This window comes from Cyanistes caeruleus, chromosome 3, assembly GCF_971803275.1.
Source record: "Cyanistes caeruleus chromosome 3, bCyaCae1.hap1.1, whole genome shotgun sequence".
NCBI lineage: Eukaryota > Metazoa > Chordata > Aves > Passeriformes > Paridae > Cyanistes > Cyanistes caeruleus.
This window is the reverse complement of record NC_141703.1, coordinates 97,545,597-97,688,681: the sequence shown is the minus strand read 5'-3', so window position 1 is coordinate 97,688,681 and position 143,085 is coordinate 97,545,597. Positions and strand designations below refer to the sequence as shown.

General features: G+C 39.1%; 4 protein-coding genes and 4 long non-coding RNA genes across 12 annotated transcripts; 5 read left to right on the top strand and 3 right to left on the bottom strand.

Annotated features, from left to right (window-relative positions):
• The first annotated feature begins 2,317 nt into the window (after window positions 1-2,317).
• On the top strand, window positions 2,318-24,454 carry HJURP (Holliday junction recognition protein). Of its 2 annotated transcripts, XM_023943134.2 has the most exons (16): window positions 2,318-2,506; window positions 3,364-3,430; window positions 6,053-6,117; window positions 7,069-7,090; window positions 9,983-10,038; window positions 10,598-10,637; window positions 11,947-12,005; window positions 13,138-13,236; window positions 13,960-14,020; window positions 16,327-16,385; window positions 17,516-17,614; window positions 18,346-18,406; window positions 19,356-20,971; window positions 21,463-21,526; window positions 21,696-21,783; window positions 23,821-24,454. In XM_023943134.2, exons 1-16 carry the CDS (start codon window positions 2,423-2,425, stop codon window positions 23,879-23,881), a joined length of 2,601 nt encoding a protein of 866 aa, XP_023798902.2. In that variant the 5' UTR covers window positions 2,318-2,422; the 3' UTR covers window positions 23,882-24,454. The 2 variants fall into 2 exon arrangements, with proteins under 2 accessions (XP_023798902.2, XP_086739451.1); XM_086883325.1 differs by lacking the exons at window positions 11,947-12,005; window positions 13,138-13,236; window positions 13,960-14,020 and having other exon boundaries at window positions 2,353-2,506.
• Window positions 24,455-26,224: 1,770 nt separating this feature from the next.
• TRAT1 (T cell receptor associated transmembrane adaptor 1) lies at window positions 26,225-38,770 on the bottom strand. The gene is made up of 6 exons (XM_023943155.2): window positions 38,620-38,770; window positions 33,237-33,347; window positions 31,717-31,753; window positions 30,271-30,332; window positions 28,906-28,964; window positions 26,225-27,763 (listed from the first exon to the last, which is right to left on the bottom strand). The coding sequence occupies exons 2-6, from the start codon at window positions 33,337-33,339 to the stop codon at window positions 27,482-27,484; spliced, it is 543 nt and encodes a 180-aa protein (XP_023798923.1). The 5' UTR covers window positions 33,340-33,347; window positions 38,620-38,770; the 3' UTR covers window positions 26,225-27,481.
• Window positions 29,699-37,398, top strand: LOC147654382 (uncharacterized). Its single transcript, XR_015285120.1, has 4 exons — window positions 29,699-29,867; window positions 33,887-33,996; window positions 35,401-35,659; window positions 37,358-37,398. It is a non-coding gene; the product is annotated as an uncharacterized LOC147654382 (long non-coding RNA).
• Window positions 38,771-89,980: 51,210 nt separating the features above from the next.
• SH2D1B (SH2 domain containing 1B) lies at window positions 89,981-100,915 on the top strand. 2 transcript variants are annotated; one of them, XM_086883276.1, is made up of 4 exons: window positions 89,981-90,281; window positions 93,622-93,685; window positions 95,944-96,112; window positions 97,272-100,915. In XM_086883276.1, exons 1-4 carry the CDS (start codon window positions 90,148-90,150, stop codon window positions 97,313-97,315), a joined length of 411 nt encoding a protein of 136 aa, XP_086739402.1. In that variant the 5' UTR covers window positions 89,981-90,147; the 3' UTR covers window positions 97,316-100,915. The 2 variants fall into 2 exon arrangements, with proteins under 2 accessions (XP_086739402.1, XP_086739403.1); XM_086883277.1 differs by having other exon boundaries at window positions 90,022-90,281; window positions 97,275-97,408.
• On the bottom strand, window positions 98,945-101,574 carry LOC111940429 (uncharacterized). Its single transcript, XR_002869512.2, has 2 exons — window positions 100,008-101,574; window positions 98,945-99,920 (listed from the first exon to the last, which is right to left on the bottom strand). It is a non-coding gene; the product is annotated as an uncharacterized LOC111940429 (long non-coding RNA).
• CIP2A (cellular inhibitor of PP2A) lies at window positions 101,517-126,558 on the top strand. Its single transcript, XM_023943103.2, has 21 exons — window positions 101,517-101,842; window positions 102,893-103,040; window positions 104,301-104,413; window positions 105,947-106,041; window positions 106,670-106,766; window positions 107,706-107,828; window positions 107,980-108,122; window positions 108,872-108,947; window positions 110,008-110,235; window positions 110,772-110,931; window positions 111,764-111,905; window positions 112,633-112,732; window positions 113,593-113,711; window positions 116,209-116,401; window positions 118,571-118,645; window positions 118,729-118,839; window positions 119,584-119,780; window positions 121,730-121,834; window positions 123,653-123,735; window positions 124,234-124,373; window positions 125,432-126,558. Exons 1-21 carry the CDS (start codon window positions 101,741-101,743, stop codon window positions 125,600-125,602), a joined length of 2,721 nt encoding a protein of 906 aa, XP_023798871.2. The 5' UTR covers window positions 101,517-101,740; the 3' UTR covers window positions 125,603-126,558.
• A 7,138-nt stretch (window positions 126,559-133,696) lies between these two features.
• LOC111940406 (uncharacterized) lies at window positions 133,697-142,112 on the top strand. 3 transcript variants are annotated; one of them, XR_015285087.1, is made up of 5 exons: window positions 133,697-135,387; window positions 138,592-138,780; window positions 139,400-139,476; window positions 140,026-140,189; window positions 142,033-142,112. It is a non-coding gene; the product is annotated as an uncharacterized LOC111940406 (long non-coding RNA). The 3 variants fall into 3 exon arrangements; XR_002869504.2 differs by lacking the exon at window positions 142,033-142,112 and adding an exon at window positions 141,018-141,161 and having other exon boundaries at window positions 133,704-135,387; XR_002869506.2 differs by lacking the exons at window positions 133,697-135,387; window positions 142,033-142,112 and adding exons at window positions 137,127-137,471; window positions 141,018-141,161.
• LOC111940416 (uncharacterized) lies at window positions 135,395-142,101 on the bottom strand. The gene is made up of 3 exons (XR_002869511.2): window positions 142,022-142,101; window positions 138,958-139,133; window positions 135,395-136,508 (listed from the first exon to the last, which is right to left on the bottom strand). It is a non-coding gene; the product is annotated as an uncharacterized LOC111940416 (long non-coding RNA).
• Window positions 142,113-143,085: the final 973 nt, after the last annotated feature.

The following is a 143,085-nucleotide window of genomic DNA, read 5'->3' as shown; positions in this document are numbered from 1 at the left end:
TTCTTTAGCTTGTCAGCAGTTTGATCCACAATCTTGCTTTGCAGTCTACATAAGCTGACCCAAGTGTTAGCTAGTCTTTGTTGATTTTGTGGTTCTTAAGGCCATGCAGTTTAAAAATTTTTGGCTCCACCTTATCAAATATACCAGTTAATATCAAATAAACCAGTACTGCTGGTTTAGGATAGTTCTCATGCACAGCTGCTGAATGTCAATCTCATTTTCTCATACAGATGGTAGAAGAAATTTTTTGCACTTGAGTGCTCCTGTCACTCTGCTGAGGTGTACCATGAATTCAAAACAGACAAAAGTAACTTCTGTATGAAACTGAAATAGCTGGATCATAACCTTGTTTTCCTAGCTTGGTGATTACCTCAAATATAAAATAAGTCAGAGGATACTTCTATTATTTCTAGTATGAAATTACTCATTAAGGAATTAAAAGACATCAAGGCTGTAAAGTGAGTGAGTCCTAAACTAGGAAATGTCAGAGGAAAGTAATTAATCTCATCCTGTGTGTGCAATGTATTTCAACCATAAATTATCAAAGCACTTCAAGGGGACCACAGAATGCCACCATGAAGGCCATGATGACCCTAAACCTGCCAGTGAAAAACAGGAGATATTCTAATGCTTATTTTCCCCCCCCCCCACAAGCAATTTTAATGATGCATTTCTTCCCATATGATTACCACTTTGAAAGTTGGAAGTATTGAACAGTTAGTTATGTGTTATTTCCTTTTATCCTTCCCTAAATGTGTGGCTCCAGGTCTCATTCTCTGCACATCATATAAAGCTTGCCCTGAGTATGTATGGATTTACTTGTCTACTAATAAATCCCTACTACTATTCCAAACTATCCCAATATCTGGCCATGCTGAAAATATCACAAAAATTATATTCCATCTATTCAAGGAGCAAAATTAGTAGTATATTTTACTGATAGGAAAGGAAAGGTTATAGAGACTTGCTTCAAACTACTGAGTGCCCATCCATTTTGTCAATCTGTGATACAGAGATTCTAATTCATACTAGGGTAGTTACACTTTTTATCCCCTATTTTTAAATCTTAGGAAGTCTATATAAGCTTTATTATATTCAAAGCACAGCTTCCATCAAAGTGAATATAAAGAGAAAGCATTGAGAGCTTCTACAAATCTACTCCCAGGTGTGTATCAGGAAAATAACTCCTATAGAATTAGATGTTCCTCACTTATATTTTGGGGTTTTTAAGATTATTTGTCCTGCAGTCATCCTAGTGGAAATACAGTGACAAACCTAGGAGTGGGACCTGTTGTGTCACCTTGAAATTACCACACTCATCTTTTCTCTTCCTGCAAACCGACACTTCAGTACTCTCCTAGCAGGCTTGCTCAGCACACACATGATTTAACCACTAAGTACAGTATTTGATGCAGCGGTGGCAGAAAAATCATACCTTGAAAAATGGTAAGTCCTTAATGAAGAACCAGAAAAAGGGTAAGACCTGCCAGAAACAGGGTAAGGCCTTATTGCAGAACTTGTCAGCTGTGCAAATTTCACATTTGCATAGTAGTAAGAATGCTTAAATGTGGATGAAATGATGCATTTTTTCTTAAGTCCTATCATTAAAAATAAAAAAAAAAAACATTACTGAATAATAAGTAAAGTAAATACAGACCATCTTTAAACATTAAGGAATTATGAAAAATGCATGTCTTTACATTACCAAAATGGCAAATGGTTTTATAATGAGAGGTTCTAGGGAATTTCATGTACTGATGGTATTTTGCTTTTTAAAAAAATCTTTATTTCTATAAATAGAAGCCAATGGTTACTTGAAGAATATTGGGAAGGAATGGAATGGTATCCAAAATAGCCAGTGGGCAGGTAATGCCTTGGCTTTGCTAGTTCCACTCCTCCGCAGAGAACTCCAGCCTGCAGCCTTAGGGGACCAGCTGGAGAGGGACTGGGGAGGGCCTGGCTGCCGGCCACTGACCACCAGATTCCTCAGCCCCGACTCCTCTGGCCGCCTGTGGCGAATCCCACAGAGACACACCGCGCTGTAAATCTCTGCCAGGAGCTGCCTAGGCCGGAGAGAGCCCTGAGGCACCTCCATCCCCTGCGGAGGCATCCCGCCGGTGGGCCCGGGGCCTGGTGCGTGGGGCCTGGTGCCCGGGGGAACAGCGACCCCGCGCCGCGCCCTGCTGGGCGCACAGGGACAGGACTTGGAGGCGGGCTGATCGGGCACGCAGCAGCGCCACCAGCCAATCACAATGCAAAGCTCGCCCACCGCGCTCTTGGATTGGCTGCAGCGCCAGACCCGGTTTGAGCAGGAGCCAATAGGAGGCGGCGACGGGGAGGCGGCGCGCGGTTTGAATCGGGGCGCGAGCTGGCGGCCTCTGTGGCCGGCGCGGCGGTCCCGGCGGCGGCCGCGCCACGCACCATGGAGCGGAACACGGCGGTACGGGAGGGGCTGCGGCGCAGCAACGCCCGCTTCATGGCCTCCATGAACCGCATCCTGGAGCAGGTGAGCTACGGGGCCTGGGCAGCCGCGGGTTCCGGGAGCCGTCCCGCGGCGGGCGGGGAAGCGGGGACTGGGAGCGGCGGTGCCGTGTGTGCTGGGCCGCGCGCTCCGGTGCCGTGGCAGGAGCGGGAGCGGGCTGTCAGGGGCCAGCTCCGGGAATACTGCCGCACAGCAGCCACCTGGGACTGCCAGCGCTGGATACGCTGCTTAGTCACAAGTGCGAGCTGGCTTGACAGCGTCCTTAGCCCCGATTAGCTTGCGTTAGCCGGGGCTTTTCAATGAAACTACAGAAAGTGGGGGGCTCCCTCCCTGGATCCTCCCTGAGAAGCCATTGTGTGTTTAGAGTGTGGGAATGGTCCTTCTCCGTGCCCAGACTATCGCGTTTATCCCAGGGTGTGTGGGCTTTCCCGCTCGGGACATGCTTTGTGCTGACACCGGGCCAAATCTGGCTCCAGAAGCTTTTTCTCGGCTGGTGGCACATTGGATGTTTTTACATGTCATGAGCTGTTTGCCCTAGGTGGGGGCTGCTTTTCGCTTTTACAGTGGAAGTTTGGGTGAAACTGTAAGAGAGAGACTTAACTGCTTCCGGAAACTCTCTGGAACCCTGTTTTGACACTGGCTGGCTTACGCCTTGAGGCTAAATGGCTTATGCACATGCAAACATACCGGTTTCCTTTATTACTTCTGTTAACCGGAGTTAATAATATCTCCAGATTAATGACTTGTAGCTTTAGCCAATAAAACAACATACTTCATGCTTAGGATAAAACATAAAACCATCCTAAAAAAATATGTAAAACAGACGTTAAAGATATTGCTTTGATCGTTTGTTCTAATATTTAATACTTCTTTTTATTTAGTATAATCATCCTTTTGTAGATGACTTACTTGTTTCCATGGATACTCTCACTTATGATACACCTGACGGTAAGAACTCCTTAAAGCTACAACATTTATATACTGTATGTTTAGACTTAGTAAAGCATGCAAGTGTTAGCAGCTATAGAATATTTAAGTGCAACAGCTACTGAATTCCATTCACTTAGGTATGATATCTCATATGTAGACTTTGGTATAACACCAAGAGTTTATTTATATGTACACTTTTCATCTATTGCATCCTCCATTTTAGACAAGACAACGGTTATTAGCAAAGTTCAGGATAAAAACGGGTAATGTTTGGATGACTTGTAAGAAGAAGAATCAAAATGGAGAAGACTGAGAGGAAGCGAAGAAATGGAGACATTAGCAAGAGTTGATACACATAAATGGATTGTGTGTTTTCATCTCCACTTAGTATTCTGAACACTGCTCTGCCAAACGTCAGGGTGGAGTAGGTTGACAGTCTCTTTAACTTTTTATTGAGTTCTCCCATGTCTTTAACATAAATCTAAACCATGTCAGCCCATGACAATGTTTATCCAGTTGTTCATTGTAATGGTTGATCCATTGTAGAGCAATAATGATTGATTCCATAAGGTTATTGAGGAAAAAAAAAAGCTATTGTTTTAAAATATATTGCTCAAGGTTTTACTGGGACCTGTGACTTAGTATCTGGATGGCTTTTCTGGGAAATTAAATGTTTTTGGCAGGTTTTATTATCACTGAAGTGAGGATTATGATACCTTGTTGTGGGTTCACAATGGCTAAATGCTAGTGCATCTACAAAAAAAATCATTCATTCTCCTCTGTTATAGTTAAGCAGAAGAGGGGGAAAGAACAATTAAAAAGCTTGTGTAATAAGGATTAGGAGAAAAACACAGTTATCGATGATACAACACTTTAAAAGGTATGAAGGAAAATTTATTAACAGAATCAAAAAGGTGATAAAGAGAACTAAAACCTTTAGAATAATTTTCCTCCCCCCAGCCTTTTTTTATTTCTCACCGACAATGTAGGAAGACAAAGACATGGGGTTTTTGGTCAGTGTGTCACTTTTAATTTTTTTTATTTTCAGTTCACTTAGGAAAGGAGTCTATTTTGCTATGCCATGGGGTCGTTTCTATGGGAGAGAGTTTTCTGTGAACTCTTTTAATATGGTTTTAATTTTTATGAGTTGTGTTCTCACCAGAAACCTGCTTCTACGTGGGTCAGTGGACAGAGCAGTCTTGTTATAACTGCTTTTTTTCCCCTGGGCCATTAGTTCATGAGGTGCAATTTTTAAGGATGAGCTGTTCTAGTATAAAGGCAGGGATCTTCTTCCTCTGCCTCTGGAAGCAAGGGTTCTTTCTATCTCTCTCTCTGTGTTCAAGCCTCTCACCAGATCACAGCTTTCAACATTCACATGTTCTAGAGTGAGCATTTTTTTTTCCACGGGCTGAAGGAGAATTCTGAAAGCTGAATTCTTCTGTGAAAAACAACGTTCACTTTCTTAGTAAATTTTAGAAGGTGTAATTAAAAAAAAAAAGACAATAGGAGACAATAAAGCAAAGGGTTAAAATGGCCAGGTGTTTGGCACTCTGCTAAGAGCACACACCTGGTGTCTTGGAAACACCCTTTATATACCATTTCTAATTGCATTGCTTGATGCATAGTCATAGACCTTTATGCATATTCAAGATTTTCTATTAACTAGTTTACAATTTCCAGGAACTGTTTAGCATGGTCACTTCTTGGGTCCACCTTTTTAGAGCATGTGTGTTTCTTGGCTTGTGGTTTTAATCCTCTTCTTACCCCCTTTTAATTTGGGCCTTGGCTCCTTTCCACAGACGGTGAGTGTTGATAAGCAGCAGGGTCCCCATCATCTGTTCACTGGGGGTTATCCTAACCACAGGCAGTTCAAACATACTATATCAACTATTACCACTTATGCCTAAATTTTTGCTAATAGCAGGAGAGAAAAAAAACTGCATTCACATAGCAAAGCCATTCTAACATTTTACATACAACATTCATCTTACTACTTGCAAAAAGCCAATATTATAACCTGTATTTATAACATATCTTACTGGACAGACCCAGCAGAAGTCACCAGCTGTGCACCAAAGGTTTTTACAAACTGGCAGGCTTACGTTTTGTGTGCATTATCCCTTGGAAGAGGGAGAAAACATTCATAGAGTACTGTAATAGACAGCTTTGCGTTTGTAAAGGTTTGGTTATGCTTTTGGGTTAGTGACCTCTGTTCAATACGAAATGAATATGGATCTCAGTCCTGTAGAGCCCTAATTATGCCTTTAACTAACCTCAGATACTACGTATACTGCATTCATCAGCTAAAATCTAAAAACCAAAAGCATTTGCCCATTTTTCCCCCCCTCTTGGTAGTATATGGGGCTGTAGTGCTCTTTGGATTTTAGCTTAGTCTTGTTAGACTCAGCATTTTTTCTTGCCTTGCCTGACTTCTCAATTAACTTGAATTACAATATTCTCCTGGTTTGTTTTCATCTAAATTTTTATTTCAGCAAATAAGGTGGAGATTGTTCACATTTTATAATGCTTTGTTTTTCTGTAATATGTTCTTCCTAAGTATTTGTTTGTTAGAGTGATAGTCAGTATAGATGGTGTTATAAGAAAAGATGTGTTAATATTGTTACTCTTTGTTTTTTCTAGGACCAAAACAATGGGGGCAAGTGTCAAGGAATGATGTTAAAAAATGGAAGGAGAAACTATTTAAGGTATTTAATAATACAGTCCTAACATGGAACCATAGCGCAGCAATATTTCTTCATGTATGGATAGATAGATAGGATTATATTCTAATCTTGCTGTGCCATATATTTTCAGAGGTATTAATGAGGAAAATACCTGCTTTAAAATAGGATTTTAGCATAGTTTAAGATTTTTCAGATGCATTAGACTACAGTAGATAACCATTTATCAGTGGTTAGCACCACTTGTAAACTTAGAGAATTTTTTTAAGTTGCTGTCTGTTGGGTATGTGTATATTTAGAATTCATCAGAATATTTTAATTGAAGTTAATGCATTGGATCAATTTATCTTGGTTCACATAATCAGCTCTCCAGTTCCACAGGGCTTCTTGGTTTCATCTTTAGGTTTTTATTTTCCCTGTGAAATAATGCCACAGTAATGAAAGAATCTTTACAGTCTTACCAGTCATCTGTGTCAGGTAAACCCATGGCCTGTATGGTGTGCTTTGGTAGTTAACACAGAAGCTGTTCTGAACCCCACAGAGGGCATAAGGATTGAAATTCAGTCTGAGGGAACAAGAGTGGATTGAATGGAGACCAAAAATACGCTGTATTTATGGTTCCCTTTCTACTCCTGCTAATACCTCATGCACAGTCTACTAAGCATTGCTGCACAAGTTTCCCGACTAAATCCATTAAAGACTGTAAGGAAATTGTCTGTCAGAATCTTATGTGGACCAAGGTATGCTTTTGCAGTGATTTTAGCAACAACAATAAGGGCAAAAGTGAATGATAGGTAAGTTTTATTAGATACTTTTGGCTTTTCTGGTCAGACCATGGGAAACTTGAGGAAATCGAACAGTTATGTAGTTGTGGGATATACCAAAGTAAATAAAGGCAGTGGTTAATGTTATTTTGCTATTCCTAGATTATTCTGACTTTTGTTTTTGTTTTTTGTTTTTTTTTTTTAATTGCAGAAGGATAGACGAAGGAATAGAGGTAAAGTGTTTAAAAAAACCCCTGCTATTATATATATATATAAATTAAATATATATAAATATATTATATATAAATATAAATAGGTATAAAATCTTTTCCAAAGAGTCTTTTAAAGGAAGATGTTCAGGTTCATGCTAAACCCTTTAGGATGCTCATTGGCTTTTGTGTGAGAAACCATCTAATAAATCAGCAGTACTTATGTTCATAAGGATTCAGAAATGTAATTTAAAATATTTAAGATGAATAAATACATTATAATTCATGGTGCTATCATAACAAGTTGATACCTTATCAAGTAATCAAAGATTTTATTTGTTGTATTTGTCCATTTTGTCAGATATTCATCAAATCTTAAAAATTCCAACCCTAACTTATGTGCATGTAGTGGAGAAATGAATGTTGTTTGCTTTTTAAAAATTTCCAGATAAGTGGGCATATTAAAAAATATGTTCTAAAAAAAAAAACAAACTCATGAAGTTGCTTATGGACTATCAAAGATTTAGCAAATTATTCCGTATACTCAATGAATCAGGATGCCTCCAGTTACTTCACTGGAAATCAAGCTCCAGGATAGAAATGAAAACAAGTCTGTGCACCAAAGTCTAAAATCATACACCTTAGGAGGGAGGTGTAATTTCTGAACGTTTTTCTGAAAAGGAGCTATACGTTCCACTAAAATATATATATTTCTACTAGGATAAATGATGGGGAAATTTTCCAGTGTAGTACTGTGAAGGCATGTTGGACTCCAGTCTCTCAAGGTTTTGAAGTGCGGGTTTTACGGTGTCTTTTTATGACATTCATCTAAGAAACTTTTATTTGGAACACCAGAGGACAAAGCACTGCCTAGCACCTCTCTTCCTGCACAACACTATTAAAAAATTTGTCCACAAAGTGGTCAGATACAGGATTTGAATCAGCCTAAGAAATTTAAATGTAGAGCTGGGGAATGAGGGTCTGGTACAAAATGTTTCAGATGGTCTAGACCTTTACCTTTTACTCCATTTAGCTGATGGGGCTAAATTTTTTTTGAAGTAGCACAAAAATTTGGCTACAGTAAGACTTGGAAAGAAAGTTTTTTTTCAAATATATGGTATTTAAAGTCTTTTAGAAGAAATATTTTGCTAATCTAATTCAGGGTCTGAATGTCTTACAAGCTCTCAGTTTATTTGGAGTTCTTTAATGCTACAAGTTCTTGATCTTATTAATTTTAAATTTAGTGTGCTGCATTACAGATGACATACAAGCAGAAAAATGGTAATATGTATTTTTGCCACTTCTAATGTAACTTGAGGAAAGTATTATTTAATTTTATTTTAAGTTGTCCTAGGGAAGAAATATCTAACTAAATATGAAAGTTGGGTGAACAGCTTTCCTTATAAGAAAACAAGCCTGCATAGATTTGTATTTATACATGTATACTTACATACACCATAAAAAATTGAATCTTATCAAATTTATCCAGCTTAAGAAAACCATATCTTGCTCTGAAGTTTTTCATTTGAAACACAAAGATACATGAGTAAACATTGGAACTGTCTGGTTGTGGCTGCTCTTAGCCTTAAAAAAAAAACAAAAACAAACCTACACGCCCAAAATGCTCAACCCAAAAAAGATATTTCTGACTGAATTATTAAAACTAATGTACAAATTTTACTTACTCATTTACTCTTAATTAGACCTAAGAGTTTTCAAATAAGATACATAAAGTTGTGTGCCATTACGTGTAAACATTAAACCAAATACCTATCAATGAACCCCTCCCCTTGGAATATAACTAGTGTTGGTTTTTCCAGCTCACAGTTCTGAATCTTGCTGGATTCAAGTTTTAGTATTTGTATAGAATGTCGAGCACTCCTATCAAGTTTTACTGATTAAAATGACAGTCTTTTGAGTGGTGAGCTTTTTATGTTTAATAAATGGCATCTCTCAATAAGAGAGGACCAGGTATGTTAAATTTCAGCCTCCAAGAGAAGTGATACTTCTGTCATATATTAGCTGCTTAAAATGGTTTCTTTACTTGAGAATTTTTTTGAAACGAAACATCCTCTGTGGTGTTTCATAGACCTTGCTCAGGAAGGGGTTTCAACTGTACACTACTGTGTTCTTCTGATTTCCTGTGTTTTCAATCCAGATATGTTTGGAAAATGCATTATTCAGCTTCTAAAAAAATATATTTTAAAGGAAGTATTACAGTAGTGTCTTGCAAAATAACGAAGATTTAATTTCTAGAGACGGTTACAACCGTAAGCCAGAGCCTGTTAGTTATATGCTTGACAAATTTTATGAGAGTGTGGTTTTATAGCCACTGGTTGGAAAACTCTGCTTAGAATAATTATCAGTGGTCTGTGTCCAAACTTGAGGGAAACATGGGGCTTTTTTTTACAGGATTTGTCCTGTGCAAATTATTGGTTTATACTTTATTTCAGTAAATAGCAGAAGAGGGGATACCCTTAATTAACTCTCAGATGATAAAGTAAAATTTGTTCAATTTCATGTAAAGAAGTTCAAAGTATAATAAACTTATTTTGGAATAATCAAATGATGAAGAGCCAACTTTGAAAGCTGCTTGAGCCAACAAGGATATCACACTCTGCTGTAAAAATAGTACACACCGTGCTAGAAGATATGCACAGGTGCCTTGAACATAAAGCACACAAAAGAGGTTTTCTGCACTATTCAACTGTGATAAGAAGTGTGCTGGAGTACTTTGGTTAGTGTTTCACAGTAGTGTGATTGACCAGAGTGAGTCAGAAAAGAAACCAAACTAGAGCCACAGGTGATAGGATAGAAATAGAGGGAAAATAAAAGAAACTTACAACAAAAATGACAAGAGAGGATAAATATTATATAAGTAATAGAACTTTTTTTTTTCCTCCCGTTCGTGCTAAGAAACATCAAAGCAACAGAGCAGTGATTTTGAAGATGAACACTCAACAGTAGATCAGGTATGGCACCACAATTGCATATACACACCACGTTGTTTTTATGGAGTGTTCCAGGCCAGGCTGGATGAGGCTTTGAGCAATCTGGCCATCACAGAGGGGTTGGTACTAGATGATCTTCAGGGTCCATTCAAACCCCAACCATCCTATGACAGCCTTTATGGGAAAATGTAGTTATGTAGTCAAAAGCTAAGAAATTATTGAGAAGCAGGTGGTCCTGTACCACAATATCAGTCATGGATTTCAGATGAGTTATTAGATTTATTTGAAGAGGGAAAGAGCAGCTGGATAAAGGCTTCAAGTGCCTTTTTCATTAGACAATATGTGGGTTTAACTTTTTTAATTGTAAAATCTGTGTAGTCTAGAATAGCTTCTTTTGACTCAAAGCAAGTTTGTGTATAGATTTGATGGTGTGATTTGGACAGAATTTGTAGAATGTGACTGTGTTTTGCTACCACCAGCCCAAAAATAATTGAGCAACTAGTAAAAGAAGAAAATTCTACTTGCTAATTAATATAGCTTAAGCTACAAGGTATTAAAATTCCTTTAATGTGCTTTTAAGGAATCTTCTGAGAACTCTGGTGTGGATACATCTGATATAGGTGGGTTTTTAATTTACTACTTATCTATTCTTTTTTTCACTCTTTGAGAAAATTGCAAATAAGTTTTTCATCTCTTTCTAATATAGTAAAATTAGTTTTTATACATGTTCTGTACCCTTTCAGAAGGCAGAGAATAGGAATAGCAAGAGTCTAAGGTACAGGTAGTTCTGTGAAATCAGTATTCATATTCCTCTTTGAAATTTCAGTCCTGACTTCCTGATACATTAGAAAGTCAATGTGAAATATGTTCAACTGTCCTTTTTTAATAAAGAAAGGAACAGTGAAATAAAAACCTTGGCCTAGGTGTCAGTAGAAGTTTTATTAATAGTTGAAATAGATACATTAAATATTAGGGGAGTGGTAAGCAGAGGTTTGCAGTCAGTTGCAACAATTCTTCAGTAATGTTTGTAAATGTTTTGGCATCAGTCTTGTGAAGTTTTCTGGGGAAGTTTTGACCTTATATTCCCAAGTAATTATTTGATTGCATTAATCAGTGGCAACTGTCTTTGACTGGGATTGGTTTTTTTTTCAAATATTTAAAACTGGTATTACTCAACATTTTTGATTCTTGAGCAAATAAAAACTTCTACTACTTTTCAAAAATTACACTATGCAGTAGCTAGGCAGTAGCTAGCAATTAATAGCTGAAATTACTCTGGTAATAAATAAGCTTACCCATCTACATAGCTGCCTCGAAATCTGACAATTACTTTGATGTTGAGGGAAATGTTTCCCACTATTGTTTGAGAGGATAATTTCAAATAAGTATTTGAATGATAAAATAGTTTCTGCCAATTAAGAAAGCAGGACTTTTTTTTCTACCTGCTCAATGAAACATAGGAAAAATATTTCAGTGGCATCTATAGCTTAGCTTCTGTGTCATTTGTCTTTTGCACTTGTGGGATAAATTAGTGAAGTTCTTCGTACCCTGGTGTTTTCATTACAGCATACAATAAAATGATGATACACTTCTCTTCTGAATGGTCCACAAAGAGACGGGAGAGGATTTGTAGAAACCTTCATGAGTTCCAGCTACCTCTAAGTGCTGCAAGATCTAGAAATTAGATTCATAGGGATAGGGCATTGATATCCTCACATTCCTCCACTCCAGTAATTTATGAACACACAAACAATGCTTTTCAATTGGAATTGAAATGGAAATGTAATATGGTTAGAATTTGTACAGTAGAAGAATATTTTCCAGAATGAAAACAGTTTAGACAATAACTTACACAGCTCTTTGAACACTTAAAGCATTTCTGTTTGGGATTCAACTATGTTATATTTAATATTTGCCTTCAAATTGCAGGTGAAGAAAAAGGTGATACAGGCTCAGTAAGAAGAAAATTTGAAGAAATTGACCTCCAGGTAAAACTTTTGGGTGTCTAACTAAACGTAATGATGTTGTGTTCAATAGAACCTATTAACTATTGGAGTAGTTATACACATGCCTGATGATTATTATACACAGAAGATTTGATCCAGTCTGCATCTTAATGCATGTTTTTAGCAAGTGAAGGATTCAGTAACACAGTGTCACAAAGACCAAGCATGAGTGATGTTATTGTCTTGGGCATACCAGTAGGCCAGAGAAAGCTGTACAACGTACTGCATCAACAGGCAACTCTGAGAAAGGTTTTTATAGGTAAGGAAAAAGAGTAACCAGGTGGATCATGAGGTGGTAAAAGCACTTCTAAAAAGGTATGGGTCATTCACCTGGGATTCAAGCAGAAAGAGGTAACATGATTTAAAGGAAATGGGAAATGTGAAATAATGGCTGCTGTAACGAAAGCAGACTGGGATCTTCTGCTGTTGCTTCTCAAATACTAGACAATGGTCAGGATACCCCCAGAGTATTTCCCTTGTTGAAGAAAAATGACACACACATTTTTGTGTGTGCAGCCATTTAAATTCTGGGTTCTGCTTGCTCAAACACCATTACCAAAAAGGGGATTTACTTTCCTTACCTGTTTAGCACAGTGCTAGCGTCCTCTCTCTGACAACAGCTACTATAATCTGCTGAAGGAAGTGGCAGTTTAACTCATGAATTGCCTTTTCTTACAAAACTCCCTTTGATTTTATGTAGAGGGTCTTTGCAGAGGAGACCTTAACTTGTATATGAGTTCCCGTGAGATGTTAAGAATTCATGAAAGATTTACTCCTGCAATTGTCAGAGCTTTGCAACCATTTTCCTTTTCTCTCTCTTCTTTATTTTGGTGGTTTATTGGTTTATTTTTATCACTGGACCTTTAAGGTGTTGTGTGCTCTTCCCTGAATAAACTAGTTAACTATTCCTTCACATGTAGCTCCTTTGTGGGGATTTGTGGGGTTTTTTGGGGAGGCATGAGTTTTGTGTAAAACGTATACATTAAAAAGAAGCTGATGCTGGTTGCATATCCTCATCTGAAGAATATTAGTTTGCAGTAAGTCTGAATAATCTGTTTGGAGTTGTCTGTGCCAATAATTTCTATCTGTTGAAATAATTTTCTTTTCCTCCAAGAATCTGAATGTAGGTGATGGACAAATACAAAAGCCAGAAAGAGTTCAAGTGGATTTGATAGTACGGGGTGATGAGAGAAATATTCCCAAATGGATAACGGTAACATCTTTCCCCTACCCAAAGTTATTTGCTAGTTAGAATAAAACAAGAGCTCTTTAACTGGGTAGCACAATGAATTCTAACACAACTTCTCTGTGGTTCTCCCACTGTTCTTCTTCTGGATGTCTGCATAAATGATCTTGGGGTTTTGACAGCTAGGATATGTAAGAAACAGAGGAAATGATTTACAGATTTATTTTATTTTTTTTTTACTCTTATGCTTTGTTCTTTGAACTTTGATGTACTTTGGTTGGTCTTTGAGCTGTAAGTTTTCCAAGGATTCTAAATTTGAGTTTTGTTGGGAAAAAAAACAAGAATTAACTTTGTTTTCATTGTGTGGGGAGAGGAGGATCAGAGGTGAAGTGTTACGATACAGAGTTCAGCTTCTGTTTTCTGCTGAGGCTGCCAGAGATGTCTAGATTATTCTGGTGTGTGTGTGTATATCCATGGAGAATTTCTTATATTTGAAGTTCAAAAATTGCAGTTGAAAAAAATGATGACTAGCTTTCCAAGCTTAAACTAGTAACTCCTCTAACTTCTTACTGAGGTCTTAGACTGGATGGTTTCCACTTTGTCTTAACTTGGCTGAGCCCCTAAATACCATAAGTGGACATGACCCAGAGTAGCACGAGGAGAGGGAGTCACAAGTATGGTTTTGATGTAATCTTTAATGTGGAAAACCCTCAGAACCTTAGATTGTTTTTTTCTCTATTTGTTTTTCAGATAACACCTCCACGTCTGTCGAAAGGTCATCGTTTAACTTCGCCACTGCAAGAACTGCTCGGTATGGTTAAGCCTTTTGTTTGTTGGTCTCATATATTAGTTACTAAATGTGATTTTATTAAAATCCTTTAGAGAAAATTAGTTGAACTAGAAAAAAGTTAGACTTGGTTTTGCTTATGGCAAAATATATTTGAAAAACAGGAAATAAATAACATGCGTACATAAATCCAGCTTTTCTTACATAGCCTCAGCAACAAAAACTCATAGTTACAAAATTCAGGAGCATTTATCTCACTGAAAGCGATAATTCTTAGTTCTGCTTGTAAGTGTCCTTTGACTTCTGCTCTTGTGAGAAAAATGAGTGAAGTGCTTCAGACCATGGTGTTTTCATAGCAGCATACAATAAATGATGATCCACTTACCTTTGTCTTCTGAATGGTCTATGAAGAGACTGGAGAGGATGTATAGAAACCTTCATGAGTTCCAGCTATCTCTAAATACTGTAAGATGTAGAAATTACATTCATAGGGATGGTGGATGGGATTCCTCACACAAAAAATTGAGGTCACCACGGTGTTTGGGATGTGTGGATTTTTGGGTTTTGGTTGTTTTGGTGAGTTTTTTCAGGCTTTTTTTCTTGGTTCTGTTTTGGTGGGTTTTTAATATATAAAGGATTATCAGTAGGGCATAATAACTTAACAAAAAAATCTGTCTTTAGCTGTTTTAGCTAAAATTTTAGTTTAGGCAGATCTTTTCCATTTTTAGTATTCACACAGAATACTTCTCACTTCTCAGTGAATGCAGAGTTTCTTCCAGGTAATACACACTATTTTTTGTTGAAAGTATGCAAAACTGGTAAAGGTCAAGTGGAACAGCTCTCACCTGGACCTGCAAATATTAGTCTGCTCTACATAGGGAAAGTTATTAGGATTGCCCTCTTTTCTTTAGGAGGAGGTAGCATGGCAGAGTATATCTGAACAATTACATGTATCTAGCAGCGTACTATCAAAGAAAAATGAATTTATTTGGAGAAAGGGATAAATAAGCCATGACTTAGGTAATATTGGTGTTTGGATGCATCTCCTGTGAAACAGCTTTCTTTAGGTCATCTTTTTGAGAAAGAAAGGTGGAAGTTCTCCTTTTTTCCTCTCTGTTCTGCCTTTCAGGTGCAAAGGTGTTACTGATTTTCCCTTTTAGCCTTTAAAAATGCTTTCAGATTCCCTGGAGAAAATACTTTTATTTTTGCAATTTGTGCCATGGCCCTCTGCTAATAACTGAAGTTCCAGTGATTTGAAAGTATATTTGCCAGTACATTGAAGAGATACTAAAATTAGCTTTTTGAGGATTCACTCTTAGAAGGATATTCCACTTGTATACAAATCAGCTCATTCTTTGAAACAAGTGGTTTTCTAATAGTTTGTAATTGGCATGATGGAGTCAACCCTTCCTGGAGACAGGAGTTGTTCCCTTTATCTCAAGAACTGCCCATTTTTGTGGCAGTCAAGTCCATTCATCTTGCTGAACGTTTAGGAAGCAATCTGACAGCTTTGTGCCCAGTGTTACTGGAGGAAGAAGCTTGTATGGCAGAAAGAGTAATAGAATTTCAGAGTAGTATGACAAGGCCGTGATATGGTGGGTATCATAAAGCAAGATTTTTTTCGCTCACAGTTTCCACGGTTATTCTCTCCTTTTTCTTTCCCTCTGGTGAGTCCAGGGCAATTCAGAAATCAGGGCTTAAAGTACAGTCACATATTTTATTCTCATGGAGGGCTGATTTTAGCTAATGATGTATTGGAAGGTCTACCTACATCTAGGAAAGAAATGTTTTGTTGCATGTCATTCACAAAAATAACCATCAAATACCTAAAGACTGAGTTAAAAGATTCGGGCTTGCTTTTCTATATTCTCAAGTGTGCCTTCTTTCTCACTTGGTGATTTGTAAGCAGGTCTTGACAACAGGAAGCTTCTAAGAGAAACTGTTAGAAAGTCCTTGCTGTCTTTGTTGGGATATGTAGGAGCATAGCAGGAATTATGCATTAATGAATAATGAATCTTACAGAGCAAGAAAAAAAAGAGCTTTAAAAATATTTTACTCTCTGAATGTTTACTAGAAATCATAAAGAATGGACTGCAAACAAGATTTCTTTCCACTTCATTGCTCCACTCCAGTCATTTAGGAACCTGCAAACCATGCTTTTCAATTGGAAATGAAATGGAAATGTAATACAGCTAAAATTTGTAGTGTAGAAAAATATTTTCCAGAATGAAAATAGTCTAGCCAATAACATGCACAGTTCTTTGCAAATTTAAGACATTTCTGTTTGGGATTCAACTATATTATATTTAATATTTACCTTCAAATTGCAGGTGAAGAAAAAGGTGATATAGGCTCAGTAAGAAGAAAATTTGAAGAAATTGACCTCCAGGTAAAACTTTTGGGTGTCTAATTAAACGTAATGATGTTGTGTTCAATAGAACCTATTAACTATTGGAGTAGTTATACACATGCCTGATGAGTTGGTATAGAAGGCTTGATACAGTTGATCCAGTCTGCATCTTAATGCATGTTTTTAGCAAGTGAAGGGTTCAGTAACACAGTGTCACAAAGACCAAGCATGAGTGATGTTATTGTCTTGGGCATACCAGTAGGCCAGAGAAAGCTGTACAACGTACTGCATCAACAGGCAACTCTGAGAAAGGTTTTTATAGGTAAGGAAAAAGAGTAACCAGGTGGATCATGAGGAGAAAGCACTTCTAAAAAGGTATGGTCATTCACCTGGGATTCAAGCAGAAAGAGGTAACATGATTTAAAGGAAATGGGAAATGTGAAATAATGGCTGCTGTAACAAAAGCAGACTGGGATCTTCTGCTGTTGCTTCTCAAACTAGACAATGGTCAGGATACCCCCAGAGTATTTCCCTTGTTGAAGAAAAATATGACACACATTTTTGTGTGTGCAGCCATTTAAATTCTGGGTTCTGCTTGCTCAAACACCATTACCAAAAAGGGGATTTACTTTCCTTACCTGTTTAGCACAGTGCTAGTGTCCTCTCTGACAACAGCTACTATAATCTGCTGAAGGAAGTGGCAGTTTAACTCATGAATTGCCTTTTCTTACAAAACTCCCTTTGATTTTATGTAGAGGGTCTTTGCAGAGGAGACCTTAACTTGTATATGAGTTCCCATGAGATGTTAAGAATTCATGAAAGATTTACTCCTGCAATTGTCAGAGCTTTGCAACCATTTTCCTTTTCTCTCTCTTCTTTATTTTGGTGGTTTATTGGTTTATTTTTATCACTGGACCTTTAAGGTGTTGTGTGCTCTTCCCTGAATAAACTAGTTAACTATTCCTTCACATGTAGTTCCTTTGTGGGGATTTGTGGGGTTTTTTGGGGAGGCATGAGTTTTGTGTAAAATGTATACATTAAAAAGAAGCTGATGCTGGTTGCATATCCTCATCTGAAGAATATTAGTTTGCAGTAAGTCTGAATAATCTGTTTGGAGTTGTCTGTGCCAATAATTTCTATCTGTTTTAATGATTTTCTTTTCCTCCAAGAATCTGAATGTAGGTGATGGACAAATACAAAAGCCAGAAAGAGTTCAAGTGGATTTGATAGTACGGGGTGATGAGAGAAATATTCCCAAATGGATAACGGTAACATCTTTCCCCTACCCAAAGTTATTTGCTAGTTAGAATAAAACAAGAGCTCTTTAACTGGGTAGCACAATGAATTCTAACACAACTTCTCTGTGGTTCTCCCATTGTTCTTCTTCTTCTTGTCTGCATAAATGATCTTGGGGTTTTGACAGCTAGGATATGTAAGAAACAGAAAATTATTTACAGATTTATTTTATTTTTTTTTACTCTTATGCTTTGTTCTTTGAACTTTGATGTACTTTGGTTGGTCTTTGAGCTGTAAGTTTTCCAAGGATTCTAAATTTGAGTTTTGTTGGGAAAAAAAAATTAACTTTGTTTTTGTTGTGGGGGGAGAGGAGGATCAGAGGTGAAGTGTTACGATACAGAGTTCAGCTTCTGTTTTCTGCTGAGGCTGCCAGAGATGTCTAGATTATTCTGGTGTGTGTGTGTATATCCATGGAGAATTTCTTATATTTGGGAAGGGGATTAATACTGATACATAATGTAGCAGTTGAAAAAATGATGACTAGCTTTCCAAGCTTAAACTAGTAACTTCTCTAACTTCTTACTGAGGTCTTAGACTGGATGGTTTCCACTTTGTCTTAACTTAGCTGAGCCCCTAAATACCATAAGTGGACATGACCCAGAGTAGCATGAGGAGAGGGAGTCACAAGTATGGTTTTGATGTAATCTTTAATGTGGAAAACCCTCAGAACCTTAGATTGTTTTTTTCTCTATTTGTTTTTCAGATAACACCTCCACGTCTGTCGAAAGGTCATCGTTTAACTTCGCCACTGCAAGAACTGCTCGGTATGGTTAAGCCTTTTGTTTGTTGGTCTCATATTTTAGTTGCTAAATGTGGCTTTGTTAAAATCCATCAGTAAAAAATATTTCCTTTCTTGTAATCTCCAAGGTATTATTTTTCGAACTGTACAGTTTGAGAGGCTGGATTTCAAAGGAAAGTGAGACATTATTTTTCTGATGGCAAAATGGATTTGAAAAACAGGAAATAACATGCGTACATAAATCCAGCTCTTCTTACATAGCCTCAGTCACAAGTATGCGTAGTTACAAAATTCAGCAGCTTTTAGCTCATTGAGAGCAATAATTTTAGTGCTGCTTCTTTTAAACTCAAGGGTTGTTATTCAGTGGCATTGGGTATGCTGGTAACTGGTAGTCTAAGTGGTATTTGCTGGTAAACTTTCTTCATAAGCTTTCCAGACTTGGGGAAAGCCTAAGATTTCTTGTGTAAACATTTTAAGCTTAGCAATTACAAAAAGCATTATTTTCATCATGGTTTATGGAAGCAAAAGGTGCATTTAGACTAGTCAAGTACAAAGCTTTCAAGGAACATGATAAAAAAAAAAACAACCTTTTGGATCAGGCTATTACTTCTGATCAGGAGTCACATAGGGCAAAGAAGTCTTCCTCTGCAATGAGTATCTCTATATTATGCTACTTTGAATAGTGGTTTGTTTTTTTCCAATACATTCAATTTCTTTCCTCTATAATATGTGAATTCCATATGGTTAGAAAGTGTTTTTATTTTTTCCCTAGTTGATGGCATATTAATCATCCATTTAGCTTGGCACTAACACTTAATGAGATATGCTATTGCTGTAAGGCTATCTGGATCATATGCAGTTGTTTTTAAGTCATACAATATATTACTGGAAGTGCCTTAATAGGTTTGGATTTTTTTCTGACTTCTGTTTTTGTTTCTTGACTTGTGGGTTTTTGTTTGTGTTTTTTTGAATAGGCAATCAAGCTGCTGTTTGCAGAAAGGAGCTAGAGTTGTCAAATGAAAGTTCTTCATCCAAATATCTACAGTTGCAGCATTCTCATGTTCCCATTTCATCAAATACAATAACATCCCCTAGACATCAACCTTTTCCAGAACTGAGCACGACTTTGTGTGATAGCATCCATGAAGAATACCTGCCTGCAGATGAGGGATGCTCCTGGAGCAATACAACTCTCGCAGACTTGTATCCCGCAATGGTGGAGATACTTACAAAGCTCATGGCAAAGCAGTCTCATAGAAGAGTGTTAAAGCACATTTTTGGACACTTAAGGTCCAAGAGATGGCATTTTAGAAGACCAAAACTCAATATCACTGTAGACAAAATGGCAAGGTCCAGACCCTGTAAATTAAAGAGAGTATTTCGCAGCCCATATAGCTGTAGAAGTGAAGACAATCAAGCACATCTAGCTGTAGAAGTGAAGACAACCAAGAATCCAGCTTTTGGAAATGAGACCAGAGAATTCTGTTTTGACAGTTACCTCATTAGTAATTCTTCTGGTGTGGTGCCTTATACTGATACAAATGAAATCAAAATGGACTACTCTGACTCAAACTCAGAGCAGCATTTGACATCTAGAAAGGGCCAAGTAGTCTGCAAACACACTGCTTTTCCTGATGTTATGGGTAGAATGGAAGAGACATTTATAGTTGAAGATGAATTACAGCCTACTGCCTCACCAAAAAATTCAGAATACACAGGAAGTGAAAAATTTGCTTACAAAAGTTTCTCAGAACCCAGTTTTATAACATCCACTGTCAGTTCAGATTCAAGAGTGCCTCATCTTGTAAAAGAGAGTAAGACTCAGAAATCCGACTTTGGTGTCTGTACCTCAGAATTGTGTTCATGTTCTTGTAGTTCCCATGGCAATAGTAACAATTCTATACCTATTACAAATTGTTCTCCTGCAAGATCATCAAATACTGTGTTCAAATATCCTGAAAAAATAATTTCTGAAAGGCAAACTTCTTTCCAGCACAAAGACTGGTTTTCCTCCTGTTCTATGAAGCAGAGTCCTTCAAAGATGCCCAATAAATACAAAGATGCATTTGAGGAATTCTACTACAAAGTGTGTTCTGAAGAATTCCAAAAGCCTTTGACATTGACAAGACCTCTTTTAAGCTCTCAGAACCTTGAAGAGAAAGGAAGTTTAGTGAAACGTAGTTTAAGTGATATTGGGAGGTCTACTAAACAGTGTGATAAAGAATTTGACAGGCTTTATGAAAAACTGTCTAGGGAGTCTTTTCCAAAATTTCCTGGGATTCAGAGAGCTTCAAATTTGAGAAAATATGAAGAAATACAGATGCCTGAAACTGTAAATGCTCTTGTTAATTCTCCTGTCCGAACTTACTCTGCAATTTCCAGAGTTAAAAGAGCAGGAAGTTCTCAAAACTATCTTCCTTGTTCACCATTAAAGCGACTGAAACTTACACCAGAACATTGTTTTTCTTCAAGAAAATATCAGGAGATTTTCCACAGTAAAACAGGTCCTCAAACAGCTGGCATGGATTTTCTGGGCACATACAACTGTAACAACTCCAGCTTTTTTAAAGATCACAGCTATCATTATCAGGTATTTAAGAACATTGGGTTAAAAAAAAAAAAATGCACCTTTGGATATTTGGAGAAGGGCTTAAGAATGGATTAGAGCTGCAAGCTGTTGGAATTAGTGATAGCATACTTCCAGTGCTTTTTGGTCACTAGGGAGGTTTTACAGCTCTGGGGGCTTGGGTATCCTGGATCATGTGAGGAAGCTCTCTGTACTTAATGAATTTGAAATGGTTCTAAATGAAGGATTTGATTTTATTTTAATAGACAATGTCACTGGTTAAAATGGTCTCAAATAGTGACTCAGTTATGGTGTTGTCCTTCTGAAACTGTATTAATTTTATAGATGGACAAGGTGAAGCAAGCAAATTAATCTTTATAGGGTTTCACAGGAATCATTAGACTTGTTGATTTAAATCAGACACTTATTTCCAAGTTGACAGACATTTCTTCTGTGGCAAGCTGTGAAACAGTATATTTTTTCATGAATGTTGTATGTTGCTGCTTGATTTTCAGGGCTCTGGATCTCAAGATTCTTCAGATAAAACTTTTCTTTGTATTCCTGGCACTTCCCTGCAAGGTTAGTTTCAGACACTTTATCAATTTGCACAGGAGTATTTTCTTAAAGGAAATTTGCCCATTGAAGTATTTCCAATGTTAAAATAGGCTAATACTTAAACAACAGATTGTAATGTTCATGCTACTCAACATTGTTCTTGCCCTTTTCATCCACTGCTTTTCATCACCAGAATCTAGGACTGCAAGTGAGCACTATGGGTGGCCTGGGGCAATGGAGAATTGCAGCTCTCCCAGAAACGTGAGGAAGCATCACTCAAGGTAATAATAATAATAATAATAGCCTTTTTAAAAAAGAGATTTCAAAATGAATTCTTACTTCTCTATGTCTGTATTAAAGACATGAAAGTGACATGCATACCTCCATAATGAAAATGAGTGTGGGAGAGCCCAAGCTAATCACACCTGCAGATTTGAACACTGAGAGGGAAGTGTCTGTGGTCAAAACTAGCCAGACTACAGCAAGAGAGCTGCTGAACATAAGATAGTAAGATGACCTAACTGAATACCTACTGTAGTCCTTATGTGGTGTTCATTATAGAGGCATTTATTATTTTAGATCTGCTATGGAATTGTTTTGATTGTGGTTGTGTGTTTAAGCTTACAAGTTCTCTCAGAGAGTGCAGCATATTGTCATTTAAAAGGACTTGCAAAAGTTGGCCTCTGAAGTTGGGAATTTTGGCTCTGTGTAAACAAGCAGTGGCTCTGCTTGGAACATACAGACTTCTTCTCCTCCTGCTATTATCACTACTGGCAGTGTATTTAGATCTCTGGAAGCAGGACACTCTTTCCAGTTTCCTGAATACTGGCCTAATATGTCTGTTTTTCATAGAAAATATGTAACTTTCAAAGGATTATCAAGCTTCAGATATCTTGGGTTTTTAATTACAAGCATTTAATATTCTAAGGATTTAAAAATCATTAAAAGCTCTCTAAAAAAAATCCTAATTTTATTTACCAAAACATTTGACATGCTTTTTTGCCAGAAGTGTAATTTGTCATATAAGGTTATGCTGGCTTCCCAAAATAAGTCAGGAAAATTTTTCACTAAACTTGAGATGATCATAGGAGGTGATATGAACTTTTTCTGACAATGTTTGAATTAGAAATTCAAAGGAAGGCTGAAAGTATTTTTAAACTACTTGTATGGAGGATTTAACAAGAAGAGCTTAATGATGTGAAGAAAAAAGTTTCAGTTTAAGCAAAGATGGAATTGAAATTTAGAGGCTTGTATTACAAATGCATACAGTATTGATAAAGATTATATTTGGATTATTTTTTATATAATGGAAGATTGGAGACAAGCTGATGAGTGTGCAAGGACATTTCTGTGATGTTGAGCATACCCGCTTAGCTGAGCAAAGTTCTGCTCAGTTCTTGGATTTCCTTTTGGTTTTTGTCACTATGTTATCCTGTCTCCCCATATAAAATAACCTTTCCTGTAAGATTAGTTATTGTTCTAAAGGAAAAGGTTTTTCTTTCTTTAATGCACATAAGTAGAGAAATCAAGATTTCAGAGTTTTCTTCTAAGTCATCTGGAATAAAATATATTTCTTTGTTCTTTAATTACACAAAGACATGTTTGCTGATTTGTAGCCAAAATGGACTGTCAGCTGGAAAGCTTCCTGAGGCCCTGTGGTGTGATATTTTTAGCTTTCTATGGTTCCCAGCAGTGAACTTTTTTAATGGCTTCAGATCCCTCAGAAATTTAATGCCTAAGCCATGTGGCAAAATGCTGTATGTTGTAATGAGCCATTGTGAAAAGAAAAGGAATATTGTCTTTCTATCTGGAACCAGATTGCCTTTATCTAGAAGATGATTATGAAAGAGATTTCTGAAAAGGAAATGTTCATATCTAATGAACTTCAGCTCTGTGTGAATGCTGTCCTACAGCTTTACTGCTATACTTGTCAGATGTAAACCAAATTAGTTCAAAATATGACAGAAAATTTATGCAATTTCTTAAGTAATATGCAAGGTGTTCTCACTTGTGTCTTTAACTTTAAACTAGTTGTGAATGCATTCCAAGATTACATCTCAAAGTTTGATAGATATACATAACTTAGATTGATTATAGTAGCACTAGTGAGGCATTGAAATGACATAGCATGAAAAGCTTCCTCTCCATCTGAAAGCACATAGGAAAACAGACAAGGAGCCTTGCTGCTATTCAGTCAAGATGTTCAGATACCTTGCTTTTTCAATTTCATTCTGTTCATTGGAGTTTCAGGAAATACAGTATTTTTGTGTAATTTACTTCCTCATCTTAAACAGAAGTTTTGGGGTTTTTTTCTTCAGGGTATACAGAAAACTAAGCTACACTGATGAGAAAGACCAATTGTATGAATCCCTTCGATGACTGGTTAAAGCTCACCAAGAGGCATTCATGGACAGCTACAGATAAAACAATTTTATATAGGTTGGGTTTTATTCAGTATTGTTTCTTCTAAGAATCAAGGATTTATAATTATATGTAAGCAATACACAACTCGTTCTGATTTATACTTTGCTGTAAGATAAGTCTTTGGGAAACGGTTTGTCCCTTTTGACTGGGCACTTCTTAGTGCCACTTAATTTGTGACTAAGTTGGAATTTTATATTTGATTTTATTTGTAATAACAGAATGTTCTTTTTACTTGCTAATAAGCTTTAATTCTTACTGTATTAATAATAAGGAACAAGTTCATTTCCCTAAATTGCTGTCTTTTCATGCTTTTTTGGATGTATCAGTACAGACCCCAAATCACTGCTATATGTTATAACCTGAGTCTCTATGCAATGTTAATATTAAAATTTTCTAAGTAGATCACCAAAGTTGATCGTTCAATAAAATCTTATACTTTTTAGTAGAGCTGGTAATTCTGTTCTGTATTTTGACAGAATTCTACCTGACACAATGTATTTTCTAAATAAAAAAATTGTTCTGAACAAATATCTGCCTTCAACATTTTTATTTCACCTATGTGAATTCTCAGGAGGACTTTGTATACCTGCATGAGCAAATCCATGAGAATGAGGTATGAGGGTCCCACAGGTTTTCACCACTGTGGCCTTTCTTGGCAAGGGGATTGTGTTAGTGGTGTGTGTCAGATCAGACACTTGATATTTTATCAGCACTGCCCCTTGTTAAGTTTCTGAACTTCAGAAAAGGAAGGGATTGGTTTTCCTTGGCTTTACTTTATTTACAGACACACAGGAGAATTTTATTTTGGCTCGTAAAGCCAAAATCCTATCAGAAGTATTGTTCTTGAATAGGACAAGAAACCAGCTCTAGTGATGTTTTCTCTGCAATAAGAACTTCTGCACACACATTCCATCCTTTATAATTTGGATATTACATTTCTTTCCATGACAACAATAAAATATTGTCTTTTAGAAATGCACTTGGGTCTCTTTTTTTCTTCGTTTTCCAGACATGGATGCACTGTAGGGAATATGTTTTATGAACTGTCTTCCTCTTAGATTTTTTTGAGGTAATTATTTCCCAGTATTTCTTGATATACCAGTACTGAGAGACTGCATAATTCATTGTTTTCTGTTCTAAAGTAACTTAGAAGTCAACTGGAATTGGGGTTTGGACCTGTTCTGAATCTAGATATGACTTCTACACAGCAGCTTTAATGCAGCTCACACAGGTAAGGAAGGTAAGTTTGTTTACTCAACATGGCAAAATTGTCTTCATGAAGATTACTTTGAAATAATTTAAAGATGTCATTCTTGGAAAATCTTTGCCATGTTTTGGGTGCTAGCAGTAGCAAAAAAGGGAGAAAGTTTCTATTTTTAGAGTTGATCTTCCTACACCCATGTGAATGAGCAGACTCTTAAATTATGATATAAGCAGAAGTCTTGTTTTTCCTAATGATACTGTTTAGCCAGGTACACCTGCAGTGATTATCAAATGCTATAATTACTGCTGGAATACATCTTTCTGAACTTACAAAGATGTTAATGGTGCTACCTGATCTCTTGTGTTTTGAGTTCCATTCTTCTACCCTTCCAAATAGTTTTGCTTTTTCCACCAATTTCCTCTTGTTTACTCATTCTTTGCTTTTCCATTGAACTGGTACTTGAATGCTAAGCTTGCTGTTAATAAAAAACACTTTACACTGCTTCTCTTTCCTGTGAAAATTTTTTTAAAGAACAGTGGTAAACAGATGAGGATACTGAGACAGTGTAAACCTAGAACCCTTCCTCTTATATTGTAATTAGTTAAAACTTGCTTTATATATAAAGAATTTAATTAGAATATGATTGTTCCATCTTCAAAGCATTAGAGAAAGACCTACATAAACTGTGTTGAACATGTTTTTTCATGTAAGGATTCAGCTACCCCAAAAAACTACTCCAAAAAAACCTCATGATAAAAAACCTAGGTCGCTCAATTGCTTATTTAAGCAGATACAGGTTAAAGAGCCAAAAGAATAAAGCTAAATTTAAATGTGGCAGTATTAGAAATGCCTTGGAAATAATTGATAAGGTTATTAAAGATCATCCTGTCTGAGAGCCACAATCAATAATTCTATTGGAGATAGTTATTAAATGTGGAAAGGAAGTGTGTGCACATATATATGTATATGGAGAATGTTTACAAAAATGCCCTGCTCTTTGAACAAACTACATAGCTGGACTAAACATTGAAGACTTAGAATAGAAAGGTAACTAAATAGACTTAAATCCCATGAAGTGAATTTACTGTTACATGTACAGTCAGTGATAGAAGTGGGTACTTTATTTCTATTAAATTAGTTATCAGATTGAAATGACAGGTTGAATTTAACCACTGATTTTTTTTGATTTTTTTTCTCTCCATAAATTGTCTCATCCTTTGATGTCTTCATCCACTTCTGCTGTTAGGTATTGGCCCTCTGTACTGTGGATCTTTTCCAGGTCTATCTCTTTCAGGACCTGACACAGCTTTGGGGCTCTGTGTGCTTCAGAGTTCCAAGCTCCTTGGCACTGCTCTGTGTGGATTTTAAAGGCTCTTCTAGCCTGTGTTCTTGAGAAGTCAGAAGTGTCTGACACCTAGAGGCAGACACATCAACTTGCTTTATTGTTTCCTGCAGCAACTACTTAATGATTCCCAGAATATAAAAATAGATACCCACTCTATAAAACTTACCATTTAAAGAGTTTAGTCTTCAAATGAATGTGCACAGTGTAAGTGAAGGGTTTGGGGAAATAAAAAGCTTTTTGTGTTTGTAAAACAGTTTGTAAGGATGGCAGTGGAAAACACAATAGGAATGTAAACATAACAGAGAGTATTAGAAGGAAGAAATCCTCCCTAGATTTATTGTTAGAGATGGTTTTATAATATCTTTGTGGACCCTTGAATACAGCTGTGTACAGTGTTACACTAATAAGGAATTGAGATATGAGACGTATTCCAATATTGTTAGAGGAAACTTAAGGCTATATGAAGATACTGCTAAGTCTTGTGATATGTACAATTACTACTTTAAATCAGCTGTTCAATTATTCTCCAGTCATTGCCATAGACCAGTCACAGAAAGTTCACAGTGTGGAACAACAGATCTGTTCTTAATGGGTAAAAACAACTAATCACCAAGTGTGCAAGTACCAAACACAATCTCATTTCAAAAGTATTGAAGTCAATATGGAATAAGCTGTACTCTGCTAGAGCTCTATAGACAGTGAGGAGGTCTTTTAGGACTGCTTGAAAGCTGATGCTTGTTTAGAACAGGATCAATTTTTACTGGAATCACTTCCATGTGAATGCTGAGTACCAACTTCTGCAACTTTTACATTGTCTTCAGAAGAGCAGATCCATGAGTGGCAGCCTGGACCTATGTCTTGCTTGGTCTATAAACATGCTTGGCAGACAGTTTGGAACACTTAACTTACCCATTTCATACCACTGATTAATATGTCAGCTTTCCAGAATATTATCTCTAATCATTCCTTGTTCCCCCAGAATGAGAAAGCAAATCTCACTTTATGGTTACATATTTGGTTCATTACCTATTCGGTTCTCCCCTTTTTTACTATGAATCAAGCCCATTAATCTGATGGGGTCATCATGAATGGCTTCTACTTTTGCCGTGTTTTCGGCCGCCAGCTGCTCACTATTGAGGTAAATAATTTTGGAAGCTGCCATGGGATTAGATGATCTTTCTTCCTCATTTTCTTCCAATGAAGGATCTTTCTTTCTCCTTGGTTTTCTGCGTTTTCCCTTGACACTGTGATCAAGTGAGGCATAACACATCTGATTGGCAGACTGCACCTGGCAGAAAATTCACGTTAATGCTCAGTAGTTATCCTTGCTTTAAATTTATATCTAAGGCTTCAAGTATGTCTACACTAATCATAATTCTTCCTGAAATTTGCTTAAACTACCTGTAAAACAGTTTGTTAAAAGTACAAATGATTAAACTGTGGGAGAATGAAAAACAGATCAATATAAGCTAGTGGTAAATGGCTCAGTGGCAATGTGGAAAAATTTATCAAGGTATCATTGGAAAAATTCTCTGTGGGAAGGAGGGAAGCTGATATAATAAATAAATCCAGGTTCTTTGGGATGCAAAACATTATTTGATCTGGTTTTCTTCTCACTTATTTTTTAGTTAGAATGTGGTTATTAACAACATTATTAACAGGCTTTATCTGTGCAGAAAACCAAAGATGGATGATTCTTGTCTGTAGATACGATCTCATTTCCAGTGCAAAATGTATGCTTTTTGTGTCTTTCTCTTGGCTTTTTGTGCTTTGCAAGCCAGACCATCAATGATTACTGACATTAGAATGTCTAGATTAAAAGGTTGTTCTTTTCCTGCTGGAAATTCCCTGTTGTGAAAGTCTGAAAATCAGTCCTTATGAAATATGTGGCAATCGACTCAGGAAATTGATGCTAGGAATGGTTCAATGTCAGGCAAGTTTCATTTGAAGCTTGCATGCTTTTAGGCATACAGGTATCTCAACAAAGTACAAATCAATAGGTAACAATCTTTGCCTGGTTAAGGCATATAGATTTTGCACTGGACAGAAGAGAGCCTCATGAGCATCAAGTGATGCAGCTTGTGTTTTCACTTGTTTGATAACTAAACCAAATAAAATTAATTCTTTACATAAGCCATGGCCATGGATGCAAATTTAATTCCAAGTGATCTGCATATCTGTGACTGAGCTTTATTATGCTGTATAGTGTGTAACTGAACTGTCTATAATTATGCTTCCTTATTAATGACTCAAATTGAATGGGGCATCAAATTTGTACTGAAATGCCTTGATGAACTGAGATATTAATGCATGGTAATTTTTGTGACAGTGTGAAGATTTTTGTTATATATTGTTATAGGATAAATAAAGGAGCTCTGAGACAGACCATGTTACCCTAACTCAGAAATCTATAACTAAAATTAAAGATACCTGTAGCTGGTTAACTGGTCTTTGAGGCTGGGACTTCATCTGCTCGTAACAACATTCTTCTGTAATTTATCAAAGTAGAAAAATCTTTTTATTAAGCCACACTACTGAGTCTTAAAAGATCAGACCAACAGAGTCTTTCTGTTAGAGAATGCACTCCCCCCAGTTTGCTTTGGTAGGATGTTTGTGCTTGTTTTGAAATCACACACAGATCTCTCTCCCTCTAATTATAGAGAGGTAAATAGCTAAAGAACTCAGACACATACTGTGAAAATGAAAATCATTTTGTGTTCATACGAAGGAGAGGTTTCTCATAATTCAGTACATGGGCATCATTTTAGAGTGATGGAAGGACTTCTCGCAATTTAGAGGTAGCCACATACTGATGTATTTTTCAGCACAGGCAGCCTTTTCCTTGGCTGAGAAAGAGGTTGTGAGTTGCAGCAGCTGGTAATTAAATTCTATTCCTGAGTCTACTTCAGTTTTCTGTAAATTTGGTTCTAGTGATTTTCTCATATCTCATTCTAGCCACCAGTAAAACAGATTACTTCCTTACAGTTTTCAGACTTTTACAATGTCACTGCATTTGAGTATTGACTGATTAAATTTATGCAAACTGTGCATGAAAAAGTTTGGGCTTTTTTTTTTTTTTTTCCCCCTGCAGTTCAAGTGCTTTAGTTTTGCTTAGCCCCAATTATGGTTTGCAGAAAATGTTGTGTTCTTGTTACTTAAATAATACTGCCTTAACTCTATAAGGGCTTCAAGAGAGAAACCCTCGGCACATCTAGCTCTCGCTGCAGTCCTGTGATGTTACAGCCTTTAATGTGGTGTCTCTCTGCCAAGGATTGTTAACTTGAGCACAGCAAAGCAAAGCCAAGCTGTCTGCCCACCATTCAGCTGCTGGGCTTCAGCACATTTGTCAGTGTTGCTGGTGATGATATGTGGATAGCAACAGCAGAGAACTGGTATGTGTTTGTTTCTGCCTGCTTTGTGGGAGCACTGACCTTGGACCGTGAGTAATTTGTGTTTTAGATTGCTTTAATAGGCATGGATCAAGCTGTTGTTTCAGTTAGTGCAGCTTTACATTTAGACAAGCTCTTTGTTTTGAGATACTTGGCTGAGCAGGACCATATGGACTGTAAAAAATCAAACTCTGTATGATATCTGTTCTTACAAACAGTAGTGCAGTATGAAGGTTTGCATTTCTCTCCCAAGTACATTTTAATGATTTCAATTATATCAATAGTTGAAAAGATGTAGATTCTCAAGTTTGCCATTTGAGAAATGCAAAATATGTCAGTCAGTCATTTTTTAATCATACATTTTTATAGCCACTGTATAGACACATGTTCCTAAAATGAAGCTTACCTAAAATATCTTGATTGAGATTGCCATAAACTGGATAATCTTCTGTGTGATAGCCATCATAGCTACAAGGGGAATGAAAAAATACTTCAATTCACAGAATATGCTTTATTTAGCAACCCAATATAATAAGTCTATTTTAACCCCAAGATAACTCTATTTTAGCACATGTTTTATGCACATATGCAGACTGTGCATGTATATTTATATATAGCAGATTGTATGTGATCTTACAAACAAGATCCAAGATATCAGCAGGGGCAGAATTGGCAGTATGGGTACTCTCAGGAGAGATTTATTACCTAGCCCAGAACTGAACTCTTCTTTCCTGTCACTTCATTAAGCACAAAGCTAGTCTCAAGACTACTGCATGATTAAGCTACAGTTTGAGGTAGGGTAAGAAATGTTAGTGATCACTGGAAGGAACCCAGTTCACATCCTCTGAGACCACATTGCAATACAAACAGGAGCACCATATGTGTCTTTTGGGGTGATGTTCTTAAAAGGGCCCCTCTTGGTTCAGCTAAAATTCTTCTGTCAACACAGAGAAGTCCAAAGCAGAGTTCAGCTTCGCATTTTTAATTGTATGTTGTGTTTTTGTGTTGTGTTACTTGAAAATGTTTCTAAGTGGGTTTGTGAAATGGGAATTGTTAGTGGGAAAGCGCTGTGTAACCTTCCTACTGTACTGTAAGATATTACATCTTGTCAAGGGTGTGAAGTCATGCTCTAACACCACATTCAGTATTTTTCATCTGAACAGGCAGTAATGGACAAATAGAGACTTCCCAGTTTCAAGAAAATTTGTAATTGAGAATTGGTGTGTGTAACAGGAGCAGGATTTTATATTTCTGTTTCAAGGGCCTTTTATATTTGGGTTGAGATGAGACTATCCATTTCTGTTTCCTAAAATTTGGGCTTTGCTTGGGGTTTTTTTTCCTGTATGGCATAAGAGCAAGAGAGACTTGAAACAGATTTGTGTAACAGATCATGAGGTAACCTGCAGCTGTAAACAGACTGTTTTATGGCTTTTGGATGCCATGTGTAAGAGGTGGTTATGAAATGTAAATACATGTAAATTATTGCTTCACAAGTATTAACTATCAGACTATAATTGTCACTGTTTTGTGAAAGTTGAGAGTTCTTTTAAATTATTATAGCATTATTGACTTTAAGTGATAGGTAATGGTGGTTTAGCTCAGTATCTTGTACTTTCAGAGAAAATTATAGTATTAGCATGTAATTATTTCATTGTTGATAAAATGACTGGAGGATGTATTTCACGTGAAATTTTTTCCCTGGGTTTTTTTGAAAACTTTTTTCTACAGCCAACATTTCCAAGTACACTGCATGAAATACTGAATTTTCCTCTATGCCATCCCTCCAAAGCCGTCTGTCATTATTTATTATATATTTTACCCTAGCCAGAAAGAAACTTTTTATTCAACTTACCTTGGATTGTTCTCTTCGTAGTCTTTATCCATTTTAGCTGGAAAATTTATTTAAAAGAAAAAGTTAAGAGAAAATGAAACGTTACTTTAGGACACTTCAGATAATTGTCTCAACAGGCAAGCTTTTGATCTTGTTTTAGAGAACACAGTTAAAAGCTCTGGCTCTCAGGATCTTCAGTTGTCCCTCTACATTTCTCAAATACTTTTGTCAAATACAAGAAATGTTTGTGTTGTGGCCCTGTGCTGTGGCTGCAAAGTCTACATGAGTTTACAGTACCAAAAACTGTATTGTAACTCATGTGATTCGTTTTTTTATTTCCTCCACTTTCTGCTTCTTGCTCATCTTTTTCTCTCGGATTTTCTCTGTCTGGGGAGGTAAATCATGTTAATATTACAAAGTGATGGTTTTATTTATTTTACTAGTTCTTCTGGCATGTCTGAAAAAGAGATCTTGTGATCCACACAGATGAAGAAACTGAAGCAGAGATGCAATGGCTACAAAGAGATTTCATGCTAGAGCTTGATTAATAATTTAGGAATGCCTGACTTTAAGCTCTGCTCCAGGACTCCAGAGTTTACCACAGTAAGCTCCAATTTGATGAGTAATGCAGCATCAGCCACTCTGACCTAAACCTTGGTCAGGTTAGTTTTGTAAATGACTGTGATTCTTCCTCATTGTAGCATCTGCCTAATAATCCTAAAAACACAAAATAAACCAAAAAAGTCAACCCACACCCATCCCAAAACACTCCAGTAACTCTCTTAATATCCTCTGACTATCTGATTCTCTAATACAGATGCAGTTTTCCCTGTGTAAAGGGAATGGTGAGGATTGTACAACTTCCCAACCACAGAATTGCATGCATAAGACCAGTTGCACTGACACAATCTGTCAAAAAGTAAAAGATAATTTCAAACAAAACCAGAGTTTGATTGTAGTCATATGAGAGACACATTGGTTTAAGAAATAGAGTAGAATCCCATTATGAAAAGCAATTAGAAGGTTTTTCCAAAGTCCACTGCTAAGACATAAAGTCTCTATGAAATCTGAAATTCAAACAAGCATTCAGGAATTTGGGGAGAACAAAATTTCCTCAAATGTATTTTGTATCAATGTGTCTACTTAAAATAATTTTTAAATGGAAGTATAAATAAATAAGCAGGGATAGGAAACATATAGTTCCTAGGAAAGGAAATTGCAGGCATAAAATAAATTAAAGTATAATAAATATACATAAATTTAAAGTGTATTTAAAATATACTTTAAAAATTTAGTCAGAACTAAATTCCTCTTGTTCTGCTGTTTTGTCTTCAGAGAATGGATTTGGGTAGCTGATTTTAGCAGTGGATTGGTCAGTTAGCAATCATTCTGTAATCATACCTGACTCTTCTAAAAATTTTTTAAAGCTATATCCTCTCTAGTAAAACCATTCTTGCCAAAATAAAAGTCAACTCAATATCTCTGAGTAAGGATGGCTTTAAACACTGAAACTCAATTTCTTTCAAAGAGACATTACTTACCTTGCTTCTTTTTTATACAGTGTGAAATATTCAATGTCAATGAAACAAGCAGAGCCAAACTAAGGAAGGCCAGAACTCCCCAGACAGAAAAATGGCAATCCATTCCTGTAACTGCAAGAAAATTTACTGTTTGTGTTGTCTAACAATATTCTTTGTGCTTGGCTGAATTTTGCTTTCTGTAATTGAAGCTGCTATTTTGTTGTTTTCTCTTTGACAGCTACTGCCATACAAGCTAAATAATTAATATCAAAACCAGATGCTAAATAATAAGAAAGCAACTTTAATAAACTGTTAGCAGAAATACTGTTTCATAGGAATTCAGCCAAAGATTAAGCTATTGGTTTGCCTGTAAGTTGAAGTAAAAATCAGAAATTAATAAAAAAGTAATTTTACTGAATAACTTTGAAATTATTTTTGCAGTTGTCTTTAAGTTAGTATTTGTGGTAAATCAAGTAAATTCTTAGCTAAATTCTAGAGTTCATGAAAGTAGTTCTGAATTTAGTCAAAACAAATTTGCTGGATGTGTCTCTGAATAGTAGCTAAGACTGTAACGTTTTAACAATCCCTGCAAAAGAAGTCAAAATTTGTTTGTGTTTTCTAACATTGTTTTCCATCTATTAAAACCACTTGTACTTATTTTCTTGCCTGAGAAACCAGAGGAAGTCAGGGTAAAGGATAAGCATCAGCGGGAACCAGTGGAGCCCCAAGTATTGCTGCAAGGAAAAGTTGGAACAGCTCCTGGAAGATCACTTGGTAAAAGGTAGGTGTACTTATTTCAACCAAGTCTTTTGCTTTGAACTTGCCTCTCCTTGCAATAACAAAGACAGGAAAGAGCTCACCTGCACAAAATCTATTTTTTTCATTTAGTTAATTCTTTGATTAACCTAGATCATACAAATTTTCCACCACAAACCAAACCATGCTGAAGAAAAGAGCCTGTTTGTGGCTGTCTAGCGGCCAGGGTGATCAGCGCTGCTGCGAATGGCCTTCCTTGACAGAGGAAGCACCGACACAAATAAATGAGTGCAAGGAGCTTGCAGCTTGTTTCTTGACTTTCCCCAGAGGTATGTTTCATGTTCTCTGAGATTAGGAGTGTTTGAAATAAAGCCTGGTGCCCAAAACTAATGAGCTCCTCTAATAGTGCATAAAAAGAGATGTGTAGCTGGAGCAGAGCAGTCAAGGGGCTGGATTGGACAATACTGATCCTTAATGCATTTTTTTGCTTTTTGACATATCTGGAGTCCCTCAGGAAGCTGACATTTTGGTTTTTTCTAAAGTAAAGCTGAGTTAGAGGAGTAGAGGAATGCACTTTTCCATGCTGCTGGCCAGGAAGGGTGGCAATGCATTTGCTCCTGCTGAGAAGGCAGAGCTTTGTTCCTTGACTGACCAGCTCCAGCTCAAAACCTTCTTACAGGTTTTGACCCCTCGTTGTGTTGGTGTTGCCAAAGCTCTTTTTGTTTTGTTATTCCAACCCCCAGATGTTTTTATAATGACAAAACAAGATAAGATAAGCCCTGGTAGTAAAAAATCACAAATCACCTGGGCTTCTGAGATGCAGGTTTCTTTCCTGATCAGAACTCTCTTTTAAAAGGAACAAAGCAAAGCAAATAAGTTGTCATTTTCTGTCAGACTTTTAACTTTTTTTGCACATGGTACTTTCAGAGACCATTTATTCTTTTTTTTAAATTAAACATCCTGTTTCCCTTCCTTTCTACCACTTGAGATCTCCCAAAGGTATTTGGGAGTTCTTTCTCACTGCAATGCTACTTTTCATGTTGTAAGGCACTTTTCTGCAATGAGATACAGAGATTCATGAGGAGAGACAACATCTCCATGGAGCAGCTATACATCATTCCAAATTTTCAGGGAAGGAATTAAAAGAATGGGTGATCCTTTGCTGAGAAGATGTTGTCAGGACGCATCAAGAATCACCAGTCTTTGGAACCTGGTTACTGTGCAATTAGTCACTTGATATTGCATCCCATGAAACCTGTCCAAAACTACAAGTCTGTCCAGGACAACAAATTTCAAGTTTCACTGTTGTGCCAAAATAATCAGAATTATCTCTCATTCTTCTCCTGGTTTTTTATATTTTCTGATGTGATCGGCTTCCATTCTTCTCATGTTCATTTCATTTTTCCTTTCCTACAAACCCTTTTTCCAGGGAGCAAAAGCGGTATTGTGGCCTAAGAGAAGGGAAGTAGCTGTGATAGAATCACAGAATCAGCTGTGTTGGAGAAGTCCTGTGAGATCTTTGAGTCCAGCCTGTCACTGAACAACACCTTGCTGCCTGCACCGTGGCACTCAGTGCCACGTCCAGTCTTCCCTGAAACACCCCAGGAACAGGGACTCCACCAGCTCCCTGGACAGCCCATGCCACAAACCACAACACTGCAGTTCATTGGAATAAAAAGAGTCTGCAGGTACCTAAAATACAGTTATGATCTAATGTTGTTCTTTTTTCTTCATATAGAATGTTGTTATTTATCTCTCTGATTCAGTTATCCAATTTTTCCCTGGTGTTTCCAGAGTAGAAGGAAAACTCTTAGTTTCAATTTGACTATTTTCAGTCCTTGACTGGCCCACTTTTTGTTGACAAGTATTGTTTTCCTGATTCAGCTTTTGACTTAAATTGAAATTATTATCTGGAAAACAGTAAAGGTTGGACAAAATTTTTTTCTTCTAGTTTTCAAGTTCAAATTCTATAGTATTTTAGCAATCCTACTTCTCAAGAACTTTAAAAACATTATAGGAAAAAAAAGATATTCAACTTGGATTCCTCATAAAACATGCCAGTGTTTTTACATCTCACACTCTATAGTTCTTTCTTAAGCATGATTTAGGAAATTTCATGGGTGTGGGTAGATTAAGAAAAGAACATTTAAATTTCTTCCTGGATGAAAACTACTTGGTTTATTTTTAAATTTATTTTCCACAACACTGACTTAAACATCTGCTTGTGTTTCAGTAGAATGTATACAAACATATGTGTGACTTCAGTATATTTTTGTTTGTTTGTTTTTGTAATACTAGCTGTTTGTTTGTCAGACAACACTACTTATATGGGCAAAGCCACAGCAGTTTATACTTAGCCCATAAAACCATAGTAAAGGCCTCGATTGGAGATGTGCTGTTCTGAGAGCTCTATGCCATTCTGACATTAGTCTCAATCTAATCATATTACCCAGATAGAAAATATGAGAAATTCCAATTTTATAGCCTAGCTTTACAGATACCAAACTCCCAGATCTTTCCCATGTCATCTTGTTCTTATAGGTGTTTCTGAAGTGCTGCTTACATTTATAACTGCATTATTTTGATACTAACTACTTTGACAACAGCAGCATTAGAAGGAAAGATGACTAACTGTATGAAGAACAATTTGTCCCCAGAGATAACTGTATTGCTCTCCCTAAATGTACAACAGCAGATGCAACATCTCATGGTTTAACAGGTTGTACTAAAGACAAAAATAAGATAAGGAGACTGTAGATGGTGAGTGAGAAATAAACAGCAAGTCTATTAGACTAATTATATTCCATTTTGAAACGGTGTCTTTTAGTCTAATCTCTAATTTTAATTCTCATTCAAGCCATCTATCTTCAAATGGAGCAAAACTATATTAATCTTTTTTTATGTAACATGTAGTTAGTCCAGAGAACCCATGACACTGTATTCAGGGGCGTTCTCATTCAAGCCATCAAACTGGCTATTTTAAAAAAAGTTTGTTGTATCTTTTGAAAAAAATCATATGGAATAATTAGTCTGCTTGGGAATAGGGCACTATGATTCTAAAACAATGAGCTCAAATTCCATTAGGATTTTCTGTGATAGGAAAACTTAAGGATGGTAGTAGTTTGTTACAAGAAATAATACTGAAGTTGTTCTTAAAGTAATGTGCTCCTCTGTAAAAGGAAAAAGTTCATTATATACCCAAAGGTTTCATGAGAGGGACAGCAATTCTTGTTATAGTACTAGAAGACTTTGGGATGTGTGGGTGGAGAATAGTATATTTAATAATTATAAAGATAACAGTATTTTGATCAACTAATATCAGACTCTCTCTAGTATTAATGGTATGTTCTTATGCTGCTGTTCTTCCATTTCTCTGTGAAAACTAGGTTAAACTTGGGGTAGCCTCCAAGTAGAACATCTGTCATAGGTAAGTTACTGCATTTGGATAATGTTTTTACTTTTCTGACTTTAGGGATGGGGTAACTCAACAACTCCTAGTGTATTTTACAGTGTTATAAAGTGAAGATACCGTATTCACACCGCAAAATACAAACAGAAGACCTTCTAAATACGTAGTTAATTGTGCTTTTTCTCTTTAAAATTCTATTGACAATTTTCTCCACCAACAGAGACAAGACGTGGGAATAAAAAGTTTGGGTGTTTTGTTCTTAAGTTTTCTCTTTTCAGGGTTCATTGCACTGTCACTGGAGGGCTGTGAGAGAAAAGAAGCGAAAAAACCAACCAAACAAACAAAGAAAAAAAACCCAACCAAAAAAACAAAAGCCTCCAAAGCATTCTAACCTTTCCTGGATGAATTTCTGCTATATATTTTATTGCAGCTCAAAGGAGTGGACATAATCCCGTACTTACCTGCAGGAAGCGGAGCCAGATTTAACAATTCCTGTTGGATATTTGTCCTCTTAACAACATAAGACTAGGTAGCAGAAGTGCTACATTTTGTTCCTCCTTGCTGTAATGAATTTTGTTTGGACAATCCATCACAAAGGGTAACAGGGAAATAGCACACTTGTACCAGGGTTTTGAACTGAAAAGGAGAGTGAGGAACACAGACACCATCTTAGCTGGACATGCCATCTGTGGTAACACGTTATCCACAGAGGCAGATTAATTGCTACCAGATTTATGGTGACTATCTGGAGCACAAAATAGTTTCTTTCCTCTTGTTTTTGTCCACAAATTTCTTAGAGATTAGATAAATCTGTCTTTCCTCCCCCCTTCCATTTAAATGTTGTTATAAATAATATTTTGTACTAATGGTCCTCAGAAAAAGAAATCCATTAAGAGACTGATGAAAGTTAAATTAGCATTAAAAATGCTTCCACCTGTGTGAGCTTTTAATAAAGGATTAATTATCTGAAAAAGATTCCTTAAACTGCAATTAATTAGTGCACAACTAATTGCTTTGTAAGATATCAACGTCATACTTCAGAAAGGAAACAGCACACCGTAAAATAAGGTGCACAGCACAGTATTTTCAGCATAAAACTAATGCTAATGCTTAATCTTCGTTACCAAACCTTAATTAATGAAGGCTTAGCACCCTGAGCCACCTTCTTGGAAGACTGCTAATCTACCATAGTGTGGTTCTACTAGCCCTATGCTGACAGGTTTACAAAATAAGTCTTACCTGGTTTTGTTGTTTCTAGGAATGTTCCCCTTTATTTCCCCTTTATCCAACAGGAAATCAAGTTATGTTGGCAGATGTTGGGTACTCTTTTTGTTTGGAACCTGGCAGCATGAACCTGTCTTTAGAGTTGCCGTCAACCTCAAATCTCTCCAGTCTTTTATTTTCACCTCCTTTCTTATAAACAGGAAATGTGGTTCAGCTTTTACAAGTTAACGTACATTCTCCTTCAGTGTTTGTCTCCAAGAGAGAATTAAAGTATTTGTGTACCTTTGCATTTATTGTCTACCTGTCTTGCCTCAGAGGAACATGCACAGGACTATTAGTTTTGTTTGTGATACAAACTTGCTTTTGGAATATTCATACCCACACTCTAAGTTTTCTTGGGTTTAATGTTATGCTGAATTCAACAAAAGTATTTAGATACTTCTTAAACTAAGTTACAGAACTATTTTGCCTAGGAGTGCTATGTGACTCTTCCTCTCTTAGGCATTCTAAGCCAAGTCTGAAAAACATTGTTGAGAGTTTAGCAACAACAGGATTCAGAGGCATGATGAGGGAATAATAACACTGCCAGCTCTTGAAATTCAGGTTAGAATAACATAATGTCATTCCTCCATTCTTTAGAGTTTATGAATCTGGGGCCACAGTCCAGGACAGCTGTGGAAAAAAGGATAAATCAGCGTGTGGCTTGTGTATTTGTCTTTAGAATTTAATGAAACAAGTCTGTATTTAGGTAGAAAAGCCTTTTTATTCTCAGAATCGGAGGAGCTTCTTCAAGAGGAAGCTTGCACTGTCAAAGAAACTTTCTGTTAACTTCTGATGTTTTAGGTATAGTTTGGATTTTGGGGTTTTTTCTTCAGAAACAGTTTTATTTCCTACGATGTATAACGTAGAAGTAGGAGGGGTTTCTTAGGAAAAAAATGTGAGTCACATGACCATGTTTGTCTTTTTGGAATACATAAACTGAAATAGCCCAAAATGTAGTCTAAGGAACAAGGTAAAGCTCTGCTCTTCAAGAAAGACTCCAATGTGAGAAAATGTCCTCTGCAATCTGGGTTTACTTGGGATGCTATTACTTTGGATTATTATTTTTGTATTAACTGCCTTGGATCAATGCTTAAGAAATAATTTACTGGATTGACATTTTATTTGAACATGAAAGAACAGATTAGTCTTGATTAATATAATATATCCCATTCAAATCTAAGGGTGATCTACACTTTTAACTACTCAGAACTTTATCATAATGAAGTGAATAGAGCAGGAGGAATTAATCTGAAAATACTAAAATGGTGGGAATTCTTATAGAAGGATACTGAACCGAGAGAGAAACTGGAAAGGGTGGAAGATGTGCACTGTGAAAAGGAAGACAGTTGCTTAGTTTCTCAGCTAAGAGCACGAGGAGTAAATCTGAGATCTGCAGGGGATTCAGAATAAAATGCTTATCAGCCTGAACAAGAAGCTTACAAGAAATAAACTCCTTTGGAGGTAATTAGGAGCATAATGGAAAGGTGAATACTGTGAATGTAGCGGGGGATTTCTGGGTTTGTAGTCCTCCCAGTGTGTTAATAATTCTGCTCTCCAAGAGCAAATCATTGCTGTACTGTAGCAGCTTCGAATGTCTGCAAAAGCAAAGTCTTTTGGAATAAATGCAAACTTGGGATGCTATTTTGGGCAACCTGCAAGAGACAGAAGGCTCTGTTAGATAGCAAGAAAATATTCACTTCAGGCAGTAAAATCCATTGTGAATATGAGGCTTCTTTTTTCTTCCTTTCCTTTGTATCAGTGCTACATTAAAAGACTTAGGGAGCAAGTAGACAGCTTAAAGTGCTGTTATTCAGGATAACAGAGACAAGGACAAATCATGACTATATTTGGAAAGACAGGACATAAGGTAATGCTACTTCATCCCCCACTATTGCATACAAAGGCATTTCTTCCTTTTCTTTTTTTTAGTCCCCAAGCTATAAATTCCTGGGTGCAAATTCTGGTGAAGTGTCTCTGCCTGCTTAACTACTTATGTGATCTTTGGTAAACAAATGATGCTGGTATCTCGAGACAAGAGTCTCTCTCAAGTGGACATCTGCCTTGGCTGGGAATAGCTCGTGCTACTCAAGTTCTTGGAGAAGGTGAATGGAGCACGATTAACTACTGATGTGCACAGATGTATATGAAGGAGTGAGTCTGTGCTGAAATGGAGTCAAGCAAACAGTGTATAAGTACATTTTGCAATGCATGCAAGCTGCCAGCAAGTTTTGCTTTTCTGAGACTGCAGAATGCATGTTTATTCTGGCTTCCTGAAGGTGAAATAAGTTGCACCCCTGATAACACCATCAGGCCTCAAATGCCTACTTTCTCTATTACTATTCAAATTGCAATCTTTCTTTGAAAAATCATATCAGTTTCTGTGCTAAGTGTTGTAGTGGAAATCCCCTTGCAAAGAATGTAAGAGACACTGTTTGTAGTAGGAGTCTTGAAAAGAATAGGTATTGCTGCAAGATGTAAATTGTATTTCTGTTTGAAATGGAAATCTACTTTTAATAATGAAATTTCAGAATTCTCTGGGCAAAGTAACTACAGAAGAAATGTTTTTCTTTGGGTTTATGCTGAAGTGGAGTCTGCTCTCACAGTTCTAGTCTCACAAGCATATTGGAGAAGTAGAACTGCTCTTTTAAGCTGAGTATGTGACTCTTTGCTTCCATGTCAGGTGCAGTCTCCTTGTGCAGTGAACACAAACGAGGAACAGTGCTACAGGAGAGAGGTTGGTTTAAAATAGCTGCCAGAAAGAGAGAGACCTTTCAAGTGAGCTTCAAATGCTGCAGAGAGCTCTTCTCTCTCTCACAGTGAATTTTGTAATTAATGATAAAAAACTAATCAGGGTCCTTTTTGCATTGTAGACAAGCCTGCCTTTAATCACAATTTTACGTAAAACTTTTTTAACACTTAAAAAAAAAAATGTTAAGCAGAATGCTGTCTCATTAACTACCCCTAAAATTGTGGCTCCTATTAAAAGCAGTTATGGGTTTCCTGTGGGGAAACCACTGGGTAGGTTTCTTTTTCTGAATGCTACAAAACCTTATTATCAAGGACTATAAAGAGAAAATTTCTTATCTTGATAATTCTGCACTGAAAAATTTCCATTGAAATCTAACACTGCATACTTGTGCAGTTTTGGGTGGAGTTTTCTGTGCTGCACACTTTGAGATAGAGCAGTCCCTGTGTACTTAGCAGAGAGAAAACAAAACAGATGCCACTTCATTCAAAACCAGAATGCAGAAATAAAATGTGGCTTTTCCATTGACTTCACTAGATTTTGTTCTCTGTTCAGATAGACATTGTATCCTGAGAGTGAGGTAGTCTCTAGTGACTTTTCTTTCAATAGCTACAATAAGAATGAATTTCCTATTAAAGTGCTATAATCCATTTACCCAGTTTTAGGATTTTTTTAGCTCCCTCTTGACACACTTACACAAGGGTGTGGGAAAATTCTTTCCCCTGGGCAGCCAAAGGCCTGGCCCTGCAACTACTCCTCTTGTGAGACATCCTAGTGAAGCCAGCAGGCTCCACTCTGTGCTTGATAGCAAGCTTACAACTCTATCAACCCTGACCAAAGTGCAAGAGGAATTTGTGAGCAAAATAGCAACCTTAAAACTGAGCTTGTTCTTTTAAAAGTTTCTTGGGACAGTTTCTTGGGACTACCACAAGCATGTCCATGTGGCTCTGTTGGAGCTAGTGTAAAAAACCCAGACTCGTGTACACGTGGCCTGAAGCCTTGTGGAGAATCACCCTGAACAATCTAAGTCCCTTGCTATGGCCTGAGCTGATAAACTGGCTGCTCCCTTGTCCTCACTGCTGAAGTGATGAAGCTGACTCCTGCTCTTGTGTCCTCAGCCACAAGGACACTCCTGACCTTGACTCCTGCAGTGTGTCCTTAGCCAGCTTAGCCTGCATGTGGACTTCCTCACCATGACTAAGAGAATGTCAGAAGCTTGTCCTCTGTGTTCCAATGAGTTAAACTGTTCTGCCTTGAGTGTTCCCAGCCACAAATCTGAATGAAAATAGCCCTTACTTTGGGAAAAACAACTCCTGCCCTCTATTGAGTGACTGGCGTTGCAGGTAATGAATTGTAACTCGGGGGGCTGTCTCTGCATTTGAACACTGTCTCTTCCACCACTTTTTGAAGCTTGTGTTATCACAGAATGGTTCACGTTGGCCTGTCCTTCTGGGCACAAGAAAAGTTCTGAGCTCTTTAAAATGTGATGGAGACATAGTCTAGGCTGTCTTGTGGAGAGTTCTTGTTACAAGTCAGACTCTGGTGTATACATGAATGCTCCCACCTCACTTTGCCATGACATTGCAAGTGAAAGCACTTGAGCTACACGGTTTTCTCCTCTGAAATCCTTCCTGAATTTTATCTAGAAGGACACTATTTCCCTCACACGATGCAGTTGCCAGGGGGCAGTAGGAGAACCACCGAAATGGAAGTAAAGTGCACATGTCTGACAAGTCAGAAACAATGACAAGGAAATTAAAAAAAATTATGAGCCTGCCTCAACTTATTCTGTGATTTCAAATATCTGCCAGTAAGGTATCTCTGTAGTGCATCTTAATGACTGCTTAGATCTAATTAGAGTGTGTATAAGTTAAGAAAAAGATTTCAAATAATAACTGTGAAGCTAAGCTAAGCCTTGAAAAGTGGCCACTGATGCATTGGAGTAATGAATTTGAACTGAATCATTTAACTACTGAACCTTTCAACTTAACAGTGTTGAGGTTACATCTCTATTCTATTTAAAGAACTTTCTGGTAAGCAGACAAAAGTGCACATCTTGCCACATTCACGGCTGTTAAAACATTGTTTTCTTACTACTTCCTGTTGAGCAGCACATTTGGGCACAACAAAGGGTACGCTGCTTCTCTTGTAGTTTAAACTGTCAGACTTGTTAGCTTTTACAGAAAATTAGAACACAGGTGCATGGAAAATGACTGTCTTGTCCCACAAAATGTTGAAAGCCTATGAAGTGACTGTCCTACATTGGCATGTAACATTTTGGTGTTTCTCAGAGGCCAAAGCAGGTAGTGTTCCAGGACTTTTCTTTGAGCACAGGAGAGTCTTTGATTAACGTGTCTGTGTGAAGCAGGCAGGGCATAGGCAGAACTTCTGTGTGAGAGATGAAAAATGCAGTCATGGACCCCTTTAGGTATTGTGGGTGGCCTTATTCTGTCATGCACAAATGCTGCAGCTGCTAAGGGAGGACTATGATTTGGAACTAGATGATCTTTAATGTTCCATCCAAACCAAACCATTCTGTGATTCTATGACAAATTTTTCCAAGAGAATTTTCCCAAGAGAAATTTCACAGCACATTTCACAAAGCTTTGTGGTTAACAGGACCGTATTCTTTCAAAAGTCTGGCATTGCCAAAACACTGATAGGCTCTAAAAAAGTTCTGTTGTGGCTACCTTGACCTAGCAAAATAATCTCATTACTTTGATTTTTGTTTTGTTTATAATCTAGGCTACTAAAGTTCTTTTTATTCATGTTCTGTCCTTAATAACTCTTATTTTGAGTTTGGCTAAGAAAGGTGTTTTTCTCTTTTATGAAACGTGTTCCTTAGGAGTATTTTCTGTCTTCTTTATTGTCTGTGTGCAGCTCCCACTTCCATAGCTAATGACTAGGAAAGAGTTGCTCTGTGTGCTATTATTGGTGCCAACAAATTCTTGCTGGGTTGCTTAGTCAGTGCTTTATTTGTAGCACTATCCAGGGATGAAGAAATTGCCTGAGTGCATTTTCTCTTTTTATAACCTAAAGAACAAAATTACTTAATATTTAAAGGTGATGGCAAATTGTATGATTTGTTTGCTATTTAGAGATTTCTGTTCAGATACTGAGGTAACTGATGTGTAAAATAAGATGCACATCCTTCCACATCACCACTGATGTTCATGTGCACGTAGGTTCAGTTTTCCATGTCAGATATGGCCAGGGGGAGCAAAGACCTTGTGGCTAAGATGGGAGTTGAATGACTTCAAAGCAGCCAGCAGTGCTATCCCTCTATGTGAGCACTGCAGAAATAGATGGCATTTCCATCTTGAAAACTGGCTGTCATTTTAGCAGAATGTGTGCCATAGCTATGTAGTTCATAGAACACTCCTTAGGTTCTGCTGCTGAAAAGAAAGATTCTTCTCAGTTGAGCTCAGGAACTTGATGGCAATCCCTTCAAGCGGAGGAGGCAGGTAGATCAAGCCATTTCCCAACCTTTCCTGCACCTCCCTAATAAAGAGGCAGCATGGTTTTAAGTAATTATGGGGGTTAGAGAGGAAAAGGGAGGTGGATTAAATGCTGTACCCACACCTCAGTGAGGGAACAAAAAAAGTACCAGTGTGCCTGAAGCTTGAAAGCAAAGTGAGACGAGCAACAGATTAGTGTTAGAGTATTTGATCTTTGTGCACTGAGCTTTAGTTTCTTCTCAGTACATAAATAAATGCATGCTTTAAACTATTCATCTTTTCTGTGACTCAAGTATCCCAGATAAAGCATTGGTTTCAAACATTGCTCTACCTTTTACTTGAAGTGAAACATTTTTTAGGAGTTAGAGCACCATTGAGAGTGTAAATTATTTTCTGTCACTTTTGAAAACAATTATCCATTTTAGCTGAACAGTCACAGGCTGGGTTTTTTCAGTTACTTGGGGAGAAAAAAATGTGGCAAAGGCTGACTCTTCTGGTTTGTGGCTTTCTCCTACTGAATGTTTTTATTCTGTGTTTCAGACCATGTACATCATGACTTTACACAATCACTTTGGATGGACGGTTCACAGAGGGTCACCGGATCACGCAGAGATGACAGGTTCTGATGTGCTTTGCACTAGTTTCCTGGAGTCATGCTCAGCTCAGTACCAATAGCAAAACTGTGGTGTGCAAAGAAAAGCTGGAATCTTGTCCATATGTACATGACTGGTTTTCTTTTAACCATTGTTAACTTCCAGTGTACATCAAAAGTTTTCAGTGATAACACTGTTGAACAAACATGCAATTTTGATATCAAAACCCAGAGTTTCTTTCTCCATAACTGGAGGCTAAGGAGGTTCTTTTAAAGAGACTGTTGATAGCTTCTTTTTTTTTTTCAATTGGGAGGAAAAAGCTCTGAGGCCACACTAAGTTTTCGATGTCACTGGTTAAATGTATAATTGGGTGCACGATTCATACCTTAATGCAGCCACTTGAAGCTAATCTTTTTCACTGCTATCATATAATGGAGTTCTGTATTTTAATGTGCCTGCTTATTTTAGGCAATGAAATCCAGAGACAAGCCATACAAAAAAGAATCTACTGAAGTGCTTTTTAAAGCCTGGTATTATTACAGGACTGTCTGTCTTTGAAACATACAAAACTCATCATAAAGTGAAACCAATAAACACCATGCACCATACAGAGCATGATCATACACCCAGCCTTGAATTAGAATGCACTGCTTACCCAGCAGCAGCTCTGTGAGGTTGTTTAAAGCCATGATGGAAGGGTGATACCCAGTGAGGAATGCAGGTTGGCTTCTGCTGAGTCCAGGTAATTACACACAGTTTCTCTCACACACTTACTGGAGTAACTTTTTTCTCTTTGTGCAAACAGATTTGTGGTGTATATACACAGAGTCTTGGCTCTGCATTTCCTTTATTTGCATTACTGTATTTGCAAGTTCAGGTCTCCAGTGGCTTGCTGAGAGCGTTAATTCACGTCTGATTTAGCACTAGAGAAATCTGAAGATTTAATGCACTTATATATAAACATGTGCAGGTTTTCAGCAAGGGCACTGTACTAGTACTTCTACAATTCCTGGGGTGAGGCAGTTCCTACCCTACCTAACAAGTTTGTGGTTTATAGCATGACTTATTGTATCAACTCAGTAATATTTCCCTGTGGCTGTAGAGAGCCTGACAAAGTAAATATGAAATACTACCTGTACTTCTCACTTTGACACCAGTGCTTTTAAAGATGTCATATGGATGATTTAATGGTTAGTTTTCAGGTTTAGAGAGGCAAAGGAGGGAGCAGAGCATTGTTATCAGGCATCTTGCTAATGTCTGGCTAGTAGTACAATTACCATCCTTTTACATCTCTGCTTTTCTGGTGTTTTGATGTTTCTGGTGTGACACCTGCTGCTTTGAGCATCCTGGTGCTGTGGTGGGTGAGGGACTCCCTCTGGGCTGAACAGCTGGCACTTTGCTATGGGCAGGCTGCATTCTGAGCACTGTCTTTCCTGACATGGCTTCCTTCCCAGCAGAGCAGAGCTGGAGTGTCTCCCCTGCATTGATTCACAAAGGAAAGCTCTGATGACAGTGAAGCATTTGATGGGAGATAGTTGGGAAAGGTTGTCTTAGCTCAGATGAGAGACCTGACAGCCCTAATAGGAAAAAGAACAGAGCCTTGGCTGCATGCATGAGCCTTTAGCAACGCATCACTGACATCTCCTAACAGGAGGTGGAGGGGAGCACGAGCAAATCTTTTAAACCTAGAGAATGCTAACCAAGTAGTGAGGTGTCACCTATGAAACTAGCATTTCTTAGAGGCAGCTAGTTTCTTCAGAGGTCAAAGAGCTCCTATCTCACTTCAGCGTTATTTTGTACAGATCAGCCATATCCTTCCCTGCCCTCACCAGCACACTGAGGCTGCCCATTAATTGGCAGCTGCCTTGCTGTAGCTCAGAGAAGAGGATGTTTGTTATCCTGGAGTGGAATCAATACCTGTGTTGCTTTATATTCAATGCCTGTGATTTTTGGCAAGCATAATGACTTTTCTACTAGCTTAACCCTAACTAAGATTTAATTAGAGGATTTTAAAATGGTAAATACATCCATCTGTCCTGTGCAAAAGCTTTCTTATGATGATAAGCTGAGCAGCCAGAGCATCAGATCCTTCCAGCAGACATCTGTGTTAATTTGGAGAGCTTTTCAAGCTCATTTCTTTCTGGTCAGTTCTGTTCTGTATTATCTTTCTACCTTTAAGAATAGAACATGTCCCATGCCCTCGGCAGGAGCTAGAATCTTCCCAGTGCTAGTAAATTCTAATACACTTTTGTTACCATTTCCTCTTCCCTTCTCTGTTCAAAGAATGTTTTATCTAAAAAGAGCAGAGCATAGACTGTAAACAAACCAATTTATATGTTCAGTAAACATCAGGTCAAGATACATAATTCGGTTTACCACAGCAGGGTGGCATTTCTGAGAGAGGTGTTTAAGGTACAGAAAGGGATTTTCTGGGCTATCAGATACATGGCTTCTGTCAGGAGAAAAATGTTTGTGTTGCTTCATTAGAATAACAAATGAAAAAGCAGAGTGCACCGAGTGCCAAAGCTGTATTTATCTTCATGCCATATTCAGCGCTTTCTCAAGGCAAATGTTCTAGCTCAGAAAGAAATTGTGAAAATGCAGACTGAGACAGCAAGTTACAAAGTCTCTGTGCATGCTTTTCAGCAGCACATTTTGAAATTTCCTTTGCTCTCAGGAAACTCCTTGGGTTATGGATACTTGAATTTAACAATGATTCTGTTACATCAAAGGTTGAATGGGATCCTGAGTCTTGCTGGAAAGGACAACTGGCCAATACTGCAGGGAAAGGAAGGCAAGATTCAAGATGAGAAAGAGGTAAAAAATAAAGATATGTGAGTGAAAAACACAGAGCAGGACTCTAATCATTTCAATAAAGGATAGATAACAAAGGCCCCCTGATATGAGCCATATTTCATTAAAGTAGCCAGAAGCATTGAGTCTCAGATGATGGTACTAAGCTCTGTGGTGGAGCTCTTGGACAGCATCCTTCCTGAAATCTTTGGGAACCCTGCTGCAAGACCAAAAGTGAGCCCTTACAATAAGGACTGTGCCAGGTCAGGGGCAATAGGTAATGGAGATATAAACCTTATCCATTTATGTGAAAATGTGGAAGTGTTGAATCTTGCCACTACATCCTTCTTCCCCTCACCTACTCTAAGGAAATACTGTGCCTCCTGCCAAGGAAACAGAGCAGGCCCTACACAAAGGCAAAAAGAGTAACAACAAACAAACAAACAAAAAAAGAGGGGTTTCTCTGGGTTTAAAAAGGGAACAACTGTGGAGGAGTTAATTCTTCAGGAAGTCTTAATTCTCTCTGTGTGGTTTGCTGTGGGTTGGTTACCTTTCGTGCCAGAGATTTAAAGACTCAATCTCAGGACTCTGAAGAATAATACCTCCTGACCAGGTGTATTATGAAATTAAGGCAGCAGTACAGGTGACAGGTACCTCCCTGAGATTTTGGGATTTTTTGGGGGTGGGGGTGAAATATTTGGCTCATTTTGTTGATTAGTTTGTTTCCCCTCTGGTAGGGAAACTGATGGACAGCTCAAAGACATAGCAGTGTATTGATACCTCAGTGGTGTCAGTGCCACTTTTTGTGGTTTGTGGTCTTACCACTGTTGTTCTGGACTGGCTGCATTGTGCAGTATTCTTAATAAATTTACATAATTTCGTACAACACATTGTCTTTACAGCAACGTCTAGAGCCAGACTTAAGAGCCTTGAAGAAAAATAATGCTGTTTTTAGAAGTCTAGAGACTTAAAAGGCAACTCAGAAAAGACAGAGTTCTGCTCGGTACTGCATCATTTATAGCACTTTCATGTAAATGTGCCAGCGTCCTTGATTTATGTGTATGTATATTTGGGGTTATTTTCTTCCTGTTATCCCAGAAATTGATTCTCTTTCGTCATGGCCCTGAGTCTATTTACAGACCGCGTGATATTCCATCACCAGCCTGAGTTACAGTGAATACAGTGGAACAAATGCCCAGATGCTCCATTTCCAGAGTAAGGAAAGGGCATTTGTGCCTGCCTTTGGAGATGAGGACAGCTGGTTTTGCTGCTGGATAGATCATGCATGTCTCTGTTTTGGATATCAGAAAATGGGATGGTATTTGTGCTGCTTTCCTAGGATGTGTCCTCCCTCATTCTGCACTTGGAAATTTTATCTGAATGTGACTGTTTGCAGTGCTTTGGATTCTGAGAAGCCTAATAGGAGTAAGTGGTGTTACAGAGGTGGCAGAGTGGTTTCCATGCGCCTCCAATGCGCAAAATTTGTATGCTGGCTGTAAACACTGTGCACCCACAAGCACTTGTGAGAGAGAGGTGGTGTCCCTCTGCTGCTCAGGACAGCCATGGACAGAAGCCTGGTGAGACTCCATCAGAAGCACTTACAAAAGAAGGATCACATTAGTATTTACCAAGTGGTAGCCTTCCAGAAAGGCACAAAAATCCTATATGTTCTCTGCTTCCTTTGGTTATTTACCGTGACAGGTAATTCTAAAGTTCCTGACTGAACCCATTGAGCACTAATATGATTATTGTCCAGCCACTTTAGAGGGAAGAAGGTCTGGCAATTTAAGCAGATGAAGAAGGGTGTGTGGAAAAAGCACTTAGAGATTTCAGCCCGGGCCATAAAAGCACTGTGCTTGAAGTGACCTCTGAGAGAATATGAAGAGCACCATCTACTGATGCAGAAGAAAATGAACCATTTGTATACAAAGCCTTTTTTTTTCTTTTCCTTCTCCTTAGACAAGTGGTTGGTGGCTTTCTGAATGCAGACTTTAATCTGGATTTGGATTGTCTTTAGCAAGATATTATAACTTTTGACTCCCTTTGCTAGTGGTGCTGATAGAGGGTGTGTTTGTACATGGTCTGCTCTGACCCTCAGCAATCCTCAGAGAAGGGGCCTCATTAGCACCCTTGATGTGCATAGATTTGAATGCCAAATATATCAGCTGCCTGTCTAATCCTTATTGTCATGGCAGTTGCTTTCAGTATCAGCTTAGAAAAGCATGTTGAGCTGCCACAGACCATCATGGTCTCTTTCCAGTGCCAACTCCCCTCAGATGAGAGCTGAATGATTTGTGACAGCTTTATGTGCACCACGCTTGGAACATTGCACCTTCAGGCATTTGACACTGTCATGGTTTGCTGTGCATGGGAGTGGATCATGAAGGTCCTGTTGCTGTCAGCTCTTAGGCAGACCATGCTGTGTTTACCTGAGAAATTTGGAATAATTTTTAAATGAAAATGCACTTTTTGTTCCTCTGGATCTCAGTCGGCCCAATCTGCCCCGTCTTCTAAGGAGGACTAACTCTATAATCAGTCTTGTTTCCTCATCACTGACTAGTGCTTCATCATCAGGTCCTCTTTTTCAGAGTTAGATTGGGCATGAAGTTGCATCATTCAGAATCTCAAGTTAGTTCATTTAAGTTACCCTCTGACAGGAATGACTGGACCTGCACAGATATCCGTGTCTCAGATGTTGCAATCTTTCTATCCTGTTACTGCCTGATGATGCATGAGGAGGGAGCACAGTCTTGCTTCCTATTTTACAGAAGCACAAGGCTCCCTCTTTTGTTGTACACCAGCACCACTTAGTGCTGAGATGTTCCAGAGGTCACTAATAGAAAAATATGATATATATGATCATACTCAATTTCTAAGTGAAGCCCTCATTTCTGAGGCTTTGTATTAGCACCTAACTATTTTTTGCTGTCTTTGCTTTTTCTTCTCTGCCTACCTCCATTTCATAGAAATTATAGCATCTTTTCCTACTGGAGCAATATATTTGCAAGTACACAGCTTATTCACTTGAGTCTGGGGTACAACTCATGTCTTGGGCCACCCTTCCCAGCCATCAGCCAGTCAGCTCTAAAATTACACATCCAGACACCGCTGCAGTTACAAATTTAAAGGTTCTGGGTGTAAAGTTTTGTAAAATCTAGTGGATATTAACAGATTGAATAAAGTCAGAATATTAACAAGGGAGAGAGAATCTTAGACCTGATTATTCTGTTTGGTGAAAAAACCACAAAAGTGATCTTCAGGATAGTCAAGTGCTATCAGCTTGGAGTTGGTTGTAGTTTGTTGGGTTTTTTTTTCCATCCATTAATCAGCTGATTTAGTAGAGGGATTTTCTTCTTTCCTTGTTTTGCAGAAACTGAACAATCTGCCAAGTTTAATTTAGTGCAGATGATTACAGAGAGGAGCAAGGATCTTTTTACCTGCTTGTGTCCATTATCTCTGAACTGAATAAAAAAATATCTGTAACAATAGTATCATCTTGTTTCCTAGGAGGGAAAGGGACAAGTAAAACACTGAACTCTTCTGAACATGCTCTTCCTAATGTCAGAGGGATCTGACGGAACTAGGATTAGGGCCTAAATACCTTCATCTAGCATGGAAATTCATCAAGCTGAGGAAAGCACTGGCTCTTTTTATTTCACTGTGAAGGGAAATATGTTCAAGAATACTGAATAATTTATTATGGAACAGCCCTTATGCTTATATAATTATTTATTTACACCCGGCTTTGACTATCGTCATACTCTGTTTTTCATACAAGAGTGGAGATACAACAGTGTAAAGTTTCTAAGTTTGTCACAGTTATCTGGCAAAACCTGCCAGACAAAAGCACCATTTGCATGCTCTATGATTATTTAGGCCATTTTCTTATTTTATTTTAAGATTTTATTGCAAATTCCTGTTCACTCAGCAAGAGAAATGAAAGAACACTTTGTTGCTTCTTTTTTCTGTACTAAATATTTTGGTGGTAGTAACTGATTTGTCTTGTAAAGAAAATGAAATGGACAATTGGTGAGAATTTCCACAGGTAGAAGAATTTAATGTTTCACAACAAAAAGATTTAGGACCAGAAACTGATCTTCAGATTGTATATAAGATTTTGTGATCTATAATTTTTTTACAATGAGTAGTGCAGCTATTGGTATCTTTGCATATTAACTAGGAAAAACTAACTATATAGTTCAATTTTTAGAACTGTTTCATTATCCTAAAAAATGTGTGTAGGTAAAAAAAACAACAAAACTAACCACATTTGGGGGGGTGCTCTTTTGCTTTGTGTCTCTTTTTTTCAGGTTTGAAGCCCAGGCAGATATTGCAGCAAAGGTGATGTTTCAGGCACAGCAGTGTGAAATAATCTACTTCTTGACAGTTCTCTTCTGTAAAACTGAAGGATTTGGTCTTAAACTGCAAGGAAAGCTTTTACCTGTAAGATTTAACACTCCAACAAAGTAAGGCTGAACAGAAATACAAGTGTTCTAGCTGTGTATTTGTCATTTGTTCCCTGCCAATGGCTTGCAAAACTTAAAATTTTGTCTTGAAACTTGAATTTTCTTTAAGAATTACTTTTCTTTTATTATAATCTACTCCTGGGAAGTTTAGGGAACAAGTAGGATAGTGGGACCTTATGTGTCATCTTGGAAAACCAAGATATTGCTTGTTTGTTTAGTAGTAATTCCAACACTGCTATGGATATTTGCCTTTGTATCTAGGGCCAAAAATGTCTGGATAAAAAGAGCCCTATCTCAAGGAATTCCCAGCTGCTGCCACACATGAAGTTTGTGGAAGACTCACTGCACTGCCTGTGCAGGCACGAAGGCAGGAGGAGGAACAGTGGGTGCCCCATGAGGCGAAGCAGAGATGAAATCCCGCGTCTGGAGTTAAAAACTGACCTAAGAGCTGATCACCAGCAGCACGGGGGGCAGGTCCCCAGTGCCTGCCCATGCTTTGGATCACTAGCAGCACGGGGGGCAGGTCCCCAATGCCTGCCCATGCTTTGGATCACCAGCAGCACGGGGGGCAGGTCCCCAGTGCCTGCCCATGCTTTGGATCACCAGCAGCACGGGGGGCAGGTCCCCAGTGCCTGCCCAGGTTTTGCTTACCTAAATAAGATACCTCACTTAGCCTGTATCATCCACTGAGCATTCAACACTGCCGCCTCTTCCTGAGCCCCTGTGGGGACACAGCCCTGACCTCTGCCTTGTGTGAGCCCTGTGGGGTCAGTTTGAGCTTCCCATGGGGGCCTGGGCTGGCACAGCCCCGTCAGAGCCCACCCAGGCAGGCTGGAGGCAGGGGTGCTGCAGGGGACACAGCAGGGCTCTGCCATGGGTGAGTCCCTGGTGCCATTTGCATTTCATGGCTTGCGCTAATGACCTTTACAGATGTGTGTACCCAAGATAAAGCCACTCTCTTGTGGGTCAAACTCAACATTAGCCAATTTTATATTTATCCAATGACTATGAATGGCAATATGCACCTTTATCTGTTTGAGTAGCTCATCTAGAAAGCACACAGTTGGAGGTGGCAACATTCACTGCATGAGTTTTCCTCCTAAATGTCACTTTAAATGAGATCTAAAATTTTCATTAAAATTGTTTTGATGTTTCATTTTGGAATTCAAGTATTCAAGTATTTCTTAGATAAGTTCTTGAATCTCCTGTTTCAGATCCATGTCACCGTGTATTTCTTCCCCTAAAAATTGTGGATATGTAGTACATAGTTTTCAGAAACTCATTTTAAATGGTTGAGTTTTTGTCCCCTTTGGGGTCAAAACTTTTCAAAACCTAGGACTCATTCAAAGGACAAAGTTGTATTGTAGCTATGACTAGTCAGACTAATGTTGTCACCAGAGTGTAACACCACATGTTCTTCTGAGTTTATTACCAAAACAACTTTTATTTCTTTGGGTCTACAAAGGAAAATGAGAACACTAAATGGAGCAAAGACTGAAGAGACAGGAAGCTATGAAACAAAAATATACATATATGTAAGGGAATTGGGAAAATACGTGGCAAGGAGCAGTAATTAGGGCAACAAGACATATTGCCAGACAAATAATAGAACTGAAAACACCTAAATAAAAGGGGACACTTTTATAACAGAAGAAGACCTTAAAGCCAAAGGCATGAAGGGTTTCTTATCACTGTTGAAATGAGACATGAAAAGATGTAGGGAGAGAGAACTGTGGTGAATTCATAAAGGAGGATGGTGAGTGGAAGAAGAAAGGGAAATTTTCCTGTTGATGCTTTAAGCAGGTTCAAACCAGATCTTCAGGGGCTGGAAAGTTTCCATCCCTTAATGCAGCAAGCACGTAGGGTAGCTGGTGTGACATGAAGTGACTTGCTGAGGACTTCAACCAACTGGTGTCTGCTGCCTCTCCACAGTTCCAGATCTGCCCACCTCTGCATGCTAATAAATCCCAACAAGCCTGAGGTTCCCCTAATGGAAGAAGCTTTTATTTTTTTTATTAAATAATGTGCATAGCAGTCAGTGCCCTGAGAAAAGCTCTGGGACTCTCCATGGGCATGAACAGTGTCTCAGAAAGCACAGAGGGATTACTGAACACAACTAGGCAAATTAAAGGAATTAGACAGTGTTTTAGAAGATGAATGCCAAAGGTATGACAAAAGGTCATTGACCTTTCATGATATGCAGCCCTTGTCAGCAGCACTGCTGAACGGTGAATTATCCTTTCTTCATGTCTCTTGCCTGACTGGCTGATAAACCCATTTGAACCCTTGTAATCCAATCCAATCCAATCCACTATACCCTCTTCAAATCTTAATTCTGTCCCCTACTCCTACCCCCTATTTCAGCTGCATAAGAAATAAGTGAGGCTAAAGCCTACATTTAATTTTCATGCACAAATTAAAGGTAAGATGGCTATACTGTGCAGACTCCTTGTATTAGTAGGTGAGCTGTCCTTTTGATAGTGAAAGCAGTGTGTGGCTGAAGATGTGGTGTCCTGGAAAATTAATTTCCACAGGAGGGTCTTGGCAGTAGGGTTCAAGGCTCCATATTAATACCTCTCAGCCAGTGTCCTGGACCTTAGTCTTTCACCTTTTAATTCCTGTGTAATTTAGGTCAAGGAAGACAGTGAGAAATCAGCTCCCTTCTTAAGGTCAGGAAGAAAACAATTGCAAGAGCTCCAAGTAAATCCAGATCAAACTCATTTAGCAGCAGCTACACAAAAAGTGTAAAGAGCTGTTTGGTGGGTTAGTAAAATAACTGCTGGAGCAAATACCAGCAACAACTATATACAGAAGGGTTATAATGGCAATTCTAGGCTAAAAAAGGGATTTAATTCACAAGTCCTTCACTGCTGGGATTCTGATGATATGTGAATCCCGCTTCCTCCTTCACCCACAATTTTGAATGACAGTTTGTAATGAAGAAGTAAACTGGCTTATGGTAAAGAGAGCTGGCTCCAGGAGGTCTGGTGACAGGAGACCCCAAATGGCTAGAGCAGGGTAGAGTAGAGCAAACAATTCCTCCCTCCAGTGAGCTATTTTGAATTCAGGAAAGGGGGGATGTGATCCCCTGAAATACTAAATATTGAATTCGGGCCAGGTGGTATAATCTAAGATGAACTCAGCCATGATGATATCTCATCATTTTGTCACTTCCCATAACCCAGGACTTAAATATGGCTTAAATATTCTTAAAATAGTTCTGTATGTTCTTTGCAGATACATTCCAGCTCTGCTCTTCTTAGCTCTAGCACTTGCCTCATTACTGTGCTGCTGTAAGAGGGAAACACGAAGAGCAAACTTGCTTTTATTGTTAAGTGAACCTGAAACGCTGCTGCAGCTGGAGAACCCTTGGGTTTGCTGCTAGAGTTTGTCTGAAGCTTATGGATATGTGCAAAAGGGATGGCATCCAAATGCCATGAATAGTACAAACCCAGGTAAATCCCAGGGTTTGCACAGATCCATTACCCAAACAGTGACAAAGTTTGGAAGTTCTTTGACTGAAGGAAATGGCTGGTTTATCTACTCTGCTCCCTTTTTGCTTTGCAAGAAATAGCTGTCTTGTAACTGGGAATATAAGTAGGTAACACAACCAATTTCCTCCTGTGTCTTCTTCTATTCCTCTTCATGCAAGGTTGTCCAAAGAAGAATTGAAAACCTGGATCACTACTCAGTATGCACATATCCAAGCATTTTTGAACATCCAGTTTTTGGAAGCTAATTCAACACACAAATAGCTTAAAAATCTACCTTAAAACAGAAATTAGCTTACAAGCCAGACAGGTATGTCTATGGTTTTGGGGTTTCTTTTTTCTCATTTCTGGCAAAACTACTGCAAATTGGAGAATGCCACTGTATTGAAAAGGACTGTGAAAAATACTTGGTTTTGATGATCATCTGTCTCCAAAATGAAAAAGTCCCAGTTCAATATTTTTGCCTACATTTTAAACTTTGGTGCAAAATAACTTTATTTCAAAGTTTTTGTGTGCTATGGACTAAAAGTTATTAATGTTTTGGGGAAGCTTCCTTGGACCGAAAAGCAACATGAATATTTTCTTCATATTTACTTACATTTTTATGGCACCTGAGTTTTTTAAAAGTCTTCCTGTCCTAAATTGTAGAATTATAGAGTCATTTGGGTTGGAAGAAATTTGGTTTAAAGGTCACTCAATCCAGCACCCCCTGCAGTAATCAGGGATATCTTCAACTAGATCAGATTGCTCAGACCCTTGTCCCACCTGAGTGTGGACACTTACAGGGATGGGGAATCTACCACTTCTCTGGGCAACCTGCTCCAGTGTTTCACACACACAAAACAGTGCTGTGAAATGCAGTTCCACGTAGATCTCTCTTCTCAGCAGTTTGTTCATGCCAGCAACACACGGTTGTTTTACCTGTTAACTTCAAATCTTCACACCTGAGGGAATCGTAACTCCTGGTACTTTGTATGGACAGAAATTAAAGGGATCCATAGGAGCTGCTTGTCTCTTGGTCTATTATCTGCTTTCCTGCTAGATGCTGTGCAGTGTGTCGAGGCTGTCATGACTCCTGGTCAAGTGGCTGAGGACATCCAAGAGCTAACCTGCTTGGAAAACAGTAGTGTGGAGTACAGCCTGTGGTGTGGACTCTGCAGGGTGCCTCCACCAAGGTCAGGTAAGTATGAAAATTCTTGACTGCTTTTACAAATGCTGGCTGATAAAAAACTAACAGGAATTACAGGACCTGCTAGCCATTTTTGGTGCTAGTGAACACCAAAACATTACTTTAGCAGAAGGGGGAATAAAAAGTGGTGATTTGTGGTGTTCAGTAATTCCTGCATACTAATGGTGTTATGGTTTAACCCAGCTGGTAACTAGTACCACACAGACAGTAAGTATGAGGTTGGTCCATGGGCACTGAGTATTTCTCTGGGGTTTATAGCTGTTTCTAAGAGCACTGATATTTTCATAGAGCTAAGTAAATATTGTTTGAAGTCCAGTGAAAAAACCTGGCATCTAATCAACAGTGTTAATGAATGAAGGCATACTGAAAGCCAGCATCCAGATAAGTACCTGACATGAGTGGTAAGTCTAAAAAATATACTGCTGTTAAAACCACTGGATCAGCTGAGTGGTCAGTACAACATGCAAATAATATTTGCTTGAGGTGCTCATCTTAGGATTTCATTATTTTGATTAAAAAGAAAAATTATTGGTGGCTTGCTAAGATAATTTTTATTAAAGAACTTAATGCTTATTAAAGCATTTAAAAGGGAAAGACAATTTATTTTTTCTTCAGGCCAAAGAATAAAACCCATGAAATATACAAAAAACTTCTAAGGATCAACGTTTGGAATAAAGTTAGTCCCTTTGCATTCATAGGACTTGGGGATTGCCTTTATTCCAGGTAACTGAAATCCTCTGTTGGCTCTGAGACTGGCTTGCAAGTTGCTACACGAAATTAAATTTTAAAGCTCTCAAGAAAAAAAACCAAGCAAGGCTTATGCTACTTGCATTTAAGTAAATAACCAGTAGGTTTTTCAAAGTAAAATGCACTGTGTCTTTAAGTTTCCTGGCAAGGTACAGGAAGAATAGAACGAGATCATAATAAAATAATTATTTTTTTTAGTTCAGGGCCATTCATCTTTCACTCTTGGTACTCAGTCTTCTAATATTCATATAGTCTTCTAATATTGATATCCATATATAATAAGGAATCTCTTGGTGGCTGTAAATATGATCTGGCAGATGATTTTCTTTGAAGCTGGAAAGAACATGAAGGAAACCTGCAGGTATTTCATGCATTATTTTAGAGTAGCATTGGTAAATGTACATATTAAAAGACTGGAGTTAGATTTCCTTGTAATTATGTTTATATTTTAGGCAAGGGTGTTAAAATTACTGAGATGCCAGAAAGACTAAAGCTGTCTCAAAAACTAGTTGTATACATAAGTAACTATCAGTATTACATTGCTTGCCAAACATTACTACAAAAATATGAAAATAGGAATAAAGGACAAATCTTTTATATATTCAAAATATTACACAAACTACCCATGTAACTACTTTGTACTTAGTGTTCTGGACTAATATTCCTTTGCATATAAGCTTATGTGTTTATGTGTGTGTTGCTTCATGTGTATATTGCTTCATGTCCCAGTTCTCACTGTCAGGCCCCCAGAACAATTCAGCAGTTTACAGGCATAATTACTGTAATATTTATGTAAGTTCTTGCCATTTTACAGTTTATTGTTTTTTCTGCCCATTAGGCTCCTTTCTTTGAGGGCAGAAAGGATCCTGAAGGAGGGATTATTTTTATCTGTGGTTGGAAAGTGTCAGACACATAGTGGGTAGAACAAAAAATGAACTGTTAACAGGTAAGTCCTTTGTCTTCTGGCCTTATACTAAATAAAGGTTTGAGCCTCATGCAGTTCATAGGAAATATCTATTAATCCATTTTAAAGCAATCTTCTTTCAGGAAAGCACGAAGCTGAAGTACCTTACCTTTGTCTTCTTCAGCAGCATAGCTACCTAGCCTATAAATGGTACCTCTTATTCCCCTCATGTTTAAACATTTCCTAAAGTTTCAATATACTAATTTCCAAACCCGTTCATCTGAGTCGTTGCTCCCTCTCCAGCACTTAGAATGCAAATGCTGTGAAATAGTGTTGCATTAGAAAGTGCTAATTAGCTCAACATGAAACATGAAAATGAAAAGAGTGTAGGTAGGTTATCTCCATCAACCTAGTAAATTTTTTCCTAATAACTTTCTCATTAATTTAGAAATACATTTTCTAGTCTCTCATGGCTGTTGAATGAGTCCTACAATAGTTAAATAATATGAAAAGACTGAATGCTTTGCAGCTCTCTAAATGGCCACTTGAAGTTATTTAAATCTTACAGCTGCTTTTCTTAGATAATATCTTCTGATAATTAAACTATGCCTTTTGAAAGTTCATCTTTCTTCCTTTTGAATATAAAAGGAGATCAAAACAGAGTATTTCATGGGAACACAGTAAAGTCTTAAATTATGGAAAGTTCCTGCCTCCCATGAATAAACCAGAGATTGCAACAGGCTCAGAGGAAAGTGAGTTGGGTTTTGTAGTTTCTAGTAAGACCCTTGCTTCTTCAGTGGCAGGAAGGAAAGGGAAAGGGTGACTCAGAACCATTCTGCTTAGCCTCACACCAAAAGGGAATTTGTTCCCTTATTTCCAGCATCAGCAGTCAATAGAAAACATTCCCACTTGGATATTTTAGGATCTGAGATGGACTTAGAACTTTATAACCATTTTCCTAAGGCTGTCTTGAAATACTGTTTCACATCTTAGCAGAACATTAGAATAACAGGATTAACAGAAGAACCTTGAGTCACAGAGAAACTTGAGGCAATGTACTGTTACCAGCTGAGAGTTGTGTGGTTTATAATGATAAACTGACAGGACTTTCTTCCAGTTTCCCTGTTTCCAGGAAACACTGAAGAGCAGCTTTGTCACACTGAAGTTTCAAGACCAAGCTTTAATTATATAGCATACTTGCTTTGCATTTGGGTAATGAGGACAGCAAGTGAGAACACAGCATGATGTCCTGCAGTAGCATTGCTGGGGTGTCTCTTTGTTCAGATTGTCAGGATTTTGGAAAAGCAACAGGACAGGAAATGTGACAAATTCAGAAAAAAAGAAGGAACCTATAGGAAGAATTGGAGCAATGAAGAGTTTGAGCTAATTAATTAAATCTGGCATTGCTGGCAACTGGTCACCTCTGTGCATTAAAACAACTTTTCCTTAATTTACACCTGGGAGACACATTTAAGAGGTATTTAAAACCATATTTTAGAGGGAAGAAATAATTAAAAAAAAATCAGTAGCTACTTAGTTATATTTGACTTGTTTTCCTCATTTTAACAAAGGGTCTACCAGCTCAACTCAGGTTTCCCAAGTGGGTTCAGAAATACTTTGTTGAAGACTCTTTGCTTTATCTCAACCTTTATTTTACAAACTGTGTTGGGTCAAAGTAAGAAACATGCATTTTGCCATGACTTGGAGCAGCTGTTGCAGGGATTGTGCCTTGGAGTTTGTGGGATCTTACACTGATTATGGCATGAGAAAAGAATTGCTCAGGAAGTCAAGTTACATATGGCCATATGCAAAAAGCCATTGCTCAATTTTAATTGGGTAGGATTACAAGTGAAAAATGGCCTTCATTAGCATAATGTTATTTTCAGGATACTGGTAGGGATTAGGAGTTTCTCCAGAGAACATGCAGACCACATTGTTCAACAGAAAGCAACAGCAACTCTCACGACAAGAAAATCTTCTAATTTACATAACTAGCCTTGAGTCACGATGCAGGTTTTATAAATTACTTTGTCAGTCTAAAAGGTGCTTGCTATTCAAATTATGAAGCCCCTGTGAGTACAGGCCCATTTCTCTGAATAGAGAGACCATGAAAACATCAGTAACTCTGGCATAAAACTGATGCATTGCATAATAATGTTTCACGTAGAACCTGGTGCTTCATTTATCATCAATGTCTGCGGCGAGGTTTGTTACAAGTTAAAAATGAAATCCTGAATGCTTCAGTCACATCATAGATGTTAATAAAAGGGCATAATGAAGAGGTTGAGCGAGATGAATTTGAGATATAATGAGTCCTTCAAGCCAAATGCTCATGAAGATTAGTGGAGGAGGATGGATGGGAATCTGTGCTTTAGAATTATGCTGGGCATCTTCCTGCTAACAGCAAATTGATCAATCTGCTGCTGAAGAAGTAAATAGATACAAGGCAGGTTTCTTACCTGACTGTCTACTTGCATAATTCAGCTCATTTTTGCAGCTTTGACATATCAGTAGTTGATGGTTTTAAACATTAACTTTCCCCAAGTGCAAATCAAAATCACAGGGAAAAGTAGAAGTTAAAATCCAGCAGAATGCAGATTTGGTAGGAAATGGGATAGAGAACAAGGTAGGAAAGAAAGGGTGAAAGAGACAGGAATCAGGAAAGTCTAAGGATAAACTTAAAGCTTAAATGCAAAGCAACCCATATAACTGAAAGCTGGGGTGCTTTTTATTCTCTTACAGTAATCCATGTAATCATGGGTCAATCACTCACTCATTAACAATCACTCACTCATTAATGAGTGAGTAATCAATCACTCATTAACAGTGAGCAACTTAGAGAGTTAAGAGTTAAGCCTTCTTGACCACAACCTGGATCTGGAACTCCTCTGACCAAACCCTAGAGATCCAGTTTTATTTCCTTATTCCTTTTTATTTCCTTGAGAGCTCTTGTTTGCAGCATGGGAATAAGGCTGCTTCCTGACAGCACTGACTTGTGTCATATGTGAGCAGTCAGATGTGGTAAGAGAGGTCCCAATGCAAGGGAGGTCAAGGCTGTTTGAGCTGCTAGTCAGGGTGAAAGCCAACTGCAGCCTGCCCACTTTCCTCAGCTAATGTGCTCTGTACCTGAAAGCAAGTGAGACAAAATTAAAGTAAGCAATGCCTCCTGTGAACCATAACTGCTCTTGCCTTTATGTGTCTTTAAATATTCCATTCCCTGATCCTTCCTCCTTGCCAAATGCTCCACTTGTGGAAGGGACAAAGGCTTTCAGAGGTGTGCATTACAGCATTATGTCCTTACCTAGAACAATATCTCATCTGTCATTGTTCATGTTGCATTCAGACACAGGAACATCAGCAAGGCTCTAACGGGATTTTTAGGTAATGTATCTTAATTGAGGTTGTGTGGATGCATCTGTGGGCTCCTGTGCTGTATACTTCTAAGTAGCTACTGGGCAGTGGGGTTTCTTAATATCTCACCATCCCACTTGTTAGAAAATATTTATTTATAGGAATAAAGGTAAGTATCTATATAAACTGCAGAATTCTAGCAAATGTATCAGGTTCCTTTTGAATTGCTTCAAACATGCAATGATAAATCTTACCTGATGTTTTATGCCACTCTCTTTCTAAGGAGAAAACTAGTTTTAACAAGACTGTAGAAGAGCATGCAGTTTCATTACTTCTTTCCTGAAATCTCAGATTATAGTTAATCCTGTGCTTTTCAGATTTACAGTTTTGATTCCCACAGGACTGCAGATCTGCTTCTGAAAGCTTTCCTCTCCCACCTCTCTCATCTTGATCCCACATGCTGCTTTTCAAGGTGACACACCACTCTTCAAACATAGGAGGAGGTGGGGAAGGAGGGGAGGGGGAAAAATCATTCAGTTTTAAATTGATGCAAAAAGAAGTAAGACTTTAAAATGCTACAAAGAAAACATTTAATCTCCCAAAGTATTACAGGGCCAGCACATCCCCACTTTCTGCATCCCCGTAATCCTATTAGGTAACACCAGGAATAAGCAGCTGGCACAATAAAAAATGCCAAAAAAATTATTTTGAACTGCTTGAAAGTATTAGAAAAAAAAAATTAAGATGGATAAAAAGCACTGGCAACGTGACAAGAATATAAGAGTATTCAGTCCCTAGTCTTGTGCATAATGGCTGTCACTCAAGTGTGTCTAGTTCAGACTTGGGAAGGTATTCATTCCACTGGAGACTTTATGATCTGGGTATCATCTTGCATGAAAGTTTTCATGAACTGTTCCTTTCAGTGGTTTGATGATGTTTCTTTCTTGGCTTAATGAAGAGATGTATTTATGAGAGCTCTGCAATTTGAAAATGTTTTCAAGGAATATGATCATCTGAGTGCCTATCTCTGCTTTTCAGTCAGAGTGTCCTGTAATTCACTAGCCAGGAATGAGGAGGTGGTGAAGTGCTGCTGATACCTCCTGCCCCTGTTCCTTCAGATACTCCTTGCAGAAGAATGCTCAGGTGAATGTCCTGGTAATTGTCGGGGGTTTGTTGTTTGGTTTTTTTAATCTGATGCCTCTCCATTGTTGGGTTTAAAGCAAGACAAGCACCCTGACCCGCTCCAGCACGGGCGGCTATCCCAGCCGCGCAGTCCATATTCCACAGCATCAAGGTGATGGATGGCAAATATGGTGATTTATTGCAGGGAAACTTAGCATTTTATAGCCTGGGGTCACTGTGTTACTCCCACCTGCTTACATCACACCTAGGTGCTATTGGCTAATTGCAAGAGAACTTACTATCTTAGCAGAGAGGGGGTCTGCTAACTTTCCATTACATCCCGAAATCTTCCGCAGCGCCAGGCCCTAACTACAACACTCCATTCATGAAGTGCAAAGTATTTACATAGCTGTTCCTTCTGCTTCTCATTCCACAGAGGAAACTAAGGCAGAGAAGAGAGGAATGACTTTCACTCAAGGAGACAATGTTAATGCAGAAATAAAGTTTAGGTTTTAGTCCCTATGTTTTCTTTGGTGATGTGTTCCTGTCTCCAGTTCTCCAGCAGAGTAGGGTTACCCACTCTTTAACAGAAGAAAGTGTTGAGCCCATACAATGTTCCTTTCAGATGCAAACTGTAAAAAGCTTCCCAGGTATCTAACCCCAAGCCAGTCAACTTGTAAATCACATCTGTACCAACACAGACTTTCCAAAATTTAGTTAATTTGTGAAGTTTGACTTTTGAAAAGTCAGATGTAACTGTAGACCTCCTACATCCTTATTCCACTATGGCAAAAATTTCTTGATAGGGTCCCTTTTTAAGGTGAATTAAGGCCTTGGATGAGGTGGTTGGGTTTTTTCCACCCCACTTAGGACATACATGTCTTTAAAGTAAAACAATTACCCCTGACCACCCATGGCTGTGACTATGCCAGGTGTACAAGTTGCCACAATTGTAGAGCAGACAAGAAACTTTGCATCTGATGTCCCAGAAGAGACTTGTGATGTCTTTTACTCCTAAACAGAAAGTAGCACAGCTTTAAGATTGAGATACAGTTCTGGTAACTTTTTGCCCACTTTCTTAAAATTGAGTCAAAGTATTAGTCACAGCTACAAGCAGAGCCCAAATTAATGAAACAGGGAGGAAAGGGAAGAAGGGGTGAAAAGATTTCATTGTTATAAACCAGATCCACGGATTAGAAAGGAGGAATGTTTTGGTGACCTGTGACAGGAATGTTTTTAAAAAATAAATGAGTCTAAATAGCAAATGTACACACCTTTTCTTTAGAAATCCTTTTTGTTTCAGATCACTTTGTTAAGGTTGAATGTTAGTAAACTGGGAAGCCATTGGTGGAGACTGACACCTCAGCAAGCTCTAAACCAAAATCCATACATATGCCATCTCTGTTTGCTGATTGCATGGCATACATGCACCAACAAATACAGGATTTCATTTCCAAGATATAAACTTTTTGAAACTTCAATAAACAAGAAGTCACTTTGAGTGAACTGAGATGTGAAACAGATGATTTGGCCACCACCTTGCTACTACCAGGATTTCTAGCAGCCACAGGTCTCTTATTTGCTCCAAGCCCATGACTAGGGCATGCCTTCATGCCAAAACAGGAGTGATGTATAGGACTGTAAGGAAACTTGGGAATTATTTGTGGTCATAGTGGGTCTCAGCCTGTGGATAAGCACAGACTTTCAGTGTCCATGACTGCTGTTGTAGATTTGAGGCTTTAAGGTAATTTGTGAATTTAACATTCTTTCATTGCATGCCAGAGAGTTGTGGGTTTTTTTCTCTTTTCTTTGCTGGAGAATCTTCACTTACCAAGGTTTCCACTCAGAAGATTGCCTTCAAACTTGTTTCCCCCATCATGTTCAGAGATGATGTCTTTAGCTTCAGCCTGTGCATGCTCAGAATGCAGGGTTAGTTTCTTCTGGGTGTTGTTTAGGAGCTGCCTGCTCCAGTACACTTCAAACACAGCATCAGACAGAGACTTGAATATAAAAGCAAGTAGTGCTGATGTGCCATATTTAACACAGGCTGTGCAGGGAAATCAACCTTAAAAGATTCATGTGTGCTGCTCTTCTCCTTCTCTAGTTTTTCAGTTACTGTTTCAAAATTATTCCTAGGTCTTCGTGGTAGCTTAAAGAATCATTTATATCCTGGTGTAATTGCTGGTTAACATTACTGTACTTAAAAACAGCCTCTATTCTAAGCCTAAAACCCCTGTTAAGATTGTGGAAGCAGGACTGTTAATATTGTACATCAGTTGTCAACTACACAGCCTTGGAGTGGGGAGATACTGCTGTCCTACAACAACCAGTTTAACATCCCTGGTTTGTGTGCAGGTCAGTGGGACAATCCTGTTCATTTTGTAATTCATGTGATTTATTCTGTAAAAAGAGTTTTTTTAGGGGAACCTATACAAACTAAACCTCTCGCATCCAAAAATGGTCTGTCTCTGATCAGGCACCAGAGCTGGATATCCAAAGTCCTGTTTCATCCATCACCCACTGAAGAAGGTTTGTGTGATTTCCACAGAGCCAGGTGCCCTAGGACTCTGACGTTTGGAGCACTTCCACTGGCGCTGCCCACTGGGGGCACAGCAGCAGGTTCCTGCTTTGTGCTCTCACCTGAGGGGGATTTGTGCACCTTACACTGAGATAATGAAACTATAAAACCCTGCTCAAATTTTAATAAGTGTCAAAGCACTGGAGAAACCTAACTCCAAGCCAGAGCATCTTTGTGGGAAGGTCCTTTGACTGGTTCTTTGTTTCTTCAGAGGGTGAGAGAGCTATTGTATTTTTCCAAGCTATTCGAGGGCTTAGAGATTTCAAAGTGAAATTTTTCAAAGTTAACGCTGTGCTTAGTTTAATGTGGAGCTGCAAAGGATACTTCTAAGTAGCAGGCAGTGCTTGTGCTACATGAACTGTGAAATACTTTACAGCAGCAAAATACTCACAGCAGTCAGCACACCTTTGTGCTCCTAAAGCTCTGGAGCATTTCTGAAAATGTTAAATTCTGATTCACTTCTTCAAATGTTATAGCCAGAAATAGCCCTACCCACATTAGTTTCTTGATTCAGGAAAACTGTACCTTTTCCTTCAAGTATTTTAGCAAAAAATAAAAAGCTAGAGATTTCTTCACCAAAAGCTGAGAGCCTACAGAACTGTCTGGGAGGGGACACAACTAATAAAAGTGATGCAAATAATTGTTTTTTCAAATTTATGTGTAACAATTACTGGAATGAGTGAAAAGTGATTTTTAGGTTAGGACAATGGGAAGAAGCTAGCTGCATGTAGAACAGACCAAAGAACATATTAACACTTCTGCAGAACAAATAAAATTCAATTTAACCTTTTAATGCTCACAGCCAGAACAATCACCACATTCTTGTGCAAGAGGCATGGAAAAAGAAGCAGATGGACAAAAGATGTAGCATTTCAGCCAGCTCATGAGAACTAAGGTTTTAGAGTAAATTCTTGCTTTATATACATATTTATATATACAAACATATGTATATTTACATAAGTATATTTATGTGCATATATTTATGTAAATATATGTATATTTTATATACAGGTATATTTTCTATGGGGAAAACATTATTTATTTATTTTTCCCTTTTTAATCAGTACAATTCTCCCAAATTTGGCATAGTAATTAATCTGAAAGCTTCGTTGAGTAACAAACATAAATTTTTATCATATTATATTTAATTACATATGTCATACTTCCATTTTATAATTACCTTTCATTTATAAGGTTGTGAAGATCACTTTAATGACTTTTCAATTATTTTGAAATAAATAGGTTTTAATTTCAATGCTCCTTTATTAGGGATGTCTGCAATTTAATTTGTGGATGAATGAGGAGTGCTGCAGAAGGTTCTGCTTCTGTTTCTTTTTCTGAAAAACAAGCTGGTGAAATAGAGTCAACCATTCAGCATAAATTAAAAGCTCACACACATGACATTTGGAAAACATTTTGTAACTATAATTTTAGATGTGATGATAGAACTGAATTGATGGCCTAGAAACAATACCCTTGGTGAGTACTTGAAGATTATAGAAATTGCCTTGCTGAATGGCTTGAAGTTTAGGAGCTCCAGACCTAGACCAAGAATCCCACCCAGCTCCTGAACTCTCATGATTAAATCAGGATGTGTTTTATTCTTGGTGTTAGGGAAAAAAAACACAACCACCAACAAAAAAAATCCCACAGTGTAAATGCAATTTTTAACATATTTGAGACAAAGATTTCAGATAGAGGTAAACTACTTTTATTTGCTTCAGCTCTAAAATGTCTTCCCAGATAAAGCATGGCCTGTCCTAGCAGCAGGGGTACAGCATGCAGTTATACTGCAGAAGTTGCTTGTGATGCTACTTTGCCTTTTGAACTGATAAACTAAGTTTTAATTACTGAAGTGCTGTGTCTGAAGGCAGCCAATATTTGACGTTTCAAGGGCTGATTAGCATTTCCTGTGACCCATAAAACTGTGCATTTTCTCTTACGTTGCAATCATCCTGGAAAAAGAAAACAAAAAAAAGCCACTATTTATTTTCCCAGATGGTGAGAAGGAATCTGCATCCCACTGGTAATCAGTAAACCATTTCCTTTGATTATTTCTGGTGTTTGATTCCTCCATTGTACTGCATTAGTCCTACATGGAATAACAATGCTCACCTGAACTAGATGAAAGTAAATAGCAGATGGGAAGGGGTAGCAGTTCAACAGTCTATAAAATATGTATGAAAATGATCAAAATTATCAACAATTATTAAAGCTTTTTGAAATGGCTGCAAGTTCACTAAGCAGAACCACAAGCTGTGACCTGAAAAAGCCACTCTTACACTCAGTTTCAGAGGTAGACAGACCAAAAGCCAAGCTGATGAAGCGGACTCCAAAGACAGCAAGAAGTCTTGTTTTGGCATGTTAAACTATGGAAGTGTTCCAAACTAAAGATTTCTATCACAAAACTGAATTTCTGGTTAAGAATGTGAGGTTTTGCATAACTGGGACAAATACAGGTGCACAGGAATTCTGGAAGTTTAAATGTGCCTCATCCTCAGAATATAAATGTACCATTATTGCAGCTGTTTTTACAAAGAAATACCAGTCTTTCCTATTAAAAAGGAAAAAAAAGCCCAGTCTCAGATTCAGATTTGGGTCATAAAAGGTGTAGTTGAAAATGAAGGGTTTTAAGAAAGCCAAGCTAATGCAGAGGTTATTTCAAATTCAAGTGAAATCAATTCAGTGTAATTTTGTATGCATATTAAAGTAGAAAGACAATTTTGGGGGGGTGGAGGAGGTAGGAGGAAGTGAGGCATAGTCAGTTGAAGACTAATACATCTCACATCTCACTTCAGATGGAGGAGCAGTCTGGTATGGACTTAGAGCACTGCCTGCCTACAGCAGACAGCTGAGCTCTCAGGAGAAGCCTCGGTGTTCCACACTGATGAAGATGGATCGGGGATGTGCCAGCGGCTGCTATGCAAATTGAGTATAAAGGAGAGCCTGCAGTCCATGAAAGGAGCAGGTTACCCCCAAAGTACTGCATTTCACACATAACAAGGTCTATCTTTGGTCTGTTTTCACTGCAGTATCCAGGTGTAAAAGAGCATATATAGGCATGATGTTCTTAGGATACAGAGAAGAGCCAGCACCGCTGCTTTAGAGATAGAAACTGAAATGCAGAATAGTTCTCTGCTCACTCCAGTGCTAACAAACACCAAGGTTCCACCCTGCTGTACCTCATACAGCACAATCTGAGTATGTGAGAAAATGGGGGAGGATTTTAGATTTTTAGTTATGCTACCTGTGACTGGAAGTTCTCAAATATAGGTAGACTGGGCTGTTTGAGGGGTTTGGAGTTGTGAAAGCTGCAGGGAAGAAGAGTCTGATTTATCCCTCTTCTAATTTCACTTCTACTCTTTCCTGCCTAAACCTTGCTCAGCCTCTTCTCACCTGCCCCATCAGATAAATTTCTCTACTGCACTCCTGCAAAAACCTAGAAGAGAAAAGAAAAGGTAATGTGTAAGCAGTAGAGGCCCTCAGTGCAGGTAAGGGATGAAAAGGGTATTGAAAAGTGAGGGATAACCTGAACCAAACAAATCTCTCCTTTAATTTTGCAGAATTTCTGAAGGCTGTTTTTATCCTGCAATTGAATACAAAAGTATGTCCTGGCTCCCACTTGTACCAATAGAAATGGCTCTGCAAATAGTTGCACACATGAAAACATTTGACAACAGTGAGGTAGTTGTAATTATGTTTTTGTCTTCCAAGTAGAACCATAAAAAGTACTTCAGATCAAGGCTCATCCTAGATTGTAGCCATGGCGATTGACTTGCTATTTATTGAATCTCTTGGATCCAGAGATAGGCTGTTTGTGGGGAATGTGCTTGTTCCAGCTATGAAAAGGGGGATGTATGATCCATGTCAAGGTCTTGCTTTTAGCCCTATGTGTTTTTCATGTCACAAAAGCCTAAAATCCTTTTCAGTTTGAGTCACTGGCTATTTTTGTCACCACTTTAGCAGGCTCCTATCCATTATGGTATTCTTCATTGGTTTAAAGTTGTGAGTACCAGCAGAAGTAAGAGTCTATATTTTTGACTCAATAGCAAAATTAATTCCATCCAAGTTCTATAACCATGTAGGATCTGTAATAGATGTTCTTATCAAACAAATGGTTTGGGTTTTTTTTTTTTTTATCCAGTAAAAGAAGTTCTCTAACTCTGCTAGTTCTATAAAGATCACCAAAAGAAAAAAAAACCCAACAGGTTCCTATTGGAAAAAAGAGTATCTTCTGCATTTAAAAGTAAGTTTCTGGCTGGGATTCTTGTTCTAAACTGTAAAATCTCACTTTTTCTAGGTATGATTCCTAGTGTCAAACATGCAGTATACATTCTGAGATTTTTAAATTGCTTACTTTCACAGACCAAGCTGTTATGCTTTGCAGCCTGTATTGGTCTTAAAAGTGACATTCCCATAAATACCAGTGTGAGTATCAAAGGCAATGAAAACAAGCCCTGTGAGATGCAATCCTGCAGGTTTTGTGCGTTCTGGTCACGATTCACCGAAGCACTGAGTAGCATATATTTTGTCTTATATGCACCTATCAACTCAGCAAGGATATTTGCATAGTTAAAGGTAAGGATGCATTTGAGCACTCAGCTGGATTACACTTAGAGCAATTCTCAGCTGTCAAGAACCTGTTTACTGCAAATAAAGCAGCAGAACTTGCCACAGAGAAATGCTGATGTGTCACTATCAAGCACCGCTTTACTCTTCAGAAACCACCAAAGTAACTGATTACAAACACAGCTAGTTATGAGCCTTCCTCCCAGGCTATAAATGTTTATTTAACAGGCTGGGGAGTGTCATGGTACAGAACAGTGCAATGAAACTAAGTAGTTAAATTCTCTGTCTTGAATGCTGATACGATCAATTTCAAAGGAAAGACTTCAACACACAGACAATCATTCTAAATAAATTTGTATGTATGATCATATTTGGAGCAGTTTCTTGAGAGCTGGATCACTGTTACCCCAATGAAGATGTCCCTACCACCACCTGACCCCACCTACATCTTGCTGGATTTTTTCTGTTAGTATGTCACTACTAATCAGTGGTTAAAGAACTCATCTTGTCCTTTGTTTTTGGATTCAGAAATGTTTACTTCTATTACATCTATCTATAGGTCTTTCATTCTTGATTTGCATGAAGTTCACAACAAAACTTTTCCTTCATTCTAAAATCATTCTCTTCCTTAAAAAAGTGGAAGGTGAAAGAGTTTTCAGACAAAACATTAAGCAAATCTTTTTAATCAACTACTGTATCAGGTTTTGGGTTTGGCTTTCTGGATTGGTTTTGGTTTTTAAAATGTTGTTCAGTACTAATATTATTTTTATATGATAGATCTCATGGAAAAATCAAATACTTTCAGTCAGTCTGTTGTTCTCAAAGTTTAAATATACCACATTGAATAGGAACATTCAACAAGTCTAATGACTGCTACTAATAAATAAACAAATTTGTGGTAAAAGAATCCTGAAAATCAGCCCTTTCACTGAAGAAAGTACCCAAATATGCTCAAGAAGAAAAGAATGCAAGTCAAGTTTGCCCCTGTCCATTAGTAATATATAAAAATCACTAATTATACTAATTTCTTTATTAATATGCAATGTAATAATGATCAAATAAAAGTTCATACAGTGCCAGCAGGGAAAAAATACATATATTTATAACAAGTATATGAGTTCCATACCTTCACACTGGACATGTAAGTCATTCAAATGAGTTTTATTTACAAAAAGTACAATTCAAAAACAGATTATGAATATATTGTTTAATGTGGCTGCCAAATTAGAAAAGTGGAACCTCCCATATAAACTCAAAGTGTATCTTAGATTTTTTTTCTACTCATCTGTTGGTTATGCAGAAAGTATGCAATTTTTTCAGCTGCTTATGCAGGTATTCTCAGTGGAAAACTAATGTGCTAACCACAGAGGCAACATAAAGCTAAACCATTCTTAGAGAGGCTGGTAAGAGATGGCAGAGATGGGAAAACTTAACAAAGTAAGTAATGAGGTAATGAAATAAGTCCATGGATACCATCAATCTTTAGGTAAATAATTCTAAAACAACTTTTAGCCTTAGGGAGATCACGTTTCATTTAGACATAGAATGAGCCAGCTGCATCAGCAAAACCGTATCTCAAGGGTTACCATTTATTCTGATGTTGAATGTTAGAGCTGCAGGCAATGAAAATTACTGATCAAAATCTGTGTTTTTAAAATGTAGACACTGGGGTGATAAACTTCAATGGGCTCTAGTTGATGTTTCCTGAGGTAAGGAAACATGGGAGTATTATAATGATCACGGTTTTAGCTGCTAGTGAACCTCTCTGACTTGGTCACAACTCACCTAGTAGATCTCTCTTTCACGTTGAAATAATATTTCATGGTCCAACATGTAACCAGAGGCCTTGCTCTGATTCTTTGTTTGTGTTTTTTCAATTCAAGGGCTCAGCCATCAGAGCTTCCCCCATTTGCTTCCAGGTTTTAGGAATCCACAAGGTCTGTCTGTAAGCAAGCCCCTTGCAATGGGAGCCTCAGCATGGCTGCAGTAATACTGCATAGTCCAAAGGGGCATGCTGGGGGAGTGCTGGTGTGTTAAACAGACAGAAAACTCCCCAACCTTTTGCAACAACAACCTTTTGCAACCAATACAAGTTAAGAAGGCAAAATCTCGCAATTGCAAATCATCTAATCCTCACTCATCCCTGCCACTGCTTACTCATTGGAAGCAGGTCCTTCTGAGAGTTGAAATGCTTGAATTTACAGGGGATTGGTAACAAAAAATTACTTGCTCATCAAAGGTAAGAGACATAATCTCCAATTTCATTAATGCTGTGTGTTATCTCTTTTGGACCTCTTGTTCCTCCTTGGAGAAGGAGTTTTTCAAGTCTGAGTTGTAAAAAGTTTTCATTCTAAGTGTTGAGGAATGTTTTAGTTCTGTAGCCCAACTCTCAGCTGATTTAGCATTTATGACTTACTCTTTGAAGGCTTAATCCTCCGAGTTTTGGCAATGATTGTAAAGGTTGTCCCATTACAGTGAGTCCCAAAACAGGAAATAAAGTGTCCAAATGGTCCTGCTTTACTGAGGACATTTTACTATTGGGCTTGCCTATGCCAAATCTGTGCCAAATCTATGCTTGAGCCTAAGCTCAAGCTATTAGTCTGATGGATAAACTCCTTGAGCAGGATCTGTGTGCTTAAGGACAATGACAGTGCAGTGCAGAGTTAAACTCTGGGAACTCTTTCTGGTGCAAAGGGCTGCCCACTATCTTTGTCACCAAGCTCTTCCTTCAACCAATACACAGATATGAAGCATAAGCAAAACTTAGATCTGATCCTGAATGGTGCCAGAAAGATGATGGTTTGGCACTTCCATTCCAAAAGCAAAAAGAGGGGACAATTCCAAGCCATGCCTGGACATGTCTTAGCACATTCTCCAACATCAATCTGCATTATTTATTTTTTTTTTTTGTACTATAATTTAACATGTTTTATTTAAAAGCAAGGGTAAGTTGTGTAAAGGTCTTGAAAACTCTTAACTATTGTGTGATTGTAGAAATGGTTTTCTGCCATATTTCTCTGTTTTGCTCTATCTGAACAAGAATATATTTCTTGAGTCATGTTTGTCTGCAGTGGGCAGCCTGATGGGCCACGTGAAGAACAAATGCTTCATATTGGATCAGAAAGCCCCATTTCTTCCTTAATGATCTAGAGCACATCATCATGGTCAGCCTATGAAGTCATTCTGGGCTACTGGGGAAAGGTTAGGACACCAACAGGAAATACATTTTTGAAGTTGGCAGAACAGGACTGTTAGGAAAGTGTCATACTAAAACACTGACATGAAGAGGAAATCTTTTGAAAAGCACTGGCTTTGTGCCCCAAGCTTGTCAGAGAAATTTCCAAGAAGAAGCTGTGCCTGTTCTTCCCATCACTGTTTTGTGTATGGCAAGATGACCCTTGTGTAACACACGTAAGGGCTGAATTCATTAACCAGCAACACTGCCTGAAAGCTTATTCTTCGCTTCAGAGCACAAGGGTGGTATAATTTATGGAATTCAAGACTGACAGATGGAATTATTTTGGCCTTGGTTACACAAGCAAGGTTATGTGTGGTAGTCTGACTCTAAGTACAAAGAACATATCTGAGATGCTGGGTAGGGGTACAGAGGTCAAAGGCATTATGAGCCATATAAAGATGTTGCTTTAAAATGGGTTATAGTGATCAGCTTGAGAAAGCAGAAAGATTCCTAATTTCAGCTCCTTAATTTCAGTCATGTGCTGTTGAATCCTGTGCCTACAGAGCAAAATAAGCACTAAATAATTTGCTCAAAATGGTTTAAGAATAGCATTTTAGCTTTTCTAGCCAGCATCTTCAGTTTGATGCATAATTTTTCACTTCTCTAAGGAAATACTGTGATTGCTCAAAAGAGGTTCTTCATAGAAAACAGAGCTTGATTTGAAACCTGAGACAGAAGCTGTCTCTGCACAAAAATGATTGTGTTTTTCCCCTGGAACAGCCTGTATAACACAGCCAGAATATGCTGCAATCTGAACAGTCCATTTAAACAAAGCTTTTGGTTTCCATCTTCACTGCAATTGGAAACAATACTATTCTAGTTTCTCTACTTTTACTCCACAATAAATATAATTCAGAAATAAAGATTTATAATTAAGTAATAGAAAATGTATCTGATTGACTTGCATATAGGTGGCACTCAATTGCAGCTGTCTACAATAGGCTTAAAATTATGAAAGTTGTTAAATGTAAAATAATAATTACCTTGTAACAGCAGAAAATTACTGAGAACAAATGTTTTAGGGCTTGAGTCCTATAATTTATGCAAGTTTGCACCATCATTTTAATACCACAGATCACCTCCTTACTTGCAGTGGAATAAAAGGAAAATTTAATTTCCCTCTCCATTTAGCAGTGACTAACATTATGACAGGATGTCTGTATTGGTAGAGATTTTATGCCTAAATTACAGATTGCCAAATCTGGAAATCACAAGACCTTTCCTCTATTTATTGATACAACCAAAGCTGATATTTTCTCTAAGTGATTTAAAGTAACAGCCCAAAAAGCAAAGCAGTATCTGGCTGCTACTTCAGCAGTATTCCACACAACAGTACAGAATCAGAAAAGAATGGTTTTGACTGTTCCCTCTTTAAGAGCAGGATCTAATATTTGATCAAACAGGATTCCCTCGTGTCTCTGCAAATCTCTGAAGTCTTGAAGTAAAGTTCAGGAACTGATAAACATCCTTTATACATATTTATGACTTTACACTTCTATATCAGAGTGTAAAATTGTCATATCCTACCTGGGAGCTACGCCTGGGATGCGATTACTGCTTCTGCTAGTGTTGGCCTCCACCAGAAAGCAGGCAGGACTCTCGTGGTCAGCCTCCTGGCATGCATATTCAGTGCAGGCAGCAAGAGCCACACCGAGGTGTGGGTCAGCCCGTGTAACCTGGATGTGGCCTGCAGCAGACTGAGGTTCGCGTTTGAAACACCAAAGCACAAAGGAGCTGACACCAAATGCAACCTCACCTGCTCTACAGCAACACTAAAAAGTACATCTGAGGAACAAAATTACAGACAGTGCTAAGACAGCTACTGGCCACCAGCTAATAAAAGATGTTACCACAACAATTTCAGGTGATACTGGAGAGCAGAGCTCCAGTTTCAAAAAGCTGGACTTGCACCAGCACATTTCAATCCCCTTTAATTCCATCATGTGGGAAACATCACTACGCTAATGGCTTGGGTGTTTTCTTCTGTTTACTTTCAAATGCATAAATGTAAAACCTATATTAAGAAAGTAAACAAGCAAAGGTGAGCTTTGTTTTTTCTGTGAGCACTTACAATAGAGATTTAAAAAGATTTATGTAAAGCAAAGCACGAGCCACAAAATATGTCAGAAGCATTTGAATAACAAGGAAACTGAAGGAGGTGCAGCAAAAGGCATTAGTGATTCAGTAACATTCATCAAGATTTGTTCTTGTACAGGACCTCTTACAGATAAACAAAGAGACACTTGGACAGAGAAAGAACCAAGAATAATTGCTGAGACTCAGGGCACAGCAAATAGGATGGAACTACAAGAGAAACTGTTGACTGGCAGTAATTACTTGCACACAACTAATCCCTTCATATCATAAGCAAAGAAAGGAAAAAATGAGATTCAAGTAAAAGCCAAGGGGAGCCCCAGGGAAATTCCAAGTTAAAATGCTGAAAGTTTGTACTAAGTGCCTTGATTTTAGAAGTTTTTACACAGCCTGGGCCTATGAAGAGTGTCCAGATAAAACAGAATACAATGCATATATTTCCCTTAGGGAAATAAATTAATAGTTGAATTAGTAACAAATTGTAAGAAATCTAAATTACTTGGAACTGAACAATCAGAAAAAGGAGGAAAATATTCAGGCCCCATGTTCAGAAGCACAGCAGTGCTTAATCAGATGGCTAGGGCAAACATTGCCAATGCTCTGCTGTCATCTAGAAGGGATTACTGTACCCCTATCTGAATTATCCCAACTGGCACACAAAGGTTGCTCTCTGTATAAACTCCCAGTCTCATTTTGCATGAAGAAAGTCTACATAACTTTTCCAGGACAGTCAAAGTGCAGGTAGTGACTTATAACATCGAGCAGATATCAGAGAAGCTTCTCAAAGTAGGTATTTAACTGTTTCCTTGTCTCTGTGCTTGGGGTGTGTGATGAGGCAGATGCAAAGAAAAAGAAGAAAATTACAGTGCAAATCAGATTTAAAAATTTGATGTTCCAGTAGGAAAATTGGCTAAAAGTTAATGTATTTTACTGTGAAGCAGGGCAATGGTTAAATCATTATTGCCTCTCAGAGCAAAGTTCTGAAATACTCAAATCCCAAACCTTGAAAAAAATAATATTTTCAAATCCTTGGGTTGAAACAAAAGAGTTTATGTCGGGGGGGATTTCAGTCAAAATCATGAAAGAATCATAAATCTGAACCCTTTAAATAAGAAATTTTGAATAAAAATCTGTACCCCCTTAAACAGGCGGATTGCAATCGAAAGTGGAACTTCATGGCACAAATACATAAGAAATAAGGCTTCCCTCCCTTCAAATCTTCCTCAAAACAACTTTTATCTTTCATAATGACCTTTTATGTTTTCCACTGATTTGGAAACCAGATTTGTGAATTGTCTTTGGATGTTACTCCTATTCCCTAGATAAAATATACTTCTCATCTTGGCATAGAACAAGCTTGGGTTTTGTTTTCTGTAATGTAGCAAGAAGACAGACGTGATTTGGTGTTTTGGAATCAGGAGTGTTAAAATGGCATTAAATCTGTAAGTAAATGGCATTTGAGAACCAGAAGCAAGTAGACCTTACTGGCAAGTCATCTGCTGTAGCTTTCTGGTATGAATAAAACCAATAGATCTTCAGATTTCCAAAGGAGCCTAGTATAAATTGGCAAATGAAGTGCAGAATTATTGAAGTGCCATATTTACAGTAATGTGTACCATCAGTTGCTTTATTCTTGTGTTTGAAGGAAGATGTGAGGAATGGGAGATAGGACCAAAAAAAATGCTGTTCCATTAACAAAACTGCTTTCACTTTGGTTCTTCTCTGGATGTGGACAGTAAAACCACGGTATTCGTTTTGCAAAACAGCAACTAGATTACTTCAGATTAACTTCTCATTTAGTTCCAATTTCTAGCTAAATGTAGGTCAGAACACAGTCTCATTGACACTGAGGCAAGAAGCAGGTATAAACTGACTTACTGCTGTAATTCTAGGCCTGCCTTGGTCCATCCATTTCCATAAGCCCTATGACAGCTGAAGTGCACATGATGCCTAGCTGTTGGAGAGGATTTTCAGAATTCAATCAGTTGTAACTGCTATTTCCACCATGCTGCTGCTTGTATAGCAGCATATTTATGCAGCAACAACAAAAAATACACTTCTTGATGTAAAACATTCCTCTCTGGGCTGTTCAGGGGCCACAGTCCAAGCCCACCAGATGTACACGCTGCACCAGCAGCAACTGGAGCTTGATCATTTTCATCCTGCAGCAGAGGACCTCAAATGGCCATCACTCCTCTCCCACCTTGCACTGGCACCAGGTAACGTGAGTTTGCTTCAGGGAACGTTCAAGTCCACTTCTGAGGGCTTAGGTGTTCTGGTAAGCTCCTTGTTGCTATGGAAATTGTCCAAAACAGGCAAATAATCTTGGAGGAACATTGGGGATATTAGAAAAATTAAACGTAGCACTTGAAAACTAACTTAAAGCTAAAAAGTTTAAAGTTTCCTCACTTCATCTGTTCAAGAATTTACTAATTATATCTTACAGTTGTGTCTCATTTTCCCACTGAGATCTGAGACACAAAATTATGAGCCAGCATTACTTATTGGTAATATTTGTCTGGATCATCCTTACACCATAATGCTCTCTGGTCCCTGATAGATATTATAAATAATTTTGATACATGGAGAGATTTGTCTAGGACTTAATGGAATTCAGTGGTGATCATTATTTCTCCCAGCCCTCTTGCCATCTTCATTGACAGCTGTGCTAAGAAACCACTAACACCTAGTCTGAATACAGCCTGAATCCACTCTGTAGACAGAAACTGAACCAATTGACTGACTTAAGCCCTGTGGCCTTGGCTTAGGCTTCTCCTTGTGTTTGTAGCAGTGAAATCATCTTTGCGAAAATCTGAAACAATTGAGTTGAATTTAGGAAAGATGCATACTTTTGCATCCCAGAGGTGAGGATAAAATATCTTTGGCTTCCTTGGTATGTGACCACAAAGAGTTCTGTCATTTTCACTTGATAACTTTATTCTAACTGTTGTGCTTTCATCATAATTTTATTTATATCTCCTTTGGAAACATAGTGTGGTCACATAATGATAACATACCACTATTTGAAAGTATTTATCACAAATAAGAAAGGATTATACAATGTACTGGACTTCTCAGTGGGTTGGAACAGATTAAACTTATTTGTGAAAACCGTTCTTCTCTCATCCTAATCCTGTAGTGCTCTTAGAGACAACATCTAACTGCAGCCCAAATACACAGAATGCTCATACAAAATGCTAAGACTGATCTTTCATCATGACAGCTATCATGCTGTTTTCCATTAAGGAAATCATGTTAGAGGCTTTTATCATTATGAATCAGGATGTGACTAAATGCCAGTCTGATAATACAAGAGATCCCTGTGATCTTGAACATGCTTTTGGTTTGTTTGTCCCCCACCACCTACACTTGTATTTCTGCAAGTGGCAATTCTGAATAGTAATGTAGATTAGAAAGCTGATTTATATTTGAAAACTCTTAAATTATATTCATTTCCAGTCTGGAAGCAGGAAAAATATTATCTCTATTGATTTAAGACTTCAGATAATATTTCTCTCCATGCCTTTTATAACATGATGGCTGGCAGTAAATTCTCTAGCACTGATTCATCACACCGATACCCTGCAATTGTGAACAGCTAATGAACCCTTCAGTTTTGTGCTTCTTATCAGACATAACAACCTGGCTATAGGAACTGCTATGTCCAGAATACAGGGACTGAATGGTAGGGAAGGAATCTCTAATTGGATAATTCAGATCACTCAAGAAAGAACATATGAGTAAAAGAGCACCAGCTGGCTGTATGTGTGGTATTAACTGTGAACACACTGAGGAAGGTATTTTATGAAACACAAGCTTGTGCTGTGACCCAAGAGGAAAACAGGCACTATAAACACAGCTATTATTACATGTCTGATATATAAAGGATGTAAGATAGTCACTTGGCAGCTGTGACTTCTTATTCAATTGGCAATGCACTTTTTTACAAGGGCTGGTCATTTGACATTAATCATTATAAAGAGTCACAGTGCCATCTAGAGACTGCAGACAGCTTTCAGGGCTGACACTGGAGGAGCAGAGGAGGCTTTGTTGTCAAACAGGTTTAACACATTATGCCTCGAGAATACTACTTTTCACTGAAACAACAGCTTACTTTGTGGTTATTATTATCCAGTTTTGATCACGAGCCTACCTCTTGTCTTCATGGGGCTTTTTTTTGAAATCCAGTCTTATACACATGAAAATGCAAAGAAGACTGTGGACTGGTGGAGGCAGGCTTAAACAAAACTAACCTGGCAGCCAGCCTGAGCCCCTGAAGTGCTTTATGCTGAAGTGCAGCTCTGGTGTTACACACCAGAAGGCACTATGCACTCAGGAGATAAGCTGGGGGAACCTTAGAGGGAATGCAGGTGACACATGCTTTCCCTTGCTATTTTTATTGGGGTGGGAGGCAAGCCTCCCATAGGGAGTATTGTGCATTTCCAGCCTTTCTGGTTAGGGTTGTGTTGGGAAGCTGTGTGCTCAGTGTTGGCTGTGAAAACACAACCTTCACACCTGTAGGAAGGCAGGAGGCAGAGTGGCATGAGTGTCTGAAAAGCATTACCTCTCTCTGCTCCATGATGTGTGGGGGGAAAAAACACTTGGCAAAAGCCAGTTACCAGAAGGACCAAGGTAAACAATCTGGGATTAGCAGAGGAGAAAAGTAACACATTCTGATTTTTTTTTTTTTTTTTATTAAACCTAAGAGATTTTTTTAATGTCTTCTAATGACAAGAAGCCACTCTGAATTTTCCTGAGACCTGAAGCAGGGGCTTCAATCTGCCCCTGTAAATAGTCTCCTGCATCTGTGTCAGACAATTTGGATTCAAATGGCCCAAGAGCCTGTTTTGAGAGTTGGGTGACATGGTTCATGGCCATAGTTTGTATAATTCAGTCAGGTGTCCAAAATCAGTTGGGTTATGCCTCCTGTCTCTCTGGAGAAGATGCAAACGTTTCTTTTAATCCCCACTTCTGGGGATTTGGAAAACCAGGGCCCACCGAGATGCTGTAATTTGTGCTTATACTTCATATTCTTGGTGCCTTGAAGGAGAAAGGAGAGGAAGATTTGGAGGCCTGGAGGCTTTGGCAGTTATTTGGAAAGCCCAGCAATTCCCCAGAGCTGGCAATCCCCCATTCCACCCTTCTCAGTGTCTGTAAAGCCATTTCAGAGCTGGGACAACAACCTTTATGCTGGATGCTGTCACACAACAGAACAGGAACTTCGGGAAAAGTTTATCAGGGAGAGCCTCTTGCTCAGTCACAAGGTACAGGATGTATCATCATGCTTTCTAAATTCCTTCTCAGAGAGAAGTCAAGGTGCAGTCCAACACCTTGGACTGGATCCAGTCCTGCCCCCAGACTTGGTCATTAGTTTATGTCCAAAGAACTATATAGGTGAAATAGAACCAAATAGATCCAAGTTCGTCCTGCAGGATTAAGGATGGAAAACCAGGTATTCAATATTAATAAAATGAATGATTTTTTTTTTCATTGTTAATGATTAGGTAAAAAGGTAAAAATTGAAAAAGTAAAAATGGGAAAAGACAAAAGGTTGAAAAGATGAAAGGTTTTAATCAGAATTATTTACTACAGAATAAAACTAAAAATATAGTATATTTCTTATTATATCAGTAATATCAGAGCTAGCTCACCCATACCAATGGCCATGGGAAATCACTTTCACCCAGCCTTGAGGGGTATCCTTAAGGGACATTGCCATGCAAGAGGAGGATCTTCACACACTTTAGAGAGGTATGCTAGAAATCCCCTCCATGAAAAAGTGGGACTGGTCTTTTCTAGTATAAAATGATTGATTGTCAGTCATACACAGTTATGTGGTGGTGTGCCCACTGTGGTGGGTTGACCTTGGCTGGGTGCTAGGTGCCCATCAAGCCACTCCACCACTGCTCTCTCCCTTCCCAGCTGGACATGGAGAGAGAGAATAAGATGGAAAACAACTCTTAGATTGAAATAAGGCAGTTTACTAACGCAAAAGTGAAAGTATGGGCATGCATAAGCAAAGAGTAAAAAAAGAACTTTATTCTCTACTTCCCATACACAAGAGATGTTCAGCCACTTCCTAGGAAGTAGGGCTTTAGCAGGTGGAGTGGTTGCTCCAGAAAGCAAACGTAAACAGCAAAAGCTGCTCACCCCGTTCCTCCTGCTTTCCTTAGCTTTCATATCTGAGCTGACACCCTGTGGTATGGAACATCCCTTTGGTTAATTTGGGTCAGCTCTCCCAGTTGCATCCCCTCTCAGGATCTTGCTGGCCCCCAGCCCCATGACTGGTGTGTTATCAACACCTTTCCAGCTGCCCATGCAAAGCACAGCACTATGAAAGCTTCTAAGGGAAAATGAAATCCAGCCCGGCCAGACCCAATACACCTACTCATCAAAATATGCTTTATTGTTGAAAGAGATATTATCAGCTCGTGGGTTTCTCCTACTCCACACTTCTGTGACTCCTCTCAAGGCCTGCACACCTGTACTGGTGTCAGCTCAGCCAGGAAGCACCTGTCTGACATTTGCTCATGATGGGTCTAAATTGAGATTGGTTAGCAAGATGGTCTCGGCATTCTTCAACACCAAAAATCCTCTTTGCTCAGTCCATCACTGCCAACTTGTAAATGAGGCAAAATTCAAGCTGCTGTACCCTAGCCTAGGCAGAATGTCCTGCTACAGATGCATGATGCTTGAATACATAACTTCTTTGCATACCATGCAAACTTAAAATCTTCATTTTACCCTTTTAAGTAGAGTGAAAATGGAGTTTGGGTAACTGAATGATAACAACAACATACTGTGTGGGTTCAGGGAAAATCACTGGCAGACCTATCAGACCCTCATTTCTGAAAGTACATTTTGAAATTACCCTTCCCCTGGCAGAGAGAGAGAGAGACCCTGCTTTTTGTTGCTTCAGGAAGGAGCACGTGAGGATGTTTAGCTATCAGACCCTCATCTCACTATTTTGTTTTTATCTCATGAAAGGGTTTTTTCTCTTTGAGAAATGAAGGTAGAATGGTGCTAGAAACTTGCTGACTATCACAGCCAACCCAGGATTATGCTCCTGCAGGAAGAGCCATTGTGCATATCTGCATCCAGTGACCATCACACAAGGGAAGTCTCAGCCCTCCCTGGGACAGCTGGTAGAGTGACTGCATTGGGACACTGAGGATGTTGGAGCCAAAGGAAGCCCTACCACTGCTTTTTGCTCCTGCAGTTCCTGTGTGGCCCACGGGGCAACCCTGCTCCTCCTGCAGCACCACAGTGCCGTCCCTGAAGAAACCAGGGCAGCCCCATGCTGAGGTGGGTGTGTAAATCCCTGCCTTGCTCTCTTCCATAACTGTTCTTTAACATGTAAGAGCATTTTATACAAGGCTGGAATTGATTCATGAAAGAGGGACATATCAAAATTTGAGGCTAGCCTCAGCATCCTGTCATAGCCCTCAACCAGACAGAAAAGTCAAAGCAAAAGGAATGCAATGTACTGGGAGTTACCAATCACCACTGGCCACAGGGTGACCACAGACCCATCAGACTCACTCTTTCCTGATATGACAAAATGAACCTTCCTCTTCTTTTCTCTCTCTCTTGACTCAGCTGTGTGAAATGTAAAAAGGGGGAAAAAATGACAGTATGTTCCAACCAAAAATACAGAGAAGACCCACAGAAGTTTTTGAGATTGGTCTCAATTACAGGTCCTATCCCTTCACAGAGTGGAGGTAAAGGGGGAAGGTAAAGTGGAGGTAAAGCTTTTTACCACAAAGAATGGTGGTAAAAAACCTCTCTGCCTCTCTTTAGATAGATATAGAGGGATGTGTATTGCCTAAATACCATATGCTAATACAGAGATGAGATCTCTCTGTTTTGTTGATTTATATCAGTTACCTTGTTGTTTCCTTCTTAGTTTCTATACCAAATTTAATTGTAGTTTAAAATAAATAACTGGACAAATTCTGTAACATTATCCAGAAATCTGTTTTCTCTCTCACTATGAAAGGAATTTCTCATTTTTTTGGGGAATCTAAAGTTTAACAACTGAGTACCTTTCTAAAGCCAAAGTTTACCCCACCTGCTGTTATCCCAGCGCTAGATGTAACCATTCCATATTTGTCTGTAACAAGCTGAGTGAGATGTCATTTTATGAAAGTTGTTGAGGAAACCTACAGAGCAGCTCTCAGTTTGAAAAGGCAATTTAATGGATCATGAAGTGACAAACCAGCATGACAGACCTTCCATATTTTTCATCAGTAAAACTGCTGAAAAAACTCCTCACTAAAACAAAAAGCCCAGCATGTAGTAAAGAGCAAGGGCTGCAGAGCGGAAGGGCCTAATAGGGCTCTCAGAGGGTGTGCAACAAAACAGATCTACTTGATGGTCTGCTGAAAGCTGTTAAAAATCACCTTTTAGTAAGAGACTACTAATCTCCAATTTTGCAAGGAAACTGGTGGATAAAATCTAGTTTTGCTGTAAATCCAGATGTTCCACTTGCACAGTTTTACACTCATGTTCAGGGCTTTCTCCATGGGGCTGGGACCAGGCAGTCATCCCTGGGTTGCCAGTTTCCTGATGGACCTTGACTGGAAGCATCTGCTGGGTGAGGTCACTGTCCCTTGGGAGCACCCAGGACACCCTGCAGCCATCCCAGTCATTGCTGGGGTTAGCATGTGAAGGGTTTCTGCACTGCAGTTTCTCTCTTTTGGTCCTATTTGCAGCTGCAGAACATTTGCTTTTTGCATATATATTAACTGATGTCTCATAACAATTCTTTTCTTCACAGGTGAGTAATAAGGTCCTTGTGAATTCATATCCAAACAGATGTATTCTCTAGATCACAGAAGTGAGGTGTTGAGCTGCAAGGAGGACAGACTCAACAAAACAAAACAGCGAGGCCTTGCCACACTTATACTGTAAGTGTGAGGTGGCAGAACTGAGCTGAACCACAAATGATTGCACAGTAAGGTGTATTTCCTCCTTTTTAATGGAGCATATCTATACAGATAGATTATAACAGTCTTTATGTAAGCACAAATTCTTACCCCTCATTCCTCTGCAGGAGTTAAGTAAGCTTTGTTGATAAACTCCCAGACTTCCAAAGAAAAATTGAAGTGTTCGTGCCATTAATTTTCATTTCTGCCTCTTTCTTCATGATTATTTTAACCAGTGCAGTGGAGTTATTTTCAGAGGCACCAAGCCAGAGAATCATTGCACTCAGCTTTCATGCTGCAAGATGGAGCATTTGGGTTTGAATATGAATTTGATAGTAGTAACAGTAGCAGTGGGAAACTTTATCTGTGAAAGGGAGCCAAAATGGAGCAGAACTGAGAACTCCATCAGCAAAAGAGTCTGTTATAGCTGGGCTGCAGTAGTTCAAGTCCTTCCTTTTCTCCCTCTTAATCAAGTGACAGAAAATGTATTCCTGCCTGGCTCAGCACTTCTAATCTAGGCACGCTGTACAAACCCAAAGCTCTTGATAAATGTTGGCTTCTACTAATTTATGTCAAAAAGAACAAAGGTTCTCCAAGTAGATTGAGGGTCTATATGCACTGATTTGGGCTGAAATGCTAAACTATAATCTAATTTCCTAAATTTTGTTCCAATTATTTGCAAAATAATGAAAACTAGCAGGAGAGCAGATAAGGGTTAGGGAGAATGATAGGCAGGTGCCTTTGCAGATAGCTGTAGCAGCAATCTCTAAGTAATAGACACACTAGTTGAATTTTCTTCTTAAATTTACATCATGATGATTTTTCATTCAGTCTCAAGTAAATCCTGCCATCAACAGGTACCACAAAAAAAATCCCTTTGTATCCAGGCACAGTAAATTGCAAAAATAGAGCCTACACCTATCTACAGGTGTAGATATCATGCTAAAGTTGTAAATTGAAATGAAATGCAAATTTTTGCTGTAACAGTTCTTGTAAAAACATTGTTGGTTCTGTTGGTAGAGTAAGCCACAGGACTGGGACTGCCCAGTGACACAGCACAACGAGAACTCACATTTTCAGGAGGTTTAGCTAGAACTCAACTTACTTTCTGTTTTCTTATGTTGTGGCTGGTTCTTGGGGGTTGGGTGTCCTTCTTTTTGTTCCTTCACACCAATGGAATTTTTTGCCCATTAGTTGAGGAAATCTGACTGCTGGTATACTTGGTGGGTGCTTGAAAAACCCAGGGAGTTTGGCTGGGCTAGGGGGAAGGGAATGGGAGGGCAGGGGAAGCTGGGGGCTGGCTGGTTTCTTCAGCTTCAGAGCAGAACTCTGCTGGGAGCTGTTTCTGCAGAGAGAAGGGAATTCACCATCACCCAGATGGAGCTGCAGCTTCTTCTTCTCCTTCTCCTTCTTCATCTGCAGGCCCCTCTCACCCCCTGTCCTGCCGGGACATGTGGCAGTGCCAGCCTGGAGCTGCTGATCCACCTCATCCCCCAGCCCAGGATCTCAGCTCATCCCTGCTGTTCCAGCTGAGTGTTCCTCAGAGCCCTGCAGGAGCACCGGCACTGACTGCCCCAGGGGTTTGTGAAGCAAAGCCTCTCCTCCATCCCTTCCCGTCTCGGCCCAGAAGGCTGTCACGGGGTCCCTGCTGCTGTTCTGTTGGTAATGCTGTAGTTATTGTTGTTTGTGTGTCTGGTTATACACACTGGTAAAGAACTGTAATTCCTATCCCCAGATCTCTGCCTGAGAACCCTTAATTTCAAAATTACAGTAATTCAAATGGAGGGTCCACATTTTCATTCCAAGGGAGGCTCCTGCCCTCCCTAGCAGACACCTGTCTTCTAAACCATGACACTATTCTTTTCTTTCTGGACAGATAACAAATGACCCTTCAGCTCCTCGCTTTACTCAAAACAGTTCAAGCACTCTGGTTTTGCTTCTGATCACAGCTTTTATTTAGCTCTGATAACCCACACTCTGCCTGACAACTCACTGGGTGTCTGACCATCAGGGTTGTCATGCTTCTCCCCAGATTTCCTGTCCTTACAAAAGACACTGACCAGAGTTTTGCTGTGCTAGAGCTGCAGCCAGGAGACACTGCACAACCAGAGCTCCAACTGTGCTTGTTAACATGAGGTGACAACATGAAATGGCCTTGCTAAGTTTTACAATAACAGGAGAGAATAAAACAAGAAAATCAGTCCAGGCAGTGGAATGGCAGAAAACCAACTAGATATATTAATCTTGTCAACAAGGGCTTAGCACTGCTGCCAAAATGTTGCAGGTCTTGTTTCTCTAGCAGCTGTTCTGTGAAGGGAAGAGTGGCTAACTATCCTGCTCTTCTAATGAAAAGACTGCTTATTTATAGGCATCACATCTTACAGAAGTAGTAGCCAAAGTGGTGTCAGAAAAAGTAAAGGGAACAATTGCATGAAAAGGTGGCTCGTGGAAAAACACTGAAGGAAGTGATTGCATTAAGTTCAGAAAACATAAGATTGACTAAAAGATGTAATTGTTTTGACATACAGAAGACTTTTAGGAAATAAAATTCCACCTTTTTCCCCACGCTATGGTAGGAGCAGGCCAAGAGGTAGTTTCTCAGGAAAAGGACTTTGTTTTCTCCTGTTCTCTGTCATCTGACAGGAAAGTCACTGCAGGAGGCTATCCTAGGGACTGTGAAATCTCCTTAAGTGGATGAGAAATAAAGAACAACCCAATTTTATTTTGGAATGGAGTAAAATGACTTTAAGCACAGATTCACAACAGCTATTGCTTGGTTTGGTGTAGTTAAGATTCCCAGAGGCTCAGCCTGGTGCAACTGCCTCAACCAACCAATGCCTTGGGGCATGACTGCCATTCCAGCTCCCCAGGTCTCTCATCAAACATTTAGTCAGACTTAATATCATCAGGTCATATCTCTTACCACTCTTCAGACTTGGCTGGGAAGGCAGCCTGGGTATGCAGGTTTGTGTAAGCCAAAAATACTCGCAAGATTTGTTAAACTAGAAATGCTTGTATTAGGAAATGTTTGCTCACAGTTTACAGCTGCATTAAGCTCATGGAAATATATTGTTATGTGATCCCTACATGCACAGTAAAGATTCAATGCAGTGTGGTACAAGTTGTGGTGAGGCTCATGATGCAGCTCTGTGGTGACTGACAAGAAAATCCCCCACATTCTAGGTGTTACACAGCATCCATCAACAGGTATCCCAGGCTAGGATCTGCAAGTCCTGTTGCATCTTTGCCCTGGATTAGCCCTCAAACACATACCTGCACCCACACATATATTTAGTGACCAACCAGACCACATTTACAGCCTGTCTCCTTTCTCCCTCCCAGACCCCTTTCTCTGGAATATTTCCATGATTCCTGCTTTTAAATCAAAGTCTTGTTTTCAAGTCCATTTGAATACAAGAGATAGGTAAGGTGAAGTAAAAGGACAATGTTAATTCCTGAATGCTAATTCCTGAATGCTAATTCCTGAATGTTCTCAGTGATCTGTGGAGACAATTGAGGAGGAAGGTAATTGGGCCAGTGGATGGTGACTGCTGCTGGAAGGAGACCCCAGCCCCATTTCTCCTCAAGCACTTCCTCCTTCTTAAGGTGGGTTGGTTTGTTTGTTTGTTTGTTTGTTTTTATCAAACACTTTGTTAAGACATCAGCAGGTGGTGTGTGGTTGCTGTTTCACTTTTACTTCTACATTCAGATCTGCAATATCTACTGAAATTACTGTCTTATATTTCTGCACCTAGGTAATGAGGTCTTCAGGGAAAATTGTGAAGAACATCTATTTATTGCCTTCTCAAAAGAGGAATTTGCAGTTGTTTCCTGTCTACCTTCCTTCCAATGCAATGAGAGAACCTGCCTGAAGCAGGACTGCTGAGCAGCTGCTGCTCTTCAATTGCAGAGCTGGCCTTCTGGAAAAACCATTCACCTCACAATACCTCATGGGAATTGTTTATCTATACAATGTGTACAAAAAAAGCCACAAACAGTTTTAACCTGAGGAAAATACAAATTTGATACAAAGGAAAATCTTTGTCACATATTCTTAAGGATGCCTACAAGACCAGGGTATTTCCCTCCCAATATCACTATCTCCATCCCATTGGAGGATAAAAGAAGACTTATTCCAAATGCAGCTGTCTGCAGACAGCTGAAACTGGAGGAGTTAAGTACATTAACAAGTTCATCCTCAGGACTTGTTTTATCAGTAACTTGTGGTCACTGCAGGACAGACCTCAGCGACAGCATGACTTTGGGCTTGCCATTTCTTGGTTTCTCTCTTGGTATTTCTTTCCTCCTTAAGTCTCTACATTTCTTTGAGACAAAACAGTACCTTTTTAGGGGTTCTTTATTCCTGAACTAAGATACCATCTGGAAATGGTCTTAGCACGATGCATTTAAACACACAAATGTTCACATAAGGTTTTTGTGTGTACAAAGTTGTCAGAGAAAAAACATGAATGTAACAGCTGCATGTAAAACCTGGTTGTTTTTGCTTACAGTGTTCCATCAGTATTTAGCTTACCTTATCAGTATTCACAGCTTGTTTTCTGTCTGATCAAGATGTCAACAGTCCCTGCATCTCACACTGTTCCTCTATTAAACACCTTGCGTCATTCTACAGCTTATTTTGATAAAATTTGTTCAAACCTCTACATGGACAGAGAATTGCCAAGTTTTCTTGACACTTTCAATGACTTCATGACTGAGGCTGATTAAAACATCACAAACATGAATTTTCTCTTCTCAAAGTCACCTGAAAAAAGACAAGAGTGCTTTTAGATAATTTTATCCTCTCCTATACCATCCTGACTTATTCCTGAGGCATAGGACCCTATTTCCTGGGCTTTGAACCACTTAAAACATAGAAGTTAACTGAAAAATATAACTATACCTTAATGTCAATTTAGTGATTCCACAGTTTAGAGGTGTGATACATATCTGCTGGTATGTGACAAAAGTATGTTCCTATTTGATGTGGACTGTGACCAGTGTAGACCAGCCCTTTCCTGCCTCCACGGAGCTCACGAGCTGTCAAGCTGCAGAGGTAACCCACCTCACTGGGGACAGTTCAGTAAACAGCACAGATGAACTCCAGTGTGTCCTTGGCACCTCCAACTTCAGACATCTGCAGGAAGCTGCCTTTGGAATAAGTCTTTTCATGCCAAGCTTCTGACTTGCTCTAGAATTGTTTTGAAAAGCAAGATACCTTGTTTTCTTTTGTCCATGGAATTCCCATTTTTCCATGGAAAGATAACAAGAAGAACTTGTGAAGAGCTGCTGAGCAAGAAAAAAAAGAATGGCAGCTATTTAATACGGGAGAGTGAGAGTGTGGAAGGAGCCTTGTGTCTCTGTGTTTTGTAAGTATCCTAATACTGATTTTTTATGAAGTTTCAGCTGGATCCAAAGACAACAATAATCTTCTCTAACATTAATAGTTCTTTCCTGATATTAACAGACTCCAAGGGAGTGTGTCTATGTATTCAAGGTTTAGGTTGCTTTAGGTTTCCTCTATAGTGACTAGTGAGAGGGTGGCATTTCCAAAAAAACATTTTATGTAACAGATGATAAATGAATTATAATCTGGTGATGCTGGTCTCTCTTTGCAGACAATAAGGTGACCCTAGAGAAAGTAGCTCAGCCTACCAAGACGTGCTAAGAGCCTTACTCAAAGTAGCTGCCTATGAAATGATGAGTAAACAGCATTTTAGTACTGTTGAGACACTGAAAAGTCTCATGGTGTGTTACAAAACACTTCCGTCTTTGTAGAATTTCTGTCTGATGAATGATCAGCCTTGTGTTTCAAAGGAATTTTACCTGATATAACAACATAGGGTGAGGCTGAAAATTACAAATTTCTGTTTGAATTCATATGACAAATCCACAGACAAGATGGGCATAGAAAACTGCTATTTCTAGTCCAAAGTTGTAATTACTACAATTAAAATTTTATTATTTTCTTTTTCTGTAGGGAATAGCACTTTTATTTCCCTTTTTACACTTTCCATATATAATTGATCTGTTCATAATGCATTCAAAGTTTAAAAACTAGAATCTAGGTCTTTGTTTGAGCCTATGAGGTTTTGCACTCTCGTTGCAGATACATTTGAGTGTGACATGAAAACCTTTTAACACATCTAATTAATTAAAAAATAGGAGAAGATGTTTTTGTTAACCATTAAAAATTAATTTCTTATGAAACAAATCAATGGAGAGGGGAGAAAAAGGGAGAGAGAAATGGAGTACTAGTGGGTTGGTGGCTAGAAGAAAGGAGGTCTGCAAAATAACAGCATGAGGAGAAGAGAAATAGCAAGTGGGGGACAAACAGAGCCCTCAGCAAGCAAGCTTCAGAAACCTGCTCTCAGGATGGTGTGGAATGAGACAATGCAGGGGGTGAGGGGAGGGCAGGCAGATGGGGGGGAACACGGATGCATACCCTGTCAGGAGGGACAAATGGGGAACCTGACACAGAGGAAAAATGACAATGTTAGAACCTGGGTTAAGCTTTGTGCCGCACCAACACTGTTGATTCTCATTTTGGTTTTTTTTCTGTTTTTGAAGGCAAAGCAGATTTGCTTTGTGATATCTTGCTGGCATATTTTGGCCTGCCACATGTGCCTGCCACAATATTTTGTGCAGGCATATGAAAAATCATGTGACTTCCAGTTTGCTTCTGTGGGTTTTAGTGTTAAAAGCTGATAAAAAAACTGAAGTGTTTAGTGGGTTTGACTATAATCCCAACATGAACAAATGCCATAGTTAAAGTGCAGGAGTGGCAGCAGTGGTGCACAGATGGTGACTTGCACAGGTCAGAGCAAGGCTTGTGTTCAGATGGGATGGCATTTGTGCCCTGGCTGAGAATTGCCTCAGAAATTGGGCTGTCTGGCAATGGTTCCCTAGGCAAACTGCCTTTAAACTGGGAGCAATCAACACCGAAACTCTTAGATATTCAAATGCAACTTTTGAATTGCATCTTGACACCTTGTTTAGCACCTAAGACAGTTGATGTTCAAACTGATAAACCCATCTCAAATTTACTGATCTGCTGGCACAGACACTCATCCACTTGCTACAGCAAACAAACTTTCTTGTCCTTTTTCACTGGGATATGGGAGGGAAGTGCACTCTCATGGAGGGCCTGGGAGTCAGAATGGTGGGACCAGTTCAAATGCACCTCTCCTCTGTTGGGGCATGGTGTACAGTTCTGCTGATGCACCTTCCTCCACAGCACAGTCTCTTTCATCCAGGATTATCTCAGGTCTCTGACAGTGCCTCAGTTCAAACCTACTGCTTTTGCTACTGTTCTTACTGTTCAACATGCCATTCTCCCTCAATTCAAGACCAAACATTATGTTTATTTGTACCCTATTACTAGCTCTTGGTAAGCATTTAGTAGTTAATGAAGAAACAGAAGTTTCCATTTTAATGGTACTTTCATGTTAATTTAGTAAAATTTACAGTAGCTGAATAATATCCAGGCAGTAGTCTTTTAAAACTTAGTTGATCAGCAAAGAACAAACAAGTTTAAAAAAATGATCAGTTCCTGGTATTTCTTTTTCTCACTTCTCTGTCTCTGTGCAAAGAATAAGCACTTACATTTATAGAAGTACTCTTCAGCGAGGATCATGTGGATTTCCACAGGTAAAATCCTTCTCAAGAAGGCAAAAACCAAAAAATGCATCCCTGTGACACCACTCTTTGAATTAAAATAAATCTGTTATAACTGGAAGCCCAGTTCTGATCTCAGTTCATAGTAACTTTTTTGAAGAATAAAATAGTTTATTTTCAGAGTAACCCTTCATTTCTCTGCAAGTCCCCTGAGCCAGATTTTTGCCCCAAGATTCTCCTTCTCATGACTATTCATTTCACATTGCCACAGCTGAAGTCCTTCTGATGAACAGGCACACCAGTTAAAAAAACTTGTTTTCAAATGCTGCTCCCTCCTCTCCCCAACCTCCTCACTTATTTGTCATGTATATTTTCCTGCAACTCTGCTACCTTTTTTGATCACAGTCACAATCTCCAGTTCACCTCCTGAATTGCTGCTACTGTCGTACCTGATCCTCCTCACTTATTTGTCATGTATATTTTCCTGCAACTCTGCTACCTTTTTTTGATCGCAGTCACAATCTACAGTTCACCTCCTGAATTGCTGCTACTGTGGTACCTGATAAAGCTTTTATTTCTCTTGACAAAATATATCCAAAGACATCAGTAGTCTCAGTGTCCAAAAACCTGCATATTATCAAAAATAACAATAGCTAAAACCCTGGGAAATGCAAAGGAAGATTATTCTTAGAAGTAGGAGCCATACAGTCATTTTCTGGGCGCTGGTGACTGGAGGCCATTTTCTGTCAATGTCTCTCCAAGAATTCCACAGCCTTCTTGTGACAGAAATGCAAAATGAAGGTTAGAGTGGCAAGGAAGAGAGACATGAGAAAAGGTGATGTCTGTGGAATCAAATTATGTTTACTAAAAGCCTGTGTTAGGGTTTGTTCATATGTTCTTTGAAACCCCTGGTGAGAGTAATCTTGTATTTCAAGATATTAAACCTTTACTCCTTTTGTAATCTCTAGGATCTCTTTTGCTTTTCTGTCTCTGCCTCATGCAATTTTACTGCACTTCTCATGTCTTTCATACTATCTGCAGATATGTCCACTTTCTTAATGTGATGTATTATGAATACCATGTTTTTCACAGCTTTGAGGACATCATCTACACTTACCGTATCTTCAGGGAACCCCAAGGATATCTTAGAATACAGGTGAGTAACTCCCATTACGTCTCTGAAGACTGCATTAATGATCACAGATTTTTTAAAAGTCATAAATGATCTTAGATTAATCTATGATCAATGATCATTTTAATCTACTGTCATTTTAATATATGATTCTAGATTTTAAAAAAAAATCCATAACACAATACTATAGAACATATTTCCAAGTTTGCTCTCTACTCAATCCTTACTATAGATGAGCTCAAAAAGAATCTCCTGTGTTTACAGAATTTCCTTATAACCTAAGCTTCTCTGTTATTTATTAACCAGCTGCTTTCTCATTTGACCATTTCTTTTTGATAGCACTGATGAAATATCTATTACTTTTCTTACTTTCTCCTGTTACTAATTACCTTGTTCTACTTGAAAGCACTGCTATTGCATGCAGCATCTCATAGGGATCTGGGATATTGCAATGATCTTTTTGATTTAAAGAATCTGTAATTCTGTGCGATTGTGAGGTACCTGAAGAGGCAATGACAAATAATGCTGCTTATTCAAGTAAAACAAGTGTAAGAGAGACTAATGCATCAACCAAATCCCTAAGGAATGTGAAAGGACACCCTAAAAGCTGGCTCACTCCCCTGCTTGTAGTAGGACAGCCAAGAGGACTGCCAATGTTAAGCAGCATTTAAATGGAATGAGGAAATCACTTCATAAAGAACACTCCAAGCTCTCACATGCTGGTAATTTATTGCTTATTAGTGGTCTTGTCTGTGTATGAAAGACACAATTTCCCATGAAGAAGAATGGTTTGCTGACAAAAAATATTCTGTTTTGGACCTTAGCCACTCTACTGGGGTTATGCTGTCATTCCTGTCAGCAGGTAACTCAGATCTACTTTTAGACTTTTCAAACCCATTCTTCCTTACAAAGTTTTGCCAATAATATGGAAGAAGAATCCAGTTCTTAAAAATTTTAAGTCAGATTACATTGGCTTACTAAAATAATTGTGTGAAATAATGTACTGATGGTGGAGGAGAGGTTGTTTGAGGTTTTATTTTAAGGCCAGATTTAGACATAGGCTTTCCAGAGTGCAGCAGGCTGGGCCCAACCAGCTAAGCACCCCCACAGCTGCTCACTCCCTCCCTCCTTAGCACAACAGGTGGGAGGGAAAGAGAACACAAAGAGCAAAAGTGAGGAAACTCCTGGACCAGATAAAATATAGTGTAATAGGTAAAGCAAAGTCATGCACCCAAGCAAGGAAGTTTAGCAACTCCTTCTTATCAGGAGACGACCTCCTGCAAAGTGGGGCCTCAGCACACACATAACCACAATCGTCCTCCCCTTCCCTAAACTTTTATAGCTGAGTACAGTGCCAGATAGGGTGAGATGGGATAGCCAGCATCTTGCACACGCCCAGCCTATTCCCCAGGGGAGCCAAGTGCAAGAGAGACATCCTTAATACTGCACAAGCACTGCTCAGCAAGAGCCAAACGTGGCCGTGTTATCAGCACTGTTTCAGTCACAAATTCAGAGCATAGCACTGTGTAGGCTGCTGTGAAAAAAGTTAACTCATGCCAGCCAGTCCAGTACACAGAGGCATTAGCACCCAGTCCATCCAGGGCTGAATAGATGATGACGGATGCAGAAAACCAGAGAAAATTAACACATGTTTCTTTGATAGTTAGGAGATTAAGTGAAACCAAAGCCCTGTTCTCTTTTAATGACTACTAGTAGGCTGCTCACTGTCTGTCACTGCCCTGAAGTCACAGCACTGTAAAGTCCCTGCGTAGATCCCTTCAGGGCTGAGCTGCAGAGGCAGTTCAGTCCTGTCATATGAACCCCACCTAAAGAACAGCTTTTAGCACACAACCTTTGCTCGCCAATGCTGATATTTTGTAAAAGTTTGGGTTCTGTTTGTCATCTAGTTATTTCAAGGCAAGATTTTAAGTGAGAACTAAATATGTTATCCCTAAGCTTTTGCTCTCAGACCAGAGTGCAGTGTGGAATACTGTTGCTCTTCAACACTGCTGTAATGGATTGCTGCAACATACATCTAAATTGATAACTTAATTGATGTTCATTTTTTAAAAAAAGGGGTGGTGAGGGAGGTTACTTTTAGTGCCACAACCATGTCTCCAAACAAGTGTCCCTAGTGTTTTAAGGATAGTGCAGTATTCTGTCACCAAAACTGTTTACAAAACAGCTCCTTGGTAAATAAGAAACAACTTATCATTATTTTCATTTAGGGGACTTCATGTGAAGGAAACTTGCAAACACATTTTGTTATCCTTTTCTTACAGACTTCTGAAGGTGTTCCAGAGAGGACCTTCAAAACATTAAAGGACTTGATATACACTTTTGAAAAGCCAAATCAAGGACTGATAACAAGCCTCCGCTACCCAGTGAAGAAACCGAATACCTTGCAAAGAAGCCAGAAGTTCGAGTCAGGAATGGACAGCATTTATGATGGTGAGAAACTTAGCTCTGCCTTTGTGGGGATTTTAAGGATGATGACATTGACAGGTTTGTGGTGAATACTTGTTAAATTTCTTGCATGGACAGATGTTTTACATCCTCCCTTCTCTCTTATGTTTGCTGAAATGGTTATTCTTAGCTCACAGGTTACTTACCCTCACCCACTACAAATGAACAAATTAAAATTGCTAGAGATACACAATGATGAAGAAAGCTGCCTACAGCTCTCTTATTCATAGATGTTGATGCTTCTAGGCTGGAGAAGGCTGAGAATTGGCTTTACCCAACGTGCTTCTGCCAAGGTACCAGGCCCTTGCACTTCACTGGGGGTTTAGGCTTTACCTCTCTTATGAGCTTATGTCAATGTTGTGATGGCTCTCTCTGAAACACAGGCACTGCCCAAAGCATGGCAGTGCTCCCTAAAGCGAGCATCCTTATTTCCCTGTCCCATCCCTCACATACTTCACAGCAGCTGGCTTTGTGGCACACGTGGGACTGAGCGCTCCAGTGCGACCAGTGGAACCTCAGGGGACTGGGGTCACGACCCTGATGGTTGGAGATATTTAAGCTTTGTTTTCTGGCCTAGAAGCAGCTTTTCTGAAGGCAGCTGCTTGGAGAGCAATAGGTTTCCACAGTGGAGCTTTGAGTTCCAAGCATTGAATTTCTGCCTTTTCCCTGGCTCCTCAAAAACCATAACCAATCTGACAAAGTGTAAGAGAGAACAAGATTTTTCAGGCTTTCCTCCTTTAGTTGGGGTAAGAACTTTTCTGTTAGGTATTTATTTACACAAGAAGGGATGTGTTATGCGGGTCACAAATATCTAGGCTATTGATCTGTTTTACCAAGAATGGATGATCTCTGACATTTGACTGTTCCTCAGGAAGGAGAGGGTCTCATGTGGATACAACTGTTTACAATAGTGCTTGCTGGTTCAGAAAAGGCAATGCAGGCTTTGCCTGCAGGTTTGTTCCTGGAGAATCCAGTCCATAGGACAGGGGGCCTAAACATTGGCCCTGCAATAGCAGAGAGAACACTGAGAAACCAAACTGAGTTACTGATACCTGCCCTGTCACAGGCCATGCTGCATCCCATGGCCTTTCAGAAGAGCACCATGCAACAACATCATTTTTTATTTGTGCTGATTACTTCACAGAAGATGATGATGATGATGGTGATTACATCAATGTCTTACCCTGAAGGATCTGCACGTGATGGTTTGGGAAGCCGCGGTTCCAGGATGTGCCCTGACACAGCACCTCAGCTGGGGAGAGCTTCCAGCTGGTTGTCCTCTGCTCTGGGTCTGACTTATGCTCCTCCTTTTGCAGACTGTCACAGTAGCTGCATCTTCTACCAGTATATCCAGTACAAGCTATTATGCATGTTTGCTCAGCAATAAAATAAGTACTTTTTGTTACAGACACACACACACACACACATAGGTATGGGGGAGAAGTATCTTGTGTCCATATATGTGTCTTCTGGTCATTTTTAGCCAGCAAATTGTCCAAGATTTTGACTGTTAGAGTGAACATTCGGCTAGAAGGCAGCAACATAAATGCATTAAATGAATGGGCATAAAGCAGTAATTTATTGCAGAATTGATAGGTGTTGATAAAAACCATATATGACAAAACTTTTGCCATTGTAAGATGATTTAAAACTCCCAAATTCTGTTATTTTGCACATGATTCATGTAATTTTCTCTAAAAAATCCTTTTCCTGTTTCTCTGATTCTGCTGCATTTCTTTTGTATTTTTCTTTCTTTTCCTGGATTTCTCAGCCTCCTTTGGATTGAATTCTTTTGGGATCCTCCCTCGTGGGGAGCCCTGCTTATCTCAGTTCTCATGATTTGAAGAAAACTCCCAAGCTCATTAGAATCTTGTTTCTTGTGTTTATTAAAAGGTCATCACAAAACTTGACAGGTCTTTCTAGACTGGCTGCACAAGGTTATATCTTTGTAATCTGGTACATTTCTTTCTTCTGATGGTACAAACAAGGCCTTGTGGCACACTTCGTGTCTGATGCACAAAATGGCCCTGAAGTATGCAGTTCTTTTATCTTTATACCTATTTTTACCCAATTAAAAATAGACAAGTATATTATTTTTCTTAATGACCCAATAACTCTTCACCTATGTGCTGGCATTTTCTGTCCAATCACTTACTACTACCCAAAAAGCTCTAGGAGAAGAACATGAAGAAGAAAGAAGAAGGGACAAGAGACAACACCTTAAATCTTCCATCTTGTCTCCTGTTCTCTAAACTAACTTTTTCACCCAGTGATTTAAGAAAACTTTCTAATCTACACACTTACACTTTTAGCTTTTTCTATCTATCTTTAACATTTGTTCTCATGTATCACCATGAAAACATGCTCATGAATTTCATGTTATATGAAATTCAGTGTTTTTCTGGATCTTAAAACTAAGTATCAGAAACAAAGATACACACTCTGTACTCCAGACTCCAACAATTCATGTTACCTCATTGTTGCAGGAGTGAATAGTATTTCAGCAATGTCAAGGAATACTAGTAGTCCGTATTTGCATTTGAATAATGCAAATTAAAACAAAAAATGCTGTGCTAAAACCATGCCATAAAAAATTAACCAACAAGAGGAAAATGGCTTTGAATACTTTCAATGTTGAGGAATGGTTCTGGCAGATTACAAAAGGACTACAAATTCTATATGCATGTCAGCATGAACACAGTCCTTTTTCTAACCCGTTCTGTTTTAACAGGTTTTTAATATGGGAATGCTTACTCCATTTCATTTTCTACTGCCATTAGTGCTGTATTATGTATATGTCTTTTGATGTTTGGTTGATTTTTTTTTTTAATGTAAGAATTTGCTTTAATCTTACCCTCAGTTTTAAATATTTAATAAATACTTCTGTTCTGAAGGTGGCCTGTGACTAGCAGCCACAGCCAGAACTGGAATATATGTCCTTAGTCTTCCAGTCACTGCTACAGACTCCCTGACCATCTGAGGCTGTGAGGAAGACATTTGTATTGCTTGTATGTCTGAGACCCTTCACACATTTTTTAAGTATTTTAATGGGTGACATTAGGTAGATTTTTTTTCTATTATGTTTCTCCCACACCATTATTTGTCAAAAGAATTTTAGACCTCCCAGTGCTTTGAACTTCATTATGAATTTAACAGTGCTGCAGAGTTTTTGGCTCCAGGCTCAAGTAATATTTGTAGCATGAAGCTATTCATTTGTAGCATTTGAAGCTATTTATTAACCCTAGCAATGCCAAGAAATCAAATGTCTCCAAAACTTCATTAATTGAAAAGAAAGTAGTCGTCCATGAAAAATGGTACTTTGGGACATAAACACACCAGCCCTTGCTGTGTAGAAGCACATAACTGAAGTGTCCCTTTCCTTGCACAATCCAGCAGCCTGTCAGATAGCTGGTTATCACACGTACCAGACTGAGGAACTGCTGTGCTGAGCCACCCCACCTCCAGCAGCATGGTCCTTTACACAGCACTGCAGTTTTTCTGAAATGACAGTCCCAGCAGTCCCCCAGGTGCTCACTCAGCCACACTGATGTTCAGCCTTGGGAAGGCCGAGTGACAAGGAATCCCAGCCTGTGCCTCACGGTGCCTACTGAGTGACTCTGAAGGCTGAGCAGGGGACAAGGGCCAGGTTGTGGTGCCTTCAGGTGGCACTTTGCAGTTTGTTTTGTACTCAGATTCATAATCGTCGTCAAGCAGGTTCACAGCAGCTCCTGGTGCGGCACCCAGGACTGAGGGTGACTCCAAGACCACGCTCCAGTCATTTCTCCAGCGATCCCTTGAAGCAGGGGACACAAGAAGGATCAAGGACTTAAAAGAGGAGAAAGGGACACAATGGTATTTACATCACATTCACATTGCTCACCTGTGCTTTATGGCAATGCTTGTCCTATTAACAGTACAGGAAAATATAGAGGCAAATATAGACATTCCTACACATATCTGCAGGCCTACTATGGCAGAAAACAATCTGTGTATGAGTTGAGAAAACATGTTCAAAAGCTTCACAGGGCAGCATCTACCCACTGACATCCAAAAGGTGGGTGGGTGAGTGCATGTGTGTCCATGGCAGAGGATCGAGCAATGAGGGAGTGGAACCTCTTGTATGCTGGAATCCAAAATAAAAGCCTCTCTGAGCTCCTCAGAGAGAGAAAAGAATTAAAATATATTAAGCCATAGATATAGAGTAAAAGTGTAAGTTTTAGTTTTAAGTAAGTAAAAATATAGCTTAAGTGCCCTAAGAGCCTGTGTTAGCCAGTGAAAAGCCCTTAGTACCCAGTTTAAAGTTCAGTGATAATACCCTTCACAACTTCAACTTAGCTCTAGACATAATGAAAATATAGTTTGCATTCTTAGAATAGAAGAGACAGAATTATTCACGTAAACAGATAATACCCTATACATAAGATTTAGGTTAAAAGATTTCACATGTTAGAATTAAGTTCAGATTGGTGCAGAAAGTATTGTTTTAAAAGGGTGTTTTTAGCTGATTGGATGGTTTATGAATTTAATCCCCTGTATAGGGGATCAGAGAAGAACGACCGACAGAAGAAAAAAAAACATCAGAAGAACAGCAGCACCAGCTGCTTTTGCAGCCCAAGACAGCAGAACTCCACGCCGAGAAGCTGCTACCCAGAACATCGGGACCTTATACCAGAGAGCTGCTGCTCAGAACTCGGGACTTTATTCCAAAAGCTTTTAGCAAATACTTTAACCCTCTGAACTCTTTGCTTTTGAGACTGATGCTTTTATACAATAAAAACCTTTCTAACAAACATCAGCTGCTCATGTCTCTTTGAGACTTAGAAATATTATCAGAATCCCCGTTGAAACTCGACGCTTGTACACGCGAAAGGTTCGAGCACGTGGTGTAAGGGAGAGCCCGATCCAAGAAGGGCATGACCGCGGTGTCCCGGGGCGCTCCGGCTGCAGGGGGTGCGAGGAAAGGATCCCGGTGGCAGCGCGGGCGGGCGCTGTGCCCGCAGCGGCCTGCGGGGGGCGCTGTGTGAGGAGAACGAGAGCTCAGGCCCCGGGTTCGGTCCCCCCCATCGACACCGCCAGAACTTCCCCACTCCGCGGGAGAAGCCAGGGAAGCTCAGGCGGGAGGGGAGGCTGGCTTCTGGCCGGCCTTAAGACCTCCCCAATAGGAGACGAAAGGATAATGGGGACTAGAATGACAGCAGGAAGGCGAAGCAGGGCTGCCGGCGCCAGGTGGGAACCGCCGGCAGCTCCAATCGGAGGCGGCCCTCCAGAGGCTGGACGGCTGGAAGAACCAGCTCTCCGCGACCACAGAGAGCTCCGCTTAGGAAAAGCATTTCTTTGGATCGCCCCGACAGCAGGCGAGCCCTAAAGCCGCCCCACCGATCCAAGCGCCCGCGCTGCCCGCATTCCCCCGGCTCCTCCCCAGGCTCTCGCCACCTCCCCCAAGCCGCGGCTGCTGCCCGCCCCTGCCTCCCTTAAGCAAGATGGCGGCGGGGGCGTCTCCCGTGGTGCCGCGCGGCGGCCGCTCGCGCTCAGTGGTCGCTGCGTCACGATGGCGGCGGCGGCGGGAAATGCGAGTGAGGGCCGAGTGCGGAGCGTCTGAGGGGCCGGGCCGCCATGGACGCCCTGGGCTGTATGAAGGCGCTGCTCCTCGCAGCCGCCGAGTACCGCGCTGCCAAGACAGAGCACAACGCCGCTCTCCTGCAGCGCAGTGTGGAGGTAGGTGCGGCCCCCCGGTCCCGGGGCCGGGGGGTGGCTGTGGTGTCCGTTATCATAATGTTTTACGGTGTGTTTACAAAGTTGTGTTGTGAGTTTATATGCACCCGGGGCAAGCAGATTATATGTGTTACAAGGGACTTTTTTTTTTTCTTTATCCCCAAAATTCTGGCCCGCATGCATCATTTCAAAGTTTAAGAAATAGCGTGTGAATGACGAATTGGTCTCGTGTCTGGAGTTTTCCAGTTCGGTGCAACACGTATTCAAACGTGTTTTTTGCTTAGGAGGTGGGCCAGTGCATTTCCCTGATCTTCAGGTCCAGCTTTGTGTTATGCCTTTGAATTAATCTCCGAGTTACCTGTTTCAAATTCACATTTATTTTGATTGCTAGAATTTGATTTTTATTTATTTATTTATTATGTATATTTATAAATTTGAAATTTATTTGATTGCTAGATTGTTTATATGCGAGTTAGTATCTTGTTTTGTTTTCTTCTCTATATCTCTTTTAAGAGACACAGAGGGAATACACAAAATCAACATTATGTGTTTCCATTATGTAAAATATAAACCGTGTTTATCTGTATTGGTGTGATGGTGTATAATTTTTGGCTTTTTCTTCTATCGGGTTCCTGGAGGTCAGGTTCCATTTTTTCAGCCCAGTCACAGAGTGCTCCCAAAACAAGCACTGCTGCTGCAGCTCCTCCCCGGGGAGTGCCACCTTTGGGTCCCTGTCCACACCTTCGCAAGGCAGGCTGATTGCTACGTGTTTGTATTGAGCCATCTGTTGGGCTCTTCTTTCAAAATAAATAAACTTGTACTTTCCATGCATAAAGGAATGACAAACAGATTTTTTTTTTCTTTTACTCCTGGTTTTTGGGGTTTTTTTTCCCCAGCAGATGTGAACATAAATGTCCCGTTAGAATGGGACTTACATTCTCAGTTTGTCAAGTAGGACAAAATGTATTTCCTACAACTCTGTGCTTGGACTTCTGTGTCAGTTACATTGTTGCAGTTGAGTAAGTAAGATTGTTTCTCTCCTTTCATCTCCAGGTTATCTCTGGACTGAAGTTTACCCGTTTTTTTGCCTCGAACCAGATTCTCCCTAGTGAATGTGTCAGTTGCCTTGTAGAGCTCCTGGAGGACACTAATATAAAACCTTCTCTGGCCTTGTCTGTGGTTACTTTGCTATCACAGCTAGGTAAGGTTTGCATCTGAACTTTTTATCTTTTGTCTGGGCAAGGGAAGATAAGACAGATGCTGATTCTGTGGCATGGGTGATGAATGTCTTGGAAGAAGCATAAGGTGTGAAAGACAAAGTATTTTTCATCATAGTGGAGTGCTTGGCTAAGCCACCTGTTAAGAAGTTTTGCAGTGAGAAGGAAATTTGAAGCCATCTCTGTGAATGACAATGATCATGCTTTGTCAGAATTTGTTTATCCGCTGGGTAGGGTGAGGAATTATTCTCTTGTCCTTTATTTTTGGAGCTGGAAAAGACTACGTATTTTATCAAGTGAGAAACCTGGCTAGGGTATGCAGGGTTAGGGAGAAGTCATGTCACATCCTCAACTGTCATCACCTCAGTTTACCTCTCCCACTGGAGTGTTTGCTGGCAGTGTGAGCTCTCCAATAGCCTGGCCTATGTGCATCAGGTTTCCCAACTGCAAAAGAAGTTCTGCTGCCTTTTGCTTGTGTTTTGAGATGCCTTTTTGGGGTCTTTTCCCCCCTCTAGTTACTAGAAATTGGACTTCATTGTCCAGGGAGCTCTGTGCTCAGAGCACAACCTACATATACAGAGAAAAGTTATCCCATCACTGCTTTGTTTCTCATCATATACGAGTAGTTTTTCAATATTTGAGTCCTTTATGATGCTCCCTTGTTAATCTTCTCTGATTCATGGAACTTAAGCCACTCTGACTTCCTTTTATGTTTTTGGAACAATTACTGTAAAATTATTGTTGCTGGGGTTCAGTCTGGAAAATTTTAAGAATTAAGTTGCTCTTGCTCTACCTGTTTTGCTGTATCTCTTTGAGGATTGCCTAAGCAGAACTGGCTTCTATTTATTCTGTTTATTGATAGGGTTATGCTAGATAACCCTATCAACTTATCAGTTTGAGTCTACCTTTCCACCATAGCATGAGGCAAGAGACTGAGCTCATTGAGTTTAAGATCAAAGCCTTTGAAGTGCAGGTTTCGAGATCTCAGAAATGAAACTTGGTAGGTAAGAGGTAGACTATTCTTTCAGTGTCCGAGCATCCTAAGGAAATGGATTAGTGTTGTAACTGTAAGTCCAGAAGTGAGGTAGAGAGGCAAGTGCATGGGAGCTGTCATTTATTTGTAGTTACCTTTAAAACATACATGAGGAACTGGTTAGAGACTGGCTTCTGCTTCAGCTGGCAGCTAATACAACTGTTTCTTTTGCTATTAGATGGGGTTTTTGCTAATAATTCCTAAATTCCAGCTTCAGACACAGAGACCAGAGAAGCTCTCCAGGACACCTACAATCTGACCAGCGTGCTGGCAGGAGTGGTTCATCGAAGTTCTGCTAATCTGAGTGACCCAGTCTTATTACAGGTAAAGGAAATAATGCTTAATAATGTTTGGCTACTGTTGCATAATAAACATTATACTGTATGCATATAATAACCCTTCAAAAACTGCTGGAAATAATGTGTTGAGGGAAAGTTGATCATATCTGTTCACTGTATTTTCTGTAGAGTTCTTTGTACTCTCTTTAATCTTGATGTACTTCTCACCTGCTCTAATAAAAAAACCAAAAAAAAAAATCCCACAAAGCAAAAAATAGCAAGCAACCAAAAAAAATGCTGCTTTTAAAAAATTATTTCAAGAGGTCACTGCTTGAGAGCTCAGAAGATTGATTTCCAGTTGAGGTATTTGACAATACCTGACACAAGCTTGTTTCATAACACAAGGCTGGAGATTATTTTGTCTAATCAGTACTTTGACAGGTAACTGTGAAGGAGTGAAAGCAAAGGTGTGGCTGCCTGTTTTCATGGGAGGTTTGCAGAGCATGTATGGCCTTCTCTGTTGCTGTTAGTGCTATCTGCCAGTGTATGCCAGGTGCTGTACTAATCAAAGCTTACAGTGAATGTTTGATCTCACCAACTTTAATCTGTCCTTAAAGTTTTCTTTATTTTTTTCAAATAAGCCCGGGTTTTCCCCTAAGCTTTCAGAAAATACTTGCTGGTTGCCTATTGACACTTGTCTTTTCCTGAAAAGCAGAAAATTAACTTACTAGTAGTCTTGTGACTCTTGTTCTGTGGAAAATAAGTTAGGCATCCAGTAAAGATCCCTTTTCTTGTGGTTTGCTTAATTGTCAAAACACTAGGAGTACCACAAGATCTAGGGATCCAAGTGATGGCCAGTCAGTAGGGGAGATTTTGTAGCCACCAGATAGATCCAAACTTCAGACCTTAAGCTCTTAGATGTCTAAATTGCGAGGTTTTGTTTTAACTGCTAACCTCTACTGTGATTTTTGTCGTGTTTGAGTGTATTGACTTCAGTTATATGCCAGAAGAGTGCTGTATGAAGGACTTTGCTACCCTTAGATCTCTTGGCAGTCTTTAGAGCAAACCTGTTTTCCTGTAAGCATCCTTTCTACAAGAGAAAGAATTAATTGTCCAATCACTGCTTCAGGTTATGAAGTCACATCCTCCTTGTTTGCTCTCTTCAATTTGCCATTTATGCTTTTTGGGCTTGAAGCTGCAACAGTGTCCTTGGTTCTCTGGCCGGAAAAGGATTGTTTTGTCTATCTACCCTGTGAAGAGAACTTAGTTAATATGTAGCTCAGAGTTACACACCAAGGCAGTACAGAACCTGAAAAATATGAAAGCTAAAACTTGAGGCATCAAATGGTCTGAAATGGTAATTCCTCTATCAAAATAAAATCTTAATAATCTTTTTGGCTTTTTACTAAGTGCATCAGTATGTTAGGACATTACAATGCAGCGGCTTGTGTAATTGTTGTTAATGTTAGAGTCTGAAAAGTTATAATGTTTTGATATTTGTCCTATCAGTTTCCTCTTTTGCAACATTCCTTCTGGGATGGTGTAGGACAGGTATGTGAACAGCTTTCTGTTTCCTCAGGGTATTCAGTTGCTGCAGAGACTAACCTACAACATTCCCATCTTTTGTGCTGGCACCAACATCGATGGATTGATTTTGTTTCTAATGCATCGTGTGTAAGTGTGTACTCGGTGTCTTTTCTAATGGGAAACAATGAGCTTAGTTTCTAAACTTTCTGAAGGCCATTAGAGTACTGTACTAACCTGGTCTCCAGAGTGAGCTGTGCTCTGAAGTTAACAGACTTTCCTTTGAAAACCATGTCCTTGTTACAGATTGTCAAATGCAGTGATTGGGACTTTGGGTGGTGGAATACTACTTGGCCTCAGCCCACCTCCACACCTCTGGGAGCAGAGAGCTAAGAGAAAATCCATGAGGAAATTCATGCTTGTCGCTAGAAGCAGACTTGTTAGATTAATAAAAATATGATTCAAGTGCCCTTGTAAAAAATCTAATGAATTCTAATGAATCTAATCTACACTTAGAAGTATGTGTAATAAACGACCTCTGATACTTTGGGGTTTTCCAGATGTACTCAGTTAAGAGCTGCCCACACAGCATGGATTACAATCTGAATTTTGTTTTGCATGGTGAAATGGTGTCTCATTGAAAAAAAAGCTCCTGCCAAGTCACAAAACAAACTAAAAGTCCCCCAACCACCCAGCTCTCCCAGCCCCCACCCTACAATTTCTTGTAATTAAATCCAGGATGCTTCAATGAAAACATCTTTTGGGCTTTTCTTTTAAGTCAATCCACTGAAGATGAGTTAACAGTACCATGTTTAGGACTCCTGGCAAACCTCTGTCGTCACAACTTGTCTATTCAAAGTCAAATAAAATCTTCGGTAAGAGCTTTGTTTTGGTGTCATGATTCTCTGGCTTAAGGGGAAGATAATTAACTCTAGGTAATTACCTTAGAACTTCTTAAACACTTTTTCTCAGCAGTGATAACCCTGACCTGCTTGTTCTGCCAAATGGGCAGTTGTCTCTCCCATGTTGGAGAAAATAACCAGTAGAACAGGAAGTTGGGTATTCTCTTTCCCTTGTTACGTTGCACTGGCTTGTTTTATGCATTTAGTTTTAGCAACTGCTCTCTGCCGCTGAAAGGTGAATTTAAAATTTGATCATTCTTCTGTAGAAAAACTAAATGTAATTAAAATATAACTGTAGTAGATTAATTTTTGGTAAGCAAGATGGAGATTTGTCTTTCAAAAGATAAATCAATAAAATAGCACTGATTTTCATGTTAGGGCCCTTGAATCCTCAAATACATATACATATCTGAACTGCTTGGTTCCTGTGTCTTCATAAATCAGTGCAAACATTTTTTAATTCAGAAAGAGAAATTAATCTACATAAATGTAAATGTTGTTCTGTTTACCTTGGAGGATAGGCAGGGGGCAAAAAAACAGGAGAAGCTATTGTCAGCTCTGATCTTAATCAGAGAAGGGATGGGAGTCAATTTTCAGTGATTATTTTCTCTTATAGGCTTTAGCAAAATTACTTTCTCATCTTTCTTTTAAATTATAATGGAATTTCTTCCTTGGTTGGTTTTCTGTTGTTTTAAGGTGTTTTTTCTCATTTTTCCTTACAGATGTTGAAAAGAGAACATTAACATCAATGCCAGTATTGTGCAGTAGAGAACAATGAAATAGCTTACCTAGAGAACTTACCATACTAACTTATTTTTGTATTATTCATTATTTGTATAGCTTATGTATAAATATGTCAAACCTGTAGATGTGGTGGATTTGTAATACCTTTGTTTCTCCTTTTTGCTGTAGAATAATGTGAAGAGTTTCTATCGTACCTTAATAAGTTTCTTGGCCCATAGCAGTTTGACCATGGTTGTGTTTGCACTTTCAATATTATCAAGCCTTACTCTAAATGAAGAAGTAGGAGAAAAAGTAAGTGTGTCTTTGAAGTTGTTTCTATTCTTAAGCTGTAGATTAAACCAACTGTCACACTGGCCAAATAAAATTCTAATTCCAGCTAGTTTTAATAAACAAGACACACAGCAAAATATGTGCCTACACATAACTTTCTTCTTCCTTTCAGCTCTTTCACGCTCGAAATATCCATCAGACATTTCAGTTAATATTCAATATTGTTGTAAATGGAGATACTCTGACGAGAAAATATTCTGTTGATCTACTCATGGATCTTCTGAAGAACCCCAAAGTTGCAGATTATCTTGCCAGGTATGGCTTCATTTCCTAAAAGTATTTTTCCTAAGCTCTAGTTCTGTTTCTTTGTTGTATGCTATTTGAATTCTATACCAAACACTGGGAAAAAAAATCCCAAGATGCTTTTTGAATGTTGCTAGCTGATTATATTTATAACTGCTATATCTGAACCTAAAGGGTTGTTGAGTTACTAGTTTAACACAGAAGTGAGACTCAAACCCTGTTTTTTCCATTGTCACTGAAGAAATATTGAACACCCTGTACTGTAATTTTCTGTCTGGACAGTATTGGTAGTCAGACAACAAGATGAGTAGCTATCCTGACTTTTAAAGTGCTATATATTCTTGAAGTGGAATAGTATGGTTGAAGTTTTAAGAAGTAATAATTTTACAGGGGGAGGGGTGTTAGAGTTGTTCTGTGGAGAGTAGTTCTAGTACTCTAGTAGTTCTGCAAATTCCACTAGCAGAATTTAGGTGCTAATTTTCAATCTAAATCAAGCAGTAAGAATAGGTGAAAAATCAGAACTTATTTTAAAGAATTTGCTTTCATTGTTAGATTTTTTTTAATGGTTGGGCTGTTTATTTTTGTTCTTTTCTGTTTTGTTTTTTTTGTAGAAATTAAATTATCAAAACTATCACTGTACTTGAGGTGTTTGGGGGTAAGAAGAATAGAGGGCACTTTCATTCATCACTTGGTGTAAATATCTAAATGTGCTGAAATTTCACTTGTATTTATAATTTTTTTCTTCTCTATGCATGCTGTAGATACAAACACTTTGCCTCTTGCCTTGGTCAAGTGTTAGACCTTCTTCATGGAAGGGATCCTGATTCATCATCTAAGGTATTTATACTTTTTCAGTTAAAGGCTAAGAGGCTACAATCCTAATCAAGTTTCTCTTCTGTCATAAATATGTTCTTTGTGTACAAGGGTTGGTAATGAGATACTTTGACTTCAGGGTTCTTAAATGACCTAGAGAATTCACAAGTTTATATTTTCTAGTTATTCAAAAGGCTGTCAGGTTGAATTTGTAATGTTGGGGTTTTGGCCAGATAGTGTGTCTGCCTTCAGGCAACAGATATAAAGGCAAAAAGCCAACATAAACACCTTTGTGCTATGGTTAATAAGAAATTTTGGTATTTACCAGGAATGCAGTGTATTCCCCTTTGCTCTCTAAACCTTGAATTAATACTACTCAAACTTCAACTGGTGATCAGGGAACCGTGATACTAATTTCAAACATGCAGAGATAAGTGTTCTCACCTTAGCTGAATAGATGCCACTTCTGTTTAAGCAGTGAACTGTTACATTCAGCTTTGTCTCACTAATACCTTACGTGAATGAAGCATTGGCTGTCTGTCACTAAAGGCTAAAATATGAAATGTGAAAATATATTTGTGAAACAGATCTGGGGCTCTTTTCTATGAATGTGTTACACATACTAGTTAATAATAGATGCTACTGTTTCTCTCTGTGTGATTTTTGTTGTTGTTTATTTGGTTTATTTAGAGAGGCATATTGACAAAGAGCTCTCCAGGGTGGTTTTCTCTTTCTATGCTCAGATAATGGGTGTGCATCCATTCCTGTCTCAGAATGTTTTCTCTTTGATAGCTTTCTTCATGCTGCTTGTATACATGTTTGTACTTTTACTGTATCATTAGCCAGCAGTCATGTCTGAAGAAAGCAATACACTGAATACTGACACAAGCCTTCACCACTCCAATGAACTGTTTCTGCTGCTGACTTGGCTTTAAAGAAAGAAAATTATTCCTCAGAAAACTTTCAAGTGCTAAAAGGAGTTGCATAGAATTTGCATATCTCTTTAGAGTTGTGTTATGGGAGTTGCAGTTTCTGTATAAGTTCTTGGTTTAAAAGCATTTGAACTCTTCTTCACTTCACACAGATCTTAGAGCTGCTTCTTGCCTTCTGCTCTGTGCTAGAACTGCGTCACACCCTGCGGCAGGCGATACTGGAACCAGCTGGCTTGCCAGTCTCTGGAAACACCAGACTTGTCACTCGCTCCAAGAGTTTTGAACCATCTGTTGCACTGGTGCACTTGTCAAACCAACCATTGGAAGGCTCTGAAGACTGTTCAGGTCTAGCATTGCAGCTATTCAAAGAGATTTTTGAGGTACCCGGATTGATAACTGAGTTTAAAAAGCTTCTTATTAGCTTTTATTTTTAAACAACTATTATAATTTGACTTGAAAAATAGCATATACAAAACAATAAATAAATAATATAATTATAATATATATTATATTATTTTTATATATATATAATACAATATAAGAAATAATTAAGTTCATTGTAAAATACGTTGAAATAAACATACTTCATACAACAACAGTTCTTTTAAAGACATGAAGTATTTCAGAAATATGTCTGCATCGAAAGTGGAAGACATGGCAGTTTATGAAGTCATGGGGCTGGTAGAAAACTGTCAGAATTCCTTTCTAGGACTTTCAGAAATGAGGAAGTTCCTGCTGTTTCTGTTCCCTTTAAACTTCCTCCTCCAGTATGATACTGGTCAGCCATCTTAAACCTGAAATAGCAAGAGGCTGAGAAAGCAGGAGCACAGACCGGGACAGGAAGGGGTAGAGTAAGCTTGGCTTCCTTGTGCTGTACTTTTAAATATTGACACAAAATGAAATGTCTTTTTTACAGGATGTTATTAATAATAAGAATGGCAAATCAGCTGAACACTTTATGGATCTTTTGCTGCCTGTTCTTCTTGATCATCTTCAGATGCCAGAACAGATTGTGGATGAGCTATTAGTGAAGAAAAAGTGTGAAAGAATGGTCAAGGCTATTAATGTCCTGACAAATATCCTTTTTATGTACTTATTGGCAGCTGATATATTATTCTTCTACAATGATCTTCTCTTAATGTTAAAAGACATGTCCACCTTGGGTCACTTGAATAACTTCTAATGACAGTAACTGCCCTAATTTTACTTAGAAGTGTCATCCTGCAAGATTTAGGGTAGCTTTCTAATTGCTGTGAAATTATTTTGTAATACAGTGGTGCAGGATAAAATGTTTCTGTTCAACAGAACAGAAGCACTTTGTAGATCAAAAATGAAGATGAGTGTTTTCTATGTAAATTGTGTAGGGAATTTGGGTGGCCATCTTCTTGATTCATGTAGTATTGTTGCCTAGCTAAATCAAGTGAAACTCCCAGCCAAATACAATACAAATTTAGATCAGAGAAAAAAAGCAAAATAATTTAGAATGATACAATTTTACACTCCTCATTGAGTCCTTAGTGTCCACAGTAAGTTTTGTAAGAAGGGCATGACTGCAAGGTACAGTCCTGCATCTAAGCTGAGTTCTGTGGAGAAGTTCCTGCTAGATCACTTCTAGGTACCTGGTTCTTGTATTAGGGACTCCCTGGTCCCTGCCTTTCCTTCACTGTGTTTCTTTATGCCATCTGTTTTACTGAGGTTTTTCTTCACTCTGATTCCAACAATTATGTGAAAAGTGAAGCTTATTTGACATCTCAGTTAGGCATGATTTAAGTTCTTAATGTTGTTGGGTATTAAAAGCATTTTTAGAGGCTCTTGTGCTTTGATGCCCTAACTTTTGTGTCCGTATTATTACAAAATGTTGCCTTTTGGTGCCAATGCCAATACCAATTTATTCTTAACTCTCCCTACTGCTCTGCAGAGATGACACGCTGAAAATGCATGTCTCGAAGGTGCTGACTGCCAGCCAATGCACATGTCTGATAGAACACCAGTTTCCTTATAGTGGGATTGATACCGGTTTGGGGACAAAATTGGGGGACTCTAAAATGTGGTGAGCACACATATTTATCCAAAATCTAATTAAGCATGACTGGTGTGAAAGTTATGATATAGTTGCAATGGAAATAATATGCTAGTTGTAAGTATCATTTAAATGCATATAAATCAATATTTGTATTAAATCAAACCTAGGATTTTTGTGGAATAAAAAGTAATCTTGCTGGTCAGTTCATTCAGATAATGTTTTTGGCATAAGCTGGAGATCCACTTATGTGGAACAATGACCTTAAACCTCATATAGTAGTTCAGGCTGATCCAAGTTAAAGCTTACTAAATTACATGCTCATTTGATTTTATATAGAGTTCCAAAATATCACACATCACTATGGAGGGCAGTTGTTGCACTGAAAATTAAATACACATTCCTTTGGCTCAGAGTCATTATAGCTAAAAGTCAATATAGCTATAAGTTACATGGCCAACACCCACTGAAATATAATTTGACCTATAATTAAATCCTCCTCACTTTCAACTTGGAAGTGATGTTTTTGGTCTTCATTGTTGCCATCCTTGGCATGCTGGAGAAGCTCAGGCACATGTCCAGGGAGCTCAATATGATGTCTTTGGTTCCAGCATTGTTGCCTTGCTAGATATATTTATTTTCTTTGTGAAGGTATTTATTAGTTCTTTTAAACTGACTGAATTTGTCAGTACTGATTTGACATATCTCACCTTTTTTTTTTCCATCCAATTTTCTTTTCTACTTGGATATTTAAAAGCAAACTTGCTGCTGATATTATTTTGAAAACGCTTGATCTTATGAGGAAATTGCAGCAGGATGTACCTGGTATGAAGGTCAGCTTCTACAAAATGTTACAGGTATGATTTTAAAATGTTTTATGAAATGTGTCTGTGAAATAAAGTGTCACTGCACTACAGTAGTTTTACTTATAAATGTTTTGCATGGTTATCTCTGGGGTGGTAAAGCTTCTAAGAAAATACAGTCCCTTATGCACAAATTCCTAAAGGTTGTTTCACTATTAATTCTTCTAAAACAGTAGTTTGCTTTTACTCCAGTCATCTGTTTTGGTAATGCATATGAAATCATATTTTAGCTGCCTGGTAAGACTTTAAGACTGCATTATGATTTCAGTTTAAAGGCAGCAAACCAGAAAACAATTACCACAACAATATAATTATTTGTGGGGTGGTTACTATTAAATATGTACATCTAATTTGGAACTTTGCATGGCCAAAACAGTTTCTGGCACTTCTTGGTCAGATAATACCTTAATTACAGTAAATTACTAGTAATTTACATTATAGACAGAAAAGCAATCCAGACAGTCAAACACTTCTTGCTGTTTCGGAGATTTTTCCATCTAGAATGGGAATTGTGTAATTTAATGGGTAACAATGAGCTTTACAGTCCATGATTAATCTTTATAACTTCAGCTAGTGACCTTTCATGTTGAGTATCAAGCACTTGAAAACTTGCAGGAATTAACCAGCCTCTTTACGTGTTGTGTTGCCTTTAATGTAAAAATACTCAGAAGTATAGACTATTTTTAAAATGATTTGTCTTTGTGGACTCAGAAGGCTCAGAAACTTAGAAGGGCAAACTTTAAGAAGGTAACTTAAGTTTTGAATAAAACATTTCTGTGCCTATGGGCCTTGATATTGTTGTTGTTATTGTTGTCTGCTGTATCTTGTTTTGACCAAATTAATTTCTTTTTTAGGATCAGCGCTTGATTACGCCTTTGACATTTGCTTTAACATCAAACCATGGAGAGCAAGTCCAAGTGGGGCTTAAAATACTGTTTGAGGCTGCACCCTTACCAGATTTTCCTGCCACAGTGTAATTATTTTTGTGATACTCTGGTTAGATTTGACATTTTTATGGGCTTAATGATATTCATGGTTTTTGGAGTACTATTTTCAGCTCCTCAGGGACAGAAACTTTAGAAAAATTGTTTTGTTTCTGCTTTATGTGCACTTATGAAACAGCAGTGATTCTGGAGGCCAGAGGAAGCCTTCGCAATGCTGATAGTGTTCATTTTATGTCAGCTCCTAGAGAGCAGAGGAGCAATTGATTCCTGTCCCTAAGTACTTATTTGTCTGAAGTCTGTGCTTGGAATTTGGGGTGCATCTAATATTCTGTCAGATTTCTCTCTAATGAACTCTATCAGATCTATCAGATTCTTCAGTTCCTAAAGCTTTGCTCACCCTTTTGCAGTAGCTTCCAAGAAAGATCAGACTAGAGTAAGACACAGGCAGATGGCAGTTCATGTAGTATTTAAGGTGGTTTAAACAATGGAAAAGGTATTGAGGAACCCTGACAGAATCCTTACTCCTGTGAATGTATTAAAATCCAAAAAAAAAGTTTTTAAATTGTATCACAACCTGGAGTTGAACCTGACAGATGTCAAGGCAACAAGAAAGACCATTACATCAGCAGCAAAAGCCAGACATGAAAATGTGTGCCTTTCTGCTGAATGGGGCAGAGGACCTGTAGACAAAAGACATTGAAAAGGTTGACAAACTGAATGCCTTGCTTGATCTTCACTAATAAGGATTCCCAAAGGCAGAACAATCTCCCTGAGAGGAATGGGAAAGCCTCCCAAAAGAGGCAAGGCATACTATGGGTGGCACAGTGTCAGGTTATGGAACATTTAAACTAACTGGGTGTACAGAAGTCCAGAAGACCTGACAGGATGTGCCCTTGAGTGCTTAGGGGGTTGCCTGTTGTCATTCCAAGGCCACTCCAGAATGTGTTGGAAAATTTCTGGTGATTGGGAGAGGTTCCTGAAGACTAGAAGAAAGCAAGTGTAACTTATGTCTTCAGGAATGGCAAAGATGATCAGTAGCACCCTGATCTGCTGTTGGAAGAGTCCTGAAGACAGGGCAAAGGAGGTGATCATTCCCCTCTGCTCAGCTGTGGTGACTCCACACCTGTAGTGTTGTGTTCAGGCCTGGGCTCTCCAGAGCAAGAGCTATTTGGACATCCTAGAGTGAGTCTAGTGAAGGGTTTGAGGTATGAGCATGTATTACACAAGGTGAGACAGCAAGAGTTAAGCTTGCTTACTTTTGGGAAGACTTGCAGGGTTATTATCAGTGGGTTGAAATGTCTGATAGAATGGAACAGAAGAGATAGAGCCAGGCTTCTCAATGGTATCCACTAGAAGTAGGCACAAACTGAATTAAAAGAAAAAACCTTTTTGATTTCTTTAAATATCAGAAAAGAAACCCTTTTATAGTAAGGTGAGGTCAAACTGGAAAACATTGCCCAGAGAAGCTGTGGAGACTTCATCCTTTGAGAGAGTCAAAATTAGAAGGCATAGTCCTGGGCAACCTGCTAAGACCAGGAGAGTTGAACTAGGTGGTCTGTAGATGGGTCCCTTTCAACCTTAATTATTCTATAATTATATGGGTTTGTGGATATGAGAAACATTTTTTAAATGGCCTGTAATGAAATGTCTGGCTGAAGGAATGAAGGATCTGTACAATCAGATATGTCTGGAATAGTACAATGGAACAGCCAAATAACATGTCTATAAATGCAAGTTAAAAATAGGCTATGCTCACTTAGGAAGCAATTGAGACAGCACTTCAATGAAGTGGTTGGGATAGCTTAGTAATTAAGGAATTTATCAAGAGCAAAAAATTTATAGCTGCTGCCTCTAAAATCAGCTCTTATTGTTTATCATTCTTGTTTGAAACATGTTATTGGTACCTGCCTTGAAAATACCTGCCACAAATTACATACAGACACTGGAATATAGGTGCAGAAATTACTTTTTTCTAAGCTTTTGAGTTCTCTTCCCTATACAGATTTAAACAGATAGCACTTTTAACTGCCTACTTTTACAAAATCAAATGTGCTGTACTCAATACAGTATTGTAAAATAGAATTGCAGACAAGGAAAATTGTAGACTGAGGTTTCTTGGTTGCATTCTGCCATTTCTTGATTCAATCTTAGTTTTATGCTCAATAAAAATTATTACTAAATACTTCCTCAATCTTCTTTGAGACAAACAGTGGCCTAGATAAGTTGAATAATAACAGGTGAAATAACCTGTTTCTCAGGTTCATAAGAGATGTGATCTGTTGCTCAAAAGGAGCTGAGCACTATGACCTTTTTGATGAGATTCTGTATTTGTCTCTAAAAGTTAGCCATGATACACAGTTTTTTTTCCCTTTTTCTGTATCTCGGGCCAGTTTGAGCACATGTCCAATACATATCTTCGTAATGTGTGGTAATGCAAATGACTTAATTTTGTTATGAAGTTGTTCTTCACTCCTTGTAATGCTATTTGTAGCAGGTTGTGTCATTAATACCCTCATGTTTATACAGGCTGGGTGAAAGCATTGCAGCAAATAATGCCTACAGACAACAAGAAATGCAGCACACAGCAAAGAGAATCCAAATTCAATCACCTGTGGTCAACACTACTTCAGTGAGGTGTTCTTCATCCTATCCTTCAAGTAATGAATCCAAAGCTTCAAATATTGAGGAATTAATACAAAAACTTCATTCTGGACTAGAGGTTAGTAGAATTTATATACCCTCATGAAACATTTGACATTTTTTTTACTGGGAGGGATGGAAATAAAAATCAAAGTGTCAGACTACTGTATGTGTAACAGTTAAGTTTTGTTTAGATTCCTGTCTGTTTGAAATGTGCTCTTTTTACTGAGCTCCTGAGCAGAATTTAGAGATGCTATATTGAGCTACTACTGAAGGTAGAGCTCCTTACTGAGGGCCCTCTCCAGTGGGTTCCAGTCACCTCAGTTGTCAGATGTGGAGGCAGGAGCCAGGTACAGTCCAACTGCCAAGACAAGCTGGGACATACAAGGAGCCTCCTCCCTCTGCTTCCTAAGATATAGCCTGTAATAAAATAGAGATGCTGAGCTTTAGAAAAGTGTGGTGCATCTCTTGTGTGCCTAAACACACATACTGACATTCTCCTTTTGTTGGCTGTAGCTGACTCTAGCATTTGCAATTCAGCTTTTGTGGCCTTCTTGGAAAGATGCTGTTATTATTTCAGAAGGCAGTTTTTACTTCCCTCTGCAGCAACTTGCATTGTGAATGAGACACCCGACCAGGCACCACATACCATGTGCTGCTGCTTTGTGGGCCATCCTGGCAGATACTGAATATATCTCCTCTCCCTTTTCTGTTCAAAGCAAGTTAGCTGCTTTGTAGCTGCTTTAGACTGAGAGGTGGATTGTTGACTCTGTTTTCTTTTGGCTTAAAAGAACAGTATGCAAACTGGGAAAACGAATAGAAAGTTGCTTGATAACAGCTTGATATCTGTATTAGTGGTATTGCCTCCAGCCTTAGCTTTGCAACTCTTATCTCTTTGTTGTAACTGATAAAAGTGAAACTCAGAGAGCTACCAGCTCCAGTCAGATGCCAGAATAACAGTGAAAAAGGTCAGATGAGTCTTCCTTGGCTTACTTTTTACTTTGCCACTATATGATCCCATTGATCATCCTTTTCAGGACTGCACGTGACAGTCTGTGGGTGATTTATATTGATGTAAATCAAAGCAACCACAGGTACCTACACAGCACTAATGCAGCAGCTTCCAGTAATGCTACAGATTGCAAACCTACTTTGATTTTTTTTTAAGGGAAAAAGTTGATGAATTGTTGAGTGATTCTTTTCTTAGACCTTCTAATTAGTAATTCAAAATCAATATACACATTCACTTAAAATATCCGGTACTTGAGTTCTGTCTGTATGCTGTGTGAAGCTCAAATGCTTGTAAAAATGTAATTGAGAAAACACTTTTCATAGTGAACAGTATCACTGTTCAGAGAGAATGAAGGGAATTTTGTTCTCAGAGCTTTTCTTAGAGTAATTTCTATGTCCTTTGGATATTTTAAGTTTGTAAGTACTTTGTTTTATACTTTAGGGACAGAAAAATGAGCTGAGAACTGGAGCTCCACAGGGTCACCTGTTAATTTGCACACAGCATTCTTACATAGTGGTTCAGGATAGTGCAGAGATGGTGGCTTTTCTGTAGGTGTTCAATGTATGAACAGCTGGCATAGTTTGCACTTGGTTGTGCATCAGCATCTGTGAACAGCTGCTCAGAACTGTTGTTACAGCAGCACTGACTAAGAGAAAATATCCTGAAATCATTAAGTAGCATTCTCACTTGACTCGGGCATATCCTTTAATAAACGCTTAGGACTTGTGCCGCACACGGTGCATTTCCTCTAGTAAGTTGCTGGGTTAACACAGTAGGTTCTGTAGGTCCTCAATAGTATCCTTTAGAGTACCCCAGAAAAACTTTCCTGGGCCTTTTCTTTTCATTTGTGTGTTGAGAAGGCCGTGGAGTATGAACAAGGAGTTTTAACCATATGCATTTTGTGCTATTAATGTTAGGGCAGATTTTTTTAGGTGTCCTATGAGGGGCCTGCTAATTCTCCAGCAAAGACTAGACCAAGGGGAATGACCTTCAAATGGTGATTTTACCTTTTTATAGTGCTGGACTGATAGTCTTCTGCAGATGACTCCTATTAAGCCTAACAGGTTCAATTGCTCACAAACTTTTCTCAAGGGTCAGATGGATATCTTTGAGTAGATAGCCTCAGATACAAAAATGAGAATTTAAAAAGCCTAGTGGCAGGTGGAGCTCTTTAGGCACACATTACTCGTGTAAGTAGAAGTTTCCAGTATCAGTAATTGGAAAAGTTTTCCACAGATGAAGGAGCCCCTGGCTGATGTGAGGATATCTGACATAATGGATGTCTACGAGCAGAAGCTGTTGGCATTAGCGGTGAGTACAGCCTAATGTGTGTGGGGATGCTGTGGTTGGTACTTTCAGAAAGTGTTAATGAGAAATGTTCTCCCTATATGCAGTCTAAGGAAACGAGGCTGCAGGATCTTCTGGAAGTAAAGGCAGTATCTCTGGCTCAGGCTGAGAGGCTGATGGCTCAGTACCGGTGTCAGAGAGCCCAGGCTGAATCTGAGGTGAGTAGAGGAGCTTCAAGGTGGGACTGAGTAGTGATTGCCTGGGTAGCTTTAACTGTGATTGCATGTGGAAACTATACTGCTTATCTGTAAGCTGCGCTTGCAAGTTAGGGCAGTCTTAATTTTCACCATGAACATCCTGTTTGCCTCTGGATTGTTCTTTGTCACAGTTTTCTTTAATGTCCTTTCCCTTACAGGAAGTCAACAAAACCAGCCTACTCTGCTTATTATTGTTCATTTACCATTAGCATTAATTCAGCAATATTAAAAATTAATAAACCCACTTACTAGAATTCTCTGTAGAATTTGCTGGTATATAAAAAACTGTTTCCTGTTTGTGCCTTTTGATTCGCTGGTCAGAGGTGAACTTTCAAATAAAGCCTCCTTCTGTGGTGTCTCTATTTGAGCTGCACATTGAAAAGTGTGAGAATAATTTATATTCTTTAAGGGTTATAATAAAGATTGTGCTACTGGTTACTAAATCCGTAGCTAAAATGTATCCTCTTTTACTTTATTCTTCCCTCTTCCCTCACCTTATCTATAATTGGAGCTAAAGGAATTTAGAGAACCAATTAATTTGTAGTTAATAGTAGGTGAGAGAATTTATTCTCTTAGTGTAGATGGTGACATTTTGGTGTTAGATCTATAGCCTCAAGCATGCCTAATACAACTTGAGAAACAGAATTCCCTTTAATGTATGTGGCTTTTTTTTCTTTTTATTTGGGGCTGTCTTTCCACTCAAAGGCAAGAGCTCTTGCTGCAATGCTGAAGGATGCAAAACGAAAAAATGAAGAGCTAAATGATTTGCTGAAAGCTCAACAGGTAGAATCTGAAAAGGCACAGACTGATATCGAACAGCTCTTTCAGCACAACAGGAAATTGCAGGCAGTTGCTGAAGAGCATGAAGTACTGAAAAAATCGTCTCTTGATCTTCTTCAGAAGTAAGACATGTAGAATCTCTAAACAGCTATTTCATTAAAAAGAGTTATGATGTCCTTTACTGAGATAGGTTAGAAGAGCAACACTGTTGCACAGAATTGTTCAACAACAGAACTGTTAGAACAGCAATGACATGCTGTGTCATGTTTTTAAGTGAAAAGTTAATTTCATGTTTCTTCTATATGCTTTTCAATAAGGTTAACTTAAATCATTCAGGAGCTCAAGTTTATGTTGCATTTAACATACTTAAATTTATTAATATATTAACATTCAGCTTTCAGTGGAATGAGAACTGAAAGGTAGGTGCTGAAGGTCCAGTTCAGGAAATAGCACAAACTTTGTACAAAAAGGGACCATTGTTGTCTAAGACACAGAACTAACAATGCTTAGTTTCTGTTAGCATTATACCATGCTTTCAGTGTCTCTCTTTGATCTTATGTGGTGTCTTTATGACATTCTTGCAAGAGTTCTGGAGAAAGAGCCAGTATCAGTATGTTTGCATAATGTAGGACTTGACATCGTTGGTCAAGTCTGTACCAAATTTGACTTGCATTAGGTAAAAGTGAGGTACAGAGGAAGGAGGCACATTGTGTGTCCTGAATTATTTATAAGTATTATTTCTTTGGGATCTTAAGCTAAAAAGAATATGTGAGACACACAAAATACATAAAGGTAGAAAATATTTGAAATTAGAATGTGCTTTGAAAGAATAAAGGCTTTAAAGAGTTTTGACTTCTCAGCTCACATGAGCTTGTCTGGTCACTAGGTGTCAGCAAGGCAAAGAAACTGATAACATTGAGATCAAGTTTCTTGCTTAGTAACGGGAGCAAGCATTATTAGACAAGTGTGAAAGCACATTGCTGAAAATAAAGGAGTCATTGTGGGAGGAAAATGTATAAAAATTTTTTCCATTACTAGATTTCTTGAATAAGTGTCTAGCTGTGTCTATGACACGTCACACTGGAAGTGTCATTGTTGAAGTGCCTCCATTTTTTGTTTGAACTGTATGCAGTCATACACTTTGTGAACATGTATTGTCTAATTCATGGGAAATAAATCAGCCTCTAGTATCTAACAGTTTTAAATTCTCCAAATTAGGAACAAAACTTTCTCATCCTTGCAATGTGTTTCTAAAACAAAAACTTAATTTTTAAAACAACCTTCATGCTTCAAATACAGTGTTTCTTAAAAACAATCAGTTAACTGACATCAGGGGATAGAATTTGCCTTTTGGTAGGAAGGTAGGAAAAAGTTTGCTTACAGCATGAAATCTGCCTCATAAACCTATATTAATTACACACTGCATTGTCTTCAGTAGGTTCAGTTTTTAGTATCACAAGACAAGGTCATAGACTAACATTAGGGGTCCCTTAAAAGATGACTGACACACACAAACTGTTATACATTAGCTCTTTGCAAACTTCTAAAGGTACTTAGAGTTTTGTCAATTCCTGAAAGTTTTCTATTGGAGGGAGGTTGCTTCCTGTTCATGAATAATTCATGGTATGTAAGGGATCCTCTGAAGCTTGGCTGGTTTGTCTATTTTCTTCTTCCAAGTGAAGCATTGGAACAGGCTGCCCAGGGAAGTGGCTGAGTCACCCTCCCTGGGGTATCTAAAAGACGTGTAGATGGGGCATTTAGGGATGAGGTTTAGTGGGGGACTTGGCAGTGCTGGATTAATGGTTTGACTCAATGATCTAAAGGGTCTTTTCCAACCTAAATGATTCTATGATTCTAAGTATGTTCATTTAAAAAACACAAACCCATAAAATCTAACACACTAAAAGCCAGCTGTCACCAAAAAACACTCAACTGAACACCCCCCCTCCCCTTCCAAAAACATCTTGCTTGTTACTTGAGTGGAATGATTGCACAGATCATGTCAAATATTTTTATTTGGCAAACTATTAGAATAAAAGTTCTCTTCAAAGCAATTACATTTCATTTGTAGGTATGAAAGACAATATAAAGATCTACAGATTACATGCAATTCCCTAAATAAACAAGTGGAAGCAATGACGAACCTAAATGAGTCACTCAAGCAGCAGAATGACAGGTGAGTTCAATCTTTTTAAAGCAAGTCAGACAGTAAAACTGAATAGCACTTTAGTCTCAGTTTTTAAACTGTGCTATAAGTAACATCTGAGAAGTGAAGCTAGAGGAAGCCAAAGATGCTTCATGGTTGGTTTATACATTTATGTTGGATGACAATATGTAGTACTGACTTTGGTGGTTTATTTTCTTTGCTCCTTAATTGGTTGAGATGGTGAGGGAATGTCGACAGACTTGAGCAATAGTAGGAAGAGAAAGATGATGACCCAGTTCTTAGGTACACTTGGGAGAGTGTGGAGTTGTTATTTTGGTTGTTTTCGAATTCTTCAATGCTTTTATCACCCAAAGATTTCTGTGCATTCTCTTTTAGCCTGCAAGTTTTCTCTTAATGTTGTCAAATTGGGGAAAAAAAACTCAAAACAACCAACCCTATTAACAAATTTGTAAGTTATATTAGAAGTTGTGATGGATGGTATACTGGCTGTGGTATGAAACATCTTCTTTCAACTATAAAACTAGCATTATCTATGTCTTCCTGAGGAGTAATTGTAATTTTTCCTTTTTGCTGGCTTAAAACAGAGGCCTGATATACCTTTCACCACTGTGAAAGGGAATATAGGGCTCTGCTTTGACAGATTTAATTTAATATGTAGCTTTCCAGAAGATATCTTCAAAATATGTTCATAAGCAGGCCTTGTATTCCATTGAGAAATAAAATGCTATTCTTGGTTTTACTTGCAAAGTTCACTTCAACCTTCCAGGCTCTTGCCTTGTCAGTAATCAGAGCAGTCCAAATCACTGCCTTGAGTTCTAATTCAGATGGAAAATTTTCATACTGATACATTAGTTAGCTACTGAATAAATTCGGCTACTTACATCTAATGGTGCAATATGCAGCTCAGGGTAATTGAGGAGATATTCTGATAAAAGCTGACCCTTGTTAATGCCAGTCTAGAGGAGCAGTTTGTTATATAGATACTCCTGAACTGCCACAGAAATGGAGACTGTGGAAATATACATCCTTCCCTCTTGCTAGAGGCTGCAGCTTAGAAACTGTGAGATAGGAAGTGGATAAACAAGTAAACAAAAGTGACATCAGATGCTATCTGGGCAAGGCAAGCGACAAGTAGAGTATATGCCTTGGAAATTAGTCTGGCTGGTAATGGCAAAAGTAGATTAGCTTCAGAGTGTAAAGTGCTCATGTTAGAGCTGTTCTGCTGGTAGATGCCAGTACCTTTGTATTAAATGGGTGTGGAAATTGAGCATTACCCGATCTAGTGAGAACTGAGGCAGTCCTTGTACACAAGCTGTGGCACAGTCTTATGGTGTGGTCACTTTTAAGTATTGTGTGACAATCCAGGAGACATTCAGAATGGTGTTTTTTCCTTGCAGGGATAATACCTGAAACTGGTTTTACTGATTGCATTGTCTCTTCAGGGACATAGTAAGAGCTAAAACCTCAGCAATCTTAATCGCTAATGACAGGGATTTTTACTTGTATTGAATGACAATTTTAGCTCTGCCACAGTATTTTAAATTATTTGTGGCTGTGATCAAAGGCACTGGTTTCTGGGCTTTGTGCTCCAGGTATCAGCCTTTTCAGTAGTTCCTACCATGATCAGAGAAGGGCAGTGACTGTGTCATGGTGGCAGGAAGGAAACAAGATCTATCTCTGCTCACGCTATGCACATTCATAGGTTTGATGACTTGAAGCTCTTGACAGCAATTGGAAATAATACAAAAATCATTTTAGCTTCTTAGGATGGGGAAATGGTGGCATATCTCATTTTAAGCATTAAAATTTATTTCTCTGCACTTTTAGCACTGCTGCACAGTTAATCAAAAGTGAAGATCACAGAAATGAATTACAGCAACAGCTACAGGAGAGAGATGGCACAATTTCAAGTAAGTCACCTACCTAAAGGTCACTAAAGCTAGAGAACTAACTGTATTAACTAGACGTTGTTATTATGGGCTCTATATAAGGTGCTGTATCTTACCAAGCAACTTGTAAACCTTAAAAGTTACCACAGGTACATAATTTAATAGTTGAATGAAACAAATACAAATTTTAATTTTTTTAGAAAGAATGTATTGAAGCTGATTTCCCAGACTTCATTGAACCTCTGCATAGTGTGTCCCTTCAGGATCTTGCAACATGTTCATTAGAACTATTTTCTGTAGGAACTGCAAATTAAAAGAGCTTAATTTAACTCTTTCTTCAAATGACTGGAAGCAACCACTTAAGTTTAGCAGTAGGTGGCACTACTCAGTAATTCAATTAACAGCCATGTTGAGTCTAAAAAAAAAAATTAATAAAAAAAGCCCCTTGTTTCTGAGGCCAATGCAGTGTCTGTTTTCTAAGTTTGGCATCCAATCTTTTACTGTGTTCTTTTTCATAAGCCTTGCAACAGAATATAGATGTTCTGGAAGAAAAAATAAAAACTCAACAGCAAGAAAAAACAGATATGGAACAAACCATTGATATTCTTAGGAAGGAATTAAATGAAACACAGGAAGCAAGGGAAGAACTGAGTGTCAAGGTAAGGAATTACTTGCACCTGCATTCCTGAGATTGGAGTTTTAGGTATCTGTTTAAGTGACAGAGTTGATAAATCAGTATTCTGGTGGTTAAATACCTAAAGACCCTAGAGTAGCTGATGTAGTAGTGGACAAGAACAAATTCCCTCAACTTACTTGTGTACCTCTTGAGTTTTAAGTCAGGATCAAGTTCTAATGGATAATACCTCTGTGAGGCATAGTGTGTGAGTACATAATGTTGGGAAGGGAAAAAAACCCTCCAAACCTGTAGCATAATGTTAAATAACAGAGTGTAACAAAATCCTCTCCAGTAGTTTTGACTGCTGAAAATGTAGGTCAGCTTGCTTTCCCTCCCTTTCTCACATTGAATTAAGGTACATATGTATGCACCAAAATCCACCTGGGGCTCTTCTGATCATTGAAATTCTAACAAAAAAGCATTTTTATCTCCAAGAAAAAATGTCTTTTTTCAAAAGAGAGACCACTTTAACTATACCAAGCTAACAAGATAATGTTAACAAAACAAAACAAAAAAATAATCCCATCCCCCCCACCCCCCTCAAGTTTCCTTGCAACCTACATGTCCTTGGCTGCAGGTAAGGCTCCCTTTAAAATCACAAGGCAGAGATTCATTTCACATGCAAGCTGATCAGCAAATGCAAAGTGTGCAGTCTGACAAACACTTTTACTGTATTTCCATTTCCTGGAAGCAAAAGCCTAATCTCTTCAGGCAATATTATCCAGTATACAGCAAATATTTTTTTAATCTCAGTAAATATTTACTGGTGTGATGCTTGAAATGAAATGGATGGTAGCACCATGATAACAAAGAGGTTGGTGCTTTCCTATGGTATCCAACATTTTGCAGTGTGGCAGTAGCTGTAATCATTCATGTATACCAACTGTATAGCTGAGAGAGATTTCTGAAACAGGCTTATAACTTTAAGACTACTTTTTAATTATTTGCTTAAATCCACCACCAGGCCACTCAGCCTTCACTGTACTCTGTGTTTTTCAGTTGATAATGGAGAAAACAATAAGATTTCGTTTGTTTCTGCAGGCATCTTCTCTGGAAGTTCAAAAATCCCAGTTGGAAGAATGCTTGGCAGAAAAAGAAGCGCTTGTAAATCTGCAGAAGGAAGAATTGGACAAACACGCCCTCATGATTGCAGTAATTCACAAACTAAGTGCTGGCAAGCTAAGTGCAGAAACAGTGAACCTCAGTTTGTAGGGCTCTGTTTCCTGTGCTTTATGTATTCTGTTAACTGAGCTAAATTACAGGGATGGCTGCCAGCTTTGTACACAACACGTGCAGTTCTGTTGCCTTTTTGCATAATGCAGGTATTGCCTAAAAAGGTCAGCAACAAAAACGTTATCAGAGCTGCTGATGAGCTGCTGAATTAGGGGGTTTTGTTGGAGTTTTGCAAACTCAGTTGGGAAAGAACCTGTCAGGGTAATGGGTTAAAAACTTTTAGTGTCAAAATAAGTTTGCAGACTTGAGTTCTTTCCCTTTAAGTCTCTTGGTCATGGGGAAGGGGTAGGTAAATGTTGGGAGGGGTTTTGTTGCTTGGGTTGTTTTCCTCCTACCAGAAAGTGCTCAAGTAAACAAATTCTAGTAGTAAATGCCAAGCACATTAATAACTAAATTGATAAATGCCAGTTTGACTTTGTCAAATGGTGGAATGGGGGGGAAATACATCAAGTTGCTTACCAGAGTAAGGTGGCAATAAGGTACATGTCTGCAGAAAATGGTAAATAAATCTTTAGCATTTATGTGACAGAATCCAGAGTATAAAAATATTGATTTTCTTTTTTTTTTCCACTGGAAAAATATACTGTTTCAATATGCTGTTCTAAGCCAAGTGTAGCTGAACTCTGGGTTGCATAGCAAATAAATGCATGGACACATCAAGACATTTTGACAGCTTTTCTGTGTTCTTTTGTGGCAGTGTTTTTCCAAATGGTAATTAATAGTGGTTAATGGAACTAGCAAATAAATTGATGTCTGCTTAAAATCTTGTTTAAAACATAGATCTTCCTGTTTTTACTGTAAAAAAAACCTGGAGATTTTTATACTTAATTCATGCAAAAAAATACCTATGTAAGGGGTTTTGCTTTTAGGAATCTTGATATTACCAGTTCTGTAATCAAAATAGTTTTGTAATAAAGTTCCCTGTGCTGTTTCCATATTCATGTTATGTGCCATATCCACTGGGCTATTGGACTTTCTTTCCCTTTCCCCACAGGCTCTCTCAGCACAGGGAGTAGCTGGCACCAGCACAAAAAATAGCTCTGCAATAGTCGATTTTTAATTATCTGTGTCATGTCAGGCTGTCAATTGCATGTTCTACAAGCAGAGACTTTTGTGCTGTCTTACTTCTGAGCACCCTCATGTCTCAATATCGGGCACTCCAGTACTTCTTATCTGAAAGTAGCTGCCTTTTATTCTGTATAGTCTGGAGAAAATTTTTCATTTAGCATGTGGTTCTATATGGCTTTGTATGTTATTTCACTCATGCCTAAAAATACCCTTAAATGTGTATTTCTTTTTCAGTATTATGTGTTTTCTGTGCTATTTCACTTTTGGTGTGCTTATTGGGAATAATGACAAAAAAACAGGGTTTGGAGTGGATGGGCTTTAATTCATCACCTGTTGTGTGTTGTCTTCATTTTAGCACTCCTCTTTAGTCTTGATTCTGCATCCTTTGAACTTTTTCTATTTCCCTGCTAGTGGTTTATTTTAGGCTTTCACTTTCCCCTTCTCCATCTCTTCACCTCTTGTTCATCACTGATTCCAATTGACAGTGCCCACCATTTGCTTTTCCCTGGTGAAATCTCTGTCTTTTATTGAAATTAGGGAGCTTTCCTTCTGTGCTGTTTGGATCTATTAGTGGAGTCTTTCCCACCTCTGGGATAAAACAGGCTCTGGAATGGTACTCTCACTTTTGAATTAAGTGCAATTGATCATCCTCACCTACATGGAAGATGGAATGGGAAGTTTTACCTGAACCAATTCCCAGCTTTCATTGTCCCCCCTCACCCCACGCTTATCTCTGTTACAAAGAAGGCAGAGCTTTTTATTAGTAGTGGTAGTAGTGTGGCCAAAATACCTGTCCTGTGGTATTTGTGCTAGCATATGCAACTTAATGTAGACAAAAAACCTTTTCCTCCCAACCTTGTGAAACTTCAGCTGGAATTTTCTTAACTTCAGGGTGAAGTTAATGTCCTGCACAAACAGTAGGAATTCGGAGCTTTACAAATTGAAAGCATGGCCTTGCTGTAGGAAGTAGAAAGGATCCTAAATGTAAGGGCTGGTAAAGGAGGCCTGTTTAAAATAAGCAATCTAACAAACAGCTGTTGTGATCTTGGACAGATTTTTCATGAAATACTTAGTGCTCATGGTGACCAGTAGGTTTTATTTTAGTGATGGTGTAAACAAAATATAAAATTCTGAATAAAGAAATCTAGAAACCACTTATACTATGGATTCAACAGTGCCAAAAGTGTTAGCTGCTGGTCAGGATATATTATAGCTCTTTTTTATGTTCACAGTTTTCCTGATTCAGAGGGACATGTCTAGAATTATCTTGCAGTGCACTTTTCTGGAGTAAGTGCAAGCCAAAAATGGGACAGACTCCACTGAAATTGTGACACCCAGCTTTATAGGTTTGGTTCAACATTCTTGTGAAGATGTAAGAAGAGGTTCTCTGCTCCTTTTTCTTAGAGTTTATTGTTAGCAGCCAAAGATGAAGTATTTTTAGGCAAGTACTTATTTCTCAAAAAATTCTTTCAACCTTGCAAAGTTGGTTTATATATAAATAAACTCCTCCATGTGTTCCCATCTGGTTGCTTTTGAAATCTTCAGATTTATTCACTGAAGCATGCTTCCCTTCCATCTCCCTCACCAATTTCCCTTCTGCAGAGTGCTGAAATTGGGAACAGTCTGCTAGCTTTATGTCCCCAGTGACACATCCTTTTCTCTCTACCCCAGTCCAATCTAAATTGGATCCTTTCCTGGGAGTACAGAGAAATGAGGGGTAAACAGGCTGAGTTATGCCACACTGGAAGCTGGATGGCTGTTGTAAATATCCTGGGAGTCCCAGACCATGCCTGACAGTGAGGGCCAGGCACTTGCCCATGTCCTGAATGGCACTCTGGATTGTTCTGCTCAACTGTATCCAAGAGGGCATCCATTTCAGAGCAGATGTAATAAGGTAGTGTGAGCCTCATTTTCATGCCCAGCTTCTGTTTGAATCTGCTGTGCCTGATGTTCTCATGGTTGCAGTATGTTAGTTAAACCTTTCCTGAGGAACAGCCTTGTGTCCCTTCTGATATGTTGCTCTTTGACCTGAGATTGCCTGATCTTGGCTGAAGAGTTGCTGGTTAGCTGGAAGATTTTGTCTTGCTATGAATGACTCCTGTAAAGGGCTGTTACTACAAAGAGCCAGCTAGGTTATGTGTGTGTTTCATGCTCAGCATTACATTTGATCCTCTCTGTGTTTCCTCTTATGCCTGTATGACTGCCCACATGACTTTTTAACTGTGCTTTCAGTGCAAGTTTGAGTGCAGAAGGTTTGCTTTGGTTTGCTTTGGTTTAGGGCTTTTTTATGGCCATTAGCTTTATGTGTAAAAGTGGGAGCTCAGGAGTTATGGGATCCCTTATGTGATATGTTGCTACCAGTGTATAGTCTGTCTTCCTGACCCATTATTTTTGGGCTGTGTTGGGTGTTGAGCAAACATTGCAGCCACTTTGCACTTTGCCAACAACAGATTTGGTTTGGTTACAAAGGATGGCATTGCAAATGGAAATATGCAAACTCCTGGTGCTTAACTATTAAAACTTTTGTGGTGTTTGCTCCACTGTCCCATCTTTCCAGGAGAAATGTGTAAGAGCATCACTGCATGCTGCATTCCTTTACCAGTATCTTCCCTTCTGAACAGAAGTTTTGTGGAGAAACCCCTAAAAAGAGAAAGGAATGCATTGAAACTATCGGGGCGCAGCTTTATCGTTTAGTTAGCCTTATGCTGACTGGGGAGACAAAGAACCAAAGCAGACAGTGTTGGGGGTAAGGCACCTGGCTGTGAGGAAAAGTCTGTGGGTTCACCTCCCACAGAGCTTCAATGTGACAGTGCAGGCTCTGGCCTAGCTTGGAAAATGAACTGCAGGGACAAAAGGGACCACAGGCTAGGCAGGAAGCCTTAATGGCAGAAGGAAGTTTTCAAGCTCTCTGTATCAGCTATGTATCATTGTAAAACTGAATACAAAGCTGCTGGGACAATGGCTGAGCCTTTACACAACCTTGAGGAAAGCAGGTAGTGAAACTCTATTTCATGTATGGAGGCAGGATGGAAGGCAGTCCAGAGGATCTTGAGGTATATTTGGGAGTCATCTGAAATCTCTTTTCAGCCAGGACCCAGTCTCAGTCCTGAACACAGCATGCTGTGCATATGTGTGATACAAAGCTCCAAGCTTTCTCCTTAAAGAAGGAAGTCACAGGCCAAGGACATGTTACTTGGGCGTGGGCATTGTACTCTTGTTGCTTAGATGGACTTTGAAAGCATTAGTTGCTCACAGGGCATTCAAACATCTTTTCCTCCTAAAGCTGTGTCAGAAATGTCAGTGTTTGAGAAATGTGATGGAGGTAGCTTGCACATTCCTCATTGCAACATGGCAAGCCTAGGGAGACAGCACAGTTTTGTTTGTTTGTTTTTCTGAGACATTTCCAGCATTGCTTGTACTCTGGGATAAGGAAAGAAGAGAGTACATGGAAAGGGGAGATTGTGTCACCAGATCCTAAGACAGGAGTGAAAAACTGCCAGATTTCTTTGGCTAAGCTACTGTAGTATCATAGTTGATGGTAGTTTTCTTTGAGAGCAGTTGGTTCATGTTACAGAGACTCTAGTCCAGCCTGTGACTTGTCACTGAATAGGCACTGATAAAATTCCAAAGGGTCTTGTACATGTTTGAAAAGGTTATCTCTGCATGCAGAACAAGCACCTCATACTGCTGGAATCCCTCTCATAGCAGGGATGGCCAGCCCTTAATTTACCCTTATCAAGCTAAGCCTTTACATGAGAGAACAATTACTCTACTGGTTAAATGTTTCTTCAGAGTAACTGAGCTAACAATCTGGTTTAGGATTTTTACACTGTATTAAGTTATTAGAACCTAGTTTTGTAAGCAAGTAGTTCTTGTTTTGTCTCAGTTTTACTTCAGAATAATCTGTCTGGGTCTATTATTTGCTTATATTGATATTCAAATATTGCATTTCAGCTATGTTTTACAGCACAGCCAGGATGTCCTATAAGGAAATACAAGGCTATTGTAATTTAAAAAGACAGAAGCTACTGATAAGCCTGATATTAAAAAGAAGAAAAATCCAGTGATGATCAGTTGCAATATATTTATTTACATACATACATATATATATAACTATATATGTATATATAATTTTTGTTTGTTTTGTTATAGTTGTCTGGAATGTGGGGACCATCTCTGCTTGCTCATGTGTTATGATGAGTGCCTTAATTTTTCCTCTTTTTATCCTTTATCCTTTAAGGCTAAAGTTGAGGATAATATCTTTGGTTTATTTTTGTCATGTATCTAGTAATTGGAAGTGAATCTAGTTTTGAAAGAAGCATTTCATTTTCATGCTTATATTCAGGATGAGGTGAAACAATGTAAATTCTTTGTTGTGGCTTTCTAAGGCAGCGGGAAATCTCAGAGTTACTGTGTTCATTTCAGTAGTAGTTGAGTGGTTTGTTTCAACACCAAAAAGCTCAAAATATGCTTTAAGGCATTGTGCTATTGCTTTGGTTGTGTTCTGTGAAGACCAAGTAAATGCCTTGATGCCATTCACTATCCAGGGCAGAAGCTGTTTTTGTTGGGAGGAGTGTGTATGACTATGCTGGGAAACAGCATCCTCTCTGGTCAGTATCTGGCCAAAGCGCTCTGTATTTTTAGGCAAAGATTGCACAGTCTCTGGGCTGGCTGATGTGTGCTACCCTCCCAGATGTTCTCCCCCAGAGAGGTTAACAGGCTGCCCTGCTCTGGAGTGCCATGACAGAGGCTGCTCCTGCCTCTGCCTGCGTGCGCAGAACGGGGCTGCAGCGCGTAACTGCTCCAAGGCTGCTGCTGCTGTGCTCAAACACTCCCGAAGGAATGGCATGAGGCTGTGTCAGAGGAGGTTTAGTCTGGATCTTAGAAAAATGTTCTTCTCCCAGAGGGTGGCTGGGCACTGAACAGGCTCCCAAGGGCAGTGGTCGCAGCACCAGCCTGACAGGGCTCTAGAAGCGTTTGACAATGCTGTCGGGCACTGGTGTGACTCCTGGGGTGCCCTGTGCAGGGCAGGGAGCTGGACTCAGTGATCCTTGAGGGTCCCTTCCAACTGAGCATATTCTGTGGTTATGTTTGTGTGAAGATAGGCCTGCCTGTAGCTATTAAACCCTAAAATAGAATATGTAATGTCCTTCTCATCACTCATTTCTGCGGGGAGCTTACTGTTACAATATCCACATACAATTGCCTTCACAGTACAGTGGGGTAAACTGCTCATTTGGGGCTCCTTATATGAAAAGTTGATTTCTTTTTTTTGTTAGTCCATAGCACTTCACACCTGCATGCACAAGTGTGCTTTCCATCACTCCAGAGTCCTGGTGGTTTTGGCTGCAGCCCTAGCATGCCATACTTTCATGTGTTTCCATTCAGCATTTCCGTGCACATCAGGGGTTTCAATCTCTAGCTACATAGGAAGTACATACAATTATAGTAGCTGTCTGTCTAAAAGCTGGTGTAAATAGCTTGCTTGACATCACACAGGTACTTTGTAGTGAAGCCTCCTGGCATAAAAATTCAGTAAACAATTGCTTGAATCTTAAAATCATCTTTCTTTTCCCAGTTCTGACTCATACAGAAGGCAGCTTCTGCAACAGAGTGGAAAGGGACAAGCAGACAGCAGAGTCTCCTTCGCCACCTGACTCTGCCTTCCTCCCCACGCAGACCTATCTCATATGCAGAATGAGACAGAGCCCCCAGGGGAAAAATAGCATCTAATCACAGCACTGGAAGCAGAGCGATTATGCACGCAGGTGCTGGAGAGAGGTCACACAGCCTCCAATTTGTGTTCTATTTCTGAAGCCTGGAGTACTCAAATGACATTTTTCCTTCCCTCTTTCCCTCCTGCTCCCAAACCTTGTTTATTATATATCTAACTACTCAAGGCCTGATCATTCTGTCATGTTTATTCATAAGTTGGTGAGAAGAAAGGATAGAAGCTAGACTTAAGCTACAGTCAGGATTTTATTGGTTTACCAACTCTGCTTAAGAGGGAGGATTGCAAGTGACCATTGCTAGAGGGTGAAAAGCCCTTGGCCAAGCCCAAGTAAATGCAAGTCCTGAGCTGCAGTTCTCCAGGTGGTAACTTTGCTGTTTGTTGGAGGGTAATACTTGTTAAGTCCCCTCTACCTTTCCTTATTATCCTGTTGAGATAAAGCTGATGTTTTATGTAAATAAGTCTAAGAGGGCAAGTGTTTAAAAGTAAAGTATTAACATTTAAATCCATAAGAATTTTGCCACTGTGTGTGATGGGTGTAATTTAAAAAACTATTACACTACAGCCATGGGTAGAAGGGTGTAAGAGTGAGGGTTGCCCCACAACCTAAGAAGCATGGGGATTGTCTTACATAAACCAAAGTGTCCCCTACACCATCACCTTACCAGAGTTCTTCCATTTCTCAGAACTTAAGGTTGAAAGTAATTGAGGAGAGATAGAAGGGATGGTCCTAATCTTTGGAAACTATTTTCCATTTGTTGAAGTGTGATAACAATTTTAGATCGGGTAGCTGAAGTCTGGTATTAGTCTCTGTCTGTTGTTCAGTGATAACATTTTCCTGGGTTTCTCCCAGACTCATTAAACATCATCAGTCTCAGGAAAATCTAACAAGGATGTGTGCTTGGATGAGAACTCTGCTGGATTGAAATATTAAACGATGACCATTCATGACACTGATAGAAATTGGTAATTTTTTGTTGGATAGTTACACGCATGCCTCACAGCTCGGGGACTCCATGGGCTACTGATGCCAGCTGGGTTCTGGTAAGTTCTGAACTTGGGCATTTAGGCCAAACCTGTTTTACTGCTATTCAAAGTAGTTGCTTTCCAGTGTTCATGCATATGGCCAACTTCCCTTTCATTCAGTAAAGTACTGTGTAGCAATTAAAAATATTACAACATCTTTAGGCTTTTTCTTGGTCTCTACATATTATTCCTCTGTGCAAAGGTCTCTGTAATGTCTTTAGGGATTTCTGGAGATTTTTTTTTTTATAGGTCTGTAGTCTAAGCTGCCATATGACTCTTTTATTTTATATATAAACACCACTATTTACCATAAAGAGCTCAACAACTAAAGTAGTACTTGCTGCATGCCCTTGAGAGGCAATCTTTGCTGCTTGGCTCAGTTCTTCAGAGCACACGTGTTCTTCCTTCTTTGCAATGTTTTTGTGTCCATAAAGGGCAAGAAAGGATGTGTTTATTTTTACCCATTTAGAAAGGGATAAAGCTTAGATCAGATCTGGGACTCAAGTTCAGCACTTGAGTAGCAACACTTACAAAGGCGGATCGAGACAAGTGAAATTGGATTTTGTTATCTTGTGTTAAAGGCTCTGGCATGCTCATATCTTTAAAGCATTAAAAGCTAAATGTCCTCAGATTCAATATCCTTTAGGCAGGAGAAATGCTAATGTGAATGTTAGCTACAAGCCTATTTTCCTATGAAACTACATTAACTTGTTGAAAATGTTTTTCCAACACCTTATAACTATTAATACCTTGACTAAGAAATTTGTTTGGAGATATTACTGCACATTCATGTTGCATTTTTAATAACCCTGCCGAGGAAAGACAATATTGGCTGGTTTATACAGACTCAAGTGAGTCGATAAGTGGGTAACAGATGCATGTGACATGTTGGAAAACCACTTACAGAACAATAGCCAAAGGTCACTCCTTGTCATATCTGCAGCGTGTGGCAGAACTGCAGAGCCTAAACTCCCTCTCCTGCTCTTCCAGACAGGAGAAATGTGAACTCCTCTTCATAGGGCCATGCATAAATGGATTGCCTTCAGAAGAGGAAGACTTGGTGGCAGGAGCTGGTTACTATGGCTATATGCATTGCTCACTCTAAATGGAGGAATCAAGCCAGTAATCACTGTATACATTAGCTATATTTGTATATGAGGGAAACTCATTGCCAGCAGCTGTGTGAAGGTGTCATGATGAAAATCCAACTTGGCTCATGCCAGTCAAGGCTTGGTGTCTTTCAGGCCTTTAAATCGGTGCAGACTGAAAGCAGCAAAATCTACACACGGTAGGATCAGTGCATTGTCCTCCTGAAGCCTTTGTTTTGCTCTACAGAAAGGTTTCTTCTTTTCTGTGCCCCTAGTGATCACAGACCAGCCCAGGTAGGAAGGGACCCGGAAAGATCATCTGGTCCACCCTTTCATGGGAAAGGGAGCCTAGGTGGGATTGTATTCCTCCTGCTCCAATCACATCCTACAACTTTCCAGCAATGGGCTTTCTCCTCTGTCCCTGGAGAGGTTGTTCCACTGGGGTGGAAATGCCATGTCATGATGCTGGCTTGGAAATTATGGAGGTGCTAGCAAGCCTGGGCTCTGGGGTACAGAATATGGCAAAAACAACTCCTGTGTTGGCTTCATAATCCAGCCTGCAGCCAGCTACTGACTTGTTGGGCTGTCATCAGAGCCACTTCGCCTTCGTCAAATGACATTAGAAATCATCAGTGAAGACAAAAGTAGCTGTGGGTGGTGAGACATCTATAGCACAACCACAGCCTTATTTTGGTTGCTTACAAATTTAAAGTCCTTTGCCTTTCCTTTTTGAAGCTATCCACTGAGGCTAGAGTTCTGTGGGGTACCTAACAAATTTTGTTGCAGGGTGGCTGTTGGTGGCTGTCAGAGGGGGCCATTGGTTTCCCCTTTTTCCAGGGCTGCAGGAACAGGTAAGTATTTGAGAGGTGAGGGGTTAAGCCAAGGTTGTTACCACCAAAGGCTTGCTGAAGCTCTTGTTCCTGTCTCCAGTGCCCAGATTTTCATGCATGTGGTGGGAGCAGTGGACTTGGGTATGCTCAGGAGGTGGTTTGTAAGGTACAGCCCAAGCCAATGGAGCACTTCTACTACCTGCTGTCACTTGTAATTTCACTGTTAAGGCTGAAGAGGGTTTTAAACTTCAAATAGGGGCTGGATCTTTAATCCCAATGGAAAATAGAGCATATTTGCTGCAGATGTAAAAGCTTGCCTTTTAAAAACGAATTAGGTTTTTGCAGTCTACAAATATTTTAATTAGCTGGAGTTCAAATTAATTAAAAACTGTCATTTAAAGAATTAAGCACTTGCAGGTTTTACAGAGTTTTGAATGATCTTAATGGAATAAAAAAACACTTGGAACTTTCCATATAATTAAAAATAATTGAAATCTTCTGCCTGCATGTATATGAATAAATCAGCTAATAATTAAGCCAAGTTATTAGCAGTGGCTGTATTTAATGTTACATCTAGAGTATAGCCTAAAAACTTTTAACTAGTTCCACCATGAAATTGGAAATAATGCAGCTTACCATCAGTGTTCTGCAACGACTGGAGTGTTACTCTTATGGGGGAGACAAAGAACACACAGACTTTCACTGGTGGATTAGCTGTGTCACTTAGCTTTAGTCTTTAAAGGTTAAACGGCTTAATGGTTGAATGGCTTGCATGTTTCTGCTTGAAATGTCCCCCATACCACTGAGACCTTGCCTGCTGCTGGGAAGGAGGGAGAACCACAGAGAACATCTGGTGCTGGCAGGTTCCCTCCAGCATTTCTTTGTATGTGAGAAAAAAATGCCCTAACCCATATTAGAAGCCAAACCCGTGTGGAATGGGCTGCTTTGTGAGAGGCTTTGGTCAGGCAAACCAGGTGCCAGCCTCTTTAGGGGTTGGTGACTGCTGGCTGTTTTATGCTTCCCCAGTGGCTCTGCCCTTAAAATAGCTCTCTGATCCTCCAGAAGGACAGAAATCTTGTACAGGAGCCCCAGCTGGTGCCTTTCGTACAGTCTCCACACAGACATTTTGAAACAGGAACTTCCTGAAGGGAAGAAAAAGCATGATAAAATGAATGAATGCTAGTGATTACTCATTCAGTGAATCCAGAAAGGTGGATCCAGCTCTAAAAAAACTCGTAGGAATACAAATAGATGCCTTAGTCACAATCTGTCCTCACTATGCCACAACACGAAGACTCTTTGAAGAATGTAGCTGCATGTTTCTTATTTCAATTCAGTTGGGTTTCTCTTTATCTCATCTCTAAATTTCCTGGATTAGTGATGCTTGGTTGGAGGCTATTGGCAACATCATTGTCATATTCCTAACTGTTATTCTGTCCTTAATATTTTACTTCAAGCTGAGTACATAAATGCTGTACTGGATTTACTTAGACTGGCTGATCAAAAATACCATTGGTGTGGGAGGATGGTATATATCCTCTCTGTATTTGCATTTTTAATATTAATGATCTGTTCTTATCATCAGTTCACACAGAATTTTCAGCTTTTCTTTTATTTAGGGACTCTAATCCTTTATGACTAGGAAGATATTCTCTTAGCAAGTACTGGATTAGGGTTTTTTTATATTTTTCCAAAGAAACTCTGATAAACATGGCAAGCATTGAATCTTGTGAATTATGTCCGTGGTTAATATCTCTTGTCAGGCTGCAGTAGCAACCAAGGCGAAGTGTCCACCCTGGTGTTTCAGCGAGGAGTTTATTTTGGGGAGGAAGGGGATATCTTTGAAGAATAAAGGAGGAATAAGATTGGATAACAAATCTCTGCTAGCTATTATTTTTTGCCCATATCTGGTTGTCTTGGTTTGTAAAAGGAGCCACAAGCAATGAGGTCTGTTGGTGTTCTCCTTCTGCCATGTGCTTTCCCCAAGTCCAAGAAGAGGGAGGTGTGAAGGGAGATCACAGGTCACCTCCTAGACCATCTTGTCCTTGGGTGAGGGCAGCGAAAGAAAGGAGGTGACACTAAGGAAATGCTCTGAATCTGCTCAGGTATGGCTGAATGACTGATCTGAATTCTCTTTGAATGTGCCCATTCTGAGCAGCCGGCGAGGCTGGGCCCCTTGCCCCACACGCGTGCTCCCTGTGCTGGGTTTGTTGCTGCTGGACTGGACACAGGGACACAGACAGGAGCCCCATCCAATGAGGGAGCACAGTGCAAAAATACCTTTCTATTGCTAATACCTCTTCACTTCTGGTTCTGATAATGGTAGTAGGAGACACGCAAAGGAGATAACAGGATGATGGCAGGTGCTGCTGAGCCCCAGAGCTTGGCGGTTGTGAGGGCACTCAGGCTGCCCTTTTTTCCATGTCATGACTTTATCAGTGATTCAGGGTCAGGGGTGTGGAGTTCATCTCAGCAGAGCCCCATGTGATGTGTCACACTTTGTTGCTGCTAACAAACAGGCAGTGGTATAGAGAATAGGGAGAGTGTGGAAGGTTCTGTTTCATTTGTCCTTTTGGAACCTCCTCCAAAAGCTTCATACTTTTTTTGAATTCTCATTAAAACACATATTGAATCAGTAGTCTGAATGACTGTGTCTTTTCTGGTTAAGGAAGTATTTGGGTTTGAACTTTGAACTTCATGCATATGCTATGAAAAAATGAGTAAGACCTGTCTTCATTGCATGAGTATGTGACAGAACGGTGCCTACTGTTGGACTTGGTCTAAAATATCATTTGGTTCATTTTTCTGGGGAATGGGTCTATACATCTGCTTTCTGATTAGTTCTCTCACTGAAATAAATTCTGCTAGTTGGTGTCTCACTTTAATGGGCATGCTTCTTACCTGACAGGGTACAGACATCCTGTGTGGCACTAGAAAACTGTAAGCAGTTCAGGTGTATTCAGGATAGTTTTCCAATTGTTGCAAATAGCTAAAACCCACGTCTGTGTGTCCAGTGAAAATTGAGCCAAATCTTCCTTCAACATAACTGGAAGTATAATGGGCATTTTGATTGCCTTTGAATGTATCTACCTACTCTGCTGTGAACAACAGTGCCAATTAGTGCATTGCTCATTATGTGTGCAGCATCTGAAATCTGCTCTTCTCATTCTTGCCTCACAATAAACTGCTCAGGTAAGAAACAACTCACTGTTCATTTTTACACAGGTAAAATTCCTACTTTTAAATCCAAGTGAGTGTGACAGAAATGACCCCTGTGGTGAGAAGCCTGTGTCCCCATGGAGAAGGGTGGGACTTGCTCCGAGGGCACCATCACATTCTTACAGCCCTATTGCCTGGCATTTCTCCTGGTCCAACAGCATGAGCATGAACACACTGCCTGGTCCTTCTTTGAAGGTAATCAGCTTGTAACTCCACACAGAGAATGCAGTGGGAATTAAATGTCTCATTAATTATATGGATGTAGCCCCTACCTTTGCCTCAGTTTCCCTTTCCTAGAAAGGTGTCAATAATTCTGGCATCACTCTGTTTATTTAATTTAATTTTACTTCTGATCATGGATGCATTGCATACCTTGAAGTATGAAGGTGTGTCAGTAATGGGTAAAGGCAGGCATCCAGGCAGTGCTGGCTATCCGATGGAAATCACCTGGACTTCAGATCTGCAGTTCCTTCTCTGGGCTTCTGGTGTACATTTTGGTGATGACAAAAGGGGAGATTTTCCTGCTCTGGAAAGTCCCTGTTCATCAACTGCAGTACAAGAAGAACCAGAGATTCTACCAGGACTGTATTGCTTGACAGGCAGAGGCAGAATGATCCAACTAAAAAAATACAGCTTCCCTTTTTTTCACACCCAAAAATAGCCTCTATTTTTCTCAAAGTTCTGTGTTAAAATTTTTTGTTAGCCTCCTGCTGTAAATTGGGATCCTCAGAAAAACATCAGGTTGATTTTTAAAACATGATATACATTTTTTCTAAAGCTATATAAACAAAATTGTTATTTTGTTGCCTTGCAGGAGTTATTATTAAGATCTCACTCTCCTCTCTAGAAGCAAGGCACAGCCACTACACCTGCAGAAAGGCATCTGGAAAGGTGAGATGAAAAACAGCGTACACCCACAGAGTGGTAGACAGGCTTTCAACCAAGACTGTTCCCAAATGCCTTGTTGGTGAAGAGATTTGAATAGATGAACCTGCTGGTGGGAAGTTACTGTGGGACAGGCTGCATAGATCAAAATCCAAGGTTTTCTGTTGAGTTTTGATGAAAATGAGTCACTCAGCTGGGCTGGTGGTCTTGTCAAATGAGTTCTTTAGAGTTTTCATGCTGCTGAGTGACTGGTATTTAAAGTGAACTTCAGAGGGGCCCACTGAGGCAAGTGTTCCATTCCTGTTCAGCATTTGTACAGCAATCTAGCTTTGCTGCATATGTTAATGTTTTCTATCCCTTTTCTTTTCTAGACCATCGGGTGAGACCAAAGTGCCTAAAGCAGATACTTTGGCTTTGTGCAAGGAGCCTCAAGTATATGATCTGATATTTTTTTGGTTCTGTCTCCATTATTTTTTTTTTTTCTGTAAAGACAAAATGTATATTTTAGTTACAAAAATAAATAAACAAACAAATATTTAAATTCTGTTGCAACAGGATTGGCTGCTGCTGGGGATCCAGTGTGACTCTGAAGAAAGTTGTGCCTGTAGCATCACTGGAAATCTCAGCTGCTGCTCACTGTTGTGATAGAATTGTTTGTCCTCCTCAAAGGCAGTGCCTGGCTGCTCTCAGGGATGGTGTCTCCATGTGTTTTGGTCTAGGTAGGTGGTGCAGCCTTTCTCCATTGGGATCCATAGGTTCCTCTGTGTGGTGCAGCACAGCCTTTTCTCACCAGCCCTCTCTCCTGTAACTCTTGTCATCTCATCACCCCTGGTTCTGCCCTCCCCAAACAGCTCACCCCTTTCCCATTTCACCCCACTGTGCCTCTCCAGAAATTACCCCGGGGTTAGACATGATGACTCATCACACAAAATAGGAGAGCCCTGTGCAGAAGAGAGGCTGAGCCCAAGGCACTTCAGAGGGGTTTGCTGGGGGCAGGATTTCAGCTCCAGCATCAGGGGAGCACAGCAGGATGGTACAGCAGCACTGGCAGGGTCAGTTCTGCAGGTCTCCAAAAGAAAAGGCTGGTTTTTTTCTAGTACTGAGCTGCAAGTGTGGAGCATCCCAGCTGGGAGGGGAGAGGTTAGAAAATAAACTTGTTTTCACATTTAAAAGTCTATATATATATATGTATAGATATGTTTAGACATACACACAGATGTATAAATTCATATGTGTGTCTCTCCTATATATACACTTACATGCAGACACCAGCCAGTCACTCCAGAATATTGCTGCTGGAGAGAAGGATGTCGTGCCCATTTTGGGAGGTGTTTAAACTCAACTGACAAAAAGTGTCAAATCATTAGGCCATGTGAGAAGCACAGACTTGTGCTTTTTCAGGCAGAACGTAATACTCCTCGAAATAGATTTTCTTTTAAAATTGGCTTTAATATTTCAAGAAGCTTTGCTGACTGAATTTTCAGCAGAGGTGACCAGCCCAGAGTATCTGTATTTGGAATGAAATAATGTTTTGTTGTTGTTTACAGAACATAAATGCTGAAAAACTCGAGCAGCCTCCTTCCTGCAGTGTTTTCCTGCTATTCAGCATCATCCCAATCACATTGGGTTTATTCCGTCAGCACTTGCAAAGTTAATAAAGTATCCCCATGACAATTGTTTCACCAATTAAACTGTCTCTGCATGTTTTAGTGTAGTTTGCAGCTGGCATAAGGTAAACAAAAGATAGCAAACAATCCTTGGCTGAAAGTCAAGTTATGACTCATAGAGTTACAGCAGCGAAAAATTGAAAAATCACAAAACCTCCTGTGTCTAAAAGGGCATGAATATTTTACTTCTTTCCCTCTCAGCTCCTCTGAAAAATAAGCTTCCACAGCAGCAAAGCCAGGCAATCGGCAAGGGCTGTACCCACCCCTGCCCATACCTGAAGGGCAGGCTCTGAATCCTTGGAGGTGAAATATAAAAAAGGCAAAAAAAGGCAAAAAAAAGGCAAGTTGTCTTGCAGGAGCTTGGTACCAGGAGCTAGAATATGTTGTGTCTGAAGACCTAGGAGTATTTTAGGGCAGTGCTGCCTATTGAAATGGAAATGTGGTTTTCAGGCTTCTTGAGCCGACAGAGTGCATCATAGTCAGCGGCTGAAGTAGGCTAATGAAGTACCCTGTCTTTGAAGTCAGATTGCGTAATACAAACCCTAGGGAGACGCTTGGAAGATTTCTTTTTTCCTTGCATTGATCAAGACTAAAATACTTCTGCTATTAGCTTCAGAGGGTTTAATGGAATTGGTGGAGGGACTACGGTAATTCCAATGACGTGCTAAGCAAACAAATGAATGTTAATGAATACTCAAAAGATTAACCTGAACTGCCTACATGCATTATTAGTGCTTTTAACCCCCTGCCTTCCCCCAGTGGTTATGGATAATGCAGAGTAGTTTAAGGGTGGGGGACCCAAAATTCACTAATGGCAATTAGGCTACGTGATAGCTGGGAAAATGATGCACAGCACTTCTGAAAACATGCCATTAATCTCTGACCTGATGGGCAGGGCGGGATGCTCAGCATCATTGGAGATGGAAAACTCCCCACAGAGGGCATTGCTGGAGTGGGAGATGCGGTCAAACTTGGAGAAAGAAGAGTGACGAGGAGCACGACAAAAGCCTGCTTTCCTTCCCCCGGTACATCTCCAGAGCCGAAGAACTGAGACCATTTATTTAACTAGGCTCCCTTTTCATCTTATTTTTCTTATAGCTGTGAGTCAGTCTGAGATTGATTTATCAGTGCTGTTAATCTGCTCTCAAAAGGCTGTCAGTCTCACTCCCAGAAGCCAAGCTCTCCCATTAAAAACCTGACCTATTTAAACGTTCTTAAGATACCGTAATGATTGAATGTCAGCAGGGGAGAGGCAGCAGTGACAGCTCTGAAATGTTTATTGTCCCAGGCCGGGCTGGGAGGGGAGGTGTCACTGCAGCCCGGAGCCCTGCGATGATGATGAGCCAGTGGATGAGAGGCTCAGGGATGGGCTCTGGGGAGATGGGCTACACTCCTGTGCTTTACAGGGTTAATGCTCTGCACTCCCTGCCGACCCCTCCCTGTTCAAAACGGGAAAAGGTGCCACGGGTTTGCACGTTGATAGCAATAGATCACGGATTACGGATTAAAAGGCACTTAAAACATTTTTGGTGGGTTAGGAATTATTTCACCAGGCATATTTGTATGCAAGCAGATGCTTCCCATAGAGAGAGCTAAATTTCCGTTCTACTGTCGCACCACACAGTAGCTGTCAGCAAAGAATTGATTGTAGGAAAGTATTTAAAATGATGATGATGCTGAAAGGAAGGTAAAGAGATGCTCCCGATACCTCTTCATGTGTGTCCATGGCCGAGCACAGGCGCTGCAGCAGGGGGAGCACAAAGGCTGTCAGAGACCTGAAAATCTCCCGTCTAATAATGGGACTCTAGCTGTCATAAACACATTTTCAATGTACTGTTCAGTGCCAGTTTTCTCATCCTTAAGAGATGTAGCAGAGTGCAACTATTTTTAAAACTAAGTTTCTCTCCCCCTCCAATTTCTCTTTGGGCCATCAACAGCTTGAGGAATT

What these genes read in the sequence shown, in the direction of transcription:
- HJURP (XM_023943134.2), top strand. Translation starts at nt 2,423, where the DNA reads ATGGAGCGGAACACGGCGGTACGGGAGGGGCTGCGGCGCAGCAACGCC. An exon ending in TGAACCGCATCCTGGAGCAG is followed by an intron (nt 2,507 to 3,363) that starts GTGAGCTACGGG and finishes CTTTTTATTTAG; the next exon opens with TATAATCATCCTTTTGTAGA. An exon ending in TGTGGATACATCTGATATAG is followed by an intron (nt 10,638 to 11,946) that starts GTGGGTTTTTAA and finishes TTCAAATTGCAG; the next exon opens with GTGAAGAAAAAGGTGATACA.
- TRAT1 (XM_023943155.2), bottom strand. Translation starts at nt 33,339, where the DNA reads ATGGATTGCCATTTTTCTGTCTGGGGAGTTCTGGCCTTCCTTAGTTTG. An exon ending in CTGTATAAAAAAGAAGCAAG is followed by an intron (nt 31,754 to 33,236) that starts GTAAGTAATGTC and finishes TAAATTTTCCAG; the next exon opens with CTAAAATGGATAAAGACTAC. An exon ending in TCTCAATCAAGATATTTTAG is followed by an intron (nt 28,965 to 30,270) that starts GTAAGCTTCATT and finishes GATAAATTACAG; the next exon opens with AAGAATGTTGTTACGAGCAG.
- SH2D1B (XM_086883276.1), top strand. Translation starts at nt 90,148, where the DNA reads ATGGAATTCCCATTTTTCCATGGAAAGATAACAAGAAGAACTTGTGAA. An exon ending in GCCTTGTGTCTCTGTGTTTT is followed by an intron (nt 90,282 to 93,621) that starts GTAAGTATCCTA and finishes TGTTTTTCACAG; the next exon opens with CTTTGAGGACATCATCTACA. An exon ending in AAGGATATCTTAGAATACAG is followed by an intron (nt 93,686 to 95,943) that starts GTGAGTAACTCC and finishes CTTTTCTTACAG; the next exon opens with ACTTCTGAAGGTGTTCCAGA.
- CIP2A (XM_023943103.2), top strand. Translation starts at nt 101,741, where the DNA reads ATGGACGCCCTGGGCTGTATGAAGGCGCTGCTCCTCGCAGCCGCCGAG. An exon ending in TCCTGCAGCGCAGTGTGGAG is followed by an intron (nt 101,843 to 102,892) that starts GTAGGTGCGGCC and finishes TTTCATCTCCAG; the next exon opens with GTTATCTCTGGACTGAAGTT. An exon ending in ATCCTGATTCATCATCTAAG is followed by an intron (nt 108,948 to 110,007) that starts GTATTTATACTT and finishes CACTTCACACAG; the next exon opens with ATCTTAGAGCTGCTTCTTGC.